The sequence below is a fragment of the Cebidichthys violaceus genome, unplaced genomic scaffold (assembly GCF_023349555.1).
Source record: "Cebidichthys violaceus isolate CVI_PGR_0920_01 unplaced genomic scaffold, fCebVio1.0.p SCAF_34, whole genome shotgun sequence".
Taxonomy (NCBI): domain Eukaryota; kingdom Metazoa; phylum Chordata; class Actinopteri; order Perciformes; family Stichaeidae; genus Cebidichthys; species Cebidichthys violaceus.
Window position 1 is genome coordinate 2,072,149 of NW_027176528.1, and position 132,066 is coordinate 2,204,214.

General features: G+C 41.3%; 6 protein-coding genes across 11 annotated transcripts; 5 read left to right on the forward strand and 1 right to left on the reverse strand.

Moving 5' to 3' along the window:
• Nucleotides 1–2,829: 2,829 nt before the first annotated feature.
• On the forward strand, nt 2,830–28,706 carry LOC137883657 (exosomal polycystin-1-interacting protein-like). 3 transcript variants are annotated; one of them, XM_068725222.1, is made up of 3 exons: nt 2,830–2,900; nt 11,037–11,149; nt 23,021–28,706. In XM_068725222.1, exon 3 carries the CDS (start codon nt 23,084–23,086, stop codon nt 23,846–23,848), a length of 765 nt encoding a protein of 254 aa, XP_068581323.1. In that variant the 5' UTR covers nt 2,830–2,900; nt 11,037–11,149; nt 23,021–23,083; the 3' UTR covers nt 23,849–28,706. The 3 variants fall into 3 exon arrangements, with proteins under 3 accessions (XP_068581323.1, XP_068581322.1, XP_068581324.1); XM_068725221.1 differs by lacking the exon at nt 2,830–2,900 and adding an exon at nt 10,812–10,880 and having other exon boundaries at nt 11,033–11,149; XM_068725223.1 differs by lacking the exon at nt 2,830–2,900 and adding an exon at nt 16,628–16,773 and having other exon boundaries at nt 10,955–11,149.
• A 4,595-nt stretch (nt 28,707–33,301) lies between these two features.
• Nucleotides 33,302–49,806, forward strand: LOC137883626 (interferon alpha/beta receptor 2-like). 2 transcript variants are annotated; one of them, XM_068725176.1, is made up of 9 exons: nt 33,302–33,410; nt 33,974–34,070; nt 34,236–34,356; nt 40,782–40,942; nt 42,227–42,390; nt 42,997–43,153; nt 43,940–44,064; nt 44,558–44,756; nt 47,784–49,806. In XM_068725176.1, the coding sequence occupies exons 2-9, from the start codon at nt 34,022–34,024 to the stop codon at nt 47,954–47,956; spliced, it is 1,149 nt and encodes a 382-aa protein (XP_068581277.1). In that variant the 5' UTR covers nt 33,302–33,410; nt 33,974–34,021; the 3' UTR covers nt 47,957–49,806. The 2 variants fall into 2 exon arrangements, with proteins under 2 accessions (XP_068581277.1, XP_068581276.1); XM_068725175.1 differs by lacking the exon at nt 47,784–49,806 and having other exon boundaries at nt 44,558–46,589.
• A 3,138-nt stretch (nt 49,807–52,944) lies between these two features.
• On the forward strand, nt 52,945–67,267 carry LOC137883624 (interferon alpha/beta receptor 2-like). 2 transcript variants are annotated; one of them, XM_068725172.1, is made up of 8 exons: nt 52,945–52,975; nt 53,635–53,745; nt 54,901–55,030; nt 56,220–56,395; nt 57,278–57,417; nt 58,045–58,204; nt 58,393–58,520; nt 65,294–67,267. In XM_068725172.1, the coding sequence occupies exons 2-8, from the start codon at nt 53,697–53,699 to the stop codon at nt 65,954–65,956; spliced, it is 1,446 nt and encodes a 481-aa protein (XP_068581273.1). In that variant the 5' UTR covers nt 52,945–52,975; nt 53,635–53,696; the 3' UTR covers nt 65,957–67,267. The 2 variants fall into 2 exon arrangements, with proteins under 2 accessions (XP_068581273.1, XP_068581272.1); XM_068725171.1 differs by having other exon boundaries at nt 52,953–53,042.
• Nucleotides 67,268–67,517: 250 nt separating this feature from the next.
• On the forward strand, nt 67,518–79,053 carry LOC137883625 (interferon alpha/beta receptor 2-like). The gene is given in 8 exon segments (XM_068725174.1): nt 67,518–67,668; nt 68,422–68,554; nt 69,585–69,760; nt 69,959–70,110; nt 72,415–72,571; nt 76,577–76,698; nt 78,273–78,370; nt 78,372–79,053. Coding segments are annotated over 8 exon segments (963 nt in total). The 5' UTR covers nt 67,518–67,628; the 3' UTR covers nt 78,457–79,053.
• Nucleotides 79,054–83,287: 4,234 nt separating this feature from the next.
• Nucleotides 83,288–99,528, reverse strand: ubxn4 (UBX domain protein 4). 2 transcript variants are annotated; one of them, XM_068725154.1, is made up of 13 exons: nt 99,297–99,528; nt 98,546–98,648; nt 95,215–95,243; nt 93,138–93,256; nt 92,604–92,757; nt 91,330–91,447; nt 90,760–90,814; nt 89,503–89,667; nt 87,371–87,498; nt 86,756–86,858; nt 85,187–85,318; nt 84,293–84,504; nt 83,288–84,093 (listed from the first exon to the last, which is right to left on the reverse strand). In XM_068725154.1, exons 1-13 carry the CDS (start codon nt 99,376–99,378, stop codon nt 83,970–83,972), a joined length of 1,524 nt encoding a protein of 507 aa, XP_068581255.1. In that variant the 5' UTR covers nt 99,379–99,528; the 3' UTR covers nt 83,288–83,969. The 2 variants fall into 2 exon arrangements, with proteins under 2 accessions (XP_068581255.1, XP_068581254.1); XM_068725153.1 differs by having other exon boundaries at nt 84,293–84,507.
• Nucleotides 99,529–115,861: 16,333 nt separating this feature from the next.
• Nucleotides 115,862–125,287, forward strand: LOC137883613 (uncharacterized). Its single transcript, XM_068725161.1, has 12 exons — nt 115,862–115,939; nt 119,465–119,997; nt 120,079–120,260; nt 120,377–120,429; nt 120,534–120,979; nt 121,104–121,428; nt 121,522–122,287; nt 122,375–122,560; nt 122,651–122,904; nt 123,000–123,427; nt 123,547–124,075; nt 125,053–125,287. The coding sequence occupies exons 1-12, from the start codon at nt 115,862–115,864 to the stop codon at nt 125,059–125,061; spliced, it is 3,789 nt and encodes a 1,262-aa protein (XP_068581262.1). The 3' UTR covers nt 125,062–125,287.
• Nucleotides 125,288–132,066: the final 6,779 nt, after the last annotated feature.

The following is a 132,066-nucleotide window of genomic DNA, read 5'->3' on the forward strand; positions in this document are numbered from 1 at the left end:
ACTAGAAAAAAAAAGGGAGCAGAGATACGGTCGCACAGCTGTTATATGCTATGTAGACGTAAGAGGGACCTGTGCATATTTTCACAACAGCGCATGCTCTGAACCCAATAGCAACTGTTGAAGGGCGTAGAGAAGCACCTATACAGTATAGAACAGCGGCGGTTCTTGGTTGGTGCTAAATGAGGAGGTGAGAATTGGATTTGATTTTTTGGAATGTAATATTAGCATAACACAGTACATGTGTTGTAACATTTTCTACACATTTTGTACTTGTCATCGTTCCGCCGCTGGCTGTTTAAGTGGTGTCCAGCAAAAGATGTGGGCTTCGTAGATAAGAAGACTTTTTGGGGAACACCTGGTGGGATTAGGGGAGACGGCACTCATCCTCTGGTTGGAGCGAATCTCATATCTAGAAACCTGCCCCAGTATAGTAGTGCACTATACTCACATTCATGTGTTATTACTAATTATACTCACATTCCTCGAGGCAGAGGAGGTCAAGTAGGAGCCATCTTTGACTCAAGCCTATCAACCCTAGAGCTAAACTAAATCATAACTCATTTGAAAGCCTGGTTCTTTGTCTTTCACACCCAACCTGGAAAACAATACAGACAATTCGATTTGTTATAGTATTGTGAATTCATATAGGAGTTCTCATGAAGTTTAGTCTTTAAAACAGATAAGTAATAAGCTGAATGGTATGAGAGCTGACTCCAGTACTTTTGAACTCCTTTAATTGGACCCTCATGGAGTGAAGATATTATTTCTGTCATCCCAAATGAAGGCAAAAATAAAATGCTATGTAGCTCATATAGACCGATTTAGATTTTAAACCAGGACTGCAAACTGTATCCATCATGTCCAGGAGATTGGATTCCTTCATTCCTGACGTAATTGATAGCAATCAAACTGGTTTTGTCCCCTGGACGGCAAACACAAGATAATATTAGACGCTCTCTTCATATGAAAATATCGGGGGAACCAAAATCAAATGCCGTGCTAGTCAGCTTAGACGCTGAAAAAGCTTTTGATTGCGTGAGCTGGGAATATTTGGTATTGGTTTTAGAACGATTTGGTTTCCCCGAAAAGTCAATTAACAGTATTAAAGCTCTATATTCTGCCCCGACAGCAAGAATCTAAATAGATGGACGTCTTACTGATCGCATAAAATTGGAAAGATCCACTCGTCAGAGGTGCCCCCTCTCTCCAACCCTGCTCGCACTCTACATGGAACCCTTGGCACAAGCAATAAGAGAATGCTGTGATATAAAAGAATTTCTGATAAATAATAGGGAACATAAGATAGCGTTATACGCTGATGATGTATTACTATCCGTGACCCAGATGCCTGCCTTCCTAACCTTTTAGAGCTCCTATTCAGGATACAAGTTAAATATGCAAAAAAAATCAAATATTACCATTTAATTACAATCCATCACCTTTGTAACAGACTGTCTCATGTTTATCGTTCTGTATTGGAGATGATATGTCCCTTCAGGGTTGCCGTAGAGGAAAAACAACTCCCTCGGGTGAAACAAAATTAAAAGAGAGAAGCCGTGGACTGAACGAGATGTCTAGTGCCCCACATACACAAACCCAGGACGCTCGGTTACATTGGTGGCAGCGGTGGGATATCTGCAGCCACCCGCTGTAGAGGGCGACTAACCTGGGACCCTCCCATGGGAGCCCTCTGCCTGGGAACTGGGGCCCTGCGGGTTTGGCAGGCTCTGCACTGCTCACACCATTGTCTAACATCTCTCAACATGAAGGGCCAATAGTAGGTCTGTCTGGCCTTCTCCCAAACTCGCTCTGCGGAAAAGTGTGCAGCAGCTGGGCCACCATGCAGTTGCTGAAGAAGCTCTGGCACCAGAGATGAGGGGATCACCACCTGAACGTGCCTCTCCCCTGCCGGAGAGAGTATAGTCCTGCATAACAAACCATCAATGACTGCAGATGGTTGTATTCAGTCCACGGCTTCTCTCTTTTACTCGTTTCACCCGCGGGAGTTGTTTTTCCTCTACGGCAACCCTGAAGGGACATATCATCTCCAATACAGAACGATACACATGAGACAGTCTGTAACACTTTTTATAAAGCAAAAAAATCCCATTAACTGGTCTCAAAAAGCAATCAAATACTTTGGAATTTGGTTAACTCACTGTAATTTGTATAAAAAAAACTATGAAATTGTAAACCAAAAAATTGAAGAAGATCTAAGTAATTGGTCAACAATTGAATTTAAGTGCGAAAATTGATATTATAAAGATGTCCATTTTACCTAGATTACTGTATTTATTTATGTCACTACCAGCTAAAGAGCAAGTGGCTCTCATGGCTGTTGTTCAAAGTGATCGTTTTGCTTTATTGCTTTGCTGCAACGTTTTTAAGTGAGGCACAAGGGTCAAACAAGCAAGATAAGTGTTATTTAGTGAAGTTTTGATAGTGGCTGTAGCCCAGGGATTGGAGTTTATAGTCTGTCTGTGTGTGTGTGTGTGTGTGTGTGTGTGTGACACACACACACACACACACACACACACACACACACACACACACACACACACAGTGCAAACTGAGAGAATGCAGTGCTTTTCATGTTGGCTAAATAATGAAACAAACAAACTGGCATAGTTACCATGGTTACAGGGGGGGGGCTGTGGTAGAAAGTGAAAAAAGAGTGGGAGAAGGGGCTACAGAAGAATGGAGAGGGGGAGAGGGTATTCAATGGCCAACTTGAATGATTAACCGACCCTGTGGAATTTCAGCTCAGCGCAGAGATCTGGAAGCAAAGATGAAGGTCGATGAAGAGCCCCGGATCAATTTTAGAGAGCAGGAAGTTCTACAGTGAAAGAGAAGGCAGGAGGGAGAGGGTGCCAACACAAGACTGGTCCATTGTCAGAGAGGTAAGTTGAATTTTATGTTGACCCCCTAATAGGCTGGAATGGTGTTCTGATGCATGTTTTGAAGAGTGGGTCGTCCTTCAACTTCACTAGTCCATGTCCATGTGTCCTAAGGCAGGACACTCAACTCCTGCAGGCTGTGCCTCCGGTGTATCAATGGGTATGAATGAGTAGATAGTCCTGATGGGCAGGTGGCTTCAGGTCACATTTTCAGTTTGTCCGATACTTTTCATTTTCCTCAGGATACCATCAGGATACCATCAGTGCGTTCTCTGTGCAGAGCATTCGTTTGTAGCAGATGTAAATATTGGGTTAGTTGCTGCTCTGTGCTTACATGGTAACGAGATACTATTTCAGCAAAGTAATCAAACCCAGGATTTAGAGTCAACATTGGACCTCAAGAACACTTTTGTATTCTTGTCTTAACTTTCTCTTACCTTCTTCTCTTACGGTTACCTCAAACAAGTGAGCCATGTCAGGTTCAGGAAGTTTGGAGGTGAAATGATGAGTCATCTGTTCGATATCTCCACTAGAAAAATGAAAGAAGGTGGCAGCTGGCTGGACGGAGATCACTGAATGCTTCTAGTAGGAACATTTATTGTTGTGCGTGTTACTTGTGTTATTGTAAGTAACCTACTTGTTGTTGGCTACATTGTATGTCATTTCCAGTATACATCACAATAACGGGTGGATTTTCTATTAAAAAGTACAAACATGGGAAGATAGCAAGTATTACTCACCCATCTTTTAAAGACAAAAAACTCAAACTAATACCACTATTGAGTGAATTATTTTTTATTATGACCAGTGTGTTTATTGTATAGGATACTGCATGGTTTAGCTACCCACCCCATAAAAAACAATATGTTTAACAGCTGAACATCAACAACGGCTGAAATCAGGCTCTACTGCTCCACGATGGCTTACAGCGGGGTCTGTGAGCGTGACTGGCCGGCTGGTAGTTTGAAGTTTGCGCCAGTTGTAGAGTTTCTCGACTCCGAAGACGTTGGAGCAAATCATCAATTCGCCCTTAAATGTTTGTAAAACTGCCACTATTCAAAATCGTTGCACTCAAAAATGTTCAGAATTGAATTGAATGATGAAGCATGTGAAAGGTTTTTGGCCAGTGTTGTTCTGACCATATGTGCTGTTCCAGCGCTTTGCATTGTGGGATACAGTAGTCTAGGTAGATTTTTTTTTCCCAAAACCAGCAATCCGGATATTATTGACATACTGTATATTTAGCTGTTGTTTGCAAACTGCAGTTTGTTACTGTAACGCACACAAAAGATGTGGTCCCATTTTTGGTTTATGTTTTATTTACTTAAAGGAATGATAATTCCATGTATTCAAGCTACTGCTGATGATTTTCTACGTGTTTCGGGAACATTTATTCAGTTTTGGTGACTTGTTATTTGATGTAATACCCAACAATGTCAGAAGGTGGCAACAGAATCATTTGCAGCTGACCGGAACTCTCTCGTATCATTCTGCTTCGAGGAGTCGATGCAAGTGCTTGTAAGTTTAGAAGTGTGTTTTATTAATTTTTGTGAACTGTAGGCCAGCGACCTACTACCTGGTTAACAAGTTTGCTTAGCCAACTATGTATACTAGCTCCTTACTTATTGAAGGCTGAAAACCCCAAGGGCTCCAGGATCTAGAATTATGTTGCACATTAAGTTAACCACCTCTAGACTGATTTTACTTAAATTAAACGTTTCTTTTACACATTTACACCTGTTTAAAGCTTTAAATTGCATACGGAGAGTTAATGTAGTTCCATATTGTTATTGTTGGAGAAAAAGAGGTAACTATATGGCTGTCGTAAGTAAGAAAACACAAATAAAATACAAAGAGTCGATGCAGCAACAGCTACATTGTCCTGTCTAATCTTCTATCAGAATAGCTGTTTACATGGTCATATGCCTGGGACCTGTAACAGTATGTTTGGAAAGATTACAAACATTTTACAAGCAGTTTGAGTAAAATGTATTACGCGTACACAAGGCTGTGGTTGCGATGCTGAAGCGAGGACAAGAAAGGATGACAAAGTAGGTGGTAGGTGGCGATGCCTTTTCAAAACACTCTCGTCAATAAATCCTTTATTAAAAATTGCCCTTGTTCTCACTGATGCCTTCCAAAGTAGTTACAAACACTAATGTCAGTGCTACGCATGTGACATTCACATAAAAGCTTCACATCAATAAAACCTGAATGTGAGCAAATTGAGGTATGATTAATTGCAGCCATAGAATATAGTAATATATTTACAGTATAGCAACACTGGCTGCCTTTTCTTCTTGCATCATTAAGACCCAGTGAAATCAATCCTAACAGCATAGGCAACAGGCCCTCTGCTAATTTTACATATTTGTATTTATACAGAGAGCAAATTCATTTGCAATTCTCTCTTGTCCTTGTTATCCTTTCTCTGCATCCAGCCACAGCCTCATGCAAGTATGATCATTTTACAGCAGACCGTTCCGTCTGTAATCTCTCAAAAGATATCGACAAAAAAATGTGAGAGGCGATGCGATCAAAATGTTTATTTCCTGGTTAGTCCACAAAGGGGCCAGAAAGGTCACTGCTATCACATATCTATCTCACGCACACGAATATCAAACACCAGTTACCCTTGCACTCCAGTGACGTCTCAATGCACAATAGAATGAAGCATTCACAAGCATGTACACATAAAATGTTATTTATTATTATTACTACTAGATATGATTTCAGTTAAAGTCAAATTTGAATTAGAGCAGATGATTGGTGTTTCAATCCCCCCCCCCCCCCAGTGAACATGTGGAAGTGCCCTTGGGCAAGATACTGAGTGTACAAATGTGTTATTTTAATGCTGATGTCTGCATTAAAATAACACATTTGTACACTCAGTATCTTGCAGTAGTGTGCTTTGAGTGCTGGGTGGTTGGAAGACTACAAAGGCGCTGTATATGTACATGAAAGTCCATTTACCATCCCATAAGGTTGTTGTGCAATGGAAACATAAGGACGGACCTTAGATATGACTTGGCAACCGGAGATATTCTTAGTCTGCTCAGCTCATAGACTTTGACTCAGCCATGAGACAGACAGCTAATGTCATGCTAGCGAGATTCAAAGTCAATAACATTGCGTACGGTTGACAAACAGTACATTTGGACGTATTTTCAACAACAGGACTAGCTAGCTATCCAGTCATGCCATTGTCCCCAAATCAATATCAATATTTTCACAAACAAAGCAGATATAGAGTATACTGTCGGCCGCAGCCTGAGATAGCGAGTTGAATAGTGAATGCGATGTTCAAGACGATCACTTATGTGTGTCAGTAAGTTCAGAGCTGTAACTTTCCACAGTGTTAAACTCCCTTAAAAGTAAAATTCCTGTATTTAAGTATTATCAACTAAATGTACTTACATTAACTTAAGTTTTTTTCAAGATGGAGATTATTTCAGCTACTCTATATACTGTGGAATAGAAAATCTATATGCATCACATTTTACTTGTTGATCATATATTTCTTGCGTAATCTGTAAATAACCTGTCACAAGCTGTCTGATAAATGTAGTAGAATAACAAGTACAATGTTTCTATTACCAAGTAGCTAATAAACTGTAATCAAGCATTGTTTTCTGATTGCCACCACTAGTTACTGTAGTACAAGTGAGTTACTTGTACTACAGTAACTGTATTTATATATTGTATGCTACTTTATATTTCTAATCCACTACATTTCCAAGATCTTAGGCACATTCACGAAGATGAAATTAGCCCTTTGAGGGCATTTTGTTGGTTGTCCCAGGATATGTATGAGTGAGAAAAGTAACATAATTGTATATGTTCTATATTCAAACACTATAACAAAACTATAGCCGACTTTGCCGACTGGTAAAGTCCACCCCTGTGTTTATACATTTAGTTTTGGGCACATTAGGTGTTGTTGGCCTTTGATCAGACAGGTTATGAAACTTTATTGGAAGAGAAACAATAAAACTACCCACATCGCCTGTTGTCTGCAGATGATTTCCTGGTTCAACCACACAGGCAGGTTTTCTCACTCTTCTATACATTTTCCGTTTCACATAGAGTTTGTGGTTGACAAAATAAATTCTGAGAAGTAGGAGAAGCACAATACTTTTATTTCCAAGAATTACAGAAAAAATGAGTACTAGCGCTTCCAAATACCTTTGTATGACATGAGCCACAGTGTGTGTGTGTGTGTGTGTGTGTGTGTGTGTGTGTGTGTGTGTGTGTGTGTGTGTGTGTGTGTGTGTGTGTGAGTGGCCACTTTCATTGCTAACATATGCTGTCTGCGACGGAAACAGAAACCCCCTAATCGTCCTGACATGACTACTGCTTATGATTTTTTCTAAAATGCAGCTCTGGATTGAAGTTGTGCACAGGTTATGGTGATACTTTTTTTTTACCCCGGTGAAGGTAAGAAAGGTTGCATCCCTGTTTTCACATGACAATTGGCTCTTTGCTAAGTCCCGCCTCTCTTGGTTACTGTTGCTGTTTGGCTACTGTCAGGCTTTTGCACATGGCCTGTCAAAAATGGCATTTTCTACAATATTGGTGAGAGATAAACCAAAATAAAAAATTGCAAATTTCTGGAATAGTAGTTCTGAAATATCTGAAATAATAATACATATACGCGTCAATATATTGTTATAATTTATGCTAATGTTTAGTTATGACTAGCTATAGTTTTCATAATCCAGCGTTAAGGTTTTAGCATTGCTAGCAGAACTAAATAATCCCACTTTTCCATTTGTTTAAAGTGCTACAGGATATTGCTTGCACAATGTGAGCTTGATCCTGCACCAACGGCACAAACCAAGGGATGGTCAAATAAAGGCTGTGCCGAGAAGACGAGACATGATCGCAAGCATTTGAAGATTACGAAGAACGTTGCACTTTGAATATTGATTTCGGAACGTTCTCAGAACATTGTTTTTCTTACGTTTTTGTAAGTTTGCTTTCCTAATGTTTTTTTTAATGTTCTGGGAACATTGTATACAGAACATTTGGAATACAATGTTCTGGGAACGTCGTTTAAGAGAATTCTTGGAACTTTATATCCCGGAAGTTCTCAGAACATTGTTTTCCTAACTTTTTCTTACATTTTTGGAATGTTGTTGTTGTTACATTCTTGAGATGTTTTTTCAGAACGTTGTATTCCTAACATTCTGGAAAAAGTAGTTTTCTTGACGTTTTTGAAACATGTTTCTGGGAAAGTTGTTTTATTTATGTATTTGGAACCTAGTTTTCAGAATGTTCTCTGAACATTGTTTTCTTAACATCTCAGAATGTTTTTTTTCTAATGTACCAACCCTAATGTAAAGTGGGTTTTCCTTTAACCACAAAGTTGGCGATTCAATCCGCGGCTCTTACTTTTCGCATGTCGAAGTGTCCTTGAGCAAGACACTGAACCCCAAGTTGCCCCCCGGGTTTTTTACAGCAGCCCATTGCTCCTACGAAGGCTTAGGATGGGTTAAATGCAGAGGTCAAATTGTACCTGCATGTATATACCATTGTAAAAAAAAAAATTGTCAAAAAATAAATCAAAAAATTTCTGACTATTGGCGTTTCGGAATAATGAGCTGTCGGAAGAATGGGCAGTCCATACTCCCATTTCTATTCATGTGTTATCATTTGCTAAGGGCTGATGAGTGTCCAGTCAACAGACTACCTGGTAGGATAATAGTAATATATTATTAAAGCATAATACTAAAAACAAAAGAATAAGACAATGGAATTAAACAGTTTTATGTGGTGACTGATAGTTGGGACCTGACAATTAGTTTGAAAAGCAGAACCTCGGTAGAATATATATTTATGTAAATAAAGACTGGAAACAGAGATAGAAGGAAACTCACTCGAAATGTGGTTATGGATACATACTAACAACATCCTCTATTGGTCTCATAACATCTGCATTACATATCAACTTACTCCAAAATGCAGAACTAGGGGCCCATTACTGAGATGCACAAAACAACATTGTAAATATGTGACAATTACGTTCTAAAAAGTAACATTTGACAACATAATATAATTATTATCACAACATTGTGATTACGTCAGCAGACAGTCATTAAACAATGTTTAATGACTGTATATTAAAGTCCATCCGTCGTGACGTTATAGATTTACGTTGCTGACGAATTGTTTTCAAGTCTTTCCACAACATTGCTGATTGGTTTCATGCTTACCAAACCCGAACAACAATCAGCTCCTTGGTTTTACTGACGTTGAGCAGGAGGCTGTTCTCCGAGCGCCACTCTCTTTATGAAATCTCATCATTGTTTTTAAATTCAGCGGGTTTTCCTCACATCCTCTGTGGATCCTGACATTGGCCGCTGACTCTTGGTTGAGAAGATCAAATTGAGCATAAAAGATGAGAAGGACCCGCTTGCTTTTGTAGCCTCAGACATTCTGGATCGCCTGCCTCATATCTTTAGTGTAACGTTGGCACATTACGTAATACGTTTGTAGGAACCGGCGTCATATTATTACCTTGTTCTTCCCAGAAAAAAAACTATAGTCTGACTTATATTATGTCAATATGTCAGTAAATAACACACCAGCTGCTCTCTGTGCCTCCACCCAGCATTATGGTTCTGGGAGTACTAGGTGTTCTGGTGTCTTGTCTGTCCTCGCCAACACAGGAGCCCAACAGGAAGTGATCTCACTGCATTAGAGAAACAAGAGACAGTTTTTTCCATCTGCTCTGCTCACCCTCTCTTTGGGATCTGCTGGTTACATTTTTGTACAGTTTCAGTTCCTATCAACAGCAGCTGTATGACCTTAGCTCACAACTCCAAATGTTCTAAACAGACAACATCCTGCTGTCAAGTATGGAACACACATACACATTCAAAGCTGTACACACTTTATTGGATGTGTTATCTTTTCTCCTGCATAATAACTAAAATGAATATAGACATGAAATGAGTTAAGCTGATAACCTAGCTTTAGTATCAACACTTGCCATATACATTAACTAATAACCTGTCTTCCCTTTATGTTTCTTTATATAACATGGTCTGCATTACGTTTCCCTCCAAAACATATTTGCTGCTGTAAATTAGTTGTATATAATCATAGTTTCTGGGAGACAGGGTTGTGTAGTCTTAAACCTGGGTGCATTCTTTGACTAATTTAATGCATTTTCATCGATTGTTCATTCAGAACAAAATTCCGCTCAGAGACAGTTTACAGTAACTGGTAACACATAATCATTGATCTTATGTTGATGCTCTAGGATGACTTTGCAAGCATAAAAAAAATGTATTTTACTGAGTCTGACTGTGAACAGTGAGCAAGAATAACTGTTCACCTCGGTCAACCTTTGTCCTTTAAATCCGCCAAAAGACCGAATAGATGTCCTTCACAAACCTTGCTCCAACCATGTCCATCTTAGAATTACACCTTCATTTTGATTTCAACTACACACCTGTCAAAAAAATTTCATTACTGCGTCTTACACAGTTGTGATGCTATTGCGGTGACAAAACCTATCCACAGACAGAAATGTAAACACCTGGCAAAGTACCCAAAACCTCTGCTGTGGTAATTCCCCAAAACCACATTGTGCCATGGTGACGCACACACACACATACTCAGAAGGCTGTGGTGTCTGTTAGTAAACCACACCCAAACTCACTGTCACTGTGACAAGTGTTATTCAGTCTGCAAATACACACCCGCAACTCCCAACAATAATACAGCTACTGAAAACTGAAATCTGGTTCATGTTGCCGTGATAACAGCAATCACTGGTGATAATAATTTAGGCCACAAGATGGCAGGAGACACATCCATTCTACGGGGGGAAATTGCTGCCCTGGAAAATGAGAGGCGGGTCCCAAAATAGGAAGAGAGTGGGATTGAGGAGTGAGAGAATGAGAAGAAAGATGACAAGAAAGCAGAGAAAATTGAGTGTTTGAGTCTGTCATGCTGTCACATCTGAAGCAAAATGTATCTATCAAGTCATTAAGAAAGTTATCTCTGTTTTTCTCTCCCTCCCCTCTTCTCTCTCTCTCTCTCTCTCTCTCTCTCTCTCTCTCTCTCTCTCTCTCTCTCTCTCTCCCTCCATCCTGATAATCTCTCCCTCTCTCTTCTGTTGTTAGACAGCTAGGTTTTCCGGTCAACCTGCAGACAGATGTGGAAGCTGCAGCTGCTCTAAAGCTGGATAGGTCAGCCTGGAGCCAGACGGCAACAGCATGCCACCTTAACCAGCTGTCCACGTAAGTACGCTACACTCACATGTCATTTTTGCTTACACAGGCCACATGTGCTGCTGATGGCTCACCGTCGCATGCTGTAAAAGATGTTTGTGCTTTGAAGTTCAATCTATATTTAGTGACCCCAAACGGACTTTCAATGGCAGCTATACGTTTGGTGTGGGAAATGAATGTAACCTGACCTCTCACAAATTGCAACAAGCTATTTTTACTTGTTTCGTAACCCTAAAGGTGTCCTCTTTGACATTCAAAAAGTGAATAATCTGAAGGGGAAACCCTGATAACCAGGAAATTCAATATGGCCACCATCTGCCCAAGTGGCAATAATTACTCCATATTTGGAAGGGTTACAATCAAAGATGGGCAGTATTTATGTTGCTTGCATTTGAAGTATAATTTCTAGTATTTTGTAATTGGTGTTTGAGAGGGTAGGGTTATATGTTGGAGATTTAAAAAAAATGTCACAAATGTCATGAACTTTTTTTTCATTCAGAACAGATTTTGGCAACAAAATCCATTGAATTTGTTTTTTTTGTTGTTGCAGTTTGCGTGAGGTTGATCCACATTTCATGTAAAATGCTTGGACTAAACTAGAAACATATGGCCACTGAAATCACAGAGAAACCTACAGACAGCTAAATTGTGATGTAATCTGTCCAAACCACACATTCTGCTTCCACTGCCTGATCGGAACATGAACAGTGCTGTGAATCCATTGTCTGCTTTACTTTGGATTTGTTTTAAAGTAGATATTTATTTTTCGGTCACTTTTTCCCCCCAGAAAGTCATTCATGGTGATATTTTAAAAACCCAGAAGGGTATTTAACAACACTACCACTGTTTTCATGATATTTCCAGAAGCCTCAAGGACTCTTATAACCACCCACATGGATACAAATGTAATCTAACAATCTAATAACTTTTAACATGTTTCCAAAATTGAAACTATATTTACAAATCCAAGCAAATACGGTAAGCATAAATGAATCTCATTAATTGTACTGTGTTGTAAAAAAAATGGAAAGATGTTACTGCATACGAAAATATAAAGTAATGAAAGATATTCATATAGACCAATGACCCTGAACAAAAAAAGAGCAGCAGAGCAAGCAAGGACAGTGAATGTGTGACACTTACTTGTTTGCCATACTGTTGAGGGAACGATCTAAATAAACTAACTAAAATCAAAGCGCTGTTGTTCAAAGAAATAGAGCATTTATTTCTTTATGAATTAACAAACAGGTGAGATAAAATGGATGTAAGAAAAAAACTCCCATCGATATGTAGATTACAAAATAACGTCTCTTTGGCAAGAGCTTGTTGCCAGTGAGGATGACAATGAATATGATGAGACGTGAGTCACAATATACTTAGGAGTTAATAAAAATGTTGCCTAGTTAGCTTAGCGAAAAATGTTCATGAATAGTATGGCAGACATTTTTTATACGTTTTCAGGCAAGAAAGTAACCATTTAGATTTGTGGTGAGTTTGTCCAAATAATGCTTGACTGGACATTTTTCAGAGCGGACCCACTGGCAGGAGGCCTTCAGACAGCTGTCGCTTGAGCATACTTCAGTGCATACAGTCTGCTGGTAAAATCCTACTTTATTGTAGAAGGCAGGAGGCAGTACATACTGATTAAGTAAGTAGTATGAAGTATATAGTATGCAGTATGCAGCAGTATGTAGTATAAAGTATGTAGTACAAAGTGTGTAGTATGAAGTACAGTATGTAGCATAAAGTATGTAGTATGCAGTATGTAGTATAAAGTATGTAGTACAAAGTATGTAGTACAAAGTATATAGTACAAAGTATGTAGTATAAAGTATATAGTACAAAGTATGTAGTACAAATTATGTAGTATAAAGTATGTATAAGTTTGTATGCGATTTCGAACACAGCCAGACTGCTCAGAGTATTATCTGCCGCTCTGAGAGTATGGTGTTCTGAATAACCATGCGGTACATTCCAACAGTGCTCAATATTTACATACGGGCCACTTAGTACCAGAACACGCTCCCATGCTCGGAGTAACTATTTATGAACGCATCATAAACAAAACCTTTAGCTAAGCTAACTATGTTCAATTTTCACTTACTCCTAACTTTAGCTGGTAGACTATTATTGTCTAACTTATTTTCATGGGCATATTTGTACAGACTATATCATGTCTCATCATAATCATCTCTTGTCATCCTCACTGTCAGCCAGCTCAAAAAGGAACCCGTTCACTAATTTACTGTATTTGATCTATTTCTTCCATCAACAGCACCCTCATTTTTGTGGAGAGCGTCAGTTTGGATTGATTCATTATTTATTTCTACAATATTAAATCCTCAAACAACTTAACTTAATCCTCAATTATGTTTTGCGGGAAAAGCTTTTTCCTTGAAACAAAACAAAAACACAAAAAAAGTTACTTGGTTATGTTTAAGAAGCAAAACTACTCGATCAGGTTTAGTGAAAACATGGTATGGCTTAAAATAAGTATGTTTGTTATGTTATTTAAGATATGGACGTAAAGTAAAATAAGCCATCGTCGAGTTAGAGTTTCACACGGGACACGTACAGCAGTCTCCTGGGTGAAAGTCCACTGTTTTAATGTATTCCGATATGTCAAAACAAATGTAATCTGGGAGAAAATGTTTTCCCTCGAAACATAATTGACAATGCAGCTTTCTTGTATGGGAGCGTCATTTTTAGGAGACCAGGTTGGTTATTGAGCTACAGAGTCTGCAAAGGGTTGAGGTAAGGGTGGTTGGTTGGGATATAGTATTGGACTTTAATACAGGAGATGGCTGTTCGCTTCCTGTTTCCTACTGACAGTCAATGTTTTGTTCAAACCAAACCCTCAATCCTTCCTAAACCTTAACATTAAAGTATTGTAACCATGCCAGCCATTAGATCACAACACACGGTGGAAAGCATAATCAATTTAGAGAGTTGCCATAGACCTGAATTATGTTCAACCATGCCATCATTCTGAGCACCTCTAGGACTTCCTATCCATGTATATACAGTGGGTACGGAAAGTATTCAGACCCCTTTAAATTTTTCACTCTTTGTTTCATTGCAGCCATTTGCTAAAATCGAAAAGTTAATTTTATTTCTCATTAATGTACACTCAGCACCCCATCTTGACAGAAAAAAACAGAAATGTAGAATTTTTTGCAAATTTATTAAAAAAGAAAAACTGAAATATCACATGGTCATAAGTATTCAGACCCTTTGCTCAGTATTGAGTAGAAGCACCCTTTTGAGCTAGTACAGCCATGAGTCTTCTTGATGCAACAAGTTTTTCACACCTGGATTTGGGGATCCTCTGCCATTCTTCCTTGCAGATCCTCTCCAGTTCCGTCAGGTTGGATGGTGAATGTTGGTGGACAGCCATTTTCAGGTCTCTCCAGAGATGCTCAATTGGGTTTAGGTCAGGGCTCTGGCTGGGCCAGTCAAGAATGGTCACAGAGTTGTTCCGAAGCCACTCCTTTGTTATTTTAGCTGTGTGCTTAGGGTCATTGTCTTGTTGGAAGGTGAACCTTCGGCCCAGTCTGAGGTCCTGAGCACTCTGGAAGAGGTTTTCTTCCAGGATATTTCTGTACTTGGCCGCATTCATCTTTCCTTCAATTGCAACCAGTCGTCCTGTCCCTGCAGCTGAAAAACACCCCCATAGCATGATGCTGCCACCACCATGTTTCACTGTTGGGATTGTATTGGGCAGGTGATGAGCAGTGCCTGGTTTTCTCCACACATACCGCTTAGAATTAACGCCAAAAAGTTCAATCTTCGTCTCATCAGACCAGAGAATCTTATTTCTCATAGTCTGGGAGTCCTTCATGTGTTTTTTGGCAAACTCTATGCGGGCTTTCATATGTCTTGCACTGAGGAGAGGCTTCCGTCGGGCCACTCTGCCATAAAGCCCCGACTGGTGGAGGGCTGCAGTGATAGTTGACTTTGTGGAACTTTCTCCCATCTCCCTACTGCATCTCTGGAGCTCAGCCACAGTGATCTTTGGGTTCTTCTTTACCTCTCTCACCAAGGCTCTTCTCCCACGATTGCTCAGTTTGGCTGGACGGCCAGGTCTAGGAAGAGTTCTGGTCGTCCCAAACTTCTTCCATTTAAGGATTATGGAGGCCACTGTGCTCTTAGGAACCTTGAGTGCTGCAGAAGTTATTTTGTAACCTTGGCCAGATCTGTGCCTTGCCACAATTCTGTCTCTGAGCTCCTTGGGCAGTTCCTTCGACCTCATGATTCTCATTTGCTCTGACATGCACTGTGAGCTGTAAGGTCTTATATAGACAGGTGTGTGCCTTTCCTAATCAAGTCCAATCAGTTTATTTAAACACAACTGGACTCCAATGAAGGAGTAGAACCATCTCAAGGAGGCTCAGAAGAAATGGACAGCATGTGAGTTAAATATGAGTGTCACAGCAAAGGGTCTGAATACTTATGACCATGTGATATTTCAGTTTTTCTTTTTGAATAAATTTGCAAAAATTTCTACATTTCTGTTTTTTTCTGTCAAGATGGGGTGCTGAGTGTACATTAATGAGAAATAAAATGAACTTTTTCGATTTTAGCAAATGGCTGCAATGAAACAAAGGGTGAAAAATGTAAAGGGGTCTGAATACTTTCCATACCCACTGTATGTTTTGTAAGTATACCTGTATGATTCAGAATGACATACCCAAGAGAAATACTTTGTGAAAATCACGTTTTGTTCTCATTCTATCCAACCAAACCAACAAGCATGGTCTGGAAATCTCCAGACCATGCTTGTTGGTTTGGTTGCTGCTTACGAGACTCTGGAGTATTATATTGTTTTATAGACTGCTAACTTGATTCTACTGTACAACAGTCAATAAAAATAAACCACCCATAGTCCTAATGCGAGACAAATGGTTCAGCTGCTGCCACTGTAGTAAAAGATTAGTATGAGAGTTTAGGGTGTAAAGGTTATAGACATGTACACAGACGTAGGTATGTACATTGGAGTAAACACTGCTTTGAACTATTGCACTATTATACAACTACAACAACAGACCGCTTATGTAGATAATAATCAAACTTACTGTATGATTTAGTATTTACTAAAATCAAATCCTTTATAAAGTCCAAAACCAACAATGAATTTGTCCTACTAGTGTTGGGATTTCACCATGTGGCCTAAACAAACAAAGAAAGTTGGGCCTACTTTTCCTGCAGAGCAGTCAAAAGCCTGATTTGAGTTTAAGATAACACCAAGCACCAGGAGATGCTAAGTCGCACTAAGTGTGACTTTTCATCTAAACACGGGGGTCTCATTGGATGAGAGCCACAGACACCCGAAAGAGGTGAAACAACGTTGCTTTTAAGAAAACCCTATGTCATAGTCTTAACTTCACTGGACGAACAATAGAGTCTTGTTTTTTTTGGGATCCTGAAGGAGAGAATGGATAACTTCTATGCCCTGTTCTCTCCCTGTTAACGTCGTCATTTTGCTAGTCATAAGGAAGAAGAATTCCCTTTATTTCCGAGGAAAACTCTCTGCCACACAGAGAGGTTATAGCCGTGCAGCTTGAAGCTCCAGATCCCGAGTTTAACCAAGAAAGTCAGAAGAACCACATTGACCACGACAACGTCATCTCACAGTAAGAGGCTTAGTGTCTGGGCATAGTTAGGTCATAGTGTGTTTATTACCTTGTTTGTTTTGTTCTAAGTTACTGTATCGTTGAAACGTGTTATTGTTGTGTATGTTCACGGACCACCGAGTTACTGCTGCAATAGTGTTGTGTTAGGTCATCACCGCGAGTGAAGTTGGGAACTGTAACTGTCAGTTTAAAAGACCAGAACACCGCTTCGGGTTTCTGTGTGATAGAGAAGAAGTTCCTGTATTTTAGGGCGGCGGTGAGGATCTGCCTTGTTTGGAGTGTTTCCCACCACCACCACCACCACCACCCAGGGTGGTGCCCCGTTATTTAGAACGTTAATAATCTTATTGACACTAATTTGCTGATAACCAATCACGCTCCTGATAGATCCCAGCTCTAGTAAGTATTGCGGGTGTATCCAAAGCCTGATGCATCTTATTTCTCTGTGCCATAGAGCTTCATATACTGCCCAAGGACTGTAAATACTCTGCAGAGCACCAAATGTGTATTGATCTGCAACTGAAAATACTCCCCAACAAATGCACCATTAACTCCTATTTGAGTTACTTCTGCTAAAAACTATGTGATCAGCTGTTTCAAGAAATTACATGAAAGGCTTTTTAAAAATGTATGTAATCAAATATCTTTGAGGAGTTTTGAAGCAATAATTCAATATTTAAAGCAGCAATAATCAGTATTTTCATAATAACTATCGAATGACAACGTGAGAGGGGTTGCTCGTATCAACCTAGGAGAGAATTATCGCCTGACCTGTATCTCCCCTCGCCTGCAAGCCGGAGAAACAGCAGCCTGTTTATCTCCGAGGTTAGAAATATAGCATCCTCTAAAGGACACATTGGTGAGAGACAAGGTGAGAGAGTGCTGCGTTCCCCGTCCAAACCTTTCTGTTAAGTATTATAGAAAGCCCAGGAATTCTGTGGAGCATCTCTGGCTTTGAGCTGGCCTGGCAATTTCACAGTGATGACAAGACTCCAGGAAGTCACTGCTCAACAAGGAATAGTTCCGGCAAGTAACGCAGTCAAAAACCACATTGTTGTCTTCACATTCCTGTTAAACAAATGAGTTACAACATGACTAACTAACTAACTTACTAACTGTACATAGTGGGCTTTAGAGATGCTGTAAATACCGTATTTTTGGACTTTGGAATGAGCCGGGCTAACTGTTTCCCCCCATTTTCAGTCTTTATGCTAAGCTAGGCTAATGAACCGAATACAAAAGGTGTATCGCTCAAAATGTTTTTTTTAATGATTTCAGTTGGAACCAATAGGCTTGAGTCTGAGTGCCACAGACAGGGTAGGGAAGTCTTGAGAAATGGACTAACAAATTGTTCATTTTGGAGGACCGTGGCTCTGCATCATTAGATATTTTATAGACCGTTAACATGGAATTTATTCCAATTTGGTTTGTATTTCAAATCAATTAAATGTAAAATGTGAATGTGTCATTCATAGTGTTCTGAAGAGTATAATGTAATCACTCCATGGTCGTGTGTGGAGCTACAGCTGCTGAGGGAGAGGTGGTGGAGTTGGATGGCTGACATAGAGGAAGAGAAGGACTGTAAGTGAGAGGTGTAGAGAGAGGAAGGGAGGATTTAGGGTGGGTGCCTGCGGTGGAGCATGATGTCAGAGGAATGCGTTGAGCCTCTCCTTTAACAAGCTGGAGCCGTGTGGAGCGCCGGCCACCTCCCGCTCTTTCTCACACACAGAGTCATTTCACCCCGCTTTAACTCTCTGCGGCATGTATACACACTCTTGCTTTCACAAACACACAGGATCAGAATCAGAAAGGCTTTGACAGCATGACTCCAACTATTTCATTCAACTTCAAGCAGGTTTATGTGGAACATTTCTGTGATATATTTCTTATGATTTAGATTAAAATGTGAAATCAACATGTATTATCAGATTCACATTGTCATTTAAGTGGAATGTGTTTTCACTGGTCGATTTTCCTCTTTGTTCAGCCTTCCCTCCCAGCATCCGGTCCTGCAGCTGGAGCTTGTTGCAGGGATTACAGAGATGGAGATGGAGGAAAGGAAAGCAAAAGAGAGAAAAAAGAGGAGAGAGAGAGAGGAGAGACTGGATGAGAGAGCAAGGACAGATAAATGGAAAAAGAGAGAAAGTGACTTATATAATGCGTTGGTGAGCCAGACGCTAGGAACAGCTGGAAAGATGACAAATATTAGCCGTGAGGTAAGACAGTGGAGGATCTGTGTATGGAGGGCAGCTGCTTCTATAAACCAACCACAGTGAAGTCAAGTGTATTTATAGCAGCACTGTCATGATACCAGAAATGAGACTTTAATGACTAATTGAAGAGTAACCTCTTAACATCCACTTTGATCCACAGCCCCCACCCCCGCTCAAATAAAATGTAATTATTACTGTATCCGCATGCCTAAATAAAAACAAATTAAAGAGAGATAGTCATAAATTATGCCTCAGTAGCATTGCAATCAACATGTCTTAAGCACATTAAGCACGACTTAGGGAATAAATCATGTCTATTCCTCGTCGATACGGTTGACGAGAGGGATTAAACACAGAGACATGATGTTAGCTGCTGCTTTAACAGGCAAGTTGGTGGTCACCGTTGGGCGGGCCTTCAGTTTTTGGAGGGTAGCAGAGAGGGCTGAGATTGGATGTCACAGCAGTTGGCAAACAGCGGTGGGGTGTGGCCTGACAGCGTTGACCGTCATGCAGGTGCTGGGGGTCATGGCTGCTGCAGAAGGGATACGGGGAAAGCATGTGAAGATGACGACCGACAACTGCATCATGGTGGCCTTTAACCGCGGGCAAGGCGGAGGTCGGTCTGAGGCTCTGTTTAGGACGACAGAGAGCATGTGGTTGTGGGCCTCAGAGCACCTGTTATTACTGAAGGCTGTCCACCTTCTGCCTCATCCCTCCCCTTGTTGGAGAGAGTGAGGCAGAAGCAGTTGTATGGCATCTTAGTAGCCCCAGGTTGCTGTTCAGCGCCCTACAGAAATGACTCAGGTAATTACAGCCCAGCCCTGGACCAGGCCCCTCTGTCTCAGGAGATGTGATTGTCCACTCTGGGCCATCCTCTCCAGGCCTGGCTCCTGATATGGACAGGCTGAGGAGGACTGGATTGTCTGTACAGGTTGTGCAGACCATCCAGGGGTCAGGATCCATCATGCCATGTTAAAGGGCAAAGTGGTCAGGGTTCCAACTCTGGTGCGAGAAAAGGAGGCTAGGTCCCCTGTTCTGTACAGTTGGATCTAGTCTCTTCTTTTGCAGTGTTTGATGGATAGAGGGGTGTCTCATGCCTCTGTTAAACTGTACCCAGAAGCCATTTCTTCCTGTCAAGCGGTTCTTGCTCATGAGACGATGGTGGTGCGTGCCTTCTTCCCGCAGTAGGAGCTGCCATTGGTGCCATCGTTCTGGAGCGTTGCTCTCTGAAGGTTTCTTTCAAGACTTCAAGCTTTCACTGAACTCTGCGGAGAGAGTTGATTCAGATCAAGATGTGCGTGTATAAATTAATATTGACGTTAATGTCTGCCACCTGTCCAGTAAAATGCATTCATCAGCAGATTTTGATTCATATTAGATTTGTTGTCCCGTGTGCTAGGCCTGTATTTATTGATTTATTTATATATAATTTCACTTTAAACTGTTATGTTCATTTAACATTATATTTCTTAATGAAAAGAGAAAATACCCCGTATTTAATTCACACAGTAGCAGTGAGTATACAAAAATAGGCTTTACTTTTTGATTATTTCATATAGACTGTATATTTATAAAATGAACGGAATATTACGTCATATATAGTTATTGAGACATAACATTACCTATATCAAGATAGAAGATTTTGATCATATCACTCAGCCCTTAGAGCCACTTAGTGTTTATTTCAATGCTCCCAACATTTAATATTTGGACAGCAACGAGCATTAATTTACATTTCCTTCCGTTGATTTTCTGGAAATTTACGCTTCATTTGGAAAGAAACTTCAATATTGTTGTACTGTATGTATTTCCTTTCTACATATGTGTTACTTCACACCAGACCAAAGGGCAATCTGGACCAGCAGCAAGCGATACACAGGTCATGGATATGATGGTATGATGTACCTCATATTTGTAAAGAGACTGGACAAAACTCTTTATCTATAAATGTATGTGTAACAGGCTACCTCCTCAGCACAATGATGAACAGCACACTCAAATAGCATTTCTCAATGTTTCTTTATTTCACTATTGTTCTGGCCTGGCCTCCGAGCGCACCCGCCGTCTGAACTGGTCTCTGTGTGGTTCTCGTCTTGGTCCTCCTTCACTGCTTGTGTTTCTATATGGGAGAGAGACAAAATCAAAGATTGAATTCAGCTGAGGCTAATTAAGCCTCTTCTCTGAACCGTTCCCCGAACCACTCCCCCACTCTGTCCCTTCTGCAGCTGAGCCCAACCACTCCCAGCCACCACAGTATATATAATGTCGAAGGTATAAATAATAATGTTGCTGCTGTATTTATGCCCAGAAGATGTTATTTTCAGTGTTGGAGCAGTTACAATGTTAGCACAGCCTAGCGCTGATTGATCCGAACTCCATCAATAATCAAGAATTTTAAAAGTTGTTTGCTTATCATCTTGGACAGACCTGACAAAGCATGAATTCTGATTACTATTTATTTCTGCATCGTTTTTATCAGTCACTTTAATATCGCCATAGTAAAGCCCACATGTGGCTAGATAGATACAGTGAACCTCACTGCGTGCCCGTAGATGATGTTATGACCCCAGACATAATGATGTTTGGTTTTCTGATGTATCATATACAAAGTAGTAAATAGTGGTTGATGAAACACGGTTGGTATCTACAGAGAACCCCCCCCTCCAGTGCATCTAGCAGGTGTGACAAGAATAAACATGAACTTTTACAAATTATGTGTGGCGAGAATTCTCCTCGCGTTTGGTGTAACATTTATTACATTTCCCACTAATACACAGAGTAAACCCGGACCATGCACATTTCCCTTTTACTCCCACAGTTACTTTATTAACATATTCTTATTTCACTGACGCTGATGCATATAGCCTTGGTGACGTCACGGCCGTGTCACAGGGACTCTCTGGGGATCCCGTGGGTTTTGTTCAGCCAGGCGCCAGTGTTGTGGTTTGAACCAAACACCCTAACAATTCAGTATACTTATATCTATTTATTCCATATTGTCTTACAAAACATTTTCGATCAATTCATTAAAAAAATGTGTTACTATCTTACTTTCAAGAATGAATAACGTTCGCCATCACTAGAGACATAACATGAATCAACTTCTCTTCATTTTTTATTTGAGAACAGGAGTTGCAGTACTATTATTTTTAAAAGTTACTAGTTTATTTTTTGTCTTGTTTTTTTCACAAAAAGGTTGTCAACCATTTTTTTGCGATAGGTTTTGTTTAAGAAAATATCAACTCAACCACTTAGACTTAATGCTGGATTAATCAGTAAAGTGAAAAGAGCCAGTGCCAATATATTGACTTAAAATGTGAAAAATGGTGTCTTTGGTACCAAATGCATCGCATGGATTTTGGATGGACGGTGGCTCAAACCTATTTTTCAACAGTCAAGTAGACTTTGACAAACCCTAACACTGGAAAGTCTTCTCCTCTTTCAAAGAAAGAGAAGAGTGGGGGAAAAGTGTTCTCCGGAAGTCAAGACTGCTAATTCAGTCCACTTTTCCACCGTTCCTAAATGGGGAAATAAAGAGGCCAGTGTTTCATTATTCCTGAACATTTAATATGACTGGCCGCTGCCTATTTTACCATGGCACAGCATGACGCAGGGACTTTTAAAAGCAGCTGTACGCCATTCAGAGTAGCCTGGGGCCTGGAAGGAACTCTCCCCAGAAAAATTGGAGATCAAGAAATAAGTGTCTCAATTATGTGTGTGTGAGGGAGAGAGAGAGAGAGAGAGAGAGAGAGAGAGAGAGAGAGAGAGAGAGAGAGAGAGAGAGAGAGAGAGGGCTGAACTGGAAATAAAGGGCTGAATTCAGTTCGGTCTCAAGCTGGCCTCCACATGTTGTAAAAATACGGAGCAGAAGCAGGTTACTATAGAGCACAGACTGAGTTTATTTGTGTGTCATTTGCTTTTAGTGAAGTTAGGTACTGGAATGAGTCATAGAGTGGTTTCGAAGTACTGAGAAGTACTGTATTGCTGTCTCTACTTGTATACATGCTAACTTTACTTTTTCTATCTGTTTACAGCTTTGCCCATCTTTCCACAATCAGCTCCCTCCACTTGGTGAAGATGTAGTCTGTTTGATCTCTATGGAGATGTCTCCAAACACCGTCTCCTCTATCTTGTTGCCATGGTCACTGTGGTTGCTTTTCTTCCTGACCCAAGTCACCCAGACAACAAACTCTGCCCCCCTATCTGACACTTCTCTGTCGGTCAATACCACCCTGTTGTTCAACAGTGGCGCCCCGGGCTACAACCTGCGGAACTGCAGCTGCTCCACACCCATCCTGGAATGCGACGAAGCTCTGGCCAACTCGCTATGCAGATGCCACACCGTTTTGCGCTCTGCTCTGCCCCCTGCTGGGCTCAGAGAACCCGGACGACTCACTGTCTGGGTGAAGGAGCTCTGGGCTCTGGAGGAGTTGCTGAACCGGAGCATGGTCGGCCATTTGCTGTTGTCTTTTTGTGGAATAAAACCAATGGACAGTCAGTACCTGGCTCTGTTAGGTCTACGGACCCTCAGGATCCATAGTGCAGCACCAGAAGCTCCCTACCCCGACCAGGAAATTACAATCTCCCCAGCAGCAGGGGTGGCAGTGGAGCTAGAGGCCCTCTACTTTGACCTCTCCTCTTCCTTCCATGTGACCTTTCTGGATGTAGCAGTTCTCAACGGGCTCTCTGTCCTAAAGGCCTACAGTGTTGTGGGACCACCTGCTCAAAGACTCTCTCAACAGTTCCCACACCTGGCCCTGCCCCTTTCTCTGCCATACTCTACTACTCCTGAGGACCCTACGGACCCCAGTGAGCAGGCTGCAGAGCCTCTGCAGAACCTGCTTATTACGTTTGTCTACTAACTACAACAAGTTGCCATGGTTAGGTTTGGAGTACAAGTGACTAATGATGCGCAAGAATTATGTGTGTTCAGAAATTCTGCGTATCATTTGTTAATCGCTGGATGGGTTTTGTTCTCTTTTTGCACAGGAAAAGTTGCATATGTGTAATATAATAACTTTTTGTATGACTGTCAGTCATACATTTTTAAGTCTTACTACAGCATATTTTGGGTATCATCCCATAACATAAGTCGTGTTGCTTTGCTAACCAGGAAGCTGTAATGATCCTGATTCTTATATCACATATGATCTGCTCCAGTCAGAGATGATGCTTTGCTTGTGCTAATCGTCTGGATCTGGAACACATACTTCAACACCACGGGTACACTGTGTATTTACATGCATAAATATTGTCTCACAGCCCTGTATAATGGCTTTATTCAGCAGTCTTTTACATACTTTACAAATCCTGATTATAGGTACCACTTAAGGTACCCAACAATTTAATTCAATAAAGCACTCTTTGTAAGGGCATTGAAAGCTGTACCCAATGGCTATTTAAATAGTTCACAAATCATTTGCTAATGCTTTATAGATCACATGGCTGTGTAACAATTAATAAGTTACATTTCATAAACTCTTTACAAGGGATGCTTTATCAAGGAGCAAAAGCATCTATCTATTATATATAATTACTTTTAAGTGATCTATAAAGCATTGGTAAATGATTTATAAACCATTAACAAAGTAATTCATTACTAAGTTCAAACTATTTAAAAAGGTGCTTTATATGAATGTGATATAGGGATGAATGACTCAATGGAAACGGAGTTTATACAGGTAAAGTAAAAGCAAGCTGTTAACGCGGCTCAGTAATCAAGCTAATGTTGGAACATTCCAGCTATCGCATCAAACTTTCTAATAGTCTGGACGAGAGCTAATACCTACACATAACTCTTAAATGGAGAACTCAGAGGCTGTGGTTACACCTGACATTTCAACATAGGTTATGGAGATCACACCATGTCTGGCCCTGTAAAATGTTGTTCCGCATAACGTCTTTCGATCTGCCACCTTTCTCGTTCGGTCCAGCAGATCCGACGGCAGTGTGAGTACAAGCTGGTTCTTGCATACCCAACCTGTCATCCAAAAACGCCCTACCATGATCAGATGACACCACAGCGACTGATCGTGTGAAGAGTAACTGTAGCCACAACCTGCTAGAACAATAACTGAGTCAAGCCTGCTCCCAGAGAGGGATGAGATGTTTCAGATTCCTGCCAAGTGGGTGTTAGCTCTTTATCATCCACTCCGATCTAGGTGTTGTCAGATATCCGAGAAGCAGGATAGCATGGTCAGAAGGGAGAAAGCTTCTTTTGCACACTGAACAGTTGCAGGTTATACCCAGAACCATTTGCGGAAAGGGTTTTTCAAAGGTTCTTTGTAACACTTTTCATCAAAGAACCCTTTTGGGAAGAAAGAGTTCTTCAATAATTGTTGCAAGTATGGGTGTTAAAAGATCATCACTGCACATACCCCCAAAAACTGTTATTGCTAACCGTGACTGTTGTGGGTTGTGAGGAACTAGGTTCTAGATGAAACCCTTGGAATGTAAAAAGATTCTATGTAGTACCCACTGGGTGGGTTCTTGTTAGCACCTTTCGATGGTGGAAAGGTTCTGGATATAACCTCCAGGGAGGCTTCTGGCTTAAACAATTACACCAGAGAAGGATTCTAGGTGGAACCCACAGAAAGGGTACCAGGTGGAACCTTAAAGGTTCTACTAATAACCAAAAAGGGTTCTTCAATAGGAACAAGCCAAAAAAAAACTTCATTGAAAGAGTAAAAACTAGAATAAACGAGTGGAGAACCAGCGGCATCCCATCCCTGGATTAATGGGTGAAATGATGTCTACCTTCTTAGGTTAAAAACAGGACACATCTGGCAAAATCTAAATGATTTTTAGATATGTGGGTTACGCAATCTGCATTTCTATGGGTGGATTGCAACACGTGGCAGTTCCCTTGCATGTTGAAATACTGCATGGTGCGGTTACAATGAATGAGGTACTTTGAGGAAAGGGAAAAAGCAAAATGACAAATTCCTGCTTCAGGGATCAATAGAGCATCATAAAAAACAAGTTGTGCTGTGGCAGCTGACTGCAGTGAACACTGGCTGGAACCAATCCAAAAAATCCAGTGTGGAGTCAGAGTCTGCACCAGAGTTGGATGATAATATTATGCCTGGGCGGGATCTTTGACTGTTATACTACTTTCTTGAAAGTTAATTATGGTTAAAGTTGTCCATGTTCAAGATGAGGACAGCTACCCCCGGCAAAAACGTACAAGAATGTATGGGGAAACGAAAAAATGGAAGACAAGGACCGTGTTAGTCTGCTGTGGTATGAGCTGACGGAGAGGCACAGTAGGCTCACTATTATGAAGGCTGCAGTACGCTGCTGCGTTTTTCCAGCTGCTCTTATTGAGTACAGATGGCCTAATAAAACAAAGTGTTTTGAAACAGGTTAAAATGGACGCCCGGTGAACAAGAGTCCCAGGGTTAGAATCCTCTCACCAGCCAACCAATCTCACTATGTGTGGATCAGAACAATGACTTTGTCTCTCTGTTGAGTTAGATGAGTTGTGCAGTCATTAACACCCACTCATAGCCAAGTTGGCAGGGCTCTGTGAAGGAACAGGAAGTGAAAGAGAAATTTGCTCAGAATCTTGTTGGACCTGATTCAGTTCCTCTACGACTGTTTCTCAGAAGTCCATGGTAATTCTCCTGAATTTGTTAACCAATAGAGAGAGGCGTTAGAGGACAGTGAAAAAAACTGGAAAAATAAGTCAATGTTGAATATCTAACAACTCTTTCTTTCTGGTTACAAACTGTTTTTTTCTCTTTTTCATGCTTCACGCTGATCATGGAAGAGACTTTGTTAAAGCTGCTCTCACGAACCAAATCCAGCACCAACACTTGTGTTCCACAGATCATTCAATGATGGATGTGTCTTTGTGGCTGTATGTGCATGTGTTTTGATTGATCTCACTTTAACCAACATCAAAGTAAATGAGTAACTCTTAGTTAATTTATCTATCACAGTTGCACCCGTTGTATTGACACAAAGTTGCAAAGGAAACGTGTGTCATACCAGTGTAGAACTCCATAGTTTTCCTCTACTATGCATTTCTTAATTCATCTAAATACTCGTTTTTAAAACTGAAACTGTTTTAAAACCTTTCAGCTCTGGTTTGGCCTCAACCAACTCTTACAGAAAAAATATGTCGTTAGCTGCTAAATGCTCCACTATGCTCACTGGCTAGTCTTTAACTGTCAGCTGTTTGCTGCTGGGCGGGTACTGGGTAGGGTTAATCAGAGTCTTTCTACTGAACATCTGCTAGCTGTTGACAAAAACTACATTATGAAAGCGGTGAGAGTCAGTCAAAACAGTCTCCTGGTCTGAAAGTCGTGTGTGTGAGACATCCACCACCCACACTTTGTTATACTCGTTATTATATACCACTTATCTTTTAATAACGTCTTTCTACCATGAAACTTTCAGTAACGGTTGCTCGATATACAACATTATGTGTTCTGTTTTACATCACTTGCTCTGACCGAATGCAAAAAACGCTGACATTCAACATTTGCAGAAACGTGCAATGCCAGACTTTTTTCCTGCCATGCTGGCACTGAGTGCACTTTCCTACTGTGTTTTCAACACATGGATATGGAAACAGGATGATGACTATAGTGCCAGGGCGTGGGAGTTTTTAAGAACACCCATACCCCTTCTCTGAAACGATACTTCACTGTGGCTCTTTCTTTGTTGAATTGTGCAACAATTCAACAAACCATAACATCGGTGTTCTCACCGAGCGTTTTGTGCAAACAGAAATTCACCTTTCAGTCATTCCCATCTGGTGAACTGGGTGATTACACACCTCCTCCCAAGCGATAGTCTGGGTGTTATGAAATGGTGTTGTATGAGGTAGTTATCCATAGTCAGTGTAATACCTACTGCAGATCGGCACACCCTCAGTTTGGAGAAAAAGGCAGGAGTACAGACACTAGAGCTTAGCAGTATATTACTGTGTACAGAGAGAGCTGCAACACTTAAAGAAAGTCAAGAAAGAAATATCCGTTAACGCTATCTATATTTTTACTGCTTTATCTTGCTGTCAAACCATCCTTTCTGAAGGGGAACTGAACTGATGCTTCAAATATTTCATATATAATATACACTTCATTTTGTAGCTGGGTCTTACTTTTAGGTGGCTAAAATACATGTTACTGCTGCCCCCTTCCACAGCAGACGTTACACTGCTCCCACAGTGGTTGCATGCCTACCTCAGTCTACTGTAGGTAATACACGATGTCTTTTAATGCTTTTCAGACAGGATGCTAACAGCAGGCTATGAGACTTTGTGCTAATGCTCCTGTTGGCGCACATCACACAGGCTTAAAACGCCTGGAACATTCCGCCAAAGAACAGGTTGAAATGAGATCACTGGGTTTTGTGGGTTTGACATCACTCTCTTGTGTTAGAACTTCAACTTCCCGTTCTTTCCTTTGCTCTCCCTAGATCTCCATAACAGCACCTTAAGTACTTGCATTAGGGAATGCACTTAATCAAATGTAAATGTGCCTTTAGATGATCTGTACACATTGCAGCAGACCTGCATTTTTACGGCCTTTGACATTTTTGGGAGCTCATTGCTGAATCATGTAGTGTTTAAGAAAAAGTATTTGGAATTTGCTGCAAAGGTTTGATTTGTATATAATTTGGATTGTCATGAAAAGACGATGTGGAGTGTTTCTTTTGTCCACTAACTTTGACCTTGTGTATAGTCTGAGATAATAAAAAGGGTTTTATAAACTGGTTTTGTGGTTGTATTGTGTTGAAATCGTATTCCTCAAAATCTTTCCATTACGGTAGAGGTGAGATTCTCCTTTCTTTTTTTAGCTTGTCGCCATCTTTGTTACCAAAGCTCACGTTGCTAAGAATCCCGCAGTGCTGCAAAGTAATTCTTCAACACATTCTCATTCCAAACTCTTCAAATACGTTTGGTCAGATCCTCTTGGCATCGGAGATCAACAGTAGGGACCTCTCTAGTTTTCAAGGTGTGGTCGGTGTGTGAATATGCGCTCGTTTCATGCGTAGCGTCCTTTCAAAATAAACTCCCATCTTCACAGGAAGTTAGGCTTAGACAACAAAACCACTGAGTTAGGTCTGGGAACAGACTGATTTAAAGATTGCGGTTACCTTTACACTAGTGACTCACATCACTAGTGTCTGTCAAACGAGTCACATGACTACCGACTCACGTGAGTCACATGAATAGTAACACTACTGACTCACTAATGACTGTTATGCCAACATTTCAACATAAGCTTCGTTAAGAAGTTGGTTAGTTGGTTTTGCATGGGAAACCAAGCCCACATAGGGGAGAAGGGAGAGGCGGTGGATGGTTCCAACAAACACCGACCTTTCAGCCTGGACAGTGCTGTTGGTTCCCCATGTTAAACGAGAAGTCAACATTGATTTAATTGTCACGTAACTTCCGTATATCAGAAACAGCAATTCCATTTTTAACCCAAAGGACGACCTTTTCCAAAACCTAGCCAAGTAGTTTGGTTGCCTAAACCTAACTTAGTTGTTTTGTGTAAAGTCAGAAGTTTATTTTGTAAAAGACTGTATGAATATAACGGGTGGAAATTAACAAGTGTTCCTAGCTAAGTAAACACACAAAAATGAGGAGTAACTTTTCGTAAGATATCATACGAACCGTTGATGATACATTGGTTTGTTTGTCACATCCACCATCCCACCCGCCCTTATGCACTTTATAATAAGTCACGTGCTCTTACCGTTCACTGATGCCGGCTGAGATTTTACAGTGGAATGAATTGAAAGCCCAGTACGTTGCACACACCCGCTTAAAGGCGGTCTCTGTGTGTTGATTTTTGATGCCGATCGGCGCTGATCAACCACTGGTATTGGACGAGTTGGGAGTTGGATTATTTCTGGCTTTACTTTTAAATTAATATTTTTTTTTTGTTTTGCTCAACCATTTCTGGTATCACAGCGTAACATACAAAATATAAATTGTTGCCATATTTTCAAAGTACTGTATGTCATCTTTGTAAAGGATAAATCCAGCCTTATTTTTGAGGCAATCATTTCTATCAGCTATGATGACACCGTACTCACCAAAGTACTTGTGTATGTCACAACATCAGACTGACAAAGTAAATGGTAAATGGACTGTACTTGTAGAGTTCTTTTCTAGTCCTCCGACCACTCAAAGCTCTTTAACACTACATGTCATCATTCACCCATTCATACACTGATGACAGGGCTACCGTGCAAGGTTCCACCTGCCCATCAGAACTATCTAACATTCATACAACATTCACACGCTGTAGGAACAGCTACGAGAGCAATTTGGGGTTAAGTGTCTTGCCAAAGGACAGATCGACATGGACCTGACAGAAGGACGACCCTTAAACAAAACTTAAACAACGTAACATGAGTACGGAAAACACTTGACAAGCATCACTACTGTAATTTTAAAATAACTCAACGACACTTTGGATACGATCAACGTTCTCGAAAACCGGTCTGCTGGTTAAAAGCCCTATGTTGTTTGATCCATCCACCATTAGTAGTCTTTCTCTCTTTTTATAGTACGTCACTTGCGCTGAGCATAGCATATTCACACATTCACATTACAGTCAGTAGAGACTACATGGCATAAAATGACACATAAAAAGCAAGACTGGCGTTGTTAATAAATGCTAAATGACGTGCAAATTATTGGGCTGTGAGATGCTATTGCGTATTCGTGGATTTTTGTTATCCCAGAAGAATGAGGATGTCAATGTGTGTCCATTGGTTTCTCAGAGACTTTGTACGTGAATAGCTCATATAGAGCTCAAGAACTGCCATGAGCTTTTACCTTTACTTTGAACGCCCTCTAGTGGCCTCCGAACCAATTCAAGATTAAAATACACGGGCTCAGCCTGGAAAACACAGAGTGACGTTTGGTAAGTGCACTCATGCAGTAGGACCACGTTTCAGAAATGTATTGCCATCGAGTAAAATCACTTTCGATTCTGTTAAATGACAACTATACTGACCTGCTGAGGGATAATATAAGATAACTAGAAAGGCATTTCTGAAGATATATAGGAAGAAGAAACACAAGGAGGAACATATCTATGAAATAGGGGAATGGAAAGATTGAAACGTATATTTATCACACCTCATGCGCAACAAATAGAACATTTGGCAGCATTTGATAATAATAGAACTACAGTCGGAGGATGGTAATGAAAGGTTTTTAAGTCATGACCATGCACATACCCACTGTAGGGCAAACCCTGTGTGGGTTTCCCCTACATCAACCCAATAGCTACACCGACAGACATAAATATATAGTTGGTACCTCATTTCTAATTTCCAATGACAACTACCCTCATTATTGCTTTTGACCTTCATAAATTAAAATGTAAGCATCCATTAAAACATGACAGAGTTTGTATCATGGAAAATCAAAACTGCATTTGTTTACGTTCATGGTTAAGTTAGCCTTTGTGATTTTAGGATGACTTCTCCTTTCACAATGAACAACAGTCTCCTGTTGGACCCATCCACCCTCCTCCCACTCGCCCTGTGTGGTCGTCTGTCTTCGACAGTCTGTCTTCGACAGTCTGGTCAGTGACACTCTGAGGTGGTCTGCCATCAATCCCAAGTGAAATTAGTTTGTGACAATAGGCTGTTTCTTTTTCATTCTAACTAGATGGAGCTAAAGGGCGTCAATATTGAAATCCCACATTGGAATGTTCTGTTGCTGTCTGAGTGACACGGAGTTTCTGTTTCTGAATCTGAAGAGGTCATTTTGAATCCAGTTTGGTCTTTGGAAATGTATTCTTTCTGATTAAGTCTGATTAATTCTATGCCTAGGTTATACATGTGCCACAAACAACATGGGGGCTGGTTTGACCATGTCTTTCTATGTGGAGGCTGACTCGAATGTATCCAGTTTTACACTCTTAACTTTTTAGAAAGATCATTATTCAGCAGTAAGACTTTTACTTTGAAGGTGACACATGAAATAGCAGAGGCTTTTATCTTTTTTGATGTCAGTATGGGCAGTCAGACTAACAGTCAGAGGGTCTTTCTCATTTCCTTACTATGTGCCTCCTCGAGTCCTCACTCCTCAAGGATCAAGGTGGCTTGATGGAGGAGCTTTAAGCAAGGAAACACCAGTGTGTCCTCTGCGGAAATGTTTTTGGCCCTCTAAAGCAAATGGAAGAGGCGTTACACACAGTTGGAATGATCTCAAACCAAGTATAATAATCTCAAATCACTCTACAAATGGAACTGTTCCTTTTGTATAGCAGCTATTTAATATGATCAGATCGATCAAGCTGCCATTCACAGTTTGTGTAGTGCCTCGTAAGGCTCTGTTCTAATCACATTCCTTGATGACATTTCATGCTACAATCACTACATGGTGTTTATTAGTTAGTTATTCAAATTATTATATACATAACAACATTCTCTTGCTTTCAGCACTGATTTGCTGTATTTCATGATGTCATAGCCAGGATTGTGTTTGTGTGTATATAATATCACTCAATCATATGTCACAATTTGTATGGTACATTTCATTCAAACAGGTATTGCTTCACACAATAAAATATATTAAGGCTATAATACAAAGACCTATACTTCTATATGTCCATACATTCGTTTCACATTTTGCCACGTTGTGAATTGAATTAATAGTTCATATATGAACTGTTATGCTCATCTGACAGAGATAATAAAATACAACAGTACAACAAAACAATGGACAGCTGATGCAGCTGTGCCATACGTCATATTGATGTCGCTTTAAAATGACGGCTCCGGAGCGAGGAGATCTGTAAACTGCCTATTGCCTCGACTCCTCTCGTCTGGCGAGGAAAATAATCGAGGAGCTACAAATTCGGGAAACGAGAAAGACACAGAGACAGTTCACAGCAGAGACACCCTCAAATGGGAGACGTGAACACAGTTTATGACCGATTCTTGCGTTCTATAGTCATCAAAGTAAACATCAGACCCACCTTTCACAGGCCACGTATCTTCCAAACATTCTGACAATCAAATGGCATTTTTCAGACCGATTAATCTGGAGGATAATAACTTTGTTCGGGACCTTTCGCTGTCTCATTAACAAACTCGCGAGAACTGACTGCTTAACATGGCTTGGATGTGTAAATGTCTACTGGTAGCTAAAGTAAATATAATAAGACTATGCAAATACAACCCAGTCTTTATTTATTGATCCACATTACGTTCACAACACTCTCAAACGAGACGAGGCCTCGTGGCCACGCCCCCTCCGGAAACAGGACTTGTACCAACGTAATCCTATGGCGGAGCTGCTACAGCGTTATCTTCGCTCCAGAGTATCCCTGGTAGAGTCGATAGCAGACGGAAACGCGCAGCTACTATACGGGCTGCTCAACGAGTGTATCGCATTTGCTTCTCGGACATTGAAACGACTCTCACAACCGGTGTGTGTTGGTAAGTCACTGAACAAATATCATGACAAACGATGTTTGTTTGTTTTTTATGTTAGTTGTTAACCAACACTACTGTCACTTTACGAGTTAAACATTCAGAACCAGCCGCTGGAGTCTATCGTTACTGTAACGTTAAATGTAGCTGTAACATTGTTATTATTAGTTGTAGAAAATCAGCTGTTCATATGAGCAACAAGCAATGAACTCTGTCAGAAAAGTTCTCATCTGTGTTCGGTATTTTATAGCATTTTAATACACCTTTGTTGTGAAATATTGGTTTGTCAGTTATGGCAGGTCAACTCTATTAGAACAATGACATCAATAAGTACATACGCTCAGAATTGGAACAGTTCGCGTACTATTATTCATATGAACCTAATGTAATGACTCCAATGCGTGCGCTTTAACAGAACGTTCATAAAGTCTGTTGTATAATTATGAATGGGTAAAAGATCAGAGCGTAAAGAGAGAGACATGTAGGTATTCTTTCAATAAAGAACGTCCAGCAGTATGTGTGAATGCTTCATAGCGAACATAAGGAACATGTTGTCTGCATTGAAACAGTGCCGATCACCATGCGCTCTCCGGGGGACACAGTCTGTATGAGATAGGATGGATGGATTGCCTCTCGTGCTTTATCTCACATTACTTCTTTATCCCGGTGAGTAAACCAAGTTCACTCAGAGAAGTGACTTACATTTGAAAGCAACATTGATTGAATACCTGAGATACCATTCTCCCTGTCGGGCGTGTCTTTGCACCTTGATCTGTCATCGCAGCAGTGTGTGTGAGTCACACTGCATCACGTGTTCACCTGTTCACACAGTGCTCAGCTTCATTCCTGCTCCGGTAAATCTTAAAGTCATCTCGAACAACTTCCAGCATGTCCTGCACTGGGATCCCGGCCCTGGCACCCCAGCAGGAACACAGTACCGGGTCATCTGGAGGTAATGTTCACCATCCTGCTGCCTGCTCCCATGTTCTATCAAATGCTCTGATGCCATTTTCTCTTTGGGTAGGAGGAAACATTATCGTTATCGAAACTCAAAACTTTCCTTTAGTGATGTTGGCATGGAAGGTCTGGCCAAATTCAAATTCAAATTCAAATTTTACTCACAAACAAGACTACGCTGCAAATTTAGTGTGCTTTTTCTTTTATTCTTTGTACGGTTGCTTGTGTGTAAAGTTTGGCTTTTTTCATTTATTGAAACATATTTTTATTCTCATTGTCAGAAAGAAGGCGAAGGCAAATCATGGACAACAATGAAATAAATAAAAGATGCTAATTAACTTACACAAAATAATATCAATAATACAATAAATAAATATAACATTTGATTTTCCAAAAAGCTGCTATTATTTTCCTAGGCTTTACGATTTACTTTACGAACCACGCCTTCATTTCCTCCTGTCTTGATTATTACAACTCACCCCTCCACAGTGCTAGGTCCATCAACAGACTCCAACTGGTCCAGAACGCATTCCGCCAGATTTCTAACTCACACCAGTCCTAAAAAATACTGTCTTTCTTTCTCCCATCAGATCAAAAAAATCTTGGTATTCACCTACAAAACCCTATACCAAGTGCCCCCCCCCCCCCCCCCCCCCCCCCCCCCCCCCCCAATACCCATATAGACCTGCTCATTCCCTACTAACCTTCTCGGCCCTTCAGATCCACCTCAGCCTGCCTTCTCTCCACCCCCAAGTCAATCATTCACATCATCAGGTCCATAGCCTTCTACAGGGCAGCTCCCAGGCTCTATTTCTCCTTGTCAGAGGGCAGCTTCTGTACTCTTGCATTTTGGGCTTGCATATGTCTTGCATATGTAGACAGTAGCGAGACAACAGGAAATGAAAGCTGAGAGAGATGGAGCCAACATGCATCAAATGTTCTTAGTAAGCTTGAGGACGTTGTGGTTAATGCTTAGAATTTTAAACCACTAGGCCATGGGTCTCAACCTGCCGCCCCCCCTTCGCCCCCTTTTTCTAGTTGTTTCATATCAATTTAAACTAGCCTTTAACATAGCCTTTAAAAACGAAATTCTATTAAAAAAATGTATTTAGTTTGGTGCAAAGGTCAAAGGTGACCGCACATGACCGGTCAGTTTTGGATATGAAGAGAGCAGGTTACACTGGGCTTCATTAGTTGTTTCAACAACAAAGATGTCTCTTTCCAAAACGGAAAGGAAAGTGGATGAAGGAAAAAGTCGCTGTTTCAAAAGAATAAAATCTCAAGCGTCATTACTCGACTAAACACAGAACAGTGTGAGAAGAACCAGGGAGACGAGAGGAACAAACGCAGCTCCAGAAAGGACTAACGTCTCAGCAAAGTCCTTTCCATAAGAAGGATGGTGATGCTGCAGTTGAGGCAAGTTAAGTCGTGAGTGAGTTATTGGCCAAAGCAGGAAAGCTGTTTACCGAAGGGCAGTTTCTGAAGCATTGCATGTTGCATGTCGCTGATATTCTGTGTCCAGAAAAGAAGAGCTTGTTCAGCAATATCTGTCTATCGGCGAACACAGTGGAAGAGCGGATTAACGAGCTATCGGGGGGCGACTAGCTCACTAGGCTAAGAGGGTTGTCTGGGAACCGGAGGGTCGGCAGCTCGATCCTTGGCTGGGACGTGAGCTGAGTCAAAGTGTCCTTGAGCAAGACACTGTCCCCCTAGTGGCTCCCCGGGCGCCTGTCATGGGCAGCCCACTGCTCCCTGGTACAGAGAAAAATTTCCCCCTCAACGGGATAAATATAGTGTAATAAATAAATATCGAGTGACATTTATGACCACTGGCATAAAGCCAGAGGTTGCATACTCCGTGGCACTTGACGAAAGCACAGACAAAAAAAGCGACAATGCTCAGCTAGCCATTTTCATCAGGGGTGTTTATGACCAATTCGAAAGTGACAAAAGAGTTGTTGAGTTTGTGTCCAACGCACGGTCGCACCACAGCCAAGGATATATTTTTCAGAAGCTGTGCAATGTGATTGAGTGGGCTGGTTTACCGTGGAACATTACCACAGATGGAGCCCATCAATGACAGGCCAAAAAAAAACCAGATGGTACAAAGGAAGTTAGAGGAGGAAAATGCAGATCCAGCAGTTGTTCTGCACTGCATTATACACCAACAGGCACTGTGCAGCAAATGCTTGAATTATGAACATGTCATGTCTGTTACATCAGGTCCAGGAGTTTACAGCACCGCCAGTTCAGGGCCTTTTTAGACGGGATTCAGTAAAAAATGTTTGTATATATTCTTTATACTCAGAAGGAAAATAGCCAATATTAATGAAAATATATTACAAAAAAAAAATCAGAATTCTAAATATATTTGATTTATATCAGTGTGAATAAAGTCATGATATATCAGCCTTATCTGTTTCATTTGGTCGTGTTTTCAGTCAGTACAAGGTCTGACAATCTATGGCTTCCTTCAGCGTCTTCTTTGATCTTTGATGGAATATCTGACTGCAGGGACCTTCTTCTCTCTTTGACCTCTGCTTTCTTTGACGGTGGCTGAGGCGCTGTGTCTCAGTGGGGTTTGTTTCCATGCCATCTTGTGTGGGTGCAGTGGAGCTGTGACCACAGAGAGGCCGGCTGATAGTTTTTAGGGAACTGATAATTCAAGCACTCTTATAAAAAGATATTGTGAGGGGATGTGAGTGCTTCTTTGTGTGTGTATTTCAGTTTCAGATGATCTGATCTTTGCTTCTGACAGTCACTGTGGAGGACGACATTTCAATTGATTGTATTTGCCTGCAGTGACAGAACTGAATACACAAGTTAAAGGAGCAGTGTGATTTAGTGGCATCTATAGTGAGCTAAATAACCCCGTGTTGAAGCATTGTTGGGGGGATTATCACAGTCTGGAATATGTCAATGATTAGCAGTAGTTGTTATTTTGTTGTGCAGTGTAAGATTCAACTACTAAAACTGCTATAAAAGAAAAAAACAATTGAAGGTTGAGGAAAAAAAAAATACAAAGATTTGTGAACATGAGATCCGGCAAAAAGAAAAAAAAAAATCTAGGTCAGTTTGGCACCATAACCACAGCAATGGAGCGCATATACCAGTGGGTGAGTATTAATAAAAATACTTATAAATACTTTATTTCAATTAAACACTGTAGTTGAAGCAGAAAAGTCAGTGGGCCCAAATCAGTCTGCGTCAGTCTATGAATGACTGTGGGTGATTCTTGCAGGGACGTGCGGTCAGGGGAGGCCTGCCATCATGAAAAGTAAAAAGCAAATAATGATAAAATAAATATGAATATTTCTCTACCGATCTGTGCTATAAATGTAATTTCTGTATGATTCCAATCATTTCAAGCATTTTCATAATCAAAGTCTCTGAATTAGCGCATGTCCTGTTCAAACAGAGGAGACAGTGAGGTGAGGCAGTGACCAGCTGTTCCTCACCTCAGACTGTGAATCCTCACTAACTGGGTTGAGCGCGTGTCTTTTGCTTTCTCATTGTTTGTCACCACTGAAATATTTGTAGACACTTTTATTATATGTTCTTTCTTTACATAGAATAATGTATTTCACGTCTGTGTAGAACATATTTAGTGTTGCTGATCTGACAGTCATTAAACCGCAGTGAAAAAGCAGAGGGGAGGCAAACAGTACCTCTGCCTCACTGAAGAGGGCGTGCGAGAGCCCACGGGTCGGGTTTATCCCGTCAAGCTGCACAGAGCAGATCGACCCAGACAGGAAGTCAGACACCGAAAAAAGATAGAGCATCCGGTAATTTTTCAAAATATAACACGATGTGCAGCCGGATCGCGGCGCACACGCTCCCGGTGGAATTAAATATGTTCCTTACCTATGTGTGTGTAAAGAATGCTGATATGAAAAACAACCAATAGTCAATGTGCAAGCTGCCAATTGAACGTGATTTAAGCTACTCTATTGGGTTCATATAGAACCTGCCTCACCAGCCACGAACCTCACTGCATGTCACTGATTCTTAGTATCCGTTTCCACAGCTGCTTCTTAAACCATACGTATTTTTATAAATCTTTAACTTCATTAAATTGCCTGAAAACGACAAGAGGCTGTTTCAGTATAGGCTCTTATATTCTGCAATGAGACGTCCAGTTACATAAGAGCCTCTGGCCTACTCTCTCTTTTTTTAAGCAAAAGTAGCGTCTCGTGTTTTATCCTTGAAACAAATTGCAGTGCAAACAATGTTGTCTAACATCAGTTACTACGCCGTGTACGAGCTATAGACAGACAGACAGACAGACAGACAGACAGACAGACAGACAGACAGACAGACAGACAGACAGACAGATAGATAGATAGATAGATAGATAGATAGATAGATAGATAGATAGATAGATAGATAGATACACTTTATTTCAGACTCAGGGTCCAGATAAGACAAATACATAAAATGACATACACAAACAATAAAAGTACATAGGCCTAGCAATGCCTTACAAAGAGACAGCTGTACCATTGTCTCCACTGCTGGGACTGGTAGCGTGTGCTACTAAACCTTATGTTGGTTAAAACCACTATGATCTCATTGTCAGAGTCAATTAAATACATTTATACAAGAGATTTCTTAACACAGTTTGGAAAGTACTGACTCGTGCAGCCACACACATCTCACTGGCACTACTCCATCTACAAGTGTGCAGTAGAGCAGTGTACAATATACACGGAGACATCTTCACTCCATCTGTACACAGACCAAACTAACTTTGCTTGTGCATACATCCATTGCCTCGAAATGTCAGTATCATCGGTCGTGTGTTCTGTTATAAAATGTCCAAGATATTTGACTTCATCACAGACACCAAGATTGTTAGCAGACAATTTGAAGTCAGGGAAGATTAGACATTTGTCCTCTCTGGTTCTACAGATCAAGATAGCGCTGTAATTATAGGCTACATACTTTACCAGCTTTGTTTATAATGACTGGCACTCAGAGAACAGATGGCATTGAGTCTGGTAACAAGCCAACAATCATGAAGCCATAAAAACAAATAGCGAGGAGAGGAGCTAACCTCGGACTAGCATATTTAATGTGTTCAGCAGTAATATGGTCTAAACCACTTGCTTTGCCTTCAGACAGCTTATTTATAGCTTGGTACACCTCATATAACGTAATTGCCATTGACTCAATACTCTCAAAATTGTCCACCTTATACACATCACTTTTGATACAGTTAAATAGGGCGACTGTGGACAAGTGGAGAGCAGGGCCGTCCTCCAATCAGAGGATCGGCTCCGCTAGTCGCATGCCGATGTGTCCTTGAGCAAGACACTTAACCCCAAAATTGCCCCCCGTAGCTGTGCCTACTGTAGAAATGTGATAGAATCTGAATTGTAAGTCACTTTGGATAAAAGCGTCTGCTAAATGACTGTAATGTTGAATAAGGTGCTGTAATGCTGTCGCCGTAACTCAGCAATGTTGTCTGTTCCTGAAATTCCATCAACAGTGCATGGTAAAGATGTTTTGCAGTTATTAAGAGCTCTCACTTCTTTCCAAAAATCAACAACATTGTTGCTTCTTGGAACCAGCCCTCATGGCTTGCTCATTTTTACAAATTAGGGTCGTAGACAAATTGTCTCATGAATGTGATTTGAAGTTGGCTCGTGATGTTCGAATTTAGTTTAGGTTCAGGGTTGATTAATAGGCTACACTGTTAGGTTTAGGCTACAAATCTGGGTGGAAATAGCATTGTTGGTACTGACACCTGGGTAATCATGCCTATATCAAATTTAGGGATAACATTTTTGAAACTCAAAATCCAAAGAAACATTATTTATCACCAAACTATTTTAGTTTTAACCTATATCATGAGTAAATAAAGACTGAATCATCATCCATCACCTTCAAATTCGTGGATTAACAGTATGTGTGTTCAGCCTGAGCGTTCTCATGCTGATATTCAACACAGAATATCTGCAATGTGGGTGCTATTAAAACTAGACCCAACCTATGCTGGGTTTTTAGAGGCCTATGCTCATATTGTGAGTTAAAAGGTTGAGGATAGAAATGATATTTCTGTTGAACTTTTTTCTTTTTTTACATAAACGCATTGCATCAACATTTTTGTGAAAGATCTCTTAATAAATTGTGTTATTAAAGAATTGTAAACAAGACAAATACTGAACAGGACATTTGACAGTTGAATAATAAACGTGTCAGTGCTCTCTGGTCAACACTGGCATTTCTAAACTGCAGTTTCTTGTTAATTACTGATATATCTGTGTTGAGCCAATATTGACCGATAATCAAACTTTACTACTAAGTATGTGATAGTTTATTCCCCCTAGTCAACTGGAACAAAAGAAATGATCCTGCCATAATGAGAGCACCGAAAGCATGAAATAAAATGTTTGAGCTCTGTTTTTCTTTGTGCAGGCTGAGCGGGAGAGTAAAGGAACGTCTATCAAACTCAATGACGACATCACTTAATCTGACGCTTCCACCACTTAAGGAGGCTTTCCTGACTGTCCAGGCGTCCTACAACCAGACCCTGTCTGAAAGATCCAGCAAAATCAGCTTCACCCCTTTCTCACAGAGTACGTCAACATGACCGTCTTTTGAGTTGCATGCTTGTTGCCTTGGATTAACAAATGACATATTATATTATTATTTGTCGCTAAGAGATAGGACTCAGTCTTATTGATTCTATTAGGGAGGTAGATTAGAGGAATTTTGCTATTTTCCTCATTTTAAACTCAATGTGTTTCCATCCACGTTAAAAAAACGTTCTGAAAATTTGTGAAAAGGCTTTTCGTCTTGGCTGAGGTTGAAAAAGCGCAAGGGAAACAGACATACCAAATGAAGCATGTTGTCCACGATGCGTGTGACCGAAGAGACGAAAACATCCATCATGTTTCTTCAGGGTAGAAAACCTTCGTATGAGGTTTGATTGTGCGCTCTTTTGATGACGTCATCTCGCTACACCGTCTTCTGCAGTGGTGGTAGTGTTTGAAATATCTCAACAACTATGAGATGAATTGTAATAAAATGTGATACTTAAGTGATCCCCTGTGTTACTATTTAGTGCCATCAGTGCCGGTGGTTCTTTTAGCATGCTGACATCTGAAAGCAGATACAACCTCACTGAGTTGCTGGCTTAATTTTACATTTTTATTTCTGACTTACACAGACATGAAAATGCCACTGTTGTGTTCATTAGTTAGCTAGAAAAATGTCTCCGGTTATAGTATACTGAAAGGGATATTCAGGTTTTTAACCAGCATCTCTATAGCTCACTCAAGTGACTAGAGTGAGCTATAGAGATGCTGGTTAAAAAAATTTTGTGGACCAACCGACCAACCAACCGACTGGTCGGTTGGTTGGTCGGTTGGTCCACAAAAATTCCCTCACCCATTGGCGGCCACAGTTTTTGTCCTAGAAGGCTGAAATTTGCCATGAAGGTCAAGTGTGACATTTCTTTTTTGGGTCTGATGAAAAGTCGATTCAGAAATGAACTCCTTGGATTGGCTATGGCAGGTAACCACTTAGGGATTTACTTCCTGGGCTGGAAACTAGCCCAAGGTTGAAAATACCCTAAGATTTGTTAGATGGAAAATGATGTTGTTATCAAAAGACAAGCGTAACATGCATGGACTTAAATAACAGCACCACATGAGCAGCTGACTCAAATTTAATACAAATGTATTCACATTTTCTAGAGCATTGGCCAAAAATATTGTCTGAAAGTGAAAACAATGCAAATGCAAATGCAGCAGAGTGAACCAAAAACATGCCATACACTTGAGATTTACAAGTTCAGATTTAATTTCACCCTTTTTGACTTTAATTTAAAAAGAATGTGCTTTCTTTTTTCTAACAAGCCACAATAGGTCCTCCAAAAGTCACTCTGGCTGGATGTGGCTACTGCATCCATCTCAACATATCACTCCCTGAAGTTGACCGAAGTTTAAGAATCAAAGATATCAAGGCAATCTACCACGATGTTCAGTTCGAAATCTTTTGGAGCAAACATAAAGGAGCAATGGTAAGACACGCATTTTGCACCTTTGTCAAACAAATGTCTTCTAATGAACCGTACTGTGTATGATGACCATGTTGTCATGAAGTCTTACATTTACTTTACATTTTGCAGCCATCCCTGATGTTAACCTATTAATTGCACCTGTGCTTTTCCTGCTTTGACAAGTCTGTCTGCCCTGAAAAGGAACAGTTGTATTACCTAATGTAGATCCAAGTCACTTATTCCTCTGGCCTTGTAGGTTTAACTGTGATCATTTCTGCTTCCAGAGTACCTCTACCTCAGACAAAAAACAACTAAAACTCCAATCTCCTCTTTGGAAAGATAATGATGTCATATCCTGGGCACTCTGTGCGTTACTCAGTGATTCAGTCACGTAGAATTCCCCGTGCAAACGTTAAGGGAAAAGTAAAAACTTTACTTTTACTAGCGGCTCATATCATCAAAGGTATTTTCACGATCCCATAGATGTTGTCTGACTAAGGGTGAAACCAAGCTTTAAACCCAATACTGTCACCGAACCCCGCGGTAGGTTACTGTACAGAGCGCTGGGGTCACGGATGAGGCTCAAATGGAAATCATTTAACTTTTTTCTTCATATTTTACCTGCAGCAGTCCGCCATCACACGAAACAACAGTTATACTGTGAACAACCTACAGATTGGCACGGAGTACTGTGTACAGGTGTACATAAGGATTAATACCAACAGAAACAATGTGCCATCCGCTTTGAATTGCACCCTCACTAGCGTTGTGGAACCAAGCCGAGGTGAGCTGAACTTTCATAGCTGTATTTTCAAATAGAAGCGCAGCATGAAGTGCAGTTAAATGCCCCAAGCCAGTGCTGTTTTGGTCATTTTATGGCCAAGGGTTCCTGATGCACCTGTAACGCACCTGTAATGCACTTATGACGCACTTGCAACGCACCTGGATAAATGGTGAGATCAGAAATAATTTAGTATCATATATGACAGGTGGACATATTTGGGGCTGTTGTTTTTTGACCCCTTTTCCTGCCATGACAGCCTGGGAATCCTGCGGCGTGTTTTCCTGAAGGGAAAACCTATTATTGTCTAGGACGTGTATATTATAGAAATCTGACTGTCCCAGTGTTTCCATGCCTAATTAAGTGTGGTGTCATTTGACAGCACAATGAATCACAATCCAGTTCATTGCCAAGTATATTTCACATAAAAGGAATTTGCCTTGGAATTTTGATACATAGACAAGAAACATGATTATAAAATACAGAAACGTACACAATACATTATATATAAGGTCAGCTGGGACCCTGAGAAGGATAAGCAGTTACGGATAATGGATGGAAAGGATGGATCTTTAAATTACGGATGTACAATGTCTGCAAAACCATCTGGAGTTGAATACAACCGTAATGCCATAAGTAAACCAAAAATGACTTTGGTCACACTTTTTGGTACATGGTCCAGCAAAGAGCAAGGCACTAACATTTCTGTGTGTGTGTGTGTGTGTGTGTGTGTGTGTGTGTGTGTGTGTGTGTGTGTGTGTGTGTGTGTGTGTGTGTGTGTGTCTGCAGACCCTGTTTTTGTAGGTGCAGTTGCTGCTCTTCTGATTGGTATTGGTGCCCTAATGAGCCTCATGTTTTGCCTCTACTACACTGGATTCCTTTGTAAAATGAAGGAAACTCTGCCCGGAGTACTCGTAAGAAACTTTGTCTGTCTGTCTCGATTTGACATTTTGTTTTTTGTACGGATTTAGAATTCATAATGTAAAACTATTCCTTTAAACATTTTAAGATCTGAGATTCGATGCCTTTCAATGGCTATCAACATAACATTTAACTATACTTTGAAGTCAGTGTGCTTCAAACAACGTGCATCTGTGTGCAACAATTTCTGTAATTTTCTGAAACTAACAATCCTTCATGCATTGACACTTAATTCCAGTCCAGCTTCCTGTTCACTGCTGTTTAGGAGATATTGTAGCTTCAATTTAGCCTTCTAATTTCACACTGAACATTTGCTGCCTCCAGTTCCATAATTTGATTCTGTAGATTCGATGATACCCTACTGTATTTAGCAGGGACGGTGCATCTTAGAGTTCAATTGATCTATTACACTGTCTCACTGTCATATTCCCCAACTTCTTCGCCCTCCTCTGTCTCTATTTCTTTGTTCCCTCTTTGCTACTCTAGGAGGCGCTGAGCCAAGGCTACACCCTCACACCGGAGAGGACGGCCCCTGACAACATCTCCATTGGCGCAGAGACGGAGCAACAGAGGATGCGCCACAATCCCCCAGCTCCACAAGCTGCCACCACTGACACAGATGAGGAGGAGGAAGAGGAGGAAGGGGAAAACGTCTACATGAACAGAGACGCGGAGCTTTCCTCAGGTGAAAATTCCGGCCAGCACTCTTTTGATGTGTTAGGGAACAGCAAGGTGGCTGTGTCAGGGGGCTCCGGGAGTTCGACAGTGAAGGCGGAAGTACAGGACACAGAGTTTGAGGTTGAGATCAGACATTGGGCGCTTGATCAAAACGAGGCCAAAGCTGAAGGAACAGAGGTTTCTTTCATGCCCGAAGGACCAGTCACAGGTAAGGTGAAGGAGGAGGAGGAGGAGGAGGAAGAAGAGGAAGAGGTGTGTGAGAACTTAGGGAATATCCATCTGTTCTCAATCACCCTCGCTGCACTGGAAGGGAACGAGGGAGAAGAGCAGAATACAAGAGAATCTCTCACAGACTTTCTGTCCGATGTGGAGCCTCTACTGCCCACAAACTCAAAACGGACTCTGAGCCACACAGACTCGCAAACGGAGTCAGATGATCGGACAACATTAACCCTTCCTACACAAGAAGACTTTACTGAGGATGGGTATGAAGTCAGATGTATGAACACTTCGTTTGACTGTCTCAGTAACTGTGATGGTGAGACACAGCATGAAAAAACACAGGAGGAGGAGGAGGAGGAAGAGGTGTGTGAGAACTTAGGGAATATCAATCTGTTCTCAGTCACCCTCGCTGCACTGGAAGGGAACGAGGGAGAAGAGCAGAATACAAGAGAATCTCTCACAGACTTTCTGTCCGATGTGGAGCCTCTGCTGCCCACAAACTCAAAACGGACTCTGAGCCACACAGACTCGCAAACGGAGTCAGATGATCGGACAACATTAACCCTTCCTACACAAGAAGACTTTACTGAGGATGGGTATGAAGTCAGATGTATGAACACTTCGTTTGACTGTCTCAGTAACTGTGATGGTGAGACACAGCATGAAAAAACACAGGAGGAGGAGGAGGAAGAGGAAGAAGAGGAATTTTCCGGATATATGAGACACACATGAAATGTTGCTCTGACACGTTACTATGACTGTCATTAATATGTAACATCCTTGCAAGTACATTCCTTCTTAATTGAGAAAAAAAAAGTCCAGACCAAAAGTATGAAATATTTAAATGTAGTTAAGGTTAACAGTGGTCTATTTTCCTGTGACACACATCAATACATCTTAAAGTGACCAGTTTCTATCTTATAATGATTGTCCTTGTTAACATCCAAGTCATAACTGTGAAACTTCTCTGAGAGGAGGATATATCCGACCTAATGATACAGAACAGCCCAAAAGCCAAACATAAAGATCCCTCACGTTAGCCAAAGTCCAATTTATTACTGAAATATTTTTCACAGCAGACATTTTGACTTGTCATAGTAGGAAAAGTGCAGGTGTTATTAATAACATTAATAGTGGTCACACCGGAAGTAGAATTTAAAGGGAACAGTGAGGAGTGGATCCTGTTGCTATCATTTCTTAATCTTGCACACTTCTAATGGCTCATTAAAGAACAATTCTTGCCTCCATGCTGTGCAAACAACTGAAGTTGACAGGGGTACACAAACCGAGCAGCACTGCCTTCAGTTCAGTTGTTTTACTTAAACCAGAAAACAGAAAAGTGAATGCAATGCTTTTGGAAGTCAGAGCGTCTTTAGCTTTTGTGCTGTGACGTATTCCCCAGTGAACCAGAATATTTGGTGTTCAGTTACAAGAGGAAATTTTAATGAATGATGTAGCGTTCCACACACACACCTCCCTTGTCGTTAAAAGTTGCAGATTGATTGATGTCGTGATGTTATTGGTTGAAAATGGTCAGTCACTTCATATTTTGTTTTACTGGAAGAAAAGATGGATGGGTTTTGAAATAAAATACGAAGAAATGTATTTATTTTTATTACGTAATGCAAAGTGCAATTTTCATTTCATCTCGAATGAACTAAATAAATTACTGTCCTTGGCTCCATGGACATCACTCACAGAGGATTTATTTAGAAAAAAGTATACAGCTTAGGTAAAAAGTACAATAGAAAACCAATACGAAGTTAACGTGCATTTTGGCCAATTTTGTATTTGAAAAATAAGCACACTGATTAACTGGTTAGAAGCCATGTGGTTAAAAGTGATGTTGCCGCCTACTATGTGTTTTCATTATTTTCCCATAATGCACTAAATCTGAGTTTGTAAATTCTTTATCTATACATAATCAAATGTTGATCTGACATGTGATATATGTCCCAATGACATGTATGCTGTGGGTGATTATAAGTTGTTGAAGAAAACCTTCTCACCCCTTTGAATAATGTTTTTAATGAATTTTTCATTTGACCCAAAGTGTGTTTCACATCACCGGGGTTGCAGCTCAAAGAATAACGATAGATAGATAGATAGATAGATAGATAGTAACTTTATTGATCCCACGAGGGTAAATTATTTTGTTACAAGCAGCAATAGGTTCCAGAGCAGCAATAGGTTACAGGTATAAAAATCTTAATATTATATATATATAAAAAAAAAGAAAAATACACATGTCACAATACACAATATATACAGTACAATTTTAATAGAGTAAAGATGTTATATAAAAAATGCACACTATATACACAGTGAATAGAATAACAGAATAATATTAACTAAATAAACAGTAGTGCAGAGGTTTAATGATTTGATTTGGCCCGAGGTGATTTATTATAGAGTCTTATAGCGGTAGAGAGGAATGTTCTCCTGTACCTGTCCTTATGACAGCGGAGCTGGATCATTCTGTTGGAGAAAGTGCTCCGCTGTCCCTGCAGTAGGTGGTGGAGAGGGTGGTCCGGGTTATCCAATATGGATAATAGTTTCTTCAGTGTCCTCCTCTCCACCACCTGTTCCAGACTGTCCAGTTTGCAGCCGATGATGGAGCCGGCCTTCTTAACCAGTTTATTAAGTCTGTTGGTGTCTCCGGCTCCAATGCTGCTCCCCCAGCAGACTACAGCAAAGTGAAGTGCACTGGCCACAACAGACTGATAGAACATCTCCAACATCTTACTGCACACGTTGAAGGATCCGAGTTTCCTCAAGAAAAAGAGTTGACTCATCCCCTTCTTGTACACAGTGTTGATGTTGGCCTTCCAGTTCAGTCTGCTGTCGATGGAGACACCCAGGAACTTGTACTCCTTCACCATGTCCACATCCTCTCCCAGAACTCTCAGCGGCTGCGGAGCCGTCGTCCTCCTCCCGAAGTCGACCACCATCTCTCTGGTCTTGGCCACGTTCAGAAGCAGGTGATTTCTACCGGCCCACTCCACAAAGTCATCCACTCCTGCCCTGTACTCCTCCTCCCGTCCGTCCCTTATACACCCGACCACTGCAGAGTCATCAGAGAACTTCTGCAGATGGCATGACCCCGTGTTGTACTGGAAGTCAGTGGAATATTGTCATACTCGCCAATGGGCTATCTTCTATTGAAATGCAGACCAAGGAATCCTTGTTCATCTTCCACAGTCTCGATGTGCTCTCTGTGGAAATTGAAAGATGACGTGCCGTGTTTTGTTTTCCTCATGTCTGCCTAAAGTCCACAATGTGGTTGATGTTCGGGAACCATGGTGAAGAAATTTTCACCGGTAATATAACAACCACTGCAATGTATCTTCACCTTCTTTTTCTGCGATATCTTTCTTTATTGTCGACACCTTTGTAGCCGTGGTTTGTAGCTATTTCTTGCAGTCTTCGATCTCTGCTGCATTGAACTTGACTGATTTAGATAGTATGAAGTTGTTCTGCTGCAGCTGGGTGTTGAGTGTGTCCACCTTGTCAGTTAGCTGTTTTGTTACTTCCAAGACAGCATTCTTCCTTCTTCGGCCCGTACGTCCTTCCTTTGAGCTGTCTGTTGGCTCTTTGTCGACAGGAATATGCAAGGAATGTACAAGAGTTCCGTTTGTGGAAATACTTGAACCCAAACTCTCCCAGCTCACTGTGCCAGCCTCCACCTGTCAGTGGATCACAAACTTCCTGACAGACAGGACGCAGCAGGTGAGGCTGGGAAAAATCACATCCAGCACCCGGACTATCAGCACTCAGGGGTGTGTGCTCTCCCCACTGCTCTTCTACCTCTACACAAACGACTGCACCTCAGAGGATCCATCTGTTAACTCCTGAAGTTCGCAGACGACACAACGGTCATCGGCCTCATTGGGGACGGTGATGAGTCTGCGTACAGACAGGAGGTTGAAGAGCTGGTTCTGTGGTGTGGTCAGAACGACCTGGAGCTGAACAAGCTCAAAACTGTGGAGAAGACAGTGGACTTCAGGAAGAGCCCCCCAACACTGCCCCCCCCCCCCCCTCACCATACTCAACACTGTGTCTGCTGTGGAGACCTTCAGGTTTCTGGGATCCACAATCTCCCAGGACTTGAAGTGGGCCCCCAACATCGACACCATCCAGAAAAAGGCCCAGCAGAGGTTATACTTCCTGCGCCAGCTCAGGAAGTTCAACCTGCCTCAAGAGCTGCTGATCCTGTTTTACTCCACCATCATCCAGTCTGTTCTCTGCTCCTCTATCACTGTATGGTTTGGCTCAGCCACTAAACGGGACAGAAATAGACTACAACGGACTGTCAGGTCTGCAGAGAGAATCATTGGTTCCAGCCTGCCCTCCATCCTGGACTTGTACACCTCCAGAGTCAGGAAACAGGTAGGAAAGGTCACTGCAGACCCTTCACACCCTGGACACAAGCTGTTCCAACTCCTCCTCTCTGGTAGGTGCTACAGAGCACTGTACGCCAAAACTACCAGACACAGGAACTGCTTCTTTCCACTGGCCGTCACTCTGATAAACAATTAATCAGACATACTGCACTATTACCTCCATTTGCACTATCACCTAATTAATTTGTCATTGTTGTTGTATGGGTCTATGTTCATATATATATATATAAAACTTTTGGATATATATTTATATTGTACATAGTTGTTAAATGTGTATACTTACATCTGTTCTACTTTTTTATTGTCCTTGTTTTATTTTTAGATTTTTCTTGTTTATTGTAAACTTGTGTATGTACGTTGAGAGCAATGTGTAAACCGGAGTCAAATTCCTTGTATGCGTACGCATATATGGCCAATAAAGCTGGTTCTGATGCTGAGGAAAGGGTATTTTCTTTTTAAGCTCTAGGTGGAAAGTTCCATCTTAGCTGCATTATAGTGGCCATTGGGTGCTATGTTGCAGGAGGCTAAGAAAGGGTTCATTTTTGTCATCGTGGTGTAATTCATTTTCAGTACTTAAACAGTTCAAGAGGACCAAATAATGAGAGTTGGATAGTTTGGAAAAATTGTGAAAAGCAGACAGAGCTCAGAGCATTTTCTGCATACAGTCTGTCATCTTGCCGAAACTCTTTTCATCTGAATTCCATACTTAGAAGTTCAACGTTTTTGCTTCATGCACCAAAGAGCAACTGCCTCCAACGCTGTGTCCAGTTCTCTTTATAGATCCGTGGTCTCAGGCCTGTGAGGTCTGTGAGCCTCTGTACAAGGACGAGTGTGACAAAGCGGCGGTGTAGCTACACTGGTCCAGCAAGAATGGCGACGCTTCGTACTGATGTATTTGATGCACTTTATTTTCCGCATTCTCTCTCTCTCTCTCTCTCTCTCTCTCTCTCTCTCTCTCTCTCTCTCTCTCTCTCTCTCTCTCTCTCTCTCTTCTGCATCTCAGACACCGTGAAAACTACAAACAAACAAACATTTTACATAAATTGCGAGCTCTTCCTGGAGTCTCTCAGGCAAATGTCCGTTGCTAAACAGGCTAGCACATATTAGCATATTAATAATGACATAAACTACAAACTACAAACTCAAAAAAATGCAACACATGTAAACGCAAATGCAGGTCAACAACAATACACACAAATACATGTACAAATGAACACTTTACCGTGTGCACCTCTTGGACCACGTGCAGAATTAGTTTAACCTGGGGTCGTTCACTCCTCTCTGCTTCCGTCAGCAAACGACCCACAATGCCACGGTCATATGCCCACGCCAACACTGGCCCGTTACTTTACGGCATTACATGACGAACTACGACACCTTGAGGTACCACACACGGTACCATATGAACTCAATACATTCACATGTCTCTTTGACAGTTACAGGCGGTGTTTGACCTGGGAAAAGAATGCACACCCTGCTTATTGGCTCTGGGTTACATCCCCACTTGAGGTCCAAATACACTTTGCTGATGCCCAGAAGAGTCACAAACACAGCAAAATAAGAACAAAGGAGAAAACACAGGCAGAGGGTAGGGTCTCTGCAGACACACACCGCCACACACTTCTAATGGGTCATAAGTGATGATTCAGAGGGATTCATTTTGTATGAGTCAATACATTGTTTTTTAGGAAATTGTGGCATATTATACCTTTAGGTGTTGTTGTTCTGGATCTCAATGTAATTCTGTCTGCATATAGTACCTATCTGTCTTCACAAATAGCTGTTAAGCCTACCTACTCCATTGACGATGTTCATTACATACTCCATGGGCTAAAGATGGAAGGATCAGATCCTCAGTATCCAGTAGTTTAAGATTATAATCAATGAAAATACATTTCTACCTTTCAAAATGAGACAGCTAGCGACTGGCGTTTTAATGTGTCATTTTTGTATACACTAAGCAGACAACCCAATCTCCTGGGAAGGCGTATAAATAGCAAGACATTTCATAGACTTGCAAGAAATGAAATGCTCACAAGGCAACTGAAAACTACTTTCTTAAAACAAGAAAGCGACACTAGTTAACAGCAGTGATAATTGAACCCAATCTCTCTTCACAGAGAAGTAGCACACAGTTTGGAACACATGGCACCAGGGCACGGCACCGTCTCCAGAAGCACTACATTAAATTACATTACAGTCATTTAGCAGACGCTTTTATCCAAAGCGACTTACATTTCAGTATCTATCTACACACCGTAAGCACAGCTACGGGAGCAATTTTTGGGCTTCAGTGTCTTGCTCAAGGACACATTGACATGAGACTAGTGGAGCAGGAGCCGGGGATCGAACCTCTGACCCTGCTCTCCACTTAGCCACGGTCACCCCTAGCATCGACTTCAAGCTTAAAAGGACGCAAGAAGTTGGGAGCAGACAACACTGGAGCACTGCAGAGGAGAGACTTGGCAGCATTAAGTGCATGACTACGCTCACTGGTCCACACGGATGGAGCAGTTTGGTAAGGGGAGTAACCACTACAGACAAGCAAAGATCTGCTTTGCATGGACAATTGGTGGCCAATTTGCCTTCTTATTAAGGATTAGACACCCCTGGCTTCCCGTGGTAAGCTTGTGTTTAACATCACGACTCTATGAATTGTGGGTAATTCCCTTGGGCAAAAGTCTGCAGAAATGCATTCTTGTAGAGATTTTGAACGCTTTATGAACGCTTTCCTTTCAGTCTGCGGCCCAATCTCAACACTGACAGACTCAATGACTGTGAGGTCTGTTCCCGTAAAGGCCCAGAGGTGTAGAAAAGAAAAAAAGTAAACAAAGAGGACAGCACATAGAGGTTCGGCAAGAGTTCAAATCAGGCAGTAAAACAACATAAAAATAAAATCCCAACATGCTTTGGTCATCAAAGTTGATATTTCGCCCCAGAGTGCTGTTCATTCGTATTTATACAATTTCTAGCCCTCTCAGACTCAACCATTTACTAGGTGACGTCAGTTAAGTCCCTATAGTTCAGTGCTTAAGGGGGACATTGATATTGGCCCGAAATAAATGGGAAAATTATTATTGGGAAATTGCATTCCACCATTTAAAATTTGCTTCACAGCCCGGCGCTCGTGCTTGGGGCTTGGATAAGACCATTTGGTAAGTAAAAAAGAAAAAAAAACACTGCGGTGGCTTTCCAATTTTAAATTTTAAGAAAGAAAACGATTCCAGTGAAGGTAACGTTACTCACCTGCCATCCTCTACTTTTTCTAGGTCACATGATTTCCTCTCAACAACTGCATGGATGTGAATGCATGTTGCAGGAATGCATGTTGCATTCACATCCTGTCGGACGAATTTCATCGGTTACAGTCTATGCAAGCAACGTGACAGGCCCTAAAGTGCGCATAATACAATTGTACCAGGGTTTTCTGTGTTACCCCAACTCGGAATAAAACACGAGAATGTGCAGTCTCAGGAGTATCCAGTCAGTCTGCAAAAAAATACATCGCGCCGTCAAAAGAACCCAAGTTAACTGAGGTTCTTTGAAGGCACCAACTGCAGCCGATCCTCTCCATGAGCTCCCATAGACAGTCTGTGTGATGGTACGTCTTTAGGTTGGCTTCCAGAGCTGAAATTGGTGGATAAACATGGACACGAATCTCAGGACAGGTCGCTGTTTTAAACATAACATTGAACGTTTGAACATTTTGTAGCTTTTTTGACCTATTCAAAACACGTTGACTTGCTAGTTAGTTGACATGCTAATCCGTTAGCTAGCTAGCGATAGATACGATTCCGTCTAAGAAGACGAGTTAGCGTTAGTTAGTTATCTGGTGTCTGTGGGCAGAGTGACGTTAGACAGCGGTATCTGTCTTTAGAAGTTCAGGCTCATTTTAGTTATAGTGTTTTCTAATGGAAGTCACGTTAAACGGGCCGTAAAAGCCATACAATCAAAGTGAAAGTGTTTTGCAACTCACTCAATTGTCAGTGGTTCTAATGTGGAAGTTAACGGCTATTACAGGAGCATGGCTTCATGTTCAATTTAAGAGTAAGTTCAAACCGTGATTTATTTACGGTGAGAATAACCGTAACACATGGTGTCAGTATAAGTAACTCCGCTCAGTTATATACCCACATTCGTCATGTTACATTCATTTAGCAGATGCTTTTGTCTAAAGCGAGTTGTAGTAACTGTTTGGCCATTTTATATGACATGTATGAATACATAGGTCGCAGTAGTGACTCAATGTATTGTTGACAGATGGTGTTGGTGATATGGAAAGAGTCCTGAGGTGCTGATGGCGGTGGAGCAGAGCTGCTGTCATGACCGCTCTCCTGTGGATGCTCGCGTGGCTGCCTCAGGTCCTGCCAGGTGAGCACACGCAGTCACGTGATGTCATCTTTCTCATAACCCTGAACAAGCCTTGGTCGAGATTACAGTTTTGTTACAGAAATTCATAAATAAATAAAAAAAACAGACGTTAAAAGTTATCCAGCGCTCTAAAAAGTGGACTTCAAGCAAAGGAAAGCTATGAATCTGTTGGCCATAGAGTGGTAGAAAGACCTAAAACACAGTGGTGCATTAGTTGTCGCTCACTGTAAAGTAAACAAAGTAGACTGTGTGTTTTTTCTAGAGGCATTTATTACATTACATTACATTACAGTCATTTAGCAGACGCTTTTATCCAAAGCGACTTACAATAAGTGCATTCAACATTGGTAATCAAAAGAACTACTAGTCACCAGAAGTCATAAGTACATTTCCTTTTCCAAACAAGCATCTAAGAGCATGAAGCAGAGCATAACTCAGAGCCAAAGTTTGTTATCAGCACAAGATGGCTGTTTTGGATCGGATAAACTGAGACAAGTCACTAAAATAAAGCCTGGATAGTTCATTTTCTATTCAGGTTTAAAGAGAAGAAACGTGACACCCATTGCACCAGTGTGGCTTAAATGATGGAGTAATAGAGCTCTAGAGGAATGAAATACAGACTATTAAACTGTAAAGAATGGGGCTCAATGCTCCTTTAAACAAGGCAGAACATGAGGGATGAAGACAAATTTGGAGAATCAAAGATGTTTTTGTTCACTTAAAAACATGCGTGTCATTCTATTCTTTAACGGAATACCCTACTAACTCAGCATTGCACTCCAACCTTCATGTCACGCACTGGACAGTTTAAAAAAACAACAGCAGATATATCATAACTTTTTATTCCATGGATTCTTCTCCCTATCCGCAATGCATTGTAGGCACATCAGTGTGTCCCTCTGTTTTTTCAGATGTGCATTAGTGCTCCTCAGAACCTGCAGACAGACTTTGATGGGTAAAAGGGGGGGGGGGGGTCCCTTTTAATATTGGCCAATCTCAGAAGTACACAGTGTGGCTCACTCACAGCAGCGCTTACAATGACTCACTCGTGGGTTTGCCTCGAGGCAAACACTTGAAAAACAAGTATGACTGAGGTGCATGTATAATAGAAATCTACTTAAGATGCATTCAATGTCCTGTTTGTTTGTATTTCAGCTATGAGTGAACTCCCACAGCCTGTCAATGCGACCCTGGACTCAAGCCATTTCATTCACATGCTTAAATGGGAGCCTGGACCAGGAACACCCACAGGAGTCCACTACAGTGTCACAGTTACCACAGAAACGTGGGTTTTATCCGTGTTCATATTCATTTACTTATTGTGTGTGTATACTAACAGTGTCCCAAGGAATCTGACTGTAGAGTCAGTCCGTTGCACCCATTTTGATGCAGACACTTTACATTTGGGTTACAACAGAACAATGATGTCAGATGTTTATTGGAGTGTGTACAGAGACACACACACACACACACACACACACACACACACACACACACACACACCCAAAGATGTTCTAGCCATTATGGCTTGTTCAGCGGTTCAGGAAGCACACCGACCAATTACATGCTCTGTAAATCATTTCACTTTGTGCTACTCAGCCAATCGAATATATGCATTCGTTCGTGTGTCGCTGCTTGAGTGAGATTTACAAACGGGGAGCGAGACCGAGTAGTCAGAGAATAATGAGTCAGAGAAGTTGTTTCACATGACGTTCTCCAAAAGTCTTTAACCAAGAATGGACAGACTCTTAGAGGTTAATTCTTCCTACGGGCAGAATTTAAAACCAGGATGTCTCACATGTTCAGAGACCGTGATGATTATTAAGACGCAATGTGAAGGTTCACTATGAGACAAAGTGAAAATCCTTTGACAAAAACGTACCAACTCGCAGGAAAAAACAAAAACAAGAGCCCGATATGATCGATCCATCAGATTCATTCACTTCCCACTAATGACGTCAACAGAGAGGAATAGAGCTGGTTTCAATAACCACAGATAGAATCTGATGGCAATAATATAATATCTTGGCTTTTTTGGTTGATATCACTTCACGCCTGAACTAATTGAATTTAAAGCTGCGGGCCAATTCTGTTCAATACATTTTTCAGAAGCTTTCTGTTATGTATTTTTTGAATGCATCCCTTATTTAACTTGAAACAAGAGAAGAACATTTATTTATTTTTAGAGTATTTATCATTTATAATTCATCCAGTTCAATTTGAAAACTGACAATACATATTGTTGAGACGTTTTTCAATTGAACTTAATTCATTTCAGTTGTTGACTTCATACTTAAGTTGATACAACTACTAAGCTTCTTCACTATATATGGGACCAAATCACAGCGCAAGTTGGACGTTCCTGTGATGTTCTGGACCTTTGATGATGAGGAAAGTCTCTCTAACTGAATTGAATTTGAATGGAATACCTTTGCCCTAAAGTCTGCCTCTCTCCTTTCCCTCCGGTCCTGTAGGGGAACTTCCTGGCTGCCGGTGGTTGGCTGCGAGCATGTCCAGCACCCACTGGTATGCAACCTGACAGTGGCCTTCTCTGACCCAAAACAGGTCTACTTTACCAACATTAAAGCGCTGCTGGCAGCACAGCACTCACAGCCACTCATCCTCCAAGGATTTAAACCCATCAAAGATAGTAAGTTGCACTGTGTTGAAACTAGAATGTGAAGAACAATAGGGACGGATAATGGAGATGAGATATCATCTTTTCTTTATTTTCCATTGTAGCAGAAAATAGCTTCTTCAGTTGTGTCTCTTGGTTCTGGCTTTCCTGAACAAAACCTTGTAGAGTTCTGTGGATTATCCCTTTAATACATTCCTCTACTACTACAGCTGAGTTATTCATTCATTCATTCATTCATTCTCCCTGTGGTTATATCTTCTGACAGGGTTTCATCTTCCCCTGGTGCCTCTGAATGATGACAGGGCAACAGTCAGATGATTAAACTGCCATTTTTTTATCTATTGCGCACACATGGTTTAACTGCCAACCAAGAGACATCATAGTGTCTGCTGTACCCTCTAGTTCTGGTCTTATGGCAGAACCATACTTGTTATAGCTCTGGTCACAAAGTGGTCTTATGTTTTTGTGGTTGCAATGAATTATTTGACAACAGAATTTTTGACATGTTATGCTAAAACCTAAAAAAACAGCAAATAAGCACTGCCTGTTTTTTTTGTTTTTTTTAAATGTATCTTTGCTGATACTGCAAAAGGAATTTTGCAAAGAGATTGTAAATAATGGTCATTAAGATAACACTAACACACTACAGTGCTGGATATCTAATTTCACTTCAAGTTCTGAGAGGCTTCTGTTGAACCAGGATTTAGTGCCTCAGAGGACTTTGCATAAACCTGTTTACTGTTAATGGTATCGAAGTAAATAAATAAAATGCTGTATGTCTCTTTCAAAATGTTTGAAGTGGTTTTCTTCCCTCGTTTTCTATTCATCATGCAATGGAAATTTGAGTTCATCTAACAAAAGCGTCTCTTCTGTCCCTGTCCCCGTGTCCTCCAGCTCACCTGGACCTGCCGCTGCTGACTGTGAGACCGTGTGCAGAGGATCTGTGTGTGGACCTACAGCCTCCCATGGAGCACCTTAGAGAGATCTATGGTTCTCTGAATTACAAACTCCGGATTGAGAGCCACAAACCCCAGGTACTGTACATGGAGCAACATACAGTGTGAGAGTTTTATACGCGCATATCTTTATCCGACAAGTTTAAGCGGATATTCAAGATAGCACTGCTGTGTTGCTACAGCTACAGGTGAGAAGATGCCAACGAGAAAGTTTGAGTAACACCTGCATGGCTTTTAAAAGGCTTGTCAGACAACAAAGGCTGACCTAATACAAGAAAAATCAAAAAATCACTGGTCTAAGTAAAATGCCCCAAATCTTCCAACCTGGATGCTTTGAAACATAACTGCGAGCTGAGTTGAGATCTATGGAAATATTGTGATATTTTGTAGGTGCTTTATTCGGTATTGTCCTTTTTTAATTTCACCTCATTAGACAGGAAAGCTGGATGCTTTCCTTTTATCCTGGTGTTTCCTCATTGTCAATCGAAATGGCTATTGAAGTGTGACATGAAAAGATCAGTTAATGCATTTAAGGTTAATTGGTGTAGAATTGGTTTAAAGTGATGTATTGAATGCAGCACTCTATTGCATACCTTACCACTGCAGTGTCAATCAAAGCTTCCTGTGGTTTAAACGGTGCATTTGTCTTGTTTCCTCCGAGTGTTCTACTAATCTAACGTCTGTCTGCGGTCTCTCTGTGTGCAGATTTTTAAATACACCGAGTCTCTGAGAACATACGTCTTGAAGGACCTGGCCTCTGGCAGACAGTACTGTGTCTCAGTCTGCTTCTCACAAGGTCTGGTGTCTCGAGAGTCCAACTACAGCAAAGCTGTTTGTGCCTCCACCCCTGGCCACTCTACTGCAGGTACAGGTCACTGTGTCTTTAAAGGGCTTTAAATATCGTGAAACACTAACGCATGAAACATGGAAACAGTATCACCACAACGCTCTAACTTGTAGTCGTCAGTACTGTTGATAATACCGATAAGCTTGCTCTGTTTCAAGTCCCTCTGGGCTTAATATGACCCATGACCCCCCCCCTCCTCTCTGCAGACTCATGGATATCGGCCACCTTGTGTTCGTTGGTGATGTTTGGTGTGGTCGTTGGGGCGGTCGCTGTGACCCTGCTGGTCTATACTGGTTTAATTTGTCCGAAGAGGAGACCACTGCCATTGGTCCTGGTAAGTAATACAATTAATTGTGGTCTTAAAAGCAGCAGCAGTAGTAGTAGTAGTAGTAGCCTTCCACTTAGCGCTTATTGTTTTCATACTAGCTTGTTGCACTTATTGTATTCGTATTACTTATAGCACTAACTGTTTTTCTTGTTTCTGCACTGTACTTTGGCTCTGAGTTATGCTCTGCTTCATGCTCTTAGATGCTTGTTTGGAAAAGGAAATGTACTTATGACTTCTGGTGACTAGTAGTTCTTTTGATTACCAATGTTGATGCACTTATTGTAAGTCGCTTTGGATAAAAGCGTCTGCTAAATGACTGTAATGTAATGTAATGTAGTGTAGTAGTTGGTGGTGCATCACTAATCTTGGAAGGTGACCGGGCTCCCCCCCTTTTTAAGTTGATATGTCAATTAATTTGTGGTTGAAACATGTTCAATAATCATTTTTATTTTATAAAAAGTGAGCAAACATTCATCAATCATATCTGGAAAATGTCAGGCCACATATTTAGCAGAACAATAATATTCCAAGTTTGCTCAGTAATAAGCAGTAGATTTAAAGAAGTCATTTTGGGTCATCATAACGTTAAAAAGGATACTGAAGAAACCTGCACTCCTGCATTAACCTGTGTTAACGGGAAGTCTAGAAGTAATCTACCAGCACCAAAAATTGTATTTCTAAACCATATTTCCCACATCTTTGTTGGGTGATAACTTCACATTGTCTAATGTGCCCCAAATTGAATATGCTGGATAAGAGTCCAGGCCTGACGGCATCTACACACCCATATTGAGTTAAAGTCATAGCGCCACCTTCTGACAACAGGAAGAAAGCCTTTTGTGACAAAGATCATCCAATTTACATAAAATGTCATTTTGACGGGCGGAACCGATTTCATCCACTTCTATCCATCAAGGCTTCATAATGTAGCCTGTCGCCGTTGCTTTCTTTACGACTTTTGGAAAAAAATGACAGTTTGTACTTTTTAATTTTCTATAGTATCTACCCCAGCAACTGTTACTAAAAGGAACTTTTTTTTATTTTTGCGTACACTGACAAGGATGCCATGAATCAACCACATCAACTTGATTGTTGGTCCAATGCTGCACACACACAGAGCAAGCCATTAGCGTTCTAATGCTAACTCTGCCACTTCTCCTTAATACATCCCTGGTCTGCCCACGTTAAGCTATCTACCTCGCTGTAGCTATAATTCAGTCTTGTAGATCCCTTACAAGCTTAAAATACGAATGCTCTTGCTGAAAGTGCTCTATTTTCAGTCTCAGCTAGTATTAGCTTGATACACAGTGAACGGTAACTCTGTAGTGCTTGGTCATGTTTTTGTGAGTGAAGGTCTGGCTGCCTTGGTGTATAAAGATATTGATTGTCAGTGGTCTTTCTGTTGACTATTTGCTGCTGTCATAAACCACACACAACGGCCCGTGTTTCACTGACTGGCGCCACTCCCGACGGGCATAAACAGATTCTCACTAGTATAAGCAGCAGCTACCTGGACCACTAGTGTACTAACTTGCTCCACTGACGGACACCACTGTTCAGACAGTGACAGTTATAAGGAGCACGCTGCCTGTACCTTTTCTTTTACTATTATATGCTCTAAGAAGTGAAGCGAACGCACCAGCAAAGAGGCAGGGATCGTTTCATTGCTCACACTATACCAAGCATTCTACTGGTTGGGTAAAAACATCCAAGAGCAGACTTTTCACAAGCACACAGACGAGGGAAGCGTTGCAAAACCCGAATGTGAAACCAATGAGTCATGAACTCCAATACTAATACAGAAATACCACACTCTTGAATATAAATAAGTGGAGAGAATGAGACATTTGGGTGCCACGGTCTGTCGTAATTGTTTAATTAATGTTCAACGAGGTCCATTCAGAGAGACTTTCCTCATGCAAAGGTCCAGAACATCACAGTAATGTCTGACTTGCGCTATGATTTAGACCCATATATTGAAGTAGCCTAGCAGTTGTATTACGTCTGTATGTAGTCACCAACTGACTGTCAAATCAAATACATATTTATTGTCAGTTTTCAAATTGAACTGGATGAATTATAAATAATACATAATCTAATAATAAATCAATGTTCTGCTCTTGTTTTAAGTAAAATAAGGGCTACATTAAAGAATAAATTACACAACAGAAAGCTTTTGAAAAATATGAATCAAAAAATCTTGGAAAAATGTATATAACTGAATTGCCCTGAAGCTTTAAATTCAGTTTATTCAGGTGTGAAGTGATGTCACCCAAAAAAACCACAATATTATATTTTTCTCCTCTTCTAATAAGAGATATTTGTGTTCAGAGTCTAATTTTGGATGTGAGTGGGTACGTATGAAGAGTTAACCTATAAGAGTCTGTCCATTAACGGTTAAAGGTTCTGGTCGCTCTGACCACTTGGAGAACGTCATGTGACATGTGAATAACTTCTCTGACTCATGTGTTATTCTCTGACTACTCGATCTGTCACCCGTCACTCCTGTGTGTAAATCTCACTCGAGTCGGGAAGTTTATCAGAATACACATATTTGATTGGCTGAGTAGCATCAGGTGATGGGGTTTACGACGCGTGTAATTGGTCGGTGTGCTTCCTGGAATGCAGAACGAGTGCCGTAAAGGCTGGAAAAGCTGCGCCGGTTACAATAGAAGCGCTCTGTCAAAATTTCATAATTCTCAATTTTCTATTGGTTATAAGTCCAAGTTCCAGATACAACGGCGTCTGGGTTCGGAACCGGACCCCTGCTATAGACTGTAGTTCCGTGAGTTTATGAAGGTAGGTCGCCACCTTCTGGTGTAGCTAGATACTGCACCTCAAATTGTCACGTTGCCCCCAAACAGACAGGAAATGATCCACAAATGTGCAAAAGTCATTTCAAATAAACTAATTGATCCAAAAAAGTGCATATATCCCTTTACATGTAAATTTTACATTTTGGTTGAAAGTAAAATCTACATATTTGCAAGTAGCTCTGTATTTTTGTAGATATGACTCGCCACAAAAAAAATATTTGTAGATCGTGTTACACAAACTATTTAGGTAACTATTGAAGTCCAATAAAAACTTCCATAAAAAAAGTAGTGACACATATTAGTGTACTCTCTCCATATTTCTGCAAAAACTGATTTTAAAATCAAAACACAATTGTAGTAATTTAAATTAATTTAACATGATCAAGTTTGCCATTTTTTAATTGATATGCTTTTATTTATGGTTTGATTTTTTTTTCTGAATAAAGTAACAGGAAAGAACTGCAAGCGGAAACGTACACACTAGACTGTGGTTAAGTGGAGAGCAGGGTCGTCCTTCAATCAGAGGATCGGCGGTTCGATCCCCGGCTCCGCTAGATGTGTCATTGAGCAAGACACTTAACCCCCAAATAGCTCCCGTAGCTGTGCCTACGGTGTGTATAAGGTGTCACTTAGCCCCTGTCCATTAGTGTGTGAATGGGTGAATGATGACATGTAGTGTGAAAGCGCTTTGAGCGGTCGGAAAGACTAGAAAAGCGCTAAGTACAGTCCATTTACCATTTACCTGAGATTCCGCTCATTACTCGAGTGAAGTGGTTGTTGTGGTTGATCTGTGATATAAGAAGAAAAGACAGCTGCACGTAAACCTCTCTGTTCAACAGGATGGTTGATGTACTTAGTTTCCTGTCTTAGAGAAGGTCAGACTAGACTGCCAGTGGGGGTGTACACGGTAAATGATAAAAGGTCAAAATATGCCTCCCTAGGTTCGCTAAATGCGAGTCAAAATAAAAAAGGAGGAAGTGAAATACTCAATATTTGAGTACTCGTTATGCATGCTATTTTATTCTCATTTTATTTTTTGACTGTCTCATTGGGCGATTGATTCTGTGGGTTCTGGGTGAGATAAACCAATCAAAAGTAGGCAACTGCTAGTAGCAATATCCAAACATTGTCGCCGAGCTTGTCCCATTTTCACATCGCATCAAGTGGTCATCCGTGGCAGTTCCCTAGCTATGGGTCATACAAACAGCCACCTCCTCTGATACACTTTAACAAAGTGCTTGAATGTGAAGGAGTATGCTGCTGGTTCAATCCTTCAGCCTGAACCATCCTGTGCTTTAATCCCTAAACAGTCATTTAGGATACTATGTTGATGCCATACCATGGATCAGAATAATAACAGACATCCTTTAATTGAGGAGGAGTCAAACCCCTCTTTTGTAATCCCAAAGAGTGTTTTTTTTTTGTTTTTTTTATGTTTTACTTTTTAATAATTGATATTTCTATCTTGAACTATTTACAACCGTCTTTTATAAGGTATGACTTTAGGTGTCTAATACCTTCTGCATTGTCTTCTTCCTAAAGTGTGAGTTCTGTTACAATTCTTAATGTTAGACATGATGGAACTACTGTTAATCATTCTATCCCTGACAGAGTCTATGTTGTGATTTTAGAAATATATTAGAATGTTGTCTAAAAAGCAAACCAAAGAAAAGAGAGGTTTAGCTGTTCATTGTTTCATTGGCAAACATGACTTAGTTTGTTGAAGTCACAAGCAGGAGGTCAAAGACAATCAAGTCTGTTTCTTACTTACTTGAATTCTGTTACATATTTCCCATCTGTCTGTGATATTGGGGCATCACAGAGTAGCGTTCTTGTACCATTACTTGTGTACATTAATGAATTAGAGTCTGTGAGCATTTTACGTGTCTCTTATATGCAGATGATAGTCATTTTGTTCTCTGACTCAAGCATTAAGATGAACAAAACTCTAAAAAAGAGTGAATGCACGTATTTCCATTTTCAAACGGAACTTCTGTCTATGTCTCGTAGATCTAGAGCCTCAATCTAAGTTCAGATGTAAGACTTGGGAGAATAACCAGAGCCATCCTTTTTTTCTTTACATATAGTGAAATTTTGAATAAAATCCCATATCACATTAGAAATACTACTTTACTAATTGTAATCCTGTAAAGAACATTTCAACAGTGATAACCTGTCACATTTTGAATGTTTCTAAACTGCATCAGGCCCATTGGTCTCATAGGTCACCTTCTTCATTCCTCTGATTTCTTTTTTCCCCCAAAAAATGTAATATAAAATGAAGGAAAAAATGAATCATTTGATTCCGTTAATAACCTAAAGCAACAAAAAGCCACATGCCACCACTGGTTTTTCAATGTGAATTGAACATGGAACAATTTGAATGCAAATTCTGTGAAAATGGCGTAGCTAGTCACCGCTACCTTTCGAAACCTTCAGAGCCTTTGTTTTCTTACAGCATGCTGGGACGTAGAAGCGTTATGGATGTGGGCGTCGGTTACAGTTGACCTTTTATTTGTGGTATTTTTCTCATGCGAGGGGGATTTGAGCATACTTTTTTGTAGGATAAGATGCCGTTTCATGTTTCACTATTAATTACTTTAAGTCAACCAGAGTGACAGAGAGATATAGAAGGGGCTTCCCCTCACACAGGACTCGTTCAAATGAAATGTGAAGTTAGGAGGGGGACACGAGGCGGGGCTATCGGTTGCTCACCAACCATTTTTCCAGAACACCATAGCGGCCGGTACTTCCTTGATATGATTCAGCAACATTTCCACTGGTGGGGACAATGTTGCCTGATGGCTCAGAAGAAATACGGCTTCATTTCTGGAGCAACTGATCGAGTGTTTAGAGATATTCATTTCATTTCATTAACATTTAATGAAAACGTTTGTCTGAATTTATCTAAAATTATAACAATTAGTGCTGAAAGGATTTGTTGATTGCTTCATCACTCAATTAATCAACAACTTAAACAATGGTCATTGTTGAGTAAGTCATTGATTGAATAAAATAGACAATATTCAAAACCGGCAAAACACAGAACCGGTAATTTAGAGCAAAAAGCACGAGGGATACATACAGGGTAGCAGGAAATATACAGAGAAGCAGAGCAGAGCAGGACAACTTCTGGAAAACATACAAGGACAGGAAGTGAAGTGACACGGGACACAAGAGGCAGGGAAATTCTGAATAAAACAGGAAACCAACTAAACAAAAACCGTAACAGACACTGCTTTTGTTTTTGGTGATGGGCCTGACTATACCTAACTTGAAGTTATGTCTCTCATATTGGTTTTCCATTATGGGCATAATGTGTAAAAAAACATTTTTTTTTTTTTAAGAAATAGTTTCCAGTTTTGGCCGCCCTACTGCTACTGGAGAGGACAAAACAACCCTTAACTATGATCTCAGTAATAGACATTTAATTGAATTTACAATTTTAGGACTTTGTCAAAATTAACATTCCAGACATTGTAAATGTGAAATTGATGTCAGAGTTGTTGTATTGAATTGCAATAGAAATGTTTTGATTATGGGTTAATCACTTAAGTCATTTCTTAAGCAAAGAGGACGATGCTGATGCTGGATGGATTATTGATTGACAGTTAGTAAAATAAAAGACTAATCTATTAATCAAGTTGTTTGTAGCCTTTTAACCGTTAGCCTTTTAGTTTCCATAAATCCCATAATTAAGGTTTAAAATAAGGACAAATGTGTATCACAGCGTACCAGAGCAAAGTATCGTTATCATTTGATAAAAGATTCTTTTATCAAATGTCACTGATTCTTCTGCTGACTAATTGTCAGATTTCATTTGTCTGGAGAGGCTTCCATCTGTTGAATATCTGCTTTTTAAAACAAGCAGCTTGGACTGCTGTTGATCGGACTTATTGGCTTTAACGTTGGTCCATGCTTTCTCTCTTTTGTTTTGTGTTTCTCTTCATCTCTCTGTCTCAGACATCCATCCATCACCTAGAGGAGCTTCTAGTCATTCCATCCTGCAGCTCGTCCCTGTTGTCTTCTCTCGTCTACGTTGAACCAACTCCGCCCTCTTCAGGTGAAAAGAGGAGCAACCACACGTCCGACGAGAGCGATGAGCAGAGTGGAACTGAGAGCCCTGGTGGGAGCAGAGGAGGAGCTTATAAAACGCGATTGGGCAATAACCTTCTCTCTTCTTCCTCCTCTTCATCTTCATCACCTTTGTCAGAACCTTTATCCCCGGAGCCTGAACCCTTGATTTCAACAGACACACATTTCGATGCTGGACTGAACGAAGCACACAGCACACACTCTGATTCTTTACCTATATCGGGCACAGTCCGTGGGACTGAAGGACGAGTCCCAACAAATACGGAGGAGAGGAAGGTGGTGGAAGAGGGGGGCAACCAGGGTGTGGACCTTTTCACATTAACCTTCGGCAGGCTTGGGCAGGAAGTGGAGGAGGTAGGGAACTCGCATTTTGACTTTGGGGAGATGGAGCCACAGTCTTCCTCTGTTTCAGAGCTGTGCAATTCCATTCCAACCAAGGAAGTTGTCAGAGGAACTGTTTCCTGCTCTGTAGATGAGGAGGAGGAGGAGGAGGAGGAGGAAGAGCACTTTGGATATATAGGGCGGCCATGAACAAATGTCGTACAGAACTTACTGTAGAAATCCTGGAAGTTACAAGTTCCATTTTTATGATGTGTTACAAAGACTGACTATGAAACTAAGTGCTGGTCTATATTCATTTCCATTGTCTCTACACTGAAAAGTCATATTTTGATAAATAGCTCTCATTACAGGACGTACTGTTCTCAGAAGTAAGGTTTGTGATGGAGATTCTTGTGTTTCCAACAGAAATGACAGATTTGATCAGTTGTATTAAAAGTTTAGAACAATGAGCGTCATGCAAGGACCACTTTAACTTTCTCATGATGAGTATTTTTTTCTTGATGGTCTGTTAGCCTGTTCTTTTAAGCTCTTGCACCTTTTATCGCAGTTGCAAATACCATTGCCTTCTTTCAGCTGATTTATTTTCACAAAAAAAAAAAACACATTTCTGAGGTCAAAGACTAGTGATGCCCTGCTCTGCCCCGCCCCTTCCTATTACCACAGGCAATCATCTAGGCAAGTATTTGCACAAAAACGTTAGTCCTTTAGTTCAGGGTAGGGTGTGTAGAATCAAAGCAGAACCCAGGAGTTTCTGGCTGAATCCTCTACAATAACGACATGCATGCAAAATGAATATTCTGTTCCCCATATGACTGAGAACATGTGATTTTTTTTTTTTTTTTTTTCTTTCTTTTTTTTCTTTTTTTTTTTTTTGCCACGGCAAATTGTAGGTTTTTATTAGGACAATTCTCTAAATCTTCTAGCTGCCTCAGGGTCTGTGTCCAGAGGAACATCCTCCTGTTCTAACTACCAGTGTTACATCACTGTTCTAACTAGAACAGGAACATCCTCCTGTTCTAACTACCAGTGTTACATCACTGTTCTAACAGTAATTGGTCAGTAATTCAACTATTTGTAAAAGGCAGCTCTACAGTTCATACTAAGTAGTGTTGTGTACTCTTAAGTTGTGTGTGTGACAGCGTGTCTTTGCTGATTGAATGTCGGCACAATTTAGTCTGAAGGTGCAGTTATTCCAGATAATACACACATTACGTTTTGTATGCTTAGGTTGTTATACATAATGTATTTCTACATATGAGAATTGTGACTGAGGAAATATTAGTGAATGAATATTACACATTATCTACAGTATATAGTTACATAAATGCTGTTACACAAAAAAATGTGCCATATTTTTTTAACTTGTGTTTAATGTTGATAATACATGTTTTATTGCAAGTTACAGTATGCAGTTTAATTTTTGTATTTTTATGCTCACTGTAAAATCTTTGTCAGTCATTACTCTGTACATGTCGCATTTAATAAAAATACGTTTTTAAATAGTGTTTTGTTGTTTTGTATTCTAGCAGTAAAAGTTACAAATTCTTTTGTACGTTACGAAAGCATAGACAACCATAAAACTAACACAGATCAGAGACGATTGTTAAAGCTGAAGTCAGGTTTGCTGACTCCGGTGTTTTGCTACTGTGAAAGCTCACACAGTTCACTGAGGGATCTGTATAGGAAACGCAGGGAGGGACTTCTAGGGAAACAGAAACTCAGCTCTGCACATGGTAACAGTGTTGATTTACCAACCCCCTCACATCACTCTCTACTTGTTGTGTGCTCCAACCCCAAAAAACCAGCCTCATCTTGTGCGTGACATTTTACTAAGAGCCATAAAAAAGTCCATGGAGAGACGATGCGATTGTGGAGGCTTCTTCTTCTGCATTTACACCTTGGTAAAGCCTTCTGAGTGAATGTGTGGAGGAAGTAGGGGTTGAGATGGTGAATGTGTGATATGAATGCATATGTACTTCTGGACTGTTTGTGTTCTCCTGAGCTCTAGTACTGCTGTGAAGGGACATTGTGCTTGTGTGTGTTTAATTGTTTGCGTCCACGCTGTGTGTAGATGTATATATGACTGTTGTCAGGAGCAGTAAATGCATTGTTATTCTGTTCAACTTTGTAGCAGCTCCCAATGAGCTCAGTGAGATGCAGAGCTATGTCCAGGACATCTTTGTGTAACGTGTGCAGACTGTAGACTTAGCCGTGTTTAGTGATCCAGAGTTCTAAGGCTGAGGGTCTCTGCAGGTCTGCTGAGACCCTCGGCTCCTTTAAATCCAGACTGAAGACTTTTCTGTTTGCTGCTGCCTTTAATTGAACCACATTCAAGGATATTAATCAACTTCTGCATTTTACTACTACTGTATTTTATTTCTTAAACTGCACTGCAACTATTATTCTGTTTTTAGCTTTTTAGTGTTTTAATGACTGTTTTGAATGTTTCAATGAATGTTCTTAATTGTTTTTAAATCTCCTTCTCTTTTGCATTATGTTTTGATGCTTTTAATGGTTTTATGTGAAGCACTTTGAATTGCCTTGTTGTTGAAATGTGCTATACAAATAAACTTGCCTTGCCTAAATGATAAGAAACACCAAACGATGTCATTGAGATTCTAAACCCTGTGTTGTTGTCCTGTCCTCCTGTGCAGTGGTGTGCGTTTCCCTCCCCGCACCTTCCAACGTCGCCATCTCCTCCTTCAACATGGAGCACACGCTCAGCTTCCTGCCCGGCCCCCAAACCCCCTCCGACACCCATTTCACTGTTCAGATCCTTCACCTCAGGTATTCAGTCGACGGGCTCAGAAAGCTTGGATAGACGAGACACGGAGGCAGAATTAGGTCCACCATTTATGACTCTGCTGAGACAAACGTATCTCTTCATTTTCACAATGGTTTCTGCTTCCAGGCACTTTGAACCGTCTGCCTCCCAAAGCTTTGCTCGTTGTGCTTTGTCATTTTCTAAGATGTGTAATAGATGATTGTTATTAGCATGGACAACAAACCCACGACCTGTCCAGCTGTTTTCCAAACTCAAACCTCTTGGTGTTAGAGATCAGTGCTTTGTCGAGGTTGAAAGATTAACGTTATATACAATGATTTAGTTAGTGCTAATACTGTAATATTAATATATAATACTGCCTTAAGTTGTTCACAAAAACAACTCGCACAGGAAATGCCGGTTTGTCTTCTCGTCATTTAGACTGACGCAGATACACATAGCAGAGTTTCCCTTACATAAACAACAATTATTTATGATAAGGATTTTTTTTTTAAGAATTTAAACCAGAACTTTGTAAGCAGTACATTCGACTTGAAATGAACATCGAGGGATCTCCATAGATATTCCAATTCATCCTGACAGGAATAATGTCTGAACCATTTCTGGATCAATAGGTGGTCCGAACAACAGGCTGACATCCTTGGATGGCAATAGCTTCTCCCATTTATCATAGTCTGATATTATTCCATGATAACGATGCTCACCTCATGCCCGCTCTGCACAGTAAGTCGTACGTTTCATTGTTGCTTCTGAGGCACTTGTCAAACCCCGTGAGCAAGCACAGTTTTTGAGTAGCTGTGTACTTGGAGGTTATATCCTAACAAGTGTGAGTTCCTTGTTAAAGCCCAGTTTGTTGTATCTCTCACAGCCGTGAATGTTACCTGTATGTGCAACATGTTGTCAGTCACGTTTTCCTCGCTGCATCATTTCACCTTCACCCTCGTTTTATGGGATGACACATTATTCTCGATCTTGTCTTGGATTATCGTCACTGCTTTTCTCTCTCCCTCTGGATTTCCGTTCACTTTGGAGGAAGAACACGTGGAGACCAGTGGCTGCCTGTTTGGAGCTGATGGCCGGACAGACGTGTAACCTAACCCGAGCGTTTAAGGACCCGTTGAATCGATACTGGGCCCGCGTCCAAGCCTTCACTTCCACCCAGACATCCGACTGGACTGTGTCTGAGCAGTTCAGTCCTCTGTCTGACAGTGAGACACACGCCTATATATTTAAGATTTCAAAAAAGCTACACACACTTCTCCAAACCAAATATCCACAGTTGTTCTGAGTTCAAGGTAGACAATGGCACTCTTCAATGGCAAACATATAATTGGTCCATATAAACATGGAATATTGCAGTGTACTTGTATTTCATAACTTTTGAAATTGTTCATTTCTCCCCGTAGCTGTGTTGGGACCTCCTGATGTGTCGGCGTCTGGCTGTGGGAACTGTTTGCTCCTGCAGATCAGACTTCCTAGGACAAAGGGGCTCCAGCAGCTTAAACACTTGTACAGAACAGTCGACCTCCATGTGCGGAGGTCCAGGGATGGTGCACAGGTACGTGTCGGGCTTAAAGTTGCAGTCATCAATATTTTTTTTTTTAAACAATTGTACAAGAGGTCAACAGTTTTGGACTGTTCGACAGCTCTCCTTCAGCTCGCCAGCTAGCCTCCAGCTAGCTCCTCAGTGGGTTAGCTTCCTGTAGACCCTAATCCTGCTAGCCTCCTGTCTGATCCTGACAGCGTGGACTTTGAGCAGTAACCTTTCTGGGGAACACGCCTGGCTATCTCACCGGGTATCTAGGGGGTCGTGGGGGAAGTGTGGTCCCGAAATCGTCAACAAGACACTTCTGCAGTGTGTTGTTTTCCTGGCTCCGTCGGCCGACACCATGCTAGACCCTCTTCAGTCTGTAGTCCCAGCAGGCCCGCAGCCACACCTTCCAGACTACCCGAAATTGCCACGGAGCGATGAGCTCACGGGTCAAATTATTTGAACTTTGACCTTGCATGCAGGTGACAGAGCCAGAAGCAATGAGAGTAATAAAAAGCCCATCCTCTGATTTCCATGAACTCTCTAACACAACACTAAAAATATACCACAATACCACCAAAGTAATGCCGATCTTCTGATTGAAGGACGAGCCGCTCTAACACTGAGCCACAGTCGCCCCTAACCAGTTCCTACTGCTATTTTACGTGATAATTACGTCAACGGCAACTCAGTGATACTGTTGCTGGCTGCGCTTTTGCCATTTTGTGGCTTTTGTCGCTCATAGTGTGAACAAAGCAGGGCCCCTATAGGCCCTCCAGCCTCTCTTAAAGCAGCCATGCTTTTAAAAACAGTGCAGGTTGTTAATTGCTGGTTTGGACTTAGGGTTACAAAAGAATCCGCACTGGTTTAATCAGGGCCAATCTTGTTTTTGGTCGGTGGCCCAAACAAAAGCAGTAATCAGAACGCAACTTGTAGAAGTTACAGATACTGAGTGTATTTTTGTGAAGTCTAATAAAGATGTAGGTGCTGTATGTGTAAAATGTGTTTCCATCACATTTTCACATCTCACATTTTGTCATAATCTCTAATAATTAGGACAAATATAAAGCACAGCAGAGTTGCATCATAAGATACCAGTGCGTTCCAGTAGCTCTGCATGTTTATGTTCGAGCGTTTTGTTTCAGGTTCCTGAAACAAAACTGAAGAAACTGATATGAAAGTCAGCGCAGCGTGAAATGCAGAGAAATCCAAACCGCAAACCCACAAGGCAGTTCTTCTTCACCTCTTTGACAGACTCATGAAAGGCCCATCCAAATATTGAGGGAAACACATGTGTAGGCCCAACACGTGACTTCTAGAGGCTTCAGGTCGCCTCAGACGGCTGATGTTCTGAACTATGTGGGTTTTACCCACGTTTTCCTCTCAACGGCTCACATTTGTCTGTTTGAAGAAAAAGCTCAGTCTGATGAGAAGAAACCAAAGGAATTCACCGTAAAGTCAATCTTCTCAGGCCCCATTTCAGTTACAGTATACAAATGTGACACGAGTAGCCTTTCATTTCTTAAAACAAGCATGCAATGTTACTAAAATCTCAAATTAGTGGAGATAGAATAACAGATTACGTACTACCGCTTTTTACACATCTGTGAGCTGCTCTGTATTTCCTGTCTTAACACCTGGTGTGTGGCAGCTCTTTCTTGGGTAAAATAGAGTACTCGAAACAGGAAGTAACGTGCATCCCCTTTACTACATTAACTGCAACCATTTCTATTGAATTACAAGAAACAGATCGTTGTAACTCACACAGGCTCCGCCCTCTTCTGGACTATATACACATTAATTGGAAATGTACTTATGACTTCTGGTGACTAGTAGTTCTTTTGATTACCAATGTTGAATGCACTTATTGTAAGTCGCTTTGGATAAAAGCGTCTGCTAAATGACTGTAATGTAATGTAATGTAATTCAATTGTTCAATTATTTCATCATCACTCGGTCAAATTGGCACAGTTTGGGTCAAAATAGCGCCACGGCAATACTGGAATAAGGTTTCTCAGTACTCATTGGTATTCAACCATTGGAGAATGAGTTGTTTTGACCCAGTGTCATTCTTATATGACCGTTTGGGTTAAGAATCCTTTTATTCAACATTATATATTTTGACACAGTTTCAACATAATAAGCTTCGGTTTGACCTTAAAACCGTCCCAAATGTATTGCTAGTTGTACAAAAGGATTGACATATTAACGATCAGTGACAAATGATGAAGTTTAATAAGAGGAAGTGTACAGTAGATTGTAAAAGTTCAAGACCATACCATAGTTTATGTCAACTTCAAAGCGATTCAATTTTCATTTGTTGTGTTGCAGTTCAGTCTGAGTCTGCCTTACAAAGAGGAGAACGTCATCTCTTACCTGGAGCCAGGTGTGGAGTACTGTGTGACTGTCTCTGTGAAATCACTCTTCAACTCCAACCTGGTCTCCAGCTGCTGTGCCTTCACCAGCCCTCCTCAGTCCAGAGGCTCACGTACGTGTTGTTTATTCTAATACTCACAATGAATAAGACAGTAATCCAAGCGTGTGCAATCTTCCCTCATGTTTTGTGCTATTTGAATCTGTTCATTTGGGGGATGAGACGCACACTTCTCTGTTCATAATCTGTCCACATGCTTTCTTCAAGTCAAGACCTTTGAATACCAAAGTGCGATAGCAGTTTAATAACCTGTTAATAAGAATGCAGCCTATCAATACCACAACAACAACATCAATTTGCACAAACTGTTGTTGTAATGAGAACATGTTCACGTTTTAACAACATATTTTGAAGTTGTAATGGCATGTTTTACTTTTGAATTGTTTCATACCTGAGTATGCAGTTTCAACAAGACACTTCTACGGTGGCCCTAAAGGTCAAAACACAACAACATTTCACAAAACACAACAAGTTACAATACAAGGTGGGAAAAGTGCAAATAAACACTAAATGCAACAGGAGAAATGATTTATTATCAATGATCAATGAAGGTGTGCTGCTGTTTCTCTTGCATAGAAGGCCACAGAGTCTCTCTGCTTAATTCCTATTCCCTTGTAGTCTAACATTTACTTTACTTTGTTCTAGTGCTGGGCAATATAACGCGTTATTATCGCAGTTTTTTAAAAAATATTATTAAGCGGACATTTTTAACACAAGAACCGGTGTTACGGTTTAACCAGGGACCCTGTTAACTGGCGACCTTCAGCCGGACGCGTCAATTTGCAACAGCTGCCGTAACTATGACGACAACAGACGCATTGGTTAAACCGTAACACCGGCAGCAAGCTGTGAACAGCTGTTTGTGTGGCGTCTCTTCCGGTTTCCTTCACCTACATTCCCCTGGGTCCTAAGTCCCTCCATGTACAGCATTTTATCACCCTATATGTACCAACATACATTTATAACAAATACCACACATATTACACTGTAATCAGCATTGAATATGTGTCTGACCAAAAAAAGCAAAAAAGTTTTTAAAGTGTTTTTGTTTGGAATATGTATAATAAGCATATCATTTAGTTATCGCTACTGAGAATTTAACAAACATGACGTAGATAGGTTTGCAGTTTTCAAGGTGTATATTTCAAATTGCATCTATTACACACATGAAAATAAAGTTGTGATCACCGGCTGAATATCTATCATCAGAATCATAACTGTATTTAACTAAAGGGAATACTGCTGTTAAAAAACACCTTATTTGTTTAAAGTGTTTGCAAACCAAATGTTATTGCACTTTTGTTCATATAGCAGTATTTTACAACAATGCGATTAATCGCAGTTAAAATTGTTAATCACTGCCCAGCACTACTTTGTTCAAAACAGAGATATTCTGAGACGCCTTGGTTTTTAAATGGGCAATATGAGATTTCCATGTCAGTTTGTCTATTGTCTATGACCCCAAAATCTGAACCAACAAAAAATCTGCAATCTGCAAACAACACAAACTGCTAAATATTTGATGTTTCACATGTCATTGATTCCAAAATAAAAAGTTTAGAACCAAAAAGACCAAAGCCTTAAGGGACTCCACACTCAAACACTTTCTACAAACAAACAGGACTTTCAACCTGGAGACAGGTGTTTGAGACTGGTGTGATTTTGAAGTTTCGTTAGTTATTTTAAGCCCGACCATGATGTTTTTGCTAAACCTAACTAAGTGGTTTTGTTGCCTTAACCTCAGCACACTGGGCTATCCAGTGCGTTAGATAGTGATGCCAAGGGGTCACTATGTGACAAATTGAAATGAGATTGAAAGTATAGTTTAGTGGTTGGTTATACAGTCAATAATCTTTATCTCGATCTCAGCTTCAATGTTTTATTTTTGGATTTTACTACAAAGGATTTGATTTAAATTCTAAACATTACTTTCCCATTGCAGCCCCCATATGTTAACTTCTATGTTGTTGTTTTTTATGGAATTGCTAGATTTGGCCACAGTATTTTTATTAATTTCCCACCTCATTCTTGTCTTTTTAATACCGTATTATTGTCAGTAATGAAATGACTGGGCAGGCCTGTGGATTAGGCATGGGGAAAATCTATGCACAGTGTCGCGATATTTTGCACGTCAATATTGTATCAATATACAATCACTGACTAAATGGACTGTACTTGTACTTGAGTATTGAACTCTTATTATATAGACTATCAATATTGCAATGAGGGATGTCGGAATTTACCCAATTTGGCCATAACTGTGGTTATATATGTCACAGTTTCATAACCATAAGAATTGAAGGGGCTACGATATCTGTGGTGTCCCCCTGGCAGTGAGACACGTTGTTTGTGTGTGTGAGGTCTCCTCTTGAGGTTGCCGGTTTGTTCTGTGTGTGTGAGAGAGTCCTGTCTCTGAAGCGTTGCTTTAACTATTTCCGCTAACACTCCAACCTTAAACTCGCCAAAAAGTGACTTAAATCAGCCGCAGGTTTGGATACAGGAAATGCTCAGGGAGTCATCAGATACACGGTTCAACCATCAGAGTGAAAAACAAAAGTGTTACTGTCGATCGTTGTCGGCCAATATTCAGTAAAACATCTGCCATGGAGGTTCCTTTCATTTACATTGTGGTGACTTCAAGCTCCATTCAGTAAACATTTTTATTGGATGAGGGTAAATAAAATATTGTATTTTTATTGTGTTCAAAGTAGTTTTTGGTGAGAAACTAAATAAATGCAGTAGTTGGAAGGAGATGTTTTCATGGCAACACAAAATAGATATTAGAGATGAATTATGAACTGTTTAACTTCCTAACAATAGCTCCCAGCAGCGTATTGTACAAAAGTAATATTACTAATACCAAGAGTTTTATCAATAAAAATACAATCTTTTATTTTATTTCCTACTCATTTGTTTGTATCCAAATGACCACTATAGATGATTTAAACAAAGTAAAGGAGATAGTTGATGATGATGATGATGATGATGATGATGATGATGACAATAAACATTTTGGTTCACTGGCTTATTAGAAGTATTCTGGTTAATAATCTTGAATACAGTGAAACCAGACATTTTTTATCAATAATTGAGATATGAAAATGTCATATTGTGACGTCTCTTTTTCAGTCCACTAGAGGGAGCTGAGTTTCCTCTGGTACGGTCGGCAGGATTATGGACGATAACAATAAAAGTTCAGTTTTTGAAGTGCATGATGCTAAAGTAATGACAAGTTCTAATGACAGTGTTGCTCAGAGGTTAACCGACAAAAACATTTTTGCTGCAATATAAATGAGTGACGTGAGATGAACCGAAATGAATCTTAAAAGCTAAATCAGATGTTGACAAACTGCACAATTTGCAGTTGAAAAAAGGTAATAAATCGCAATATATTGCAATGTTTGATATCGTTAATTAAGTATCATGGGTATATTGTATCGTGGGGCCTCTATGATTCCAACCGCTACTGTGGATACAGGATTATTTTAGGAGCCTTTTAAGTGCCTTTGATATCATTTTTATTTTATTTTATTATCATTTTATGATAAACATCTTTCTTTGGCTTGTCTCATTGTAACTGTCAACTTATTTTGATCAACCTTTCATAAATATTTGTTCTAAATGTGATGAAGTCTGTGTAAAGTATATTTTTCTTTCTGCATGCATTTTGTTATGCAAGGCTTTTGATGATAACGGCCTTTATGTTCACACTATTAGTGGACAGTGTGTTGCATACAATAATAAGTGTAGAAATGTCTCATATGCAGCATTTACCTCTTCTACATAAACCTTGAACTTGTTTAAAGCTTCATCAGTTTTTACCTCTATGTGGATACAGCTTTATTTTAGGTCTCTTACCCCTTATACCAGTCTAGGCTATTTTCCGGGTACAGGATTCTCAAATTAAAGTGCTTCATTTGTTAAATAGCCTAGCAAATTGAAGGCTAATTGAATTTCTAATCTTTCCTCTAGTAATTGTATTTCTAACATTAGAAGTGTACGTTTCAAACAGCCAATGCTTTTTAACCTGATATATGCTGCTGTCCTCCTGTCTCACAGTGTATATGGTCTTCAGCCTGCTGGGTGCGTTCTGTGCACTGGGGTTTCTCCTCGTTGGACTGGTTGCCTACGGCGGTCAGAAGAGCTATAAATTACTAAGACAACCTCTACAGAGAACTCTGGTAACACATCCAAACATGTGTGCTGCCGTTCATCTTCGCCTTCAATACACTTGATGTGCACAAAGCGTCTCCCTCTGATAATCACTTTGATCAATACATTTGATTAGTTGGTTTCTGCTTTAACTGAGCTAATTAAGATCCTATTTTTTTATAATGAGTTTATTTATTATATACAAATCCATTATCATCAAGCCAAGGAAGCTGTTTCACAAGGTTTTTGAAAAACATGACATTTTGGTAAAACTGTCAGTTTCAAGCGTTAAGTGATTATTAGATGAATCAGTTTGTCAATCAACAGAATATTAATAACTGACAATTTGAATAATCAATCGTTTAAGTCACTGATCATGCAGCGGCTCGGTGAGGCTGCACTTTGGCACGGTGGTGCTTTGAGCTAAACGCTAGCATGCTAACAATGACAATGCTAACTGATGTTTGGCAGGTATCAATGTTTACCATCTCAGTTTAGAATTGCTAACATTTTCAAATTACCATTAAACACAAGGTGCAGCAGAAGCTGACATTATTCGCTCATTAGTTTTGCAGATATTAGTCTTAAACTCAAGACTCTATTTTCTTGTCAACAAATCCTATGAAAAGATCTTAGCCACCAGTGAATGTATCTACTAACAACTAAAGTGTGTGTGTGTGTGTGTGTGTGTGTGTGTGTGTGTGTGTGTGTGTGTGTGTGTGTGTGTGTGTGTGTATATCTTAATGAGATTTGTTGACAGTAAGTAAAAACACACTACACCAGGGGTCTTCAACGTTTTTCAGATCAAGGACCCCAAACTGATAGAGAGATGGAGCAGGGACCCCCTACTATATACAGTATATTGTATATCGTTGTGTTTTATATTAAACTGGGCCTAGTGCCATGTATAAACATACCTTGTTATTGTGCATTCAATACTAAGCTATTCAAATAATACACAGGTTCATATCTTCATGTTTTTATTTTAAAGGTACAGTGAGTAGGGTGGCCGTGCCACTGCCATTTAGAAACATACCTTGTATGATAATCATGCATACAAGCTATTCAAATTGCCGTTTTGATTCTAAACATAAATGTGGAAACAAAAATGAGTGATGGTCTATTAGTGCCACTGCCATGCATAAACATACCTGTTATCTTGCATACAATACTGAACTATTAAAATAATGGACAGATTCATGTTTGGGGAAAGAAAGAAAAAGAACAAATAAAATTGTCTAATCAACCAAAAAGTTCGCGGACCCCCTGCAGTACCTCTGCGGACCCCCTAGGGGTCGCGGACCCCCTGGTGAAGACCTCTGCACTACACCATTTCTTTTACTCTTTGAACCCACTGCTTTATATCTTACTCCCTTTTTTATTTTTAGGCTAAATGTATAACAGTAGACTGTATCAGGTTATTTGCTAGGATCTGGATCCAGATATTAAAGAAGATTATTTTCCAGGTACAACTAACCAACCTCAACCTTGAATTTCACTCGAGGATGTGCATTTGCGCAAGTTTCACTGTTGTTGTTGTTGTTGTGGTTTAAGTGCAGTATTGTCAGCAGCATGTAAACGTGACTGTCTCTCTTATTTCCAGTCGTACATCCTTCTCCGATGCCGGAATCGCGGAAGTGCATCCATTGTGGTCTCACATGAGGTCTCAGCCCTGCAGCAACACGGAGAGGGCTCTGCTGACTGCTAACAGGCTGGTTCAGCCACCGAGGAGCTGCTCTGAAGGGGGAGAGGAAGACTGTGGAATGGCAGTGACATCCAATGTTTGAAGTGGAAGTGTTAGGGGGGGGACAAAGACAAGAAGAGCTCGTTTAGGTGGAGTTGATCAGGTTGACTAGTTTTGAGTAAAGGCAGACGTTGAGGGTAAAGTTTATGGTTTACTATCAGAGTGAGATGTTTTTGTAAATTGTAAATAATTCTGTTTCTATGCCAATATTTTGAATTTCCTCTGACTCTTCTTCTGACTTTCTAAATTAGTTTGAGGTAGATTAAAGTTGCTGTCTGTTTTATAACCCAGAGAATAACAAACTCACCGTAAACTTTAGGAAAACCTTAATTAATGCATGAGACTTGACCTGAGCGAATAAGTCGTATAGGAATAAGCATAAAACTTCAGCATGGTTAACACATTAGTTTGAGTATTAAGTATATGTGTTTTATTACTGTGAAGCAGCAGCCTTACATGCTGCCATCCATCCCGTTCTCTTTCTTCTGTTATTATACTTACTAAGAAAGCAGTTGTTTTTCTATCGTGCTGTACTGATGGTGGCGATGCCATTCTGTACACTGGTGCACCAGCCTGATGAGCTCAAGATATAAAAAACATGTGGTGAATAAAGCATGGTGAACATGGTTTTAAAAAAAGAGTGTTTAGTGTTACTTGTATTTAACTTATTTTCATGTCCATACATGTATTTTGTTTTCTACCAGAACATGTTTACACGCTAATATAAAAAACATGACGTTCCGCCACATAATGTGTTAAAATGACTTGTCGGCACCGCTGATACAATGACAAATAGGATCCTGTTTTGTGGTGGACACACACATCTTAACGCATCCATGTGAATATGCGCTAGCGGCAGTGAGAACGTGCCGTATTTATGCTGTGAAGTGTTGGACGGTGCTGCAGATTGTGACACTGAGCTATAAACAGTGAGAGAGACTAGTTATGGTGGGAGGGGAGGTCGCTGGGTCAAACAAACAGGACTTTCAACCATGAGACCAGTGTTCCAGTTTGTGTCGACAGGGTTGTTGAGTTATCGGGAAGTTACGTTTCTGACGTTTTTCCTTAAACATGGTTTAGTTTACCTAAAACTTAATTTACATAATTGTTTTAACCATGATGTTTTTCTAACTACGAACCGTAACCTAGGTAAGTGGTTTTGTTGCCTCAACCTTAGCTAACGTATTTAATTGAAGGCTAACCATGACGTTTTTTCCTAAACCTAATTAAGTGGTTTTGTTGCCTGAACGTTAGATTGTTTCCGTGGTGCACCCTGCATTGAGTCTTTATACTCTCACTATCCCGTGTTTGTAATATTAATGAATGCACACAGAATTATTCACAAATGTATTTTGTTATTTATACACAAGTGACTCCACGAGAATATTTTTCAATGCACACAAAAAATGTTACCAACCATATACAAATGTAACCAAAATCAACATATTGAAAAGAATAAGATGCACAAATACGTGGACATGGTGAAGGAGTACAAGTTCCTGGGTGTCTCCATTGAATACAGACTGAACTGGAAGGCCAACATCAACACTGTGTACAAGAAGGGGATGAGTCAACTCTTTTTCTTGAGGAAACTTCGATCCTTCAACGTGTGCAGCAAGATGTTGGAGATGTTCTATCAGTCTGTTGTGGCCAGTGCACTTCACTTTGCTGTAGTCTGCTGGGGGAGCAGCATTGGAGCCGGAGACACCAACAGACTTAATAAACTGGTTAAGAAGGCCGGCTCCATCATCGGCTGCAAACTGGACAGTCTGGAACAGGTGGTGGAGAGGAGGACACTGAAGAAACTATTATCCATATTGGATAACCCGGACCACCCTCTCCACCACCTACTGCAGGGACAGCGGAGCACTTTCTCCAACAGAATGATCCAGCTCCGCTGTCATAAGGACAGGTACAGGAGAACATTCCTCTCTACCGCTATAAGACTCTATAATAAATCACCTCGGGCCAAATCAAATCATTAAACCTCTGCACTACTGTTTATTTAGTTAATATTATTCTGTTCTATTCACTGTGTATATAGTGTGCATTTTTTATATAACATCTTTACTATATTATAACTGTATATATTGTGACATGTGTATTTTTCTTTTTCTTTTTATATAATATTAAGATTTTTTACCTGTGACCTATTGCTGCTTGTAACAAAATAATTTCCCCTTGCGGGATCAATAAAGTTAGTATCTATCTATCTATCTATCTATCTATCTATCTATCTATCTAAATACATTTGTGATGCACACATGGCTGTGGCTCAGAGTGGGTGGTCTTCCATTCAGATTATTAGTTTGATCCCTGGCTCCAGAGAGAGATACTTTACCCCCAGTTGATCCTGATGGACAGGTGACACCTCTCCTGTCAGCCTCTGCCATCAGTGTGTGTGAATGGGTGACTGATAACAAGTAGTACAGCGCTTTGAGGGGTCAGAAGGTATTTACTCAAATATTTATTGTTTCAAATAAATCTAATAGAAAGCCATTAATATATGTATTCAAATGATTTGAAATCTTCATCAAAAACACATTTAAATGTTACATTTGTATTGAAACTTTTTCATTTTTGGTTCGTGTAACCATGTGTGGACATGGTAATCAAGCCTGTGAGGCTGGAGCATAGGCCGGGACTGCAACCCCTGACGTCGCTAGATTCACGAATGCATTTTTTTTTTCTCAACAGGGAATTAGCTGTAGCCAATCAGATGTCTCTCCCATCTTCAACTGATCAAATAATGGCAGAAAAGTCTGTAAGGATCCTCAAAACAATCGAGACAAAGCAACACCAACTGAATTGAAGGTTACATCCACATGTTGAAGAAAAGACCATCATCTGGCAAACATTAAACAACAAACAACAAACATTCACAAACGTCGGCTAATATTAGCTTGGCCATATGTTTGTTTGCCAGGTGGTTTTTGTGTTTAGCTGAATGAGTGTGTGTGGCTTCTGGTTGGTTTCAGTCGAGGTTGAGGGTAGCATGTGGTACTCGTGTGTTTAAAAATGGAGGACACATCTGATTGGCTGAAGCTAATTCCCTTTTGAAACAATTCTAGCGACTCTAGCGACTCAAAAAACCCACACAGAAGTGTAGTGAAGTTCATATATGAAAATCAGTTTGTAAATGCAGGTTTGACAGTTTGCATATACATTTTACAACATCAAAATATATTTTGATAAAAATGTGAAATATATTTAAAAATACATATATTTGTGGATTTCTATTATATTTGTTTGAAACGTGAAATATTGTCTGTGCATCAGAAATATATTAGTGAATCTTAGTTTTTTATAAACGGATTTTATTTACAGTAATACATAACTTTTTTAGTGTGCATTGGAAATTAACATTTGTTAATCCTTCTGTGTGCATTCATTAATATTGAGTCTAATTTCTCTCCAATTTTGGATCAGGTACCAGCTGGAACATGTGTTGAAGGTTTTTAAACTTTAAAACTTTTGCTTTTAAACATTTACTTTCATTGTTCACAGAAGAACTGCTGCTAAAACTCTGTAGCTCACAGTAAATATCTGACTCAGCATAGACTGATATCATGTAGACTGATATCAGAGAACTGACCACCTCTTAAAGGAACAGTGTGTGACATTTAGGAGGATAAATTGGCAAAATATATTCATAAGTATGTTTTAATCAGTGTACCTGAAACTAAGAATCACTGTATTTGTGTTCACTTAGACAAAGACGTTTTTGTCTACATAGGGAGCAGGTCCTCTTCACAGAGTCCTCCATGTTTCTACAGCAGCCCAGAAGGGACAAACTCAATACTGACTTTAGAGAGACTTCCATGTTTTCTTTCATGTTTCATGTGTTAAAGCAGATTTCCTATTTGTTTTTTTATGAAAAACTGATCCTTTCATCTCTGTACAGCTTGAAGCTGCCATTTCTTCCTTTAAGCTCTCAAAACACATTTCTGCATGGCAAAAACTCAAAACTTGATGTGAAATAAAAACATGGTTTATCTGATTTCCTTCAAGAAATTGCCTCTAAACACAGCTTTTCTATTTTGATCATCACTGTGCTGCCTGAAGATGCAATTTCTCCCTTCAAACTCCAATAAGTTTCTGTACGTCCTCAGAATCACTCAAAAGTGGATCATGTCAGAAAAGATATGAAAGAATGAAACTTTCAACACCGTTCTGCCTAAAGATGTTATTTATGCCTATAAAGGTCCCAAATACACTTTTTGACTCCAGAAGCCCTCACAAGTGGATAATGTGAAAGAATGAAACTTTCAACACCGTACTGTTTCCCTCACTTGTGTCTTAGTCCCTCCCACCAGGGATGCATGAAGAGATGCAAGGAAACCATGCGAGGAGAGAGGAAACAAGGAAACATGTTTTAAGAGATTTCCTCTGAAGTGTCTGACGGCGGATCAGCCTGTTACCTGTTTAACAACCTGCATTGAGTCTTCATACGGAGTTCTGTTTAGAGGCACAGGAACCATTTCTACAGGCAGAATGTTTGTATTATTCATTTATTATTTGCCTATGTATTTATTGAAATTCTAATTGTGAAGTAATTATTTAACCCTGAATATGATTATGGTGTCTTTTGAACACTGGACATTATTTAATAGGTTAAATGTTTCAGGGGAAATTTGATCCATGATCAGAGCTCTGATTGGTCAGTATGCACTGCTGTTATAAGAGTTGATCTCTTATCTTTAACATCACCTGCTCTGGAGCAGTAACCATGGTGATCTCCCAGGTAAGAAGTGAACCGCTGGCGTAGGACTGAAACCCAGTTACCCCTGAAGTTACCTCACTAAGCCCAAATCCTGCTTCCTACTACAGGACCCATGTCAGCCCGGACAACAAACACACAAGACACGTTTCAGGGCTTTTTTTGAAAAACAGGCTGCTTTAATTTTCATTGTTGGATGAGGAGAACTACACCCATTGTCTACAAATAGAGACACATAATGTCAAGGGGTGTGTGTGTGTGTGTGTGTGTGTGTGTGTGTGTGTGTGTGTGTGTGTGTGTGTGTGTGTGTGTGTGTGTGTGTGTGTGTGTGTGTGTGTGTGTGTCACCACCACCTTGGTAGAACTCCAACAGCAACAGATGCATAGTCCTCAGCCAGCAGCTGCAAGCTGTTTGAAATATTTCATACATCTAAAACAAAAATGTCATCATCCCAGTGTTAGGTAATAATCTGCATGGGTCACTGGCAATCAGCCAACCGCTTTTCAAAAGTTTAAACGTTTCCAAAACACAGTGACTCATAATGTGACGCCAGGCTCAGATTACAACATCTTCAGGTCAACTGCTTACTGTCCATATGCTCATTCATTAGCGCGTCTGATCGACTGAGCTGGGGTAGCCTGAGCCCGGGTTAGGAGACACTATCACGTCATAATCAACACAAAAACACTCAGCTGGAGCCCAAAGGAGGTTCTGTTGATTATTAAGATGTACCCATGCAGGCGAGGTGCAGGGGATAGGCCTGGAGACAGTAAGGGGAGGAGAGAACAGAAAGCTTCAACTGATCACACTGAACTAATCACACCGCTGTTTCTGCGCTACATCTGCTGGGTGGAGTTCCCGTTCCAGGTGTTGTTTTCGTCCTCGCTGTCCTCCTGAGTCCGGAGCCGGCAGATTTTCCCATCCTTCTTGAAGTCCTTGGGCCGCTTCTCCACAGTTTCTCTGATGGCAGGACAACACAGTGAGTGAATCACCACAATACAGACCTAAACTGACTCAATAATATCAAAGTGTCACACAACAGCAGCAACAGCCACCATAAGCTCCACATCCTCTGATTGAAGGACGACCCTGCTCTCCACTGAGCCACAGTCTTATGTTCCCCAGACTGCACATACATGTACTTGGATCTGAAATGTACCTCTTCGCTTTGTCGGAGGCCGATGCCGAGTTGGTGTAGGAGCCGGACGGCTGGCCGGGGCCTCTGGATGTTGCTGCGGGGGGGGGCGGGGTAGCAAAGAGGAAGGAGCTGAGGAATCTCCACACAGCCAGCAGAGGGTAGAGGAGTGTGCCCAGAACGGCCCAGATACCACCATCAGAGGACTGGATCACTGTGTTAGCGGGCCGGCTGGACTGCTAGAAGGGAGAGCATCCAAATAATGAGGATACAACAAGACGCGATTTAAGCTAACCTCATGCCAACTCCAGCGCTGCACTAAACGCACAGACTTGGGACTGAACATCAGATCATTTGCTAAAATACTGAATGAGTGTTGAATGAAAGTAGAGGATGGCGGCCTATAGCCTCACTCCGATCAACCGGATTTCTTGCCAGGTCCACCAATTCTAATCTGTGTGATTTACACGGACCCACTTCATCGTCTTTTAGTCAATTAACCGAAAGACACCGTTTTCAAACAGAGGGATTTTTCTGTTATTTACAGATAAGACATTAAGTTAGGAGGGACCACACTAATCTACGATCACATTCGATGCTGACTTCTCTCCTTTATGTCTCAAGTGCAAAATAGAGACGGTAGTCTCGCCCAATGCCTGTGGTCTAGCTAGAAAATACAGAGGCTCTGGCATATTGTAGGACAATAAATGAATAAAATCTAGAAAGTGATCCAATACGCATGCTATTTGAGATACCAAATGGCTTTATTACAGGTAAATAAAGTGGTGAAACCTTCCTAAAACACAGTGGCATAAGGTCACCCGTAAACACTGCTTTGGTCTATTCGTATGCTTCAGGGACGACTTTGGTTACGTGGAGAGTGGGTGACACATGGAAGAGGGGCTCTGGTCTACTCACTGGCAGAAGCACGATGGAAGCACTCGGAGCCAGTTCCAGCTCCAGCAGAGTCTTGTCCAGGTCTTCACTGGTGAACTCCCGCCGAGGGAACATGGTCGCCAGGGAGAAGTTTCCGTAGCGCTTTCCAACTTCCTGAGACAGAACCAGCACAAAAGCGTACTCACAGGTGTGACCGTGTGATGTGGAAACATTGGGTCACAGAGATCCTACAACACCAGGGGCCTGTAGCACCAGCATCCTGCTGTCTTTGGGATTGATTGAGGCTTTCTGGCTCACTTTTAACCTTGGTTACGGACTTTTAACCTTGGTAACCGACTACCGACCCATCAGATCAGAGATACCATTAGAGTCATCGTTGGTACAGGACGACAGGGACAAGACAGCTGGAGTAGAGTAAGAGCACATTCGGGTTCTCTGACAGAGCCTCTCACCAATACATAACGACAATCAGAAATTACTTTTAATCGTGCAAAATTGAGAATAACATGAGGAGACTTTGTAAAACTAGGATTAGAAACATGATTTCTAAATGTTTCAGTCAGATAGAGCCCTTATCTTCCCCTCTAAACTTCACCTATTGTATTTGCACCACATGGTCATAATACTCTGTATACTAAAGACATAATCACCACACTTATTATAGCCGTACTTTATTATCTGGTTATGTGATTATGTTGTATACATTTCCCCTCATTAAATATCACATTCTGCTGTTACCGTTTCATCTCATTTCATTTGAAGTACTTCTATTCATGCTTCTGATGGTTCTCTTTCAAATAAAGCACTCGTAGCCGGACCAGGTCCAGTAGACAACCAGCTCCATGGAGCCAGTTATCCACATTCACCACTGGTAGGCTCAGTGAGCAGCAGGTAACCCAAGGAGAGCCACGCTAAGCTCACCTGGCTGTGAGATACAGGCCCCGGGAAGTGAGACCACCAAGCCGGTAAACCTCTGCATTAATGCTCCACAATGACTTCACTGTATCAGAAGAAACAGCAAGCACAAACGCTTTTGAAGAAATTCCCTCCAGGTCCTGAGACGACATGTTCATGAGAACGGGACGGACGGACAGACGGGTATCAGGAAGTGTCTGTGTCTATGTGTATATGTACTAGTACTCCTGTGAACTGTCATGGACAAATACATGTATGTGCTGTTTTAACACTACAGTGATATGAACGGCACCGACCTTTCAGCTGTAGGCCTTTATGTCAAATACTATGAAATTGCCAGTTACCAGATCTGAGTCCCCCCTGCAAATGTCCCCACAAAACACAACACGGCTGTGTGTGACACATGCTACTAAAACATCTTTCAACTCAAAGATGGTGTACTTTCAAGATGAATCCTTACGCTCCCGAAAAAAAAAAATATGACCACAAGTATAACAGAGGTGCATCAGAATGATCCATTTTCCCCAGTTCTAGGATTAAAAACGTAGTTTATGGTGATGGTGAATCCTGGTCTTCTAGAGAAAAGAGTGATTTATTCCGTTGAGGAAATCATGTGAAAATAAAACACACCATGGAGCAGAAGCACAGCGGCATTATGAAATACTTTGGTCAAACCTGAACAGCAAAGTTGCGAGCCTCCTGCAGTCTGCTCTGTGAGGGGAACTGGTTGGTGAAGGAGGAGCCGTCTGGGAGGCGGAACTGTATCCTCGCTATGGTACTGACATCACACACACACACACACACACACACACACACACGGTAAATGAGCCTTTCATTGGTAATTGTACACTCGTGGAAAGGCTTTCTAAAAATAATTTAGACCATTTTTCACAGTGGAGTCCCACTGACCTGAATGCAATGAAGCCATTATCAATGTTACAGATGTGCACTCATAGATATGATCATTCTGTCTGCTCGTTTGTCCTTCAACTATGGGACATACCTCCACATGGACACTTCATTCAAACTTCAACATGTGCAGCTTCTTTAACAACGCTGTGCTTCCTTTTTAACATCGTTAGTAATTCTTGAAATATTCAACACGAATGGACAGAATGCTAACACATGTAGTTGGGTTCATTTGGACCGGACCGAGGGAAGCAATTATATATTGGAGCATTTGAGTTCTGGTCCGGTTCATGTTCGACTGCTTTAGGCTACAAAACAAATAGAATAGACATCCTGCAGTGCTGGCAGCCACAACAGTTAGTGTATATATGACTCCTTTACCTCCTCTCCCTGACCACTGCCTCCTTCCTGGCCTCCTGCTCTGCCTGTCTGGCCTGCAGTAGGGCCTGCTTGGCAGTCTTGTCCTCCTCCTGGGTTTTGGCATAGCGAGCTGCTCTGTCTGCTCGGTCCTGCAGGACAGAGGGACAAACCTCATGTTATCCTCTTTGTAGAGCTTAAAAATCACAGGAATACTTGGAGTACCATTCCAATCTCATCTACAAATACCTGAGTTTTAGAACTGACACCAAAAACTCAAATCTCTTTGATTCCTCCCTTTTGATGTCCACAAGTAAAGACGGAACCCTGATCCTTCTAGAACTGTAATAGCTCACATTGTAACTCCTGCACACACGTCTCCACAGCACTACTCCATCAGTACAACACAGACATGTCATACTCACCAACAGGGCTGATGGGAAAAAAAACATCAACACCATTATTTTTGTATTGAGATCACAACCATTGAAAACAATTACTCGGTGACTTTGGAAGCATCGTACGTTTAGAAAGGACATGTTGTAGCCTGCGTTTTAAAGTTAGATGCATCCGTCTGGTGCGCCGAGAGCTAAATTAAGAGGCTAGATCTATGAAGAACTCTGCGCTGTTGAAAGCAATTTAATCAGAAACACATTGGTTGAATAGATATGAATGGAGATGAAACCATAGAGCCGACATCACCGCACACATGCACTGAGGACAGTTTCACCGGCAGCAGGACAGAGGATGAAGAGAGCTCTAAGTGCCGAGGTCTGGGCGAGGGGAACTGTAAAGCACCAGGGTTCTCTGGGTCCAGATACAACAGCGTCTGGGTCCGCCTATTACTGACCCCTGGTCTACAGAGATCAATCCCACCGACTTTAGCACCAAGAAAAAAAACTCAGCACCCTCTAGTGGACGGAAAAAGCAGTTGCTACCAAAAGGTTAAGTTGGTATTTGCAATTGGGGATGTCGCCACCATTGCTTCACGAACACACAATTCAAATGATTAAGAAATAAAAGATTGCATGTATTTATGTATTATAAACTGCTAAGACCTAGTGTAGGAAGTTAAACAGCTCATAATTCATCTCTTATTATGTTGCTGTGAAAACATCTCCTTCAAACAACTGGATTTATGTAAGTTTCTCACCAAAAAACCTACATTTTACAAGATTACATTTGAACACATCATGATTAGAATTGACTTTCGTCCAATACTCATTTTTACTGAATGGAGCTTGAACGCACTATAATGTAAGTAAATTGAGCCTCCATAACTATGTACTTAACAGCTGCTGCTGTCAACCTTACTAGCGTAACCAGCTCTCCTCCTGTCGAGTTCAACACAGATTTGTTGTTGACATGTATCATTATCACACCAGCGACTAGAGAGCACCACATCGCATACTTTTACTGAATCTAGGCCGATGACGATCAGTAGTAAAACTTTTTTTCACACTATGATTAAACTGAGTAAACTCTCAAACACACACACACACACACACACACACACACACACACACACACACACACACACACACACACACACACACACACACGCGCCACAACACGTGTGTCATGTAAGTGTTTGTGAGAGGGAGAAGCAAAACACTTTTTAAAAAATGAGGTCATTAATATTTGTACTTGATATTGCGATATATTCATTTACAACATCCCACGTAGAGCAAGCCGCAATACATTGAGTACATTCAATAGATCGCCCACCCATAGCCCCAATCAGGGGTGGGCTTGAGCTCTGTTCACAACGATTTCCCATTATGAAAATTGGTCATAGTTTTTGAGGTTTTGGTGAAAACGGTTTGGCAAATCTTTGAGCTGGCACACCACACGATCATTCCACACATTTTGATGTATTCATGATGCACGTGTTGGCAATGTGGTGCGTGACAAGTAGCCCAGCCAAATTCCATATGAAAGATGAAGAACAAGACTATGCCCAACGATTAACAAGTAGAGTTGCCTACATAAAGATTTTGAAGAACAAAGGTTGTGAATGCTTCCAGAATTGTCCACTGCTATTCTCAGTTATTCTCATATAGTAGCGTGACAACTGGATTTCACTTCCACATGTATTCCTGTGATCTGTGCTGTGCTCTTTAGGTCGGGCAGACATGAGACACAGATGAGCTTACCAAGGCAATCTGCTGTTTGACCCGGTCCCTGGCAGCCTTCTCCTCAGCCTTCTCCCTGTTCCTTTCCTCCAGGAGTCGCTTGGTCCTGTCCCCTTCCTGTTTCTTCTTCAAGTCCTGCACGTCCTTCCCCATCTTCCGCCGCTCTACTTCCGCTTTGATCTCCTTCTGAATCACAGGCGACACACAGGTAGGTCAGGGGCCCTGTTTGAATCCAAACGTGCACACACACTGGCACAAAGTCTGTAAAGTAACTGCTTTTGTAAAAACAATGAAAACTATGTATTTCTTTGCATTAAAGTAACTTTTGCAAAGCAGTGGTGAGAGCAGCCTCTGCTGCCACATGTTGTTATTACAGGATGCTGTTAATGTGAGAGATGCACAGGTAGCACATTATTACTATTATATTTATGGTCTTGCCTCCTGCCGTGGTTCTGTCATATTCATTGAATGTGTTGTAACTCTGTACACATGACATTTATCACACTTCTGTCCATCCTGATAGAGGATCCCTCCTCTGTTGCTCTCCCTAAGGTCTCTTCCTCTTTTCTCCCCATTAAAGGGGTTTTGGGGAGTTTTTCCTGTTCTGATGTGAGGGTCAAAGGTCAGATGATGTCGCATGAGTACAGATTGTAAAGCCCTCCGAGGAAAGATTTGTGATTTTGGGCTATACAAAAATAAATGTAATTGAATTGAAAGGAGAACAGACTTTGACTCACAGGAAAGGAAACATCAAATGTCTTCAGGTGAGGTGACAGTAACGTGTACTGTACATAGTTCATGTACTAGTACAGAACACACTACTTTCAGAAATGTGTGTGTTCTGAACACAGTTCTTAAAAGGCATGTGACTGTTACACATGTTAATCAACAGGAGCAGTTAAGCTCTGCTTTACAGTTACATGTGCCTCAGTGATGCTGTAATGGACACAGACTGCGTTAGGGCTTAGCTGGTGCAGATCTGAGATGTGTGCATGGAGTGAGGCGGTTACAGAGCAGCTGCTCTCATAGCTGTCGTGCTCACTGTCGCTGGTCGACACCAAAATGAAGCATGCGGAGTTGAGGGAGCGCCACACATCCAGCTTAACACTGACGATAGAGGGTAACAAATGAGTTTCCTTACAGCTTTGGGAGGAATCTAATCATGTGTCTGTTCAATAACAAATATCACAAATATTTATATATTTCAAATAATGGGGGGGAGTAACCCATGAATAATATGAACTACTATCTTGTGCCCATAACAGGTCGTCTCCTTACCTCTTCTTCTCCTTTCTTCTTTTGTTCTTGCCTCTCCTCCAGCCTCTTGGTTAACCTGACAGGACAATATCACATCTACCTTAACAATGATAAATGTAACAATGCATGAATGCTACCACCTTCCTCACATAAGAGTCATTTCCGTTTTAATTCATCACAATCTCGGCAGTTTAAAGATTCTGAACTACAGGCTGATTGGTTGGTTGAACTTCAGGTTATATGTCATTGATTGATGTAGCTATTCATAGTTTAATTCGATTTATAGATTTACATTATATTGACAACTTCAATACGAGTGAAATAAGGTCAGTATGAAAATCAGTAAGCCTTACTAACTGTAATGAAATTCAGTATCCTGGCTAATTAGCTGGGTTAAGCTAGAGCAGCTAATGTACGCTAAGACAGAAACGCTGGCAACCGCAAACGAGACGCTTACCGGAGCCCGGCAGCACTTTCAGTCAGCAGACCCTTGTTGTGTGTATTGGGTTGTGTGTATTCTGCCAACACCTCAACACAAAGCACATTTCCTGTCTAGAATGTTGAGAGCTTGACATGTATGTAGGCTCCTACCTTTCCACCTTAGCGTCCAGGTTGCTTTCACTCTCAGTAGCAGGATCTGAAGATGCATTCTCTGCAGGAGTCACTGTGGCTGGAAGGCTGCTATCAGCTACCGTGTTGGAGAGGGATGCTATGTGGAAAGAATTGAGTTAACTCGCTTATTGACACCTTATTGACACCAAAATCATGACTTTTTGCTGACAATTAATTGTCATACAATTAATTGCAATTAACGTTTTAATCATATTTTTCTGTTCCTATTATGACACACAGTGGGGCTGAAACCAAAACAAAGATTGTACATAGTATGCCAGACTAGCTCATTCATCTGGCAAACAAACACATAGCTAATGTTAGCTTTAGCCAACGTCAGCTAACGCTGTTGCTGCATTACTAAGAAAAGAATGAAAGACATTCATGCACTTCGCTCAGCTGTGATGTTACAAATATATCAAACTAATACAGGCTCATGTCTCCTCTTTCTTGGAATAATTTAAAATCAATCGTATGTTCATATTTAAACATTCACTATTAAATAAATGTTTCCTCCCAAACTGACCAAAGTAACCGTCTGTCACTCAAACAAATCTCAAAATAAAAGTTACTGGACAAATAAAATCCAACTGAAAATGAATTGCAGTACATCTTACATTATATAACATGTTTTACTTTCTCAGAAGAAAACAGGTGCAACATATCCATATAACAACACCCCTTACGTAATTTACATAAAACTGTTTTGTCAGTAACCCACCCGGCCCGTTATGAGAGCCATCAACCCACACCCAACTGCCAACTGAATGCATTATGGTAGCACAAGGCGACATGAGAGTGAGAGTGAGAGTGAGAGCGAGAGCGAGAGTGAGAGTGTGTGTGTGTGTGTGTGTGTGTGTGTGTGTGTGTGTGTGTGTGTGTGTGTGACCATCATGCAGCACCTGTGTAGATTTGAAATGCAAAAGGAAGATATGAGACTGATTGGCAGGTCAACCGTCACGGGCGATCAGCTGACTACCAGCCGGTTGTGATCTGTGGCCAATCCATCGGAGCATCTCTAATATTGAGAGACTGTCTGTAAAATGTATGCTGGTATCTCCCACTTCTATGACGGCTAGTTTCTACAGTGACCTGACAATGAGGACAGCAAAGTCTAAACATCTGTGCCTTTAATTCCCCCATGCTGAAAATGGAAACTGATTAAAAGCAGTCTATTATAAAAGTACCCTGATAAATGAGGTGCACAGAACTCTCCTTTTCGGACTTACTAGATATGATCCAGACTCACTCACCTTTTGCCGTTTGTGGTACTGCTGCAGATTCTGTGGCTGACCTAACAGGCATTGCTGGAGCTGGGACTGGAGCTGTGCTATCAAGTGGGCTGGCCTCCGCAGGCCCGCTTGCCTCTAGTAACACTGTCCCACCTCCAATCTGCTGAGCATGCATCTGTCAGGAAAACAGGGAGAAGGATCATTACCAGAAAGACCACCACGTAGATTCACTAGATTCACTAGCAGTAGCTCAGGTGTTAGAGTCCTGGCCTCATGTTTTGGGTTTGGATATACTTCAATTGAACTATGGCAAAGTCATTGTCTTGGACCCACGAAGGTCTGTAGAGAATGTCATTGCAATTCAAATAACAATAAAATGAAAAATAAAAATGTTGAGATATTTCTGTCAGGACCAAAGTAGTGGACTGACCAACCAACATTGCCATGCGTGTGTTCCTTGGGGTGCTGTGGATAGCTGGATACAAACATGTGAAAGGTTTGAAAAAAACAGCGAGCTCCTTGCAAATCACACCGTTTGAACCTTTGTGGCCGTACCTGCTTAACTCTGTTGAATCTTTTCAGCAGTTCTTCAGCAGACACACAGCCAGCGATGACTTCCAGGGGGATCCCATTCTCCCCGATGAAGAAGCTGGAGGGTATGCACACCACTGGATCTTCACACGGGTGGGGGGGGTGGGGTTAAGGAACAAGCTCCCAGCAAATGACATTTTGTTGCGTTTACAGAGTATAAATAGCACTCTTCACTGATCACATACACCTCCGCCATAGAAATAACTGAAAGCTAATGAATGATAAACAATGCTAATAGTCTTAGTAAGACTAATTTATGAGATGCCCTGTCAAAAGTCTGACTCAAAGTTCTAATTATGAGATAGTAAATGAACAGAGATGACCCGAGTTTGTCATTGTATACTTTAAAGTGTAACTTCATCCGTAGGTTTGAGCCTAAGTCCACCCGCTGCACAATATTAAAACTGCTAAAGAGTAGGCAAAGGGCTGAGAAACCACACCCACAGAATATGACAAGAAACTCAACTCATTGTTGACAAACATGACAGTACAGTAAAGAAACACAATAGAGTACACTAAAGCTACATCCACACTAATACGTTGTTTTTTTGTTTAAAACGATCTCCGTCCACACAAAGTTTCGGCATCGTTTTCAAAATGATCTCCGTCAAGACTAAAACACCTGACAACAAATATCACATGACTATTCACGTACACTGGGCATGTTGGTGACGGTGTAAACAGGAAGTAGATTGGTTGCTTAGTTGAAAACAATATGACATATAGTATATAGTAGTCTTTAATAATGAAAGGTCGTGTTTGATACTTAAGATCTTCCTCTAAAATATTCCTCTATAAACTCAAACAGATACATTCCGTAGAAAGTTTTAGAAGTTTTATTTTTCAGACTTTTTCATACTTAGCTACAGCGCTGCGTGCGTCTTGCTCTATCTTTCTCTCTCTCACATACATCAAACTTATACATAAAGGTTTACTAGATCATGGATCCATAAATGTGGTGAACACACGTCTCTCACTCATTCCCTCAGTTTTGTTGTCTGTTCTCACTCGTAGCTCTGCTGGTGGCTGAAGTCTCTGTCCTACTGGAGAGCATTTACTGCTTTAGTTCCTTTATAGTTTAAGTGTGTGGACTTCACAATAGTTGTGCAGAACAAAATAAGCATTAATAAGAAAAGGAAAGTCCTCCGTTTTGTGTCTGTCCTCCTCAAAGCCGCTAACCGTGACTTCAGACGTCCGCTCCGTAGGTCTGATAACGCCGCTGGACACGCCGCTCACTAATCGCTACAATAACAGCTGCTTTCTCCACAAACAGTAAATGCAGACTTTAACTGGACAACAGCTGCTAGTAAAGACAACAAGGTCAGCAACACCTGTAATCAGTTGTCCATGTTGAATTAACCTGGTAGCCGATCGGTAATCAATGCTGTTGTTGTTTGTGATTTTCCGGGAAAGGGTCACGTGATAGGGGGCGTGACGAATCAGGGAAGGACACCTCATGACTGCTAAGAACCAATCAAGTAGATTGTTTCCAAACTAATGCGTTTACGAGCGTCCACACTACGAGGTAACCCCGGAGTTTTCAAACTCGTCAGTCCTCTGGAGCGTTTTTTAAACTTATCCATTTTCTTTGTTTTAAAACTCCGGCCTAGTGTGGACGTAGCAAAACATATGTGTTTTCAGAAGGAAACGTAGTAGTGTGGACATGTCCTAAACAAACAGTAATAAAACACAGTGAAGAAACACAGTGATGAAACCCAATAGAGTAAAGTAAAGAAACACAGTAGGACACAGTAAAGAAACAGTGCAGCACAGTAAAGTCAGTAAATGTCTAGTATCACGTTTACTGAGACGTCTATCCGGGACATCTCTAATATCACGTCTATTCTACAAAACCTGCCTGTGGACAGTAGTATAAGACAGTAGTGGCTTAGGTCAAGAGTAGCTATCGGTCCAATGAACACAGCGTTGTAATGGGTAGTGCAACTATTAACTTTCCTCTGAGATTAGTCAGTAAAAGTTGCTCCACACTAATTCATATGAAGAAGAAATTGTAAATATTTCGGACGACAAAAAAAGATACAGATCTGAGAGAACTGCACACATGGCTCGCTGTGGAAAGAAATGTTGCAGCATCAAACGTTGGATCTCAATACACATAAACACATCCTTTCTTTAATGTAAAACTATTTACTTTACACACCTGTCAAATTGATTGTGTTGAATAAGTAGCTGTTGTGATAAATGGTAAAAAATGATTTTACTGGCAATGACAGATCAGTCTGTTGCGAGTTGAGAGTGTGAACTGTTAAACAGAGAGGCATTCTAGGGTGCAGAGACTCATTTACATTTGAAAGAACAAATTCAATTTAAAGATCACATATTATGCTAAATGTGCTTTTTCATGGTGTCTCTGGTGCATCTACAGACACCCTCTCTCTCATTCTGTCCGGCTCCATCTATCAGAAAACCTGTGTAAACTGAGCCGCTGGTAGAACGTCCTCCACCTAGGTGACCCTGCCCATGGAGTAGCTGCTGAAGCTATCGCTGTCCGCCATTTTGATTTCTTCGCTATCTATTAGTTTCTGTTTATTTAACAGATTGTTTGCCTGTTAACATTAGCATACTGAGCTGTGTATTTAGGAATCCCACTGCTATTCTTGGCAAGACCCGCCCCCCATGCAGCATTCAAGTGCCAGGATTGGCCAGGCGTCCATGCTCCCCGAAGTAGTGGTAACTTGATTTGTTCGGGTACATTGCCCTGAACAAACGGGCTCTCCTGACCCCAACTACTCGAGGTCAATGCCTAAACTTAACCAATCGCCTCTGATTCAACCAGCTATGCAGGCGGGGTCTTGTATGGAGCCAAATCCAGGTCAATAGCTTTGATCATTAAAAAAAAAGAAAGAAATTGAAACTGAAAGCTCAAATTTTGGTCTTGAACTTTCAAAAATACAACAATGTATTCAAACTAAAATAAGTGAAGGAGAAGTTTTTGGGAGTTAAATATAAATATATTATAAATATAATATTGATTCAGTTCTGGATTTGTTTTGAATGAAATATTTATTAAATTTTTCACTTTCATATATATTTTAATATTTGAAGTCATATTTTTTAGCAGCAGATTTTATATTTTCAGATTCAGATCTTATTTTTTTACAGTCTCAAATCTCTTTTTTTTGCATTTCAGATCTTTTTTTAATTTTCAGATTGTATTTCTTCAGTTTCAGACTTTTGGCCTTGATCTGGCATGGGGGGCGTGGCATCAACTGAGAGAGGCGTGTAATCATGAGTGACAGCATAACAAAGAAGGCTGAGGACTTCCTCAACCATGTTGCCTTCAGGCCTACAGCCTATTCTCACTGTTACCTACAGTGAGAATTATGACTCAGTACTTTCTATACACCATATTCACGTAATTGGAAGTAAAAAGATTGACGTCGGTGACAAAGTTCTGTTTAGCAAGCTGTTCTGGACCGTAATTGGCACGAATCGCAGTATAAGAGCAATAAACTATGCCAGACAGTGCCGTTCAACAACGCACTTTAATATCTGACGTTTCGCACTCACAGGGCTCACAGTCGGGCCTGCATGAGCCGGGCGTGGCTGCTGATGGACACCTCGTCTCCGTGCTGACCGTATTACACGTGGTAAGTCAGACAGGACGCTGTAGCGAGGCTCTAAGGGGTGGGGTTTTGCCGGGACGCTGCTACAACGCAGCGGGGTACCCGATCCTGAGAACGTGAGCCCCCCCCCCTCACTAGGGGAGCCACGCCCTTATCCTCCGGGACAAAAAGCCATTCGACTATGTCCTCAGATTAGACAATCCGCTAAATTTAAGCATATTACTAAGCAGAGTAAAATAAACTAACCCGTGGCGCAATGAAAGTGAGGGCCAGCGCGCCAGCTGAGGTGGGATCCCGGCCCCGTAGGGTCGGGGACACTACCGGCCCGTCTCGTCTGCACCGTCGGAGTGGAGCGTGAGCGATAGGACCCGAAAGATGGTGAACTATGCCTGGGCAGGGCGATGCCAGAGGAAACTCTGGTGGAGGCCCGTAGCGGTCCTGACGTGCAAATCGGTCTTCCGACCTGGGTATAGGGGCGAAAGACTAATCAAACCATCTAGTAGCCGGTTCCCTCAGGATAGCTGGCGCTCAGAGTCTCGCAGTTTTTTTTTTCCAATGCATTCATGTGAATATGGTGTATAAAAAGACACGCATAGCTGTAAGGACAACGACAAAGACTGAGCCCCGCTGTTTAGCTAAGTTAATGGCATCAGGAATTGAGCCCTCAAACCAAAGCATCTTTACGAGCTGTGTTCTCTGTCTCTCGTTTGGTGACACTGTGATCCACCTAAGAGTTTTTTTCAAATGATCAAAACTATTGGCCTGGATTTGGCTCCATAGTCTTGCCGAGAAGAGCAGTAAGATTCAGAATAGCACTACTGCGCTGCTAATGTGGCTGGCTTTGATTGTAGGTCCACAGGTTGGAGTAATGTAGTAAAAGGTTTTTTCCATGTTGTCTTTTGTGAAACTGAGTACTGACATGTAGCTAAGCAGGCCTTGTTTACATGCATGCTGGTCTCTGTGTGTTGCTGCTCTATCGATGGTGTGTAGATTTGCAAAATCAGTGATTCCTTTGCTTCGCAACCTTGAGAAGCTTTGATTAGTTAGCACCACTCACTAACTTCCTCATGCCGGTAATACGGGGAAGATCGGCTCCTTTGAAAAAGATGCGAGCTAGAATAACTTTATGAGTATTATGTGTTTAGATTTTGGCACTGTGTTTATTGCTATGCAGCAATTCACCAAGACAAATTCCTTGTAAGTGCTATAAAACGATTAACGTAGCAAGTGAGTGGGCGAGCAGGGAAACAGAGAGAGAGAGCAGTGTGCAAGCTCAGAGGAGAAATCATCAGTAAAGTCAGCAAACGTCTTCTTTGTGCCAAACTCAGAGAGCAATTAAAAAAAACATTGCAACTAGGACTGGGGGGCAATGTGGAGAAAATCAAATATCACCAAATATTTTACCAAATACCTTGATATCGACATTGCAACGATATTGTAGGGTTGACTATTGGTGCTTTCCCAAAATATGTATACCTAATGAAGTTCGTATTAACAGAACATTTCTTTTCTTTTTTTTTTTTTAAGGGAAAACTAAATTATGTAAAATGTTACTTAATTAAGATTTCTCATTTAAGTTCATCTGACAACTTTTGAGACTAATCATTTTTCAAATTGAATTTCAAAACAGGCCAGGCAAGTATTGGCTTAATTCAGTACACTGAAGGAAATAGGATTGTTCAGGTCACAGGCACTTAAAGCTGTGGGGCATCATATTTTGCTTATGGGAGACTGGTGGGTATATTTTGAAGACAGTAAACTAAAGTACAATAAACATGTCAGTACCTCTTGGCATCGACTTTGATGGCCACACAACAGTTCTCTGCTTCCTCTGACACCGTGTCATCCTCCCAGCTGGAGATCAGCTGTGCTGACTGTTCATCTTCGTCTGAGGAAAGAGGCAGTGACAAGCAAGAGTGGTTCAGTTACAGCTCACTGCCAACACATTAACCGTCGTGTCAGACGAGGTTAGGGATACTACATTAAAGCTGCAATGGTGAAAGCGCTAACTAACTCCGTCACTGCTCATACTGGAGCCTATGACGCAATAATGACCCAAGTCTTAGTGGCGACGTATTAGTCGACCTGGCTAGGATAAGGTGTGTTACTGTAACGTTACCCGTCCAACTATCAATAAATCATTTGTAAAATAATGTATCTGGACTACCAACACCCACTTGGCCCGTCCTCTGTCTAGCGTTAAGTTAATCTGGTTAGGCTGTTAGACATTAGCATGACGTTAGCGTTCCATAGGCCAGTAAGTAACACTACAAGCGAACATAAAACGTTAACGTTAGCACATCATTGTACATATTTAGGTTACTGCTTCTGTCCTCTTAGGCCATCCTACTCAAACATGCATAACGACACGTATCGTGTCTTTGGCAGCTGGTTGGCCATGCTAGCTGGTCAATGGTTAAGTACGACAACAACCACGGCTAGCTAGCTAGCTAGCTAGCTCGCTTTAGCTGTTTTTTTTAATCACTCGTTACCTATGGAGGGTAGAGTTAGCTAGCTCGCTAATCGACACACATACCTGTAATGACAACGACAAAGACTGAGCCTCGCTGTTTAGCTAAATTAATGGCATCCGGAATTGAGCCCTCAAACCAAAGCATCTTTACGAGCTGTGTCGTCTGTCTCTTGTTTGGTGACACTGTGATCCACCCAAACTACAGAAACTCATGAAGCGAGGTCAGTCTGTCAGCTTCTACATCCGAGCCTGGACATCGAGCAGTGCGCTGATTAACCGGCAGGACTGAGTGAGACAGCTCAGGAACACACACACCACGAGTCATGTGACCGTTCCGTCATCTCTCATACTAAAAATACTAGGCCTATGTTTCGATTTATTTTTAACACAAACATGACACAATGAAAGTAGACAAAGAAAAGGTCTGGATTTGTTTACTCAACTGCAAAAGTATACATCTTCGGAAAGTAAGATTTGAAGACATGACAGCATGATCAGCAATTTGCATTAGGAGAAGAACTACGCTACCCAGCAAACCAAGAAACCTATAAAAGAAGCCCAGTGAGCACCAACCGGGTTTTCATCGTTGGTTCCTAGTAGAAAACTAGGTGATATAGTCTGACCGTCTCAGACCTCTCTTCAACCAGCTAAAATGCGGTTACATCATCTATCAATTTGTTTGAAAATGTAGATGTGTTCGTATGACTATGTATATAAATTGCTACATATTTACTGAGAGCATTTTAGGTTTTAAAGGCGTTTACAATACAGTGAACGTTAAAAGGCTTTCAAAAGTGGCTCAAATGTGAAAGTTTTTTCACAGACTATTTGAAGATGTCCACATTTAGAGCATATCTTGGCTTTGCATTACTGCATTTTGCAGTTTTTAACGTATTTTTACCGGTGACCATTGTTGCAGGGACGTGCAGTCAGGGGAGCCTCACCTGTCATCATGAAAAGTAAAAAACAAATAATGCTAAAATAAAATAAATATTAATATTTCTCTTCTGATCTGTGCTATAAATGTAATTTCTGTATGATTCCAATCATTTCAAGCGTAGTGTGCAGTCAGTGCCTCACCAGTCACGAACCTCACCGCAGGTCACTGCATTGTCGTATTTTAAAACGGGAGCAAAAGTCATCACATCATTGTGACAGAATTTTGATTTTAGTTTGACACCTAGTCTATTGAAGTTAATCGGGTGGGCATTTACAGTCAAGGTTACAAGTTTAATTTACTGTCATTGCACAACATGGGTAGCGCGACAAGTTTTTCCATTTTGCTCCATAAGAAAACGCACACAAAAAAACCTGACTATATCATATGTGCATGAGTTAAGGAGTCTCAGCCAGAGGAAAGAAGCTGCTCTGAAGTCTGGTAGTTCGACAGCTGATACTTCTGTATCTCTTATCAGAAGACAGCAAAGTGAACAGGTGGGTTTTGTCTTTTGCAGGCACACTGCCTTAGCTTGTCATTGATAGTTTTTGTTACAAATTGTCCATATGCTTTCTCTTACAAGGAAGACCTAAAACATCTAAATGATGGGACAGTAGCATAACTAAGTGTAGTATTCCTAACATTTTTATTAACAATATATTACTTATATTATTATATTACAAATATTAGTATTTTCCACACAATCTTCAAAATGAAGAGGTTGAACTTCAGCACCAGAGTTTCGTAAAAGTTCAAGGACAGTGTATGGTGTCATCAAAAACAATACCATACTCCTGTGGATTTAAGAGATTCTTTATAAGATAATACATAAACATTTTGATTAAGTATTTAGCCAACTGTCAGTGTTTTATTATTAAACCATGTGTGATAGAAGATAGTCCTGTATTTATACGGGGTGTCATTATTGTCTCATATAAAGAAGCTATATATGGCGAAAAGTTATATGTGTAAGCAAATAAAGCTGTCACTGCTTTCCTATGACAATAACTTCATATGGATTTTATCAACAGAGAAGCCACATTTTAGTAGAAATGTGACACCATCAACTGTAACCAAAAAGTAATTGGTGAAAGAGCTAAAATTATGCAAATTGTAAATATGGATAAGATGCATTATACTGTTTAGAATGATGACAACCCATATAACCTATTGGGCCTTTCTCAATATGCGTTCTTGTCGGTACTTGTGTTCTCATGGACCATCATCAGTCTCAGCCCAAGTACTGTTCCAATTCAAAAGTCTGCATCGAGCCAAGCACGGTCCAAATGCCCGGATGTGACTTGCTCCGCACATTTTACAGGGGATGCATCGGAGGTGACTTGTGTGTACTTGGGACAGCCAAATATCCAAGAATTAATTTTGCACCAACAACAGGGAACAATGGCAGAGGAGAAAACTGGAAGTTGAAATTTCGAAATACTACTGTTGTTGAATCACTGAAAGTAATTTTAGGATGTCTTTAGGTGAGAAGTTAGTTGTTTACGCATCAAATCTGTGGTCGGTTTGTCAAGATTCAGCTGATTTAAAAGTCTGCTCCGATGAGTTTCGGAGATGTGAGGTGTTGCTAGCGGGGGGGTCAGGGCTCACGGTACCCGCAGAGAACAGCCTTATATCGGCAAGTTATCGCGTTAACGCATTCATTAATTAACGCCGAAAATTATTTTATCGCGCATTAATGCAGTTTAAATGCAATACACACCGTTGATGGCAGCAAATCACCCAAACAAACGGTGGAGGGAGGCTTCGGCAGACTACATTGGATGCAGCGTGTGGGAGAAGTATAGATAAACAAAAGCAAGACAAGCTAACAAATGCCACAGCGAAGTGGTTACAAACTGCAGGCGTTAAGTATTGTGGAAGATGTCGGTCTGAGGAACGTTCTTAGGATCGCAACGAATGACAGCACCTATGAGCCTCCCTCAAGACACACCATCACAAAAAGAATACACGAGTTGTATGAAAAGGAGAGGACTACAAAAAGCGACGGCGTTACAACGTGCACCAACTGTTGCTCTCACTGGAGACTACTGGACATCGCTGGGTAACCATAATCACCTCAGAGTTACAGTGCATTATATTGATGAACACTGGGAGCTGCATTCACATGCTCTGACTGTCATGAAAACAGAAGACAGACATTTTGCTGAAATGTGCACAGAACGTTTTATTCATGTTGCACAGCAGTGGAACGTTTCAATTAAAGTCAGCACACTTAGCACAGATAGAGCAAGAAATATAACTGCTACTGTGTAAAGGTCAATACTGCTGTTAAGAACCTTATTTGGTTAAAGACATTAAAATATTAAACATGACAGTAGTGCAACTTAGAATTTTCAAAAACGATTTTTTTTTCTGTTTTCAAACAGACACATTCAATTAAATTAATTTTCAAATTTATATTTGTATAGCCCAAAATCACAAATTAGAAATTTGCCTCAGAAGGCTTTATAATCTGTACACATATGACATCCTCTATCCTGGAACCTTCACATTGGAACAGGAAAAACTCCCCCAAAAAAAACCTTTAACGGGGAGAAAAGAGGAAGAAACCTTAAGGAGAGCAACAGAGGAGGGATCCCTCTCACAGGATGGACAGAAGTGCAATAGATGTAATGTGTACAGAATGAACAACATACCAGAGTTGGTGGGTTGAGTGTGCATTATTTAGGGTTAGGGGCGTAGGGTTAGGGTTGGGTGTGAGTTAGTTATTGTATCTATGTGAGGACTAGTTTGAGTTTTACACCTTAAAAGTGAAATCACTTCACTTCTTAAGTGTAGAATCAAATCTTAACCCTCAGCATTGAAATAGGGTGAAATAGGGAGCCGGGCATTAGAAGAGTTTGTATAATTTTTTCTTCTTCTTCTGCTTGTTGGTGATCTGGCTCTGATGATCTTTTTCTGTGGCCTGGAGGGAAGACTTCTCCTACTGCCAAAGGAAACTCTCAGTTTCTAACAGATCTTCTGTCTTTTTCCGGGCTGCTTTGATCCTGTTTATCTCCACTCTCTGTTCCTCCAACTGGGCTTGGGACGTCTGGTCCGTTTCGAACATCTGCGTAGGTTCCACCTCCAATGTTTGAAGAGTAGCTATGTTCGGCACTGTTGCATTTTAATAAAGTGCAACCGAATTTATGCTGGACTCCAAGTCAAAGCTTATTTGCAGCCATTGTCCCTAGTTAGGCTTTTTATAAGTGGAGGCCAACATTGATTTTCTGGACATGCAATCTGATATATTGATCTACCTCTTGTCTGTACTGTAATTTGTTGAAACAGCCCGTCAATGCAAACCTCTCCGTGTGAGTGTGTGTGTGTGTGTGTGTGTGTGTGTGTGTGTGTGTGTGTGTGTGTGTGTGTGTGTGTGTGTGTGCGCGTGTGTGCGCGTGTGTGTGCTCTCAGATCTGAAGAATTACTTTGTTTTGGTTTTTTACATGAATGAATGCCTGATAGGTTTGTATTTAAGAGTACATTGTTTGCATCTTGCAATACATATTGATATGTTCTTGATCACTTTGTGTTGTGTCTATTTGCCTTTTCTGTTGAGAAGACTAGTAACTACCTGAATTAATCATGAATTGCACTATTAATACGCATTTATAACGCATATATAGTCCCTAACCATTAGTGCATATCTAAATCATTATATAAAAATGCATGAATAATGTACATCTAAATAAGTTCTTAATCATTTACTAACACTTTATAAAGTATGTTATTAATCATCTACAACTCCTTAATAATTGGTTTGTAATAAATATAATACTTAATTTACAAATGGGGAATCCATCATTCATAAAGTATGAAAACACAATCATGATACAATATTCTCTCATCTCATCTTCAACCGCTTATCCGGTAATAATAATAGACAAGCTTATTAATGAAGAATAAAACATTTATAACTGTTGTTATGGATTGCATACTTATGAGTGTTAATGTAGGAACAATGCTTTATAAATGATGAATTAAGTGTTCACTCATACTTAACTAATGCTTCATAGTGTGTAGTTATTATAAAGTGTTACCAGATAAATATATTGGTTCACGATGGTCAGGACGTGGTTTACAATAGCTGGAATGATGTAGATCAGTGATTCTTAACCATCGGGCCACAAGCGCTACCTAGAGGGCCACAGAAAACTTTCAGTTTTGCACCTGTGGGCCGCGGGATCGCATAGGTTATCAATTGAAGACACCAGAGATATTACTGTTATCCATAAGACGCTCAGTTACAATATAGCTTCCCACCACTTGGTGGCGGTAATGCATCAGTCAGTTGTTTAACAAGCTCCAATAAGCATAAGAGGACACTCAGCTAGCCGCTAGCCTGTAGCGAAAGTTATGAAGAAGTATTTAAAATAGTGCTGGGCAAGTTAACATGTCATTATCTCACTAACACATTAATTAAGTAACGCCGACAATCATTTTATCGCGCATTAATGCAGTTATTTTATTATTATTAAGCGGACATTTTTAACATAAGAACCGGGCAGCAAGCGGTGAACAGCTGTTTGTGTGGCGTCTTTTCCTGACCCCCCCCCCCCGGTGACACGTCTCGTTACAGGATCAAACGTGACAATATCAAAATACATATTGTCGTATTTTTAAATAAACATATAAGCACGTGAGAACAAACTGCTCTTAACTCTTTATTAGCATAACTTCACATGCACGTTACTGCCACGGTACAGACTACCTCCACGTTCCATGCTTCACCTACATTCCCCTGGGTCCTATGTCCCTCCAAGTACAGCGTCTTATCACCCTCTATGTACCAACGTACATTTATAACAAACACCACACATAGTACACGGTACTCAGCGTTGCATATGTGTCTGACCAAAAAAGCAAAAAAGAAATGAGTCATTAGGGCCCAAGCAATGTCGGGCCGCAAAGGCCCTATTGAATTTGTAATACACATAGTACATCGGGCGCATATTTGGGAGACTTGCCATATTCGAAAATTCACCAAATTTTGCACACTTGTCAGGCCTGGTGAATATAGCCATCTGATATAGGTTGCATATTTGTGTGTAAATAAATATCTCTCTAGCGCCCCCTAGAATTTGGACCGGTGACACCCCTCAGCCAGTATGTCCAATTAACTTGACCTAGATTTTCCGCAATTTTGAATTTTGTGAAAAACACATTTTTGCAAACTTCTCCTACACACTGATTTCAATTGATACCAAATTTGCTCTGAATCATTATTGGAGCTACATCATCAAAAGTTATCAAAAGCTTTTTGATATCTCTTTGCGTTTACAAGATATGGACCAATAAACTTCTTAGGGGTGTGGCTTATATATCAAAATACACAACTTCTCAACCATTTGTCCTAAGATCACCAAATTTGCTGCTTATGTGCACATCGCATCCTGTAACAAACCCTGACATTTTTATTTCATTCAACCACAAGGGGGCACTACAGTAAACCCGCCATATTGTGCTTTTTTGTCACTTTTCGCAGTTTTCAGCCTTTGTACTTTAAAAAACTCCTCCTACAGAATTCATGGGATCGACCTCAAATTTAGTCAAGATGCTCTTCAGGCCTTTGTGATGAAAAGTTATCAAATTGGTGACTTTTCATGGAAGAACCTTGACGTGGCGGCCATTTTGCCTCATTCGGCATGAATAATAAAGTTGTTATAACTCCAAGGTACATTATTCAATCTGCTAAAAATTACATATGCATGATGCTAATTCAAAAATGAGCATATATCAATGCCAAAATGTTCAATAACTCATAGCGTCACCTGCTGGCAAAAGGAAATGTCACATTTTATACTTTTATTTACTCCTCCTAGCCAGTTGACCAGATCAGTCTCAAATTTAGTAAGGAAAACCTTATGACATTGAAGACGCTTCATCATGAATTTAAAAAATTAATAAGATACATTTATTTCCAGTTGGGGGGAATAAATCACGTAAATAAGTCATGTAGATCCCTCGATGGTGACTGTATCACTTGTCGCACCCCCGTTGGTGACTGCACGTCACGTAGATCCCTCAATGGTGACTGTATCACTTGTCGCACCCGCGTTGGTGACCGCACGTCACGTAGATCCCTCGATGGTGACTGTATCACTTGTCGCACCCCCGTTGGTGACCGCACGTCACGTAGATCCCTCGATGGTGACTGTATCACTTGTCGCACCCGCGTTGGTGACCGCACGTCACGTAGATCCCTCGATGGTGACTGTATCACTTGTCGCACCCGCGTTGGTGAACGCACGTCACGTAGATCCCTCGATGGTGACTGTATCACTTGTCGCACCCGCGTTGGTGAACGCACGTCACGTAGATCCCTCGATGGTGACTGTATCACTTGTCGCACCCGCGTTGGTGAACGCACGTCACGTAGATCCCTCGATGGTGACTGTATCACTTGTCGCACCCGCGTTGGTGAACGCACGTCACGTAGATCCCTCGATGGTGACTGTATCACTTGTCGCACACGCGTTGGTGACCGCACGTCACGTAGATCCCTCGATGGTGACTGTATCACTTGTCGCACACGCGTTGGTGACCGCACGTCACGTAGATCCCTCGATGGTGTCTTTACAGTGACAACAACAGATATTTAAACATAAAAACACACCAACATTTGAGTAAAGGGAGAACTGTCACTTTTTTCCACTTCAAGCACTGATTATAACAAAATAACAATATAAGAAAATCAAAGAGGAAAAACTTACCCCAATAGGTGTGTGTACCTGTGAGAGAGGAGAAAGAGAGAGACCTATACCTACCGTATACCTGCTGCAAGACTTGAACTAATTTTTCAACGCACCCGCATTGGTGACCGCACGTCACGTACAGTTGTGGTCAAAAGTTTCCATACACTTGTAAAGAACATAATGTCATGGCTCTCTTGAGTTTCCAGTTATTTCTACAACTCTGATTTTTCTCTGATAGAGTGATTGGAACAGATACTTCTTTGTCACAAAAAACATTCATGAAGTTTGGTTCTTTCATGACTTTATTATGGGTTAACAGAAAAAGTGACAAAATCTGCTGGGTCAAAAATATACATACAGCAACATGAATTAGCAATTTTGGTGACTTAGAAAGTTGTGTCAATGAAATGAGCTTCATAGCATGGCCTCTTAACTTCTTGTGAGTGATTATGAGTGACTACAGCTGGTGACTTCTCTGAGGCCATTTAAATAGGGCTCATTGGATACAAACGCTCACAAACGCTACAATGGGAAAGTCAAAGGAGCTCAGCATGGATCTGAAAAAGCAAATCATTGACTTGAACAAGTCAGGAAAGTCACTTGGAGCCATTTCAAAGCAGCTGCAGGTCCCAAGAGCAACAGTGCAAACAATTGTTTGTAAGTATAAAGTGCATGGCACTGTTTTGTCACTGCCACGATCAGGAAGAAAACGCAAGCTATCACCTGCTGCTGAGAGAAAATTGGTCAGGAGGGTGAAGAGTCAACTGAGAACCACCAAAAAGCAGATCTGCCAAGAATTAGAAGCTGCTGGAACACAGGTGTCAGTGTCCACAGTCAAGCGTGTTTTGCATCTCCATGGACTGAGAGGCTGCCGTGCAAGAAGGAAGCCCTTGCTCCAAAAGCGGCACCTTAAGGCTCGACTGAAGTTTGCTGCTGATCACGTGGACAAAGATGAGACCTTCTGGAGGAAAGTTCTGTGGTCAGACAAAACAAAAATCGAGCTGTTTGGCCACAATGCCCAGCAATATGTTTGGAGGAGAAAAGGTGAGGCCTTTAACCCCAAGAACACCATGCCTACCGTCAAGCACGGTGGTGGTAGTATTATGCTGTGGGGCTGTTTTGCTGCCAATGGAACTGGTGCTTTACAGAGAGTAAATGGGATAATGAAGAAGGAGGATTACCTTCAAATTCTTCAAGATAACCTAAAATCATCAGCCCGAAGGTTGGGTCTTGGGCGCAGTTGGGTGTTCCAACAGGACAATGACCCCAAACACACATCAAAAGTGGTAATGGAATGGCTAAATCAGGCTAGAATTAGGGTTTTAGAATGGCCTTCCCAAAGTCCTGACTTAAATCCCATTGAGAACATGTGGACAATGCTGAAGGAACAAGTCCATGTCAGAAAGCCATCAAATTTAACTGAACTGCACCAATTCTGTCAAGAGGAGTGGTCAAAGATTCAACGAGAAGCTTGCCAGAAGCTTGTGGATGGCTACTAAAAGCGCCTAATTGAAGTGAAAATGGCCAAGAGACATGTAACCAAATATTAGCACTGCTGTATGTGTATTTTTGACCCAGCAGATTTGATCACTTTTTCTGTTAACCCATAATAAAGTCATGAAAGAACCAAACTTCATGAATGTTTTTTGTGACAAAGAAGTATCTGTTCCAATCACTCTATCAGAGAAAAATCAGAGTTGTAGAAATAACTGGAAACTCAAGAGAGCCATGACATTATGTTCTTTACAAGTGTATGGAAACTTTTGACCACAACTGTAGATCCCTCGATGGTGACTGCATCACTTGTCGCACCCGCGTTGGTGACCACAAGTCATCTCAGGTGCTTGTACAAACTCCAAACACAACTCAGACAAAGCTATATATATTACGAAACATCAAAATCCATATAGCGCCCCCTAGGCAAACCCACTCGCCACATTTATGCCAATAACTTTTTGAAAAAGAATTCAATGCTCACAGATTAAAAGATCACTTAAAACATCACTAGCAGCCTGACGATCGCAGCCATATTTATCATATTCCGCTACGACACAGCATTGCCGAGTTACTTACAAAACAAAGCCATCATCACAATCCACATTATCGATTCACATCGAAACCAGCTCCTTACTTTGTGATGTTCCGCAGCAAAAGATTAATTAATCCGTTCAGTTTAGAGATCCACGGCCCTCTGTTTGAATAGAGAGGTCTCGGGTCTCTATGTGCATGCTAGCTAAAGAAGGAGGGTTATATGTCTCAGCAAATTGGATTTTAGAAATTTGACGCTCGGGGAGTTTTTTGAGCCCCCGCCAGCACCCTCGACGTGCGGAAGGATGCGAGGGCCCGTTCATCGCTGCTCGCAGCTTGAATTGTTAGAAAGTATTTCTTGGGAAGATGAACACAAGAGAGACCTTCTTCCAAGGCGTACAGGTGTCTTTACAGTAACAACAAGAGATATTTAAACATAAAAGCTTAAATAAAGATGGCTGTTATGACACAACTCTCTAGTGGGCAAGAAACAGTATAAAGAAATATTTTTTTTGTTGCAAAGTATTTCTTGGGAAGATGAACACAAGAGAGACCTTCTTCCAAGGCGTACAGGTGTCTTTACAGTGACAACAAGAGATATTTAACCATAAAAGCTTAAATAAAGATGGCTGTTATGACACAACTCTCTAGCGGGCAAGAAACAGTACAAAGAAATATTTTTTTTGCAAAGTATTTCTTGGGAAGATGAACACAAGAGAGACCTTCTTCCAAGGCGTACAGGTGTCTTTACAGTGACAATAAGAGATATTTAAACATAAAAGTTTAAATAAAGATGGCTGTTATGACACAACTCTCTAGTGGGCAAGAAACAGTCTAAAGAAATAATTTTTTTGTTGCAAAGTATTTCTTGGGAAGATGAACACAAGAGAGACCTTCTTCCAAGGCGTACAGGTGCCTTTACAGTGACAACAAGAGATATTTAAACATAAAAGTTTAAATAAAGATGGCTGTTATGACACAACTCTCTAGTGGGCAAGAAACAGTATAAAGAAATATTTTTTTTGTTGCAAAGTATTTCATGGGAAGATGAACACAAGAGAGACCTTCTTTCAAGGCGTACAGGTGTCTTTACAGTGAAAACAAGAGATATTTAAACATAAAAGCTTAAATAAAGATGGCTGTTATGAATCAACTCTCTAGTGGGCAAGAAACAGTACAAATAAATATTTTTGTTGCAAAATATTTCTTGGGAAGATGAACACAAGAGAGACCTTCTTTCAAGGCTTACAGGTGTCTTTTACAGTGGCAACAAGAGATATTTAAACATAAAAGTTTAAATAAAGATGGCTGTTATGACACAACTCTCTAGTGGGAAAGCAACAGTACAAAGAAATAATTTTGTTGCAAAATATTTCTTGGGAAGATGAACACAAGAGAGACCTTCTTCTAAGGTGTACAGGTGTCTTTACAGTGACAATAAGAGATATTTAAACATAAAAGTTTAAATAAAGATGGCTGTTATGACACAACTCTCTTGTGGGCAAGAAACAGTACACAGAAATAATTTTGTTGCAAAGTATTTCTTGGGAAGATGAACACTAGAGAGACCTTCTTCCAAGGCTTACAGGTGTCTAGACAGTGACAACAACAGATTTCCTCGTCTAAAACACAACATCAAATTCACTATATTATATTCACTATATCACCACTCTCCAGTGGGCAACGAAATACTCCCAAACATCCTTTTGGTCAGACACTCTCCAGTGGACAAGAACGAGGGAGCTGTAATTTATCGATGTACTGTTCACATCCTCTTTGTCAAATTATTAGTGAACTCTTCTTTTTCACTTTTTTGTTTTTGTGAACAAATATAAACAATGAAACTTTGTTTAAAAGTTTTCTGAATCTGCTCTGATGATTTACTAAATTTAATTGTACAGGGCAAACATTTTCTTAATTAATTAAATCATTTTTCAACTGTAGAACATTTTGTCTTCAAGTTTTTGGGCTTCATCCATCGTAATAATAATGGCCCACAATTATGTAACATTCCATAGTTTTAAGTCAAAACTTTCAAATTTTCTAAACGGACGACCCCCAAACCCAAGATCTCTGAGTACCTTTTAATCACACAAAGAAATCAGACCCTTTATCCAGCTGCATGATATAATTGAGCATCCTGACTGAGAGACTGCTCCTAAAACCAGAATGATTAGTTCACACACCTCAGCTCTTTATGCAAACCTGCCTGTCTGGCTGCTAATGTTGATTTCAGGTTGTATAGGCATCCTATAATTTATCTAAGAGCAACACTATAGGCTACAAATATCACAGGAAATCACTTTAAGTATTAACACAAAGGTCAATTTACAAAGGTACCACCTGAACCCTCCAATGTTACAGTTATTATTGGAGTGTTACAGGGCTGCTATAGAAGATGCATAGCCCAAGTATAATAATATAACGATAAAATCTCAACTTGATAATGAACGAGGCAGAAGGCTAAAACATGCTTAAAGAAAGAATAAATGAAGTAGAGAGATAGTAAAAGATAGCTGAAACCGGCCAGTACACACACCAACATTTGAATAAAGAGAACTGTCACTTTTTTTCCACTTCAAGCACTGAATATAACAAAATAACAATAAAAGAAAATCAAAGAGGAAAAACTTACCCCACCAGGTGTGTGTACCTATGAGAGAAGAGAGAGAGAGACCGCGTATACCTGCTGCAAGACTTGAACTAATCTTTACAGCTACACTAACCAACGAAAGCTATTCATGAAAGTCATTAAACACCAGTCATAACGTGAAAAGTGGTGTCGTCTTCTCCTTCCACAAACGATGGACATTTCCCGATGTTTCTTGATGATCCACTGGTATCAGAAAGTTAGATATAATGAGAAAAAACTCTTAAGTAGTATCTCTAATCCGATCAGCTCCACTGTGTGACTGCCAAGTGGTTTGTCCCATATGTAGAGAATACCTTCTAGTAGAAGGAGTCCTGTCACTCAAGATGTCAGTGACATCACTCTAGAATCTAGAGTGATATCACTGACATCTTGAGTGACAGGACTCCTGCATAAATTAGAACATGGAACAATTGTCACACACACACAAACACACATACACAAAACTTCAGATACAATAGTCAAACAGTCATACATAATAATCATACATATATGTACTGTATATATATATGTATATAAATATATGTATATGTATAAATATGTATATACATGTATATATGTGTATATATGTTTATATACTGTATATAAGTGTATATATACTGTATATATATATATATATGGCTATTGTTAAAAATAGTACGTAAATAAAATATATATATATATATATATATTATTGTTGAAGCTTTGCTAAAAATAGATACTATTAAGTTCAAAGTTTATACCATTTGTGAACTAATTTACTGAGTTTCTTCAAATGTCACTAAAATAATGTTATGAGTTTTACTCGCTTGTATTGACATGTTGGCTGTGTCATAACATTGAAAAGGTCTTTGTTTGGTCATGTGGTATTTGCTTTTTGAGGGAAAGGAGAGGAAAGTGGTCGGTCATTAATCTGTATGTAACTGTCTGCATTTGTGTAATGTGCAATGCATAATGATACAGTTAGTCCTGCACTCATCAAACTGGCTATATCGCAGCAGTATACATAGTTCAATGTGAACCACAGGCAGCATTGAACACGGTTTACTCAAATAAGAGTGGAAAATCTGTGCTTAAAATACACATCTGGTCGTAAACAATTACAAAGTGTCATCAAAGTATTTCTTGGGAAGATGAACACAAGAGAAACCTTCTTCCAAGGTGTACAGGTGTCTTTACAGTGACAATCATCAAAAGCTTTTTGATATCTCTTTGCGTTTACAAGATATGGACCAATAATTTTATCAGGGGTGTGGCTTATATATCAAAATACACAACTTCTCAACCATTTGTCCTAAAATCACCAAATTTGCACATCGCATCCTGTAACATACCCTGACATTTTGTATTTCATTCAACCACTAGGGGCACTACAGTAAAGCCGCCATGTTGTGCATGATGTTAATTCAAGATTGAGCATATATCAATGCCAAAATGTTCAATAACTCATAGCGCCACCTACTGGCAAAAGGAAATGTCACATTTTAAACTTTTATTTTCTCCTCCTAGCCAGTCGACCAGATCAGTCTCAAATTTGATAGATAATAGATCATTTTAACACACGTGTGATGTTGTAAGATCGCTTATTTGGCTTTAACATTAGTATCGGTGACATTCTAGTGAGTTGAAACCCAATACTTACATTTAAAAGTGAATCCTGCCGTTTCTCCAGCTCTCGCATCAATCGCCGCCATGTTGGTTCAAATAAAATCTTCATCGGCACGCAATGCATCTCGGGATATGCTGGGCCGCGAAGGATACATCAGATGTGTCCTCCAAATCTGGGACCTGAAGGCTGCATTCGTCGGCTGCATTTGAAGGAGTCTTCAACAAACTAGCGAAATGGGACGGTCTTGTCGCAGCGCTGTGACGCAACCGGTCTACGAATGCAGCCTTCGAAGGATGCAGCCCCTGAATTGAGACACAGCTTGTATGTGTGACTGTGTCCTGCTTCTTTTTGGTCGGCACTAGGACCCGGAGGACACCACTGCGTGCATTTGATGTTGGAGTGTGGCCATTGGTCAGTTAGGTTGCAGGCGCGCAAATTTCAGATCAAAGTGAGTGACCAAGCGCGCTGTCCGCTGTCTTCGTTCTGTCATATGAATGAATGACAGAGCATGATATTGTGAACAATGGCAACGCCGGCTGCTGAAAAGGCTAAAAGTAGGGCATTCCAGTCCTGCTGGACACAAGAGTTTGGTTTTATATTTTTGAAGGACCGTGCTGTGAGAATGTTGTGTGCCGAAAGTCAAGTGTTAAGCGTCATTTTGAGACGAAGCACGAGAAGACCTTCAAAGACCAAGCAGACAAAGCAGAGTCAATTAAACGTGCTGTGTCCAGGTATGAAAAACAAGCTAGCTCCTTCAAGGTTTTTACCACTGCTAAAAATCACGGGACAGAAGCAAGCTATCGCATTGCGCATTGCATTGCAAAGCATGGGAAGCCGTTTACGGATGACGAATTTATTAAGGAGGCTTTTCTCAGTTAGTCAGATGCTCTTTTTGAAAGCTTGCCAAATAAAGAAACGATCAAGTCATGAATAAAGGACACTCCCACGTCAGCTAGAAGTCAGCAGGTGTTCTCACACATGAAACATGTGCACAGCCCCACCCGCAGTCGGTTAACAACAAAGCACTCTGAGGCATGTTTGCATCTCAAAGTAACTAACTACAAGCCCCAGATCACAGAGCTCAGTCAAGCAAAGCAGGGCCAGGGATCACACTGACTGTCTGGTAGGCATCTGATCATTTGATGTTGCCTCAGCCTACACTTAGTTTTAGTTTAAATGTGTAGCTGTTTGTTCATGTCTTTGAAATGTTGATGTGGCTATTTTTTTAAGAATACAGATATACTGTTATTGTTTTGAGATGTGCTCTATGGATAGAATAAAATTCCAGGTATATTGGAAATGTTTTTGTATTTTGTGTCATAATTTAATCTTGCATTATTGTTGATAATGGCACACTAGATGAGAAGAACATTTTAAACTGGCACTCCATGTCACAAAGGTTGTCGACTCCTGTTCTAAACCATACTGGAAGTCGGCAATTTAGATTTTTGTGTCATTTTTTGATAGATTTTTGTCTATTTGTAGTCGCTATACTTTAACAAACTCCTCCTAGGGAATTTGTCTGATCCTCTTCAAATTTGGTTAGTAGCCTACAATCTGAGAACCTTTGTGATTAAAAATGATTAAAAGCTTTACGTTTGGTTTAATGGCTTAGCCGTAGCAGGCGGCTACTTTACATGATTCCCCATCAAAAAAGCTGATGTAACTTGTTCCAAACGGTCCTAAACTTCCCATGCTTGATAACACTCATGGCCTGAGGATGTCTACAAGCTAATTTTCACTAATACTCACAGCACCACCTGCTGGCGACAGGAAATTTGCGTTTTCTGACAAACGGCATCCAATTTACATGACTTTTACAAGATGTGGTTTACACTTGATATAGAGCAACATAATGCATGTTTGCGCGTGTTCTGTAGCGCCACACAGTGAATACAGGACGCGGTGGACTATTTGCAAAGCATAATTTTCAACGTCAGGCAGACCACTCGGGAAAAAAATTCCGACTCGCGGACACGCTGTCTGGCGGTCGCGGACGTTCACGGCCGAGCCGGCCGGAGTCCCCACCGCCACCCCCGACGTGCGGGAGAATGTGAGGGCCCGTTCATCGCTGCTCGCAGCTTTAATTTAAATTATTTTTTTTAGCTTTTTTAAAGTTGTTTAATTGCATCTATTACACACATGAAAATAAAGTTGTGAACACTGGCTGAATATCTATTATCAGAATAATTTTAACTGTATTTTAACTGCTACTGTGTAAAGGGAATTCTGCTGTTAAAAATAACCTGATTTGTTTAAAGTGTTTGCAAACCAAATGTTATTGCACTGTTGAGACAGACAGGACAAACAGAGGAAAAAAGTTATATAAACATTTTATAAATATATATATACATATAAATATATATATATATATATATATATATATATATACACAGCATATACAGGTGAAACTCGAAAAATTAGAATATCATGCAAAAGTTCATTTATTTCAGTAATTCAACTAAAAAGGTGAAACTAATATATCATATAGACTCATTACATGCAAAGTGAGATATTCCAAGCTTTTATTTCTTATATTTTTGATGATTATGGCTTAAAGCTTATGAAAACCCCAAATTCAAAATCTCAAAAAATTTGAATATTGTGGAAAGGTTCAATATTGTAGGCTCAAAGTGTCACACTCTAATCAGCTAATTAATCCAAAACACCTGCAAAGGGTTCCTGAGCCTTTAAATTGTCTCTCAGTATGGTTCAGTAGAATTCACAATCATGGGGAAGACTGCTGACCTGACTGTTGTGCAGAAAACCATCATCGACACCCTCCTCAAGGAGGGAAAGCCTCAAAAGGTAATTGCAAGAGAAGTTGGATGTTCTCAAAGTGCTATATCAAAGCACATTAATAGAAAGTTAAGTGGAAGGAAAAAGTGTGGAAGAAAAAGGTGCACAAGCAGCAGGGATGACCGCATCCTGGAGAGGATTGTCAGGAAAAGGCCATTCAAAAGTGTGGGAGAGCTTCACAAGGAGTGGACTGGGGCTGGAGTTGCTGCATCAAGAGCCACCACACACAGACGGATCCTGGACATGGGCTTCACATGTCGTATTCCTCTTGTGAAGCCGCTCCTGAATAACAAACAACGCCAGAAGCGTCTTACCTGGGCTAAAGAAAAAAAGAACTGGTCTGTTGCTTAGTGGTCCAAAGTCCTCTTCTCTGATGAGAGCAAATTTTGCATCTCATTTGGAAACCAAAGTCCCAGAGTCTGGAGGAAGAATGGAGAGGCACACAATCCAAGATGCTTAAAGTCCAGTTTGAAGTTTCCACAGTCAGTGTTGATTTGGGGAGCCATGTCATCTGCTGGTGTTGGTCCACTGTGCTTTATTAAGTCCAGGGTCAACGCAACCGTTTACCAGGAAATTTTAGAGCACTTCATGGTTCCTTCAGCAGACAAACTTTATGGAGACGCTGACTTTATTTTCCAGCAGGACTTAGCACCTGCCCACACTGCCAAAAGTACCAAAACCTGGTTCAATGACCATGGGATTACTGTGCTTGATTGGCCAGCAAACTCACCTGACCTGAACCCCATAGAAAATCTATGGGGCATCGCCAAGAGAAAGATGAGAGACATGAGACCGAACAATGCAGAAGAGCTGAAGGCTGCTATTGAAGCATCCTGGTCTTCCATAACACCTCAGCAGTGCCACAGGCTGATCGCATCCATGCCACGCTGCATTGAGGCAGTAATTTGTGCAAAAGGGGCCCGAACCAAGTACTGAGTACATATGCATGATTATACTTTTCAGAGGGCCGACATTTCTGTATTTAAAATCCTTTTTTGATTGATTTCATGTAATATTCAAATTTTCGGAGATTTTGAATTTGAGGTTTTCATAAGCTGTAAGCCATAATCATCAAAATTATAACAAATAAAGGCTTGAAATATCTTGCTTTGCATGTAATTTGTCTATGTAATATATTAGTTTCACCTTTAAAGTTGAGTTATTGAAATAAATGAACTTTTGCACGATATTCTAATTTTTCGAGTTTCACCTGTATATATCTTTGCATTCATTCAGTCCACTGCATGGAAGTGTTTATCGTTGCCATGGGCAACAAGTACCAACTGATGTTAGCCTATATTAGCTTAGTTTTAATAAAAACGAATAGCCATACTATTATAAATCGGCATTTTTTTTTTACTAAACCAATTACAACTACCAACAGTCATACCTTCAAGGACCTTAATGTATTGTCACATATTGTCAAATAACGAAAATTAAAGGCTAAACTGTCGTGGCACCTCTCCCAAACAGTGGCAGCTGCCCAGCAAGTTGTGGCAGCTGAGCTTACCACAGGAAGTGCCTCTAGCTGCCGCTGCCACGGTTTGAGCTTGCCCTTTCTCCAGGAAACTGTGGAAGCGGTGTTTCCTGCTCAGATTTGAGAAAGTCACATAAACTCTGTTTACTTTTTGAAGTTAGTGTTTTTGTAAGGGTAATCCTAATGACCATTACTGGATAACAGATGTACTGCAAAAAAAACTGTACTGCATTCAATCCCACTTGATTGTTACAACTATGACAACCCCAAAGAGAAGCACTTATGAACACAAATGTCTTCTTCTGTCTTCTTCTTCCATTATGTTGCTTTTGTCACTTAAAACTGCCCCAACAATTAGCACTTACTGAATTCAACAGTCAATGCTCAAGTTATGGTGGTATGAAGAAATCATGTGCTTCAACCAGTAACAATCAATCTAGAATGGCTTTCTTCAAAAAATCTTTGAAAAGGAGGCTGGGATTTCAGAGGTCAGAAAAAACACTTCAACAAATAGCAGTTACTGCACTTACTTGTTATACTAATGACCATCACTGGTCTTCAGGTCTCACTTGTTTTAGTTAGTCCCAGAGAGAAAGTCCCGCCTTCCCGTTGTTTCCTATTCAGCCCCGGGTGGTCTCTGCAGATCCGATTGGAGGTCCCACTTCACCGTTTTACTTGCTGATTGGTTTAATATGGGGGGAGGATCTACGGGATCTCCCGAGTTTCTCCGTAAATAAACCCGCCCTCAACCGGTTCTCCGTTAGATTACCTTCGAGTACGTCTGTGATTGGCTGCTTCGAGGAGATTTAGCAGACCGAAAGTCCTCTTCACGTATTTCCTGATGAAGACTGAGACACAAACATATCCAGCGGTAAGCAGAAACACTTTAAATGTTTGAATGAGTTAAGTTGAACTGTGATGCTAGCGACCATCTTATATCATAATACATTAATTTAGATGTATGCTGTGTCTTACAGCACGATATATAATCGACTCGTAGTAGATCTACAGCACCCAGTGAGCACCAACCGGGATGTACACGTTGATTTCTGGTTGAAAACCAATTCACATTCGGTCTGAACGTCTTTTAAACCGGATAAAATGCGGTTACAACATCAACGTGTCACAAAACACCACTTAGTTTAAAAATGTAGATGATGTTGGCTACTGTGGACGTATATTACAAAGCCATAATACACTGGTGAAATAAATGTGGTCTACTTGAAGACGTGCTTTAAACACATTTAATGTTTCATATAAAACGTGATAGATATGGATTTATAGACTGTGCTGCCAACAAGAAGCTCCAGAACATCGTAATGAGAGCTGAGAACATTCTGTCTGTACGTTCATGTAACATAAGCGTGTGTTTACTGCTGGAACACGCATGAGCAGGAACTCGGACTGCTTCTAATACTTTGGGGGTAGCACCCCGGTCCAGAGACTCTGGACGTTAGCATGTAGCGTTAGCATGTTAGTTTGTACCGTTAGTATGTTATTTTGCAGAGTTGGTATGTTAGCCTGTAGTGTTAGCATGTTAGCCTGTAGCGTACTACATCATGGACCCATAGTAAACGTAAACATGTCTTTATGATGAGTTTTCAGGACATTTCACATGTAAAATAAACGGCAGAAAGTGAGTTTAAATGAGGAGGAAGTAAGTAAAACAAAGTGATGTACAAACAAAACGTTGTTTGGCATACAGCAACATACAAACGATATATACAGTATCATACGGTGTAATATTCCAGTGAGCATCTTTCTGGTGAAAAGATGTTTAAAAGTGAGTTTAATCATTGTCTTCAAATAACCTGTGAAAAAAGTATTTTCACCTGAAACATGCTCGCGGGGAAACAGAAGATCAGTTATTCTGTGCAACAGTAATGACTGTTATAATTATACATTCTGACTCTCATTTCCAACTGTGTGGCTGTGATTATTATGTTATGACCTCCTAATCCCATCAGAATACTACATTATATATTAGTACTACATATCCAGTACTGTGATATCACTGGGCTCATTGGGTCTTCCTACTGTCTCTCTTTCATGAATAGATGGACTACGTACCAAATTTGAGGTTTAGCGACAAGTCAAATGACCTGATCCTTAATGCTTCTCCTGAGGCGGATGCCTATCGCCGTCAGCAGGAGGGAGTCAGATCCCACCGGCCGAAGAACCCTGCATCCACAATGCAGGACGCCGGGGACCGGGTCGTTGCTGGTGGAGGGGACTGCGGCGACACCAAACTGGTTCTCAGCCGCCATGAGATTCAGTTTGGAAAGTACAGAGGGCAGATCTTCCACTGGCTTCTCAGCAACGATGTGGGATTCCTGATCGTGGTCCTGGCGTCTCATCATCAGGAGCGTGAGTCGGGGGACCTCGACACCAGCCCCATCAAGCAGAACAAGGACGCTCTGTCCCGGTACGCCAGGCTGTTTCCCTGCATAATGTCTGCTATCCAGCAGAGGAGGGTGTCTGACGGCTCCTCCTCTGAGGGAGCGCTGGACAGCAGCTGGGTGGGATTTGGGGAGCATGCTGGACTCTCGTACCGGGAGTTCTACGAGTCTGCAGATCCTGTAGTGCAGAGGTATGTCACAGAGCGAGTCTTAATCAAAGTCACTGTAAGGCGTTTCCTGTTTTCATCTAATGGGGCTTCATCCCTCCACAGCTACAGGATGTGGCTCAAGAGAGCCCATATGCAGTCCACAGGCTCACGCATGGACCACCTGAAGAGGTACGTGATGGGGAGGGACCAGAAGGAGAAAGCAGCCTCCTCACCGTCTGCTCCACCAACCTCCTACTTTCCCAGGGCATCCTTATCCTCTTCCTCGGGGCCGTCCATTACTTCAGGTGATCAGCAGAATCACGTTTCATGTAATAAATGTCATACAATGCGACCAGGTTTTTTATTTCCTGTTCACCTGAGAGTAAAGGAGTTGTTTTTCTTTTTACCATCATGTCTGTAGCTCCTGATGAACCAGCGGTCCCTGCGACAGCATCCGGCCCTCTCCCAGCTGATGTCAGTACTCTAATTACAATCTAAACACACATATTGCAGATGTGATATTGCAAGTTGTAATCTTTTTGTCGACGGTTGTTTCTATAATTGTCTGTGTGTTACAGGTTCCTCTCCCAGAGAGCTGGAGGAGCACGCTGCCCAGCGTGCAGCATGGGTGGGTGAGCCGGGCTCTGTTTACCAGGGACCAGAGTGGGAAGCCCACCCTAAACACAGAACTGCAGTCCTGGAACTATCCTCCTGGACCCCACCGGCTGTACTACCAGCCACCGGCATCCTTCGATTCCTTCTTCCAGCGGCCGTTCTTCCTCTGGGTGCCCCACAGGATGTGGCACTGCACCATCAGCTGCCCTGTCTGTGCCCATAGGATGACCGGATGTGGCCTGTACAAGACCGTTCGCAAGGTCTTGTACAGCGACGGATGGTATTTTATGGGCACGGAGTACCTCGAGTGTCGCCGCTGTGGGAAGAAGTTGGCATCGTGGTCGAGGAGCATTCTGTCCCAGCTGGATGAGGAGTACAGGAGGATGTTCCCAGCAGTGCTCACCTACAGGTACATCAAATACTCTAACTTTGAAGGAGGACTCTGGGGTGAGGAGGGAGGAGCCTGAGAGTTTAACTGACTAGTTCTTTGTCATTATCTTTCTGTCCACTGTCTCATTATATCTGCTCCGCAGGCTATCGTGTGATAAGAGGGTCCTGGTGCAGATGAGGGGACGGTCGCTCGGCAACAGTGCCGACCGTCTGCGCTCCTGCCTGGTGGAGCAGCACACGGCGGCCTGGATGAACAGTTGCATCCGCTTCATGTCAATTTACAAGAAGTCCATGATGCCGGGTGTGACTGTTCCTCGTCCTCCAGACCTGCCAGAGATGGACCTGGTCCCCAGCAGGCAGTGGATCCTCTCCGCCTTTGCCACCGACAGCTTCGCCCGTCTGGAGGAGATGAGTGCCAAGGTGACCTCCGTATTTGGCTCCGTCCTAAAAATGGACTCCACCAAGAAGGTAGAATGTTTAGACATTTTATGTTGTATTTCTATTTTAGAATAGATTCCCGGTTCCCCCACAGGGATCAATACAGTAATTGTGATTCTGTAGATCACCAGGAAGCTGTCCGGTCACGCTGCAGGGACGATCCAGTGGGTGACCAACGTGGGCAACGAGCACGGGGAGGTGCTCATGTCGGTCCTCACTGTGGCCGAGGGCTACAGCCTGCAGCAGATGACCTCCGGGCTGGTCAGGCGGTACCAGCAGGCTAAGGAAGAGCCACCTCTTGTCCTCTACGTGGACAGGGACTGCTGCTCAACCACTGGGGGTTCAGCAGCTGCTGCTCTGTTCCCAGAGTGGACCCAGCTAGTGGTTAGGCTGGACATAGGGCATTTCATGAGGAGATTGGCGGCGATGGTCACCACCGAAAGCCACCCCCTCTATGCCCACTTTATGCAACGCCTCTCCGCCTCCATCTTCACCTGGGACCAGGAGGACATCGCCCTGCTGAAGAGAGCCAAGGAGGCAGAGGGGCCCGGGGCTTGGAGCAGGGTCTCCCTCAAGGAGATGGCTCGGCACTGTCGCCGCCACACGCGTGGGGTACAGGAGACCGAGCGTCTCATTGAGGACACACTGGACCACTTCAAGTCGGCTAGAGATGACATGGCTATCCTGCTGCTGGACCAGGAGAGGGTGGAGGGCATCTGGAGCACCCAGCGCCGCCACCTCCAGTGCATCCAGGATCCACCAGGGCTGCAGCTGTACACCAGGACAGGCCAGCTGACCAGTGGAGGGGTCATCCTGCCGGTGTACCATTGTTCCCGTGGCTCCACCTCCTTGGAGTCATTCCATCTCCACCTTAACAGGTTCATCCCTGGTAAGTGTTTGAAGTCTGAAAACACAAGTTAATCTTCACTGCGAGTCCGTTACTTCTTGCCTCACTCCTCCCTGTGTAATGTTCCAGGCACCAGTGCCAGTGCCATGAACTTCCAGCTCTACCTGCTGGAGGGCCTGACGAGGTGGAATGAGGACCACAGGCGTGCCTCGGTGGAGAGGGGGGACAGCCAGGACCTGGACACTATCAACCAGCTGGCCCAAAGCCTGTACGGGAGGAGGCTGGTTGACAGTTGCACCCAGATACGGTACACAGGTAACGGCTGAGGGAGGGAGAGAAACCCAGAAAGGTGCCTGTATGTTTGACTGTGTTCATAATTTGGTTTAATGTTCTGTGCTGCCACAGGAGAGTTGATAGGGGTCAACTACCTGTTCTCCCAGACCGGCCGGCTGCTGCAGGAGCTGCCAGACGACCCCGACGTCCCGGAGGAGGAGGAGAACACTATGGAGCAGGAGGAGGAGGACACCGTGGAGCAGGAGGAAAGGGTTGATGAGGGCTTTCAGAAATTCCTGTTTGATACAGAGTTTCTGTCAGACACCTCAAGGCCCCAACAGCCTGCGAAGTCTGAGCCAGCCACCCTCCAGGACGCCGCCAAGCAGGTACATGATCATTTCACCTTTCTACATCAACTCCGTCTCCTCCGTCCTCAAAGCCACATGACGAACGAAAGACTGTTTTTATCTCCGCTCTGTAGGAGTGCGTGGACCCTGATGGCTCCCCGGGGTACCAGCATGTCCTGAACCTGGCCGAGTGTCTGGTGGAGCTGCGGGTGGCAGGCCGAGTCACAGTGGTGCGTGAGGCGCAGATCTTGGCCTTGTGGGAGAAACTCCCCAAGGGAGACAAGAGCCCTGTTAATTATCCCCCACATTGCAAGGACCAGCTTACCCAGGGGAGGTTCAGTGGCCCCTCCACAAGGCCTGACGCCAGCAGGCTGGTGGAGGCTATCTGCATCCTGCTGTGTAGGATCCATCATCAGAGCCGCTCTCTTGCAGGAGCTCGGATCAGCCGCTGGTCTCTGATCCTCAGGAGCTACTGCACCATCAGAGACGGCGTGCTGGGAAATCCAACCCTCCGAGCCAAGCTGCGTCTCTTTGATATAAACCAGAGGATGCTCATACAGTGGTGAGTATCAAAACTAAACTAAGAAGTCCTTTACAGCGCTGGTACAAAGTACTGAAATTTGACCAGTTATGTCTTCAAGATGCTTGGATTTTAATCTTAAAAACCTGTATTAACTCCAGGTTCAACTGGAGGAAGGAGACCCAGGAGGGTTACGTCCTCCAGGCCCATGTGCCACCAGACCCCGTGCCGCCCGCCAGAGAGAGGCCTCCCTTGGACCAGCCGGGCCCATCCCAGGCCCCAGACCTACCAGCTGCTGTTGGTCCCACCACTGACGCTGAACCTGGCAATGCTGCTCCTCAACCACCTCTCCCCACAGTCGAGGCCAGCAGGCCCACTCCACCTCCTCAGTTACCAAAGACGACGCTGTGGAAGCGGAGACAGCTGGACAAGAAGTGGCAGGAGGCAGAGAGACGGGGTCAGGACTTTAAAATAAAGGCGCCCTTCGCCTGCATCTGCAGCCTCTGTCGTCAGCCGAAGACCAAACACTATGGTCACAGCCGCTTCTTCAACAAGAAGTCCAGAACCATGTTCCACTTCTGTCAAAGCTCCTCAGGGGGCAGAAGTGTGGAGGACTGGCTGAAAGAGAAGAGGAGGGAGATGGAGGATAGAGGAGGAAATTCATACAAAATTCAAAATGGCCGACTTCAGGTTAGAGCATAGCCTTAAGAGACTATTTTTTAAGTCTACATGTGATACACATGGTTACCAACATTTATACATCTAGACCAGGGTTATTCAATTAATGTTCAACGAGGTCCATTTAAAGAGAATTTCCTCATCAAAGTTCCAGAACATCACAGTAATGTCTAACTTGTTCTATGATTTAGTTCCATATATATTGAAGTAGCCAATAGTTGTATTAAAGTCTGTATGTAGTCACCAACTGACTGTCATTTCAAATATATAATGTGTGTAAATCTTACTGGAGCCTGTACGTTTTTCAGAATACACATATTTGATTGGCTGAGCAGCATCACGTGATGTCATTTACAACACATGTAATTGGTCGGTGTGTTTCCTGGACCCCTGAACGAGTACCATAAAGGTTGGAAAAGCTGTGCCAGTTAAAATAGAAGCTCTTCATTAACAATTTAATAATTTTCAATTATCTATCGGTTTTAGGTCCGGATACAACGGTGTCTGGGGTTTTTGTATGTCCCATCATGTTTCATATAGAAACCAAATTTCATACAGCGAGCTGAAATGCAACTTTGGGGACATCCAGTCATGAACGTCCAGTTCTGCAGTTAACAGTTTAACACTAGTAGACTTTTCTATCTTTCAGATAATGATGATTATGTCATTAGACGAGTGTCAGTAGTTCAATGTCTCCTCTGAGCTGAAGAAATATGAAGTGAAGTTTGAGTTGGTTCATATCTTTAACACTAGAAATGTGTTTATAGTTATCTTCACTATTATAAATATAGCTGCTGGTTTAGAGAATATAGAAGTTTAAAGTAACATGTGCTCGGTTGAGAGGGGGGACAGCCAGGACCTGGACACTATCAACTGGTTGACAGTTGCACCCGGATACGGTACACAGGTGACTGCTGAGGGAGGAAGAGAAACCCAGTCGTATGTTTGACTGTGTTCATAATTTGGTTTTATGTTCTGTGCTGCCACAGGGGAGTTGATAGGGGTCAACTACCTGTTCTCCCAGACCGGCCGGGTGCTGCAGGAGCTGCCAGACGACCCCGACGTCCCGGAGGAGGAGGAGGACACTATGGAGCAGGAGGAGGAGGACACCGTGGAGCAGGAGGAAAGGGTTGATGAGGGCTTTCAGAAATTCCTGTTTGATACAGAGTTTCTGTCAGACACCTCAAGGCCCCAACAGCCTGCGAAGTCTGAGCCAGCCACCCTCCAGGACGCCGCCAAGCAGGTACATGATCATTTCACCTTTCTACATCAACTCCGTCTCCTCCGTCCTCAAAGCCACATGACGAACGAAAGACTGTTTTTATCTCCGCTCTGTAGGAGTGCGTGGACCCTGATGGCTCCCCGGGGTACCAGCATGTCCTGAACCTGGCCGAGTGTCTGGTGGAGCTGCGGGTGGCAGGCCGAGTCACAGTGGTGCGTGAGGCGCAGATCTTGGCCTTGTGGGAGAAACTCCCCAAGGGAGACAAGAGCCCTGTTAATTATCCCCCACATTGCAAGGACCAGCTTACCCAGGGGAGGTTCAGTGGCCCCTCCACAAGGCCTGACGCCAGCAGGCTGGTGGAGGCTATCTGCATCCTGCTGTGTAGGATCCATCATCAGAGCCGCTCTCTTGCAGGAGCTCGGATCAGCCGCTGGTCTCTGATCCTCAGGAGCTACTGCACCATCAGAGACGGCGTGCTGGGAAATCCAACCCTCCGAGCCAAGCTGCGTCTCTTTGATATAAACCAGAGGATGCTCATACAGTGGTGAGTATCAAAACTAAACTAAGAAGTCCTTTACAGCGCTGGTACAAAGTACTGAAATTTGACCAGTTATGTCTTCAAGATGCTTGGATTTTAATCTTAAGAGAGTCCATCTTTTCTAACTTTTTTGGTTGTTGGTGTGCCGCGTAATCCTTTAAATGTAAAAAATGTACAGTGGCTTAAAAGGTTGAAAATCACTGCACTAAAGGATCATGTACTCACTGCTGCTAGTTTACACCTGCCAATTTGTGTATTCACACGCTGGCTGCAGGACCAACCTCTGCTGCCCAAAAATGCATCCCCCAAACACACACACAACCATTATTACTCCGTCCCAAATAACACCCTCAAGCAAATCAAATTTGGATGGACAAGCCCCCACTTCTCGCAAACGGGGCCACACGGCCATGACAAGAGAGTGAGATGCACACAACCAAGCAAATTAACAAATTATTTACTTAAAGGCAACATAAGAGAGGAGCGTAAACTAGCAGTGGTATGTGGGGTCAGTAGAGCAGAAAGGGTCGTCAAAGGTGTCCTGTGCTTTTCTGACTTTGGCGGCCCCTCGTCAGACCAGACTACAGGCAATGTATCTACTAGGAGAATGGAACCAGTGCAGATTTCCTCTCCCATCACAAGCATCTACAGGTGGAGTGACGGCTTCATCCAGAGGTGGTGCACAGGATCTGGGGTCTCTTCGGCAGGGCAGAGGTGAATCTCTTTGCTTCGGAGATATCGACCCACCGCCCCCACCGGTTCTGGAGATAAAAATATTAAAATTTACAATAAAATATGATAAAAAAACAAATAACAGTACGTTAAAACAAGTATATTACTTGGCTCGCATGTGGCCAGAGGGTCTTCTTTATGCCTTTCCACCATTTCCTCTGATCTTACCAATGCTTCTCAGAGTGCTTCAACAGTGCCACAGACTTCTGCTGGTGGCGCCCTTATGGTCAGCCAGGACTTGTTCTCCCCGTTGCACAGACTTTGCTGCAGGACTCCCGGGCGCCTCCCAGACAGGAGGGCCTGTCCGGGCCTGACCCGCTGCTGAGTAGCTGCATAGAACCAGTCAGAATTACTATTCTGAATGCCAGAGCACCATCTACCCGTCTGCAGTACAAGAACAGGTGGAGGCTGTTTTCTGACTGGTGTGCGGTTCAGAACAAAGACCCAGTAAAGTGCCTGATATACTTGAGTTTCTGCGGTCCTTCCTAGATAAGGGCCGGTCTCCCTCTAACCTGAGGGTTAGAGGGAGACCTATTTCATGGCAGCATGCAATTGTCGACAATGACACAGTGCGGACCCACAGGCTGTTGTCCCTCTTCCAAAATGGGGCTCTTCGGTCCCTTTGAACCCTTGGCACGGGCAGAGCTGAAGTGGCTGTCGGCCAAAGTGGCTTTAACCCTTGCCATCACTTTGGCAAAGTGTGTAGGCAAGCTACATGCCTGTCGGTGAGTGAATCATGTCTGAGGTGGAACTCAGATGGCTCGGGTGTAACTTTGTGGTCTAATGCATCGTTTCCCGTCAATCCACCTGGCGAACAAGATGGATGAACTGCTGCTCCTCAACAGAGCAAACACAGACTTTAGCAGATCCGCCGCCCTGTGCTTCACAGAAACTTGGCTTGGTGAGCACATCCCGGACAGCGCATTACATCATCTTCCAACTCCTCTGAGTGCACCGTGTAATGGCTCTGTCGGGAAAACGAGGGGAGGCGGTATCTGCTTCTGTATGAATAAAGGTTGGATGTCACAGTGTTGAAGGAATCATGCAGCCCTCACTTAGAAACCCTTTTCATAGACAAATGCAATGCAAACCATTTTATTCACCGCGGGAGTTTTCCTAATTTATTCTGGTCGGTATTTACATCCCACCTCAGGCCTGTGTGAGTGAGGCTCTCCAACACCTGGCTGAGCAGATCAACAACATGGAGCACAAACACCCAGACTCCCTGCTCATTGTTCTTGGGGAATTTAACAGAGCAAACCTCAGCAAGAACTGCCTTAATACAGACAGCATATTAAGTGTAGCACCAGGGACAAAAACACACTGGACCACTGCTACACTGTAATAAAGGATGCATATCGCTCAGTCCCTGTGCAGCTTTGGGACTCTCTGATCATTGTCTGGTTCATCTTCTCACGACCTACAGGCAGAAGCTAAAATCTGCAAAGCCTGTGAAGAGATGGACCAACGAGGCAAAGCTAGAGTTACAGTCCTGCTTTGTCTGCACTGATTGGAGTGTTTTTGAGGCTGCTGCTACAGACTTGGATGAGCTCACTGACACTGTGACATTGTACATCAGTTTTTGTGAGGATATATGTGTGCCGACTAAAACCTTCTGCACATACTGTATAACATCAATAAACCCTGGTTTACTGAAAACCTCAGGCAGCTTCATCGGGCTAAGGAGGAGGCCTACAGAAGTGGGGACAGGATCCTGTACAACCAGGCCAGAAACACATTGACAAGGGAGATCAAGGTAGCAAAGAGAAGCTACACTGAAAAGCTGGAAAAAAAGTTTTCAGCCAACGACCCCTCGTCAGTGTGGACGTCAGCAAGTACTGAAATTCTGAAATTCTTTGAAAGACTGATCTGAAGAACATCACAGGGCCCCGACTGGACCCCCTGCAGTTTGCCTACCGTGCAAACAGGTCGGTGGATGATGCAGTCAACATGGGACTGCACTACATGCTGCAACACCTCGACTCCATATGCAAGGGTTCTGTTTGTGAACTTCAGCTCAGCGTTCAACATCATCATCCCGGAAATACTCCAACCCAAACTCTCCCAGCTCACTGTGCCAGCATCCACCTGTCAGTGGATCACAAACTTCCTGACAAACAGGACGCAGCAGGTGAGGTTGGGAAAAATCACATCCAGCACTGGCGCCCCCTCACTATGAGCACTGGCGCCCCCAGGGATGTGTGCTCTCCCACTGCTCTTCTCCCTCTACACCACGACTGCACCTCAGAGGACCCATCTGTTAACTCCTGAAGTTCGACTTCAGGAGGAGCCCCCCAACACTGCAAGTGTTTGCAAACCAAATGTTATTGCACTTTTGTTCATATAGCTGTACTTTTAAAATAAAAGTGCGCAATACACTACTTTTGAATTCATTATTGAATTTTGCTCATAACAATGCGATTAATCACGATTAATTGCAGAAAATCATGTGATTAATTGCAATTCAAAATTGTAATCTTTGCCCAGCACTAATATATATATACTTTTTGGATATATATTTATACTTATATTGTACATAGTTGTTAAATGTTTGTTGTCCTTGTTTTTTTTATATATATTTTTTTTTCTTGTTTATTGTAACCTTGTGTATGTACACTGAGGGCGAAGTGGAAACCGGATTCAAATTCCATGTATGCGTATGCATACATGGCCAATAAGATTCTGATTCACCAGATACTACAGAGTAAACATTGCCACCCCCATCCACTAGGTGTGGTTCTTCGGCCAAGTTCCTCTGCTTCAGCTGTATGAGGTATGTACTTGGGATTCCTCGCGATTCTGTTGATATGTCATCCAGTGTTAAGCACTGCATCTGGCAGTCAGTAAGGATGATATAGAACAAAAGTTAGGGATGTAACTACAGATCTATGAATTCTGGATGACTGCCAGAGTTCTTGGTCATTCGGAATCTTGTGAACTTGTGAGAAGATTCTGTAAGACTGATCTCAGGGATGACACCGGAACTTATACCCGGCTGGGGTCATCCAACCAGCCTGGTCATGAGACAAGATATCCAGTGTTAAGCACTGCCTCTGGCGGTCATTCAGGATTCATAGAACTGCAATTTTCTCTTCAGATGCTAACGAGATGATTGGTTTCCACCTATGGGTTCCAGGCATGCTGCTCATTGGTTCCCACAGACTTCCAGCTGGCCAATCATCGGGACCCTCAATTATAGTAGCAAACCTGAAGAGGTCAGGCTCTTCTTTTTCTTCACTGGCTGTCTGAGCTGTTGCTCTGTTTAGAAAACTTGTTAAGAAGGATTATGGTGGAGGTTGAGGACGGTAGGTGAGATGAGGCACCTTTTACATTTTACACACACATAGTTCACTTTAGTCCAGAGACCCTGGGATTAACCTATGTTGAATACACTTATTGTAAGTCGCTTTGGATAAAAGCGTCTGCTAAATGACTGTAATGTAATGTAATGTAACAATCCTGTATTCATTCTGTTGAATTTATTTTTAGATAAGATAGTTAAGTCTTTCTGTTGGTGTTTTTTTCTCAGAGGTAGGAGTTATACAGGCCTCGCTTTGTTCTATTGATTTCTCTTTGTTTGGCACGACCACTTTGTCCCGTCCTCCCCCACATTTTGAGAACCTTTATGTTTACAAGTCTCTACAAGTTGGAAATAAATCACTTTAACTTTTACTTCTGCTCTTCAACTCTTTCATATTCTTTGGTTGTCGTGCATGTGTGTGTCTGAGCTGTAGGAAAGAATAGGAAAGGCAATAAGAATAAATAAATAAAATAGCAAATAGCAAGATAAGATACAATAATATTAATAGTACTATCAATAATAACAATAATGTACACTTACAGTCTTACACCAATATCATCCTACCTTAAAACCTGATTTGGGTTATTTTTTTTGACTCACTGGTCCAGCTTTGTGTCGTCCTAGGACCCTTATGAAGGGGGGCTGGCCCATTGTGGTCTTGATCCCTCAGCACTGACAGTTCCTATTGATAATAACTATTATTATTTAGGAATAATATTATGGTGGCAGAGGAGTTTTAGATAGAAAGAAAAAAAAATAAAAAATATGCAAACCGCTAAGGAAAATGTGAATTAAAAAAAGGAGAAAAAAATGAAGGGGGGGGGGGGGGGCTATTTGAAGGGGTAACTATAAAAAAGAAAAAAGGAAGATATACAACAAAGAAAAATAGTCAAACCTTAATAAATACATTGGTTAATGGGCGGATGTGAGCTTGTCAGTGTTGGGGATTTATTCATTAATAATAACAATAATTCTGTTAATATATACAGTAATAAGAACAAGCAGAACACATGTAAAAGAAGAATATGAGTCATGTGTTACACAGCACATTATAACTACCATAACTTTATTCAGTTATTCAGACACATACAGAACTGCTCCAACGCATCAGATTATCAATTCTACTTAACTTTCTACTTAACTTAATTAATTACTACGTAACTTTATGAGCCTAAGTAAAGTGACAGCACTGTATAAGGTTATGAAGAAAATAAATAAAAGTATATGATGACAATTGAATATAATAATTAAATACAGGCTGAAGTTGATTTAACAACTCAGTGGAAAAGAAATAAAAAGATTTTAAGGAGCTTGATGTAACTTCCATGTGTTGTTCTGTTGCTTTTCACTCAGACTGGTCAACCATTTAATCCAAACCTGTTGCACTTTAATCACACATCATGTAATGAAGGACAAACTGAGTCGTCTGAGTACAATATACCCTCTGTGTTAATATCCATGCACGCTACTCAACATACTCATTTGATTTAAGTGCTGAAGCCTGATATGAGCTTTGACTGAGTTGGCCCTATCACTTGCATTAGAATTGTGTTGGACAAGGAACGTTTCCTGGCCAGTATACATGGGGAAGAATAATTACAATTACAGTAACCAAAATCTTTCAAAGTGCATACGAGCATGTGAGCATCGTTTTGGAACAAATCTGAAAAAATGGGAACCGTAAGTCTTAGGACTCTGGACTTTATATATTACTGTAATAGAACCTGTCCTTTTTTTAGGTTTATTGTTCAAAACTCTTTATTTCTCCATTGATATTCATCTGTCTCATTCTTAGAATATATATACAAACTAAGAGTGTGTTAAAACAAGTATATTATTACTTATATATATATATATATATATATATATATATATATATATATATATATATATATATATATATATATATATATATATATATATATATATATATATAAATAAATAAAGGGTACGGAATATAGTTAATGTATGTTACATTCTCCAGAGACTTACGATGATGCTCTTCCCAACAGCACATATATTTTTCTTTACAGTGTAGTTCATTTGTTAGAGCTTGCGATCGGGAGAGGTAGGGAGGGAGAGAGAGAGAGAGAGAGAGAGAGAGAGAGAGAGAGAGAGAGAGAGAGAGAGAGAGAGAGAGAGAGAGAGAGAGAGAGAGAGAGAGAGAGAGAGAGAGAGAGAGAGAGATACACCTGTTCCCTCAACAAGTT

What these genes read in the sequence shown, in the direction of transcription:
- LOC137883657 (XM_068725222.1), top strand. Translation starts at nt 23,084, where the DNA reads ATGGAGATGTCTCCAAACACCGTCTCCTCTATCTTGTTGCCATGGTCA.
- LOC137883626 (XM_068725175.1), top strand. Translation starts at nt 34,022, where the DNA reads ATGGATGGATTGCCTCTCGTGCTTTATCTCACATTACTTCTTTATCCC. An exon ending in CTTCACCCCTTTCTCACAGA is followed by an intron (nt 40,943 to 42,226) that starts GTACGTCAACAT and finishes TTTTCTAACAAG; the next exon opens with CCACAATAGGTCCTCCAAAA. An exon ending in AAACTCTGCCCGGAGTACTC is followed by an intron (nt 44,065 to 44,557) that starts GTAAGAAACTTT and finishes TTGCTACTCTAG; the next exon opens with GAGGCGCTGAGCCAAGGCTA.
- LOC137883624 (XM_068725172.1), top strand. Translation starts at nt 53,697, where the DNA reads ATGACCGCTCTCCTGTGGATGCTCGCGTGGCTGCCTCAGGTCCTGCCA. An exon ending in TTGAGAGCCACAAACCCCAG is followed by an intron (nt 57,418 to 58,044) that starts GTACTGTACATG and finishes CTCTGTGTGCAG; the next exon opens with ATTTTTAAATACACCGAGTC. An exon ending in GACCACTGCCATTGGTCCTG is followed by an intron (nt 58,521 to 65,293) that starts GTAAGTAATACA and finishes TCTCTGTCTCAG; the next exon opens with ACATCCATCCATCACCTAGA.
- ubxn4 (XM_068725153.1), bottom strand. Translation starts at nt 99,378, where the DNA reads ATGCTTTGGTTTGAGGGCTCAATTCCGGATGCCATTAATTTAGCTAAA. An exon ending in CTCGCAACTTTGCTGTTCAG is followed by an intron (nt 85,319 to 86,755) that starts GTTTGACCAAAG and finishes GTTCTGTCTCAG; the next exon opens with GAAGTTGGAAAGCGCTACGG. An exon ending in GCCTCCGACAAAGCGAAGAG is followed by an intron (nt 84,094 to 84,292) that starts GTACATTTCAGA and finishes TCCTGCCATCAG; the next exon opens with AGAAACTGTGGAGAAGCGGC.
- LOC137883613 (XM_068725161.1), top strand. Translation starts at nt 115,862, where the DNA reads ATGGGGAAGACTGCTGACCTGACTGTTGTGCAGAAAACCATCATCGAC. An exon ending in GCAGATCCTGTAGTGCAGAG is followed by an intron (nt 119,998 to 120,078) that starts GTATGTCACAGA and finishes ATCCCTCCACAG; the next exon opens with CTACAGGATGTGGCTCAAGA. An exon ending in AAATGGACTCCACCAAGAAG is followed by an intron (nt 121,429 to 121,521) that starts GTAGAATGTTTA and finishes GTGATTCTGTAG; the next exon opens with ATCACCAGGAAGCTGTCCGG.